Genomic DNA, 144,179 nt, shown 5'->3' on the forward strand with positions numbered 1-144,179 from the left:
AGAAGAGCAGGGCAGCAAGGAGTGAGCCCAGAGGAGCAGGGCCGCTGGCTGCAGAGGGCTGCAAGGACTGTAGTAGGCTGTGAGGGAGGAAGCCCAGAGGACACGGGCTGTAGGTAGAAGGCAGAGGAGCGTGATCGGCTGCAAGGCAGGGAGCCCGGAAAGGGCACTGGATCAAAACAGGATAATGCAGCAACAGGAACAGCATACAAAGTAGCGGGTCAAGGCAAACAGGAGCGGGGAGATCTCAAGATGCAAGACACTGTGCTCCTGCAGGCAGCTGCTTATATACAGCCCTGCCCTGTTCTGAGGCAGGCTAATTGACAGCACCTGGGGCAGCACACCTGATGACAATCTGCCTCCTCCCTCTCTGGTCCTGAGCAGGTGGAAGCAGCACTGGCCGCTAGGGCTTCTGGGGATTGTGGTCCCAATAACGATGAATGAGAATAGCCAGGAATTGAGGACTGTAGCCAGGTGCATTATGGTAAATGTAGTTAATTGAATAAAATAAGAAAGAACCAAAGTTGAGCAAATGGAAATAAAAGACCAAGGCGTGAAAAGGAGTTGTTCAAGGAGTATTAGGAGGATAAATGAGTACCAAGTAGTCCATGATGGTTGCCAATGCGTGTGCCAGCGGTGCTGGCATGACAGTATGCCCCTCTCCATGCCCCTCTCCAGGCCCCCTGAAGACTGACCAACAAGAAGAGCACCTCCAAGGCCTGTCACACCGCGAGAGAGTCTTATACCGAAAAGGCACATCACGAAGCACCAAAAACTGTTGAATGCTGCAAGGTGAGAGTCTTGAAGGGAGGAGACATTACCAATGTTTCGAACCTTTGAGATGGAATTCAGAAAAGACAACTTCTTAGGGACCCAAAATCCAACAGTGCGTTCATGAACTGAGGAACTGTGGAGATGTGCTGCAGGCTCCATGGTATATATTGCTTTGAAAGAAGTGGTCTTCCTTAGGACTGGCAATGGTACAGTGCTGAAAGGTGGAACCGGAAATTCAGCAGAATTGGTTGCTCTAGGACGGTCGTCCAAATTGTCAGAAGCAGCCATGGCAACATGAAGATTTGCGACAGAGACTTCAGGAGTAACAAAAGTTGCAGGAACACCATGAGTTGCAGGAAGGTCAGGAATGGCAGTAGGAAGTTCAGATGCTGTAACAGCTGGAAGTATAGGTGTCACAGGAGCACCAGCCGACAGGGACGCAACTGAGACTGATGGCGTCGTGACTGGTAATTTAGGTGCTGCAGAGGCACCAACAGGATCTACCGGAGCTGTTGCCTTAATAGGAGAACTTTTAACTGGCTTTGCAACAGGTACTGTCCTTGCAGGCAGAGAGGAAGGGGGTGCTTCGACTGCAGTGGGAGTGATCTGAGATGAGGCATCAGTAGCAGATTCAGGAGTACTAGCAGGGGGAGCAGCAGAGATTGGGCTAGCAGATCTTGTAACAAGTAGCATGGTGGATGTAGGAACAGGAAAGGGTAAGCCTTCCGAAGGCTGGCCTGCAAAGTCTTGTGTGCCCAAGTTGATACATGGATCTGGGGTATTGACAGTAGGCAAAGTTGGATTCCAGACAGGTACTGGGTATGTTTCAGGATCTGACTCATGGTCAGGAGTGCCAATGTTCATAGAAGCAGAGTACATCTCAGATCTGGTCACCTTAGTAGAGGCTGTAAGTGGGAGTAAAGGACTGACATCAAGGGCAAGAATGGAACAATCCTTTGACTCAGTGGAATGTCCAGAGTCAGATGATTACACTTGATCTTTGGTGTAATGGCCGTGTGAGCGATCTGGCCCACTGGAGGAGTCCATTCTTCACTATCTGAACGACAGCCTGTGTTACTGTGGCTAGTAAGTGAATGAGCAGTGTCAAGCTTTAACTGGTATGTATATGCCAAGTTCAGGTCTTCCAACTGCTCTGTATAAGTCTGTATCCTCTTCTGTGTTACCAGTACAGGCCTTAATCTGTTAAACTCTAAAGACAGAATGTCGGGTGTTGGACATAGTGCCAGATGGTCTGGTAGATTGTGTCCCTTAGCAAGATTATTATAATACAGATAGACAAATTCATCATAGAGGTCTTCGGTTTGTCTTTTAAGGCTTAAGAGTTGTTCTTGTAACAGGTATGTTCCATTAGCCTGTTCTACAGCTTCAGAATCTGGTGTAGCAGAAAATTCGGGTGTTGCAATAGGCAGACTGACCTTAGAGTTATCATGGTTAGTAGCTACTGGGGAAGCATTAAGACAACCGAGGGTCAGTATTGGTCCTTTGTACCCAGGATCAGCTGCTCTAACTTCAGGATACTGAATGTCTTGTCCTATTAAATGAGTGGTATCGGTAGTCTGGGGAGGTTGTGTAGCTTGCCAAGCTGATCTTGAGGATGTCACTTTGGCAATAATGTACTCTGGTTGAGAGTTTGCCACAATCAGTGCAACATCTTTGGTTGAAGCAGTGTCAAAAGTAATGCCAGAAAGCGCATGAGTGTTATCCACTGTTTGGGCTAACAAAATCTGCAAGAATTTGTTATCTTGCTGTAGTTCTTCTACAGATAGAGACTGTGGATCATAGTTGCAAATGTCATAGTAGTTATACATAGAAGGGTCAGAGAGCCAGTGAGTGTAGTACTGTGCTTGCAAACCTTTGTTTACTAGGGCGAGTCTGTCCTTTAAACTAGGGGTTTTGTTTGCTGTCCTTGGGAAAACTTTAGATTTTTGTAGAGGTTTCTTGAACCGAAAAGAAGGCATCTTTGGTCTGTGTGTGCCTTTCCTGCCTATGGAACAAGAATCTTTTTGGTCTTGCAATCTGTCAGGAATGGCACTCTGTCAAGAGTGGCACAGGGTACCCAGGTAAGTTTTGGGTGGCTGTGCCGAAGTAAGGTAGCAGATAAGCACACACAGCAGGGAGTTAAACAAGAAAGAAGAGTAGGAAACTGTAGCTGTGAGCCAAAAGGGGCAAACGATACAAAGGTACAAACAAACTGGATTCCCTCTTGGGGTGTATGCTGAAATGGGAAAGAGTGTTCCACGAACCTTAGGAAACTCCAGCCTTCTGCACAGATTGCTATAACAGAGGCCCACGCTGTATGCTCATGGCTGGGAACAACAGCAGTGGGTGTCTGTAACACTGAAAACGCGACAAAGCAAGGGGCAGAGGTTGCCTGCCGGAAACCAACAGGCAAGCTCTGTACAAAGGGATTACATAAGACACATGAGAAGACAAGATCAGAAATATCCAGCGAAAAGGAAGTCAATGAGCAATCTAGCAGAAGGAAATGAAGGAAAGGCAGTTAGACTGAAATAGATAACCTAAGGTGGAGTACAGCGGACTCAAGGAAGAGAACAAGGAGCAGCAGTCAGGAAAACAGAAGGCTGCAAAGTAGGAAGCAGGTCTGCAGTCAAGAGTGGCACTAGGTGCAGGAAAACTGTATTGGACTGCGGAGGACTGTAGTAGGCTGAAAGGCAGGGAGTCCAGAAGAACAGGACAGAGAGAGGTTAGTAGTGGGCGACAGACAGAGAGCCCAAAAGAATAGGGCCGCGAGGTAGGGAGCCCAGAGGAGCAGGGCTGTAGGCAGCTAAGTGTAAAGCAGGCTGTACTGCAGAGGAGTGTAGCAAGCCCCAAGGCAGAGAGCCCAGAGGACACGGGCTGTAGGCAGCGGAGGGAGCAGGCTGCAAGGCAGAGAGCCCAGAGGAAATGGGCTGTAGGCAGCTGAGGGAGCAGGCTGCAAGGAAGGAGCCCAGAGGACACGGGCTGTAGGCAGTCGGAGTGAGGCAGGCTGCAGGGCAGGAAGCCCAGAGGACAAGGGCTTGGAGACAGCAGAGGGTTGCAAGCTGTAGGGCAGGGAGCCCAGAGGACAAGGACTGTAGACAGCCGCAGTGAGGCAGGCTGCAAGGCCAGGAGCCCAGAAGAGCAGGGCAGCAAGGAGTGAGCCCAGAGGAGCAGGGCCGCTGGCTGTAGAGGGCTGCAGAGGACTGTAGTAGGCTGCGAGGCAGGAAGCCCAGAGGACAAGGGCTGTAGGTAGAAGGCAGCGGAGCGTGATCGGCTGCAAGGCCGGGAGCCCGGAAAGGACACTGGATCAAACAGGATAATGCAGCAACAGGAACAGCATACAAAGTAGCGGGTCAAGGCAAACAGGAGCGGGGAGATCTCAAGATGCAAGACACTGTGCTCCTGCAGGCAGCTGCTTATATACAGCCCTGCCCTGTTCTGAGGCAGGCTAATTGACAGCACCTGTAGCAGCACACCTGATGACAATCTGCCTCCTCCCTCTCTGGTCCTGAGCAGGTGGAAGCAGCACTGGCCGCTAGGGCTTCTGGGGATTGTGGTCCCAATAACGATGAATGAGAATAGCCAGGAATTGAGGACTGTAGCCAGGTGCATTATGGTAAATGTAGTTAATTGAATAAAATAAGAAAGAACCAAAGTTGAGCAAATGGAAATAAAAGACCAAGGTGTGAAAAGGAGTTGTTCAAGGAGTATTAGGAGGATAAATGAGTACCAAGTAGTCCATGATGGTTGCCAATGCGTGTGCCAGCGGCGCTGCCATGACACTTTGTCTCATACACCTGACCTAGGCTGACCTAGGCTGAACTCTCCATTCTGACTCCTTTTTGTTCCTTCAGTCTGCAGACCTCACAAACACCAAACTCAAGACCAGTTTACATCTCAGTAGGCTTCCCTTGACACTCTTATCTGCAGTAGCCCAAAGGTATGAAACTATCTTTTCATGGTTTCTTTATTATGCTCTGAATAGGGAGCAGCGTGAGTTAACTTTTCATCCACTATGCAGTCCTTCTTTTTCAGCCCCCAATCCTGCAGTACATACAATACCAGAGTTTACTGCCTTGGGCTAGATAATAGGGGGGTACTCATTCCTGCTCATACAACACCCAAACCCAACATTATCTTCATTCCTTACTTTATACCTAATAGGCAATCCACATTGAGAAGATACTCCAGCGGGTCGTTTAACGCCACATCCTGTACATCTTAACAGAAGACGAACGACATCCAGGGTTTACTTCCCCAGGAAGATTTCCCTGTGGGTACTGGATTTCCCTTTGCTGTCATCCAGCGCAGGGGGGTCTAGGGACTAGGGGGATACTTCTCAAGTGCAGCTCCTTCCATCATCAAGTCCGGAAATTCATGGAAGATAACCGTCTCCTCGGCCGGCGGCAGTCTGTCTTCCGCCCACGACATGGCACCGAAACGGCCCTCCTAGACTTAAAAAATCAAATGGACCATCTCAGAGACTCAGGCAAACCTGCGCTCCTTCTGCTCCTTGATTTATCTGCAGCCTTCGACTTGGTGGATCACGACACTCTCTGCCCACCTTCTCGCTACTGCGGCCAACCTCTCCCCCAAAGCATGTGCCTGGATCACATCCTTTCTTCAAGAGGGGGCCATGAAAGTCTTCTCTGACTCAGCCTGTGCCACCCCAAGCCACATCAAATGTGGAGTCACTCAAGGATGTTGCATCGTGCCCACTCTCTACAACCTCTTCACAAGGCCTCTGTTCAGCATCCTCCATTCCCTGTGCATCTCGTACACCAATTATGCGGATGACACACATATGCATATCCCACTCACTGGCAACTACGAGGCAGATATGAACACGCTCACCACCATATACTCCACTATCCAATTCTGGATGGCAGACAACTGGTTATGCCTCAATAGTGAGAAAACTGAACTCCTGTCAATCGGTTCACCCACTACCTTGGGCAATCTTGATCAGCAATACATGTCCTTCACTGTCGACAATATTCCCATCAAGGTACCCCATAATGTCAAGACACTTGGAGTTTACCTAGACTCGGATCTGACCATGGACAGGCAGGTTAACGCCATTTCCTCCTCGTCGGCCTACTACTCCAATGTTCTTAAAGCAGCTAGACCCTTCTTATCCCGCCAGAATTGCCTTACCATCGCCAGGGCAATAATTGGATCAAGGCTTGATTATTGGAATGCCCTCCTTGTAGGGACTTCTTGTAAAAACCTTAGGGCGGTCACAGGAACTTTGAGGAAAGACCACATTTCTGAAGTGAGAAGGCAGGCTCACTGGCTCCCTGTCAAAGAGAGAATTGTTTTTAAAACCCTCTCCCTCATGCATAAATGCCTCCATGATCTTGCACCCCCCTACCTTGCCCAAAGAATTGCTAAACACATCTCCACGAGACCTTTGAGAAAGGGTTATTCTAACATGATTCTCACTCCCAAGACACAAAGAGTCTGCGCCGGGGGCACTAGTTTTCCCACGATGGCCACCTCCCACTGGAATGCCCTTCCCACTCACCTAAGAATGATCGAGTCCCACCAAGCATTCTGCAAAGAAATCAAAACCAAGCTTTTTGTTTAATTGTATACTTTCAATGATGACTGATGTAATAATGACTGCTATATAAAACGTACTGATGTATGTAACTGTGGACCTCAACTGTCATCAATGAAGTCGCCTACTACTAATGTGCCTGTACCCAAGAGACCACCTTGGTCCCCTGTAACCACTTCATCAAAATTTCCTACAAATGTCATGTAACAGCGCCTCGATCTCTCTGGGCTGTAGGTGCGCTATACAAATGCGAATAAATCAATCATCTGATCCAGGTTAGTGTAAGCACTGTGTGTTTGCTTTACCTAGTATAACATGTAGCAGAGAGGAAGGTTGCAGGGCTGGCTGTAAGACCTGGAATGTCAGACTTGTACCAAAAAAAGCTGTGGACCTGTGACTCCGGCGGGGGACAGAGTAGGCAGGAAGGGAGCAACATGTGCAGCGGTGGGACCACTAATCACCTTAACCCAAAGCGGGCTCCCCACTTATGGTACAAGTGTAAGTTTGGACATAAAGCACATTTATTGTATAATCGTCCATGGAGCAGCTAGATTACTCTATAGAGCCAAACTAACCCAAGTCTCAACGAACCACTTAAGTTGACACATTATATACAATTTTGCAACAGTTAAAAATTCTTCCGTTCTCATTGGCCACTTGTTATCTTGTTAAATGCTTGTCAGAAGCGTGCGAGCGGACTAGGAGCACTCCAGGGTCACTACCAGCCGGTGAAATCACCGGATAAGGCTTGCGCATCCGATCCCCTCGCCGCTCGCAGGTGTTCTGCCTCCGTGGCTCCTTGCGACCCAGCAAACTGCTATTCCAGGTCCGCCTGTGCCCCATCTACTTGGAAAAGGAGCTTCCTTTGCTCCGGAGGCTCTCGGGTGGATGCCAGACACCTGAGGCAGCCTCTTGGGAAGGAAAGTTTCACTTAGCATACGCTTTCCGCTGAGCAGCCTCTGCAGAGCAAGTCCCCAAAAGACAAGTTTCCCTTGTGCACGCTTTCGGCTGTGCGACCGCAGCATTCAGGCCTTCTGGAGGCACAGACCCTTTCAGGACCTGCTACTGTTATCTGCCTAACAGTGGTCCCGGCGTCTTCTCCCTCCTCCAGTTTCAGTGTTGGCTGCCTGCACGAATCACACTGCTTTCTGCTCACTCTGCTTCTGCTTCTCTATGGCTGCACCTAAGGGGGCCTTTTAAGCCTCTCAATCTCTCTCAGGTGTGGGTAATTTCTACTAACAATCTGACCACTCCTACAGCATTGCTCCTCTATAGAACCTTTTCTCGTCCCATTACTTAGGGAATTATGGGGCTTGAAGTCCATAATGACAAAGTTAGTTTTTCTCACTTGATTTTCTTTCTTCAACTCATCTCTGTTCCCCATAATGTTCTTTACAGACATATGACAAGGATCAGTCACCAGACTTGATTGTAAAGAGGAAAACGATCATTATCATTTACACATGTCCTTGCTCTGTACCTTTGAGGTTTATGGGGGTTGTTAGCTTTATAATTCTCCATAGGTTTGGAAGAATTTTTAATTCTTCCAATGTCAAGGGATCTATGATTGTTCTTACCCACATTTGGGTGTTTAATTTGTAGAATTAAAGGATTGTTATGACAGCAAGCCATTACAGACTTTGGCATGGAAGGTATGTCTTCTCTAGAGGAAGGTAAATACTGCGTCTCACCCCACAGAGTCCTCTCACCTCCCTGAGTCCTTTCTCCTCCCAGGTGATCCACCCGCAGAACACCGCCCCCAAGGTCAGGATCAGGAAGCATCTGCCTTTCCCTGGCCACCCCACAGAGTCCTCTCATTCCCCCGGGCCCTTTCTCCTCCCAGGTGATCCACCCGCAGAACACCGCCCCCAAGGTCAGGATCGGGAAGCATCTGCCTTCCCCTGGCCACCCCACAGAGTCCTCTCATTCCCCCGGGCCCTTTACCTCCCAGGTGATCCTCCCGCAGAACACCTCCCCCGAGGTCAGGATCAGGAAGCATCTGCATTCCCCTGGCCACCCCACAGAGTCCTCTCATTCCCCCGGGCCCTTTACCTCCCAGGTGATACTCCCGCAGAACACCTCCCCCGAGGTCAGGATCAGGAAGCATCTGCATTCCCCTGGCCACCCCACAGAGTCCTCTCATTCCCCCGGGCCCTTTCTCCTCCCAGGTGATCCACCCGCAGAACACCGCCCCCAAGGTCAGGATCAGGAAGCATCTGCCTTTCCCTGGCCACCCCAAAGAGTCCTCTCATTCCCCCGGGCCCTTTCTCCTCCCAGGTGATCCACCCGCAGAACACCGCCCCCAAGGTCAGGATCGGGAAGCATCTGCCTTCCCCTGGCCACCCCACAGAGTCCTCTCATTCCCCCGGGCCCTTTCTCCTCCCAGGTGATCCACCCGCAGAACACCGCCCCCAAGGTCAGGATCGGGAAGCATCTGCCTTCCCCTGGCCACCCCACAGAGTCCTCTCATTCCCCCGGGCCCTTTCTCCTCCCAGGTGACCTCCCGCAGAACACCTCCCCCGAGGTCAGGATCAGGAAGCATCTGCATTCCCCTGGCCACCCCACAGAGTCCTCTCATTCCCCCGGGCCCTTTCTCCTCCCAGGTGATCCACCCGCAGAACACGCCCCCGAGTCAGGATCAGGAAGCGCCTGCCTTTCCCTGGCCACCCCACAGAGTCCTCTTATTCCCCTGGGCCTTTTCTCCTCCCAGGTGATCCTCCTGCAGAGCACAGCCCCCAAGGTCAGGATCAGGAAGCATCTGCCTTTCCCTGGCCACCCCACAGAGCCCTCTCATTCCCCCGGGCCCTTTCTCCTCCCAGGTGATCCTCCCGCAGAACACCTCCCCCGATGTCAGGATCAGGAAGCATCTGCCTTCCCCTGGCCACCCCACAGAGTCCTCTCATTCCCCCGGGCCCTTTCTCCTCCCAGGTGATCCTCCCGCAGAACACCTCCCCCGAGGTCAGGATCAGGAAGCATCTGCCTTCCTCTGGCCACCCCACAGAGTCCTCTCATTCCCCCGGGCCCTTTCTCCTCCCAGGTGATCCACCCGCAGAACACCGCCCCCAAGGTCAGGATCAGGAAGCATCTGCCTTCCCCTGGCCACCCCACAGAGTCCTCTTATTCCCCCGGGCCCTTTCTCCTCCCAGGTGATCCACCCGCCGAACACCGCCCCCAAGGTCAGGATCAGGAAGCATCTGCCTTCCCCTGGCCACCTGGGATGAGTCTTTAGGTGGGGAGTTAGAAAGGAGTCCGTACCATTCATCACGCCAGATTGTGAGACCTGGAGTGAGTTATGCATTTTAACTCCTTGAGAAGAGAGGCTGATTGTAAGACCTTGGCACCGGAGGACTGAAAGCCTGAGAACAGAAATACAGAAAAGGAAGAAGAACGAAGCAGAGACCAAACTGCAGGTGAATAGAGATCTGGCCACAGTGCCTGTCAAAAAAGGGCAGAAGAACCAAAGGTGGAGGCCTTTGAAGAGGGAAAAACAAAGATAGTGAAGACGAAGGCTCTGAGCAAGGGGAATGGAGAGCAGGAAAGGGAAGAGGATGCGGCAAGAGAAAGAAAGGGAGGAGGTCCTGCATATGGAGAAGGAGCAAGAGTCACAAAGGTGTTACAGAATGGAAGGGTCGAGACCCTGGACCAGGAGACAGAGAAGGTGGCAAGAAGGAGGAGGTGAAGATGAAGGCTCTGGCCAGGGGGAGGCAGAGCAGGAAGACGAAGGCTCTGGCCAGGGGAGGCATAACGGGAAGACAGAGAATGTGAAGGCGAAGGCTCTGGCTAATGGGAGGCAGAGTAGGAAGACAGAGAAGGTGAAGACGAAGACTCTGGCCAGGGGGAGGCAGAGCAGGAAGGAAGAGGAGGTGAAAACAAAGGCTCTGGCCAAGGGGAGGCATAACAGGAAGGCAGAGAATGTGAAGACGAAGGCTCTGGCCAAGGGAAGGCATAACAGGAAGGCAGAGAATGTGAAGATGAAGGCTCTGGCCAAGGGGAGGCAGAGCAGGAAATCAGAGAAGGTGAAGACGAAGACTCTGACCAAGGGGAGACAGAGCAGGAAGACAGAGAATGTGAAGGCAAAGGCTCTGGCCCAGGGGAGGCAGAGCAGGAAGGAAGAGGAGGTGAAGACAAAGACTCTGGCCAGGGGGAGGCAGAGCAGGAAGACAGAGAACGTGAAGGCGAAGGCCCTGGCCAATGGGAGGCAGAGCAGAAAGACAGAGAAGGTGAAGTCAAAGGCTCTGGCCAAGTGGAGGCAGAGCAGGAAGACGGAGAAGGTGAAGACGAAGGCTCTAGCCAATGGGAGGCATAGCAGGAAGGAAGAGGAGGTGAAAACAAAGGCTCTGGCCAAGGGGAGGCATAACAGGAAGGCAGAGAATGTGAAGACGAAGGCTCTGGCCAAGGGGAGGCATAACAGGAAGGCAGAGAATGTGAAGACGAAGGCTCTGGCCAAGGGGAGGCAGAGCAGGAAATCAGAGAAGGTGAAGACGAAGACTCTGACCAAGGGGAGACAGAGCAAGAAGACAGAGAATGTGAAGGCGAAGGCTCTGGCCCAGGGGAGGCAGAGCAGGAAGGAAGAGGAGGTGAAGACAAAGACTCTGGCCAGGGGGAGGCAGAGCAGGAAGACAGAGAACGTGAAGGCGAAGGCCCTGGCCAATGGGAGGCAGAGCAGAAAGACAGAGAAGGTGAAGTCAAAGGCTCTGGCCAAGTGGAGGCAGAGCAGGAAGACGGAGAAGGTGAAGACGAAGGCTCTAGCCAATGGGAGGCATAGCAGGAAGACATAGAAAATGAAGACAAAGGCTCTGGCCATGGGGAGGCAGAGCAGGAAGGAAGAGGAGGTGACTCGGCTGAACTCTTTAAAATCTGCAAGGAACTGGCCAATCCTGCTGCAGTCTCTACCTCTCCTTTCCCTTCCCAGGCCCTCTGCACGGCACTGGCTTCTCACTTCATTTCTAAAACCCAGGACATCCTGTCCTCACTCTCCTCCTCTCGCCTCCCCACCTCTACTCCCTGCTCTTCCTGTGGCCCTTCTTCGGCCACCTTTCCTCCCTCCTCCTCTGCCTTTTCCCTTTTCTCTGCAGACGATGTTTCTAGACATGTCCGATCTATGAAAGTCTCATCAAAACAGGTTCACCCCTACCCCTCCAAAACTATCAAGGACCACATCGACTCCCTGGCTCCTGCCCTGGCTGATTTCTGCAAACACTCCTTCACCACTGGAGTTTTCCCTTCCGCCTTCAAGCACTCCCTTGTGCACCCTCTTCTAAAGAAACCCTCTGCAGACCCTTCCTGCCTGGCTAACTATCACCCAATCTCCATCACTCCTTTCCCGGGCAAGCTCCTGGAGAAACTGGCCATCTCCCAGCTTAATCTCCACACTGAATCTGTTGGTTGTCTTCATGACCATCAGTCTGGCTTCAGAGCTGCCAGAAGCATGGAAACTGCTCTCCTGAACATCCGTGAAGACCTGCTCACCAACCCTGACTCTAACACCCCTTGCGGTCTCATCTTGCTTGACCTCTCTTCTGCCTTCGACACTGTCAACCATGCCATCCTGCTCAACCGTCTCCGTGATAACCTGGGTATCACTGGTCAGGCTCTGACGTGGTTGACTTCTTTCCTCTCTAACCGACCCTCCCAGGTCCAACTGGGGTCCTTCCTCTCTGACATCTTTTTCTCCACCTGTGGTGTCCCCCAGGGGTCTAACCTCTCTCCCTGGCTTTTCAACCAATACCTGGCACTCCTTGCCCACCGCATCGCTGCTCTCTGTCCCAACTTTCAGTGCTATGCGGATGATACCCAGCTCATTTTCAGGCTACCCTCGGCCTTCTCCTCTCCTTCCTTCATCTCTGACTGTCTGTCTGCCATCCAGGAATGGTGTGCTGCCAACGACCTCTGCCTTAATGCCAGTAAGACTGAGATTCTACTCATCGGCACACCCACTCCCTCCTTCCCTGCATCTCTCTGGCCGGCCTCTCTTGACCATCTTCCTACTCCCACCTGCAAGGCTAAAAACCTCGGGGTCATCTTCGACTCTGCTCTCTCCTTCTCCCCTCACATCTCTGACATCTATAAGAAGTCACACCTCCTCAGAGGTATTCTTCCTTTCCTCTCCTTCCCCCAGAAGCTCACTGTCTCCAGAGCCCTGGTCCTCTCTAAGCTGGACTATTGTAACAGCCTCTATCTAAATCTGCCTGCCTCTACTCTCCGCCCTCTGCAACTTATCCAGAACAGGACTGCGAGACTTGTCCTTGGCCTCAAGCCCAGGGATAGTAACTCTCCAGGACTGAAATCTCTGCACTGGCTCCCAGTGGTGACGAGGATTAAGTCTGAAACCCTCTGCATTGTACACAAGGCCTTCTGGGGCCTACGGATGCAATACCTTCAACTCTCTCTTCCTACAAATCTTCCTTCTCGAGCACTTCGCTCATCTGCCTCCAACTCCTTCACTGTCAGTCGCTTCTCCAAGCAACGAGTTGGTGGCAGATTACTCTTGTCGGCTGGGGCCTCTCTCTGGAACAGCCTTCCTGCCTCCCTGAAACTCGAGGAGAACCATCTCCGGTTCCGGAAGCACCTCAAAACCTTCCTGTTTGCCTCTGCTTTCTCTCCTCCTCTCCCCTGCTGATTTCCTGACTGTTACTGCTCGGGTTACCTGGCCACCCTTTCTGATCTCTGGCTCAGCCCCATCAATTTCCCACTTGCACTGCCTCCCTGGCAAACCCTGCACCTGGGGACCGTTGTTCTGTATCCCTACAGTCCCCCTACCAGTACTGTGTCTGCACTTACTTGCCACTTGCTGGCCGTTTATTTATTTTTTCTTATTTATTCCACTTTTCCCATGTACTGCACTTTCCCCGCTCCCTTCTCCCACGCACGTTTCCTTTTCCCCCCCTTCGCATGCACTTGCGCGATCTGAATGACACTTGGCCTAGTAGGATCGTTGTCTGACCTCCCTTTGTATCCCCCCTTGCCTCGTCGCGCCTTCAAACACTTGTGTATAGGCGCTTTATAAATACCATGTCATATCATATCATATCATATCAAGATGAAGGCTCTGACCAAGGGGAGGCAGAGCAGGAAGACAGAGGAGCTGAAGACGAAGGCTCTGGCCAAGCGGAGGCAGAGCAAGAAGACAGAGAAGGTGAATATGAAGGCTCTGGCCAAGGGGAGGCAGAGCAGGAAGACAGAGAAGGTGAAGACGAAGACTCTGGCCAAGGAGAGGCAGAGCAGGAAGACAGAGAAGGTGAAGACGAAGGCTCTGGCCAAGGGGAGGCAGAGCAGGAAGACATAGAATGTGAAGACGAAGACTCTGGCCAATGGGAGGCAAAGCAGGAAGGAAGAGAAGGTGAAGACGAAGACTCTGGCCAAGGGGAGGCAGAGCAGGAAGACAGAGGAGCTGAAGACGAAGGCTCTGGCCAAGGAGAGGCAGAGCAGGAAGACAGAGAATGTGAAGACGAAGGCTCTGGCCAATGGGTGGCAGAGCAGGAAGACATAGAATGTGAAGACGAAGACTCTGGCCAATGGGAGGCAGAGCAGAAAGGAAGAGAAGGTGAAGACGAATGCTCTGGCCAAGGGGAGGCAGAGCAGGAAGACAGAGGAGCTGAAGACGAAGGCTCTGGCCAAGGAGAGGCAGAGCAGGAAGACAGAGAATGTGAAGACGAAGGCTCTGGCAAATGGGAGGCAGAGCAGGAAGGAAGAGAAGGTGAAGATGAAGGCTCTGGCCAAGGGGAGGCAGAGCAGGAAGACAGAGTAGCTGAAGACGAAGGCTCTGGCCAAGGAGAGGCAGAGCAGGAAGACAGAGAAGGTGAAGACAAAGGCTCTGGCCAATGGGAGGCAGAGCAGGAAGACAGAGAAGGTGAAGACGAAGGCTCTGGCCAATGGGAGGCAGAGCAGGAAGACAGAGGAGCTGAAGACGAAGGCTCTGGCCAATGGAAGACAGAGCAGGAAGACAGAGAAGGTGAAGATGAAGGTTCTGGCCAATGGGAGGTAGAGCAGGAAGACAGAGAAGGTGAAGACAAAGGCTCTGGCCATGGGGAGGCAGAGCAGGAAGGAAGAGGAGGTGAAGACGAAGGCTCTGGCCAAGGGGAGGCAGAGCAGGAAGACAGAAGAGCTGAAGGCGAAGACTCTGGCCAAGGAGAGGCAGAGCAGGAAGACAGAGAATGTGAAGACGAAGGCTCTGGCCAATGGGTGGCAGAGCAGGAAGACATAGAATGTGAAGACGAAGACTCTGGCCAATGGGAGGCAGAGCAGAAAGGAAGAGAAGGTGAAGACGAATGCTCTGGCCAAGGGGAGGCAGAGCAGGAAGACAGAGGAGCTGAAGACGAAGGCTCTGGCCAAGGAGAGGCAGAGCAGGAAGACAGAGAATGTGAAGATGAAGGCTCTGGCCAATGGGAGGCAGAGCAGGAAGGAAGAGAAGGTGAAGATGAAGGCTCTGGCCAAGGGGAGGCAGAGCAGGAAGACAGAGTAGCTGAAGACGAAGGCTCTGGCCAAGGAGAGGCAGAGCAGGAAGACAGAGAAGGTGAAGACGAAGGCTCTGGCCAATGGAAGACAGAGCAGGAATACAGAGAAGGTGAAGACGAAGGTTCTGGCCAATGGGAGGTAGAGCAGGAAGACAGAGAAGGTGAAGACGAAGGCTCTGGCCATGGGGAGAGCAGGAAGACAGAAGAGCTGAAGACGAAGACTCTGGCCAAGGAGAGGCAGAGCAGGAAGACAGAGAAGGTGAAGACGAAGGCTCTGGCCAAGGGGAGGCAGAGCAGGAAGACATAGAATGTGAAGACGAAGACTCTGGCCAATGGGAGGCAAAGCAGGAAGGAAGAGAAGGTGAAGACGAAGGCTCTGGCCAAGGGGAGGCAGAGCAGGAAGACAGAGGAGCTGAAGACGAACACTCTGGCCAAGGAGAGGCAGAGCAGGAAGACAGAGAATGTGAAGACGAAGGCTCTGGCCAATGGGTGGCAGAGCAGGAAGACATAGAATGTGAAGACGAAGACTCTGGCCAATGGGAGGCAGAGCAGAAAGGAAGAGAAGGTGAAGACAAAGGCTCTGGCCAAGGGGAGGCAGAGCAGGAAGACAGAGGAGCTGAAGACGAAGGCTCTGGCCAAGGAGAGGCAGAGCAGGAAGACAGAGAATGTGAAGACGAAGGCTCTGGCCAATGGGAGGCAGAGCAGGAAGGAAGAGAAGGTGAAGATGAAGGCTCTGGCCAAGGGGAGGCAGAGCAGGAAGACAGAGGAGCTGAAGACGAAGGCTCTGGCCAAGGAGAGGCAGAGCAGGAAGACAGAGAAGGTGAAGACGAAGGCTCTGGCCAATGGGAGGCAGAGCAGGAAGACAGAGAAGGTGAAGACGAAGGCTCTGGCCAATGGGAGGCAGAGCAGGAAGACAGAGGAGCTGAAGACGAAGACTCTGGCCAATGGAAGACAGAGCAGAAGACAGAGAAGGTGAAGACGAAGGTTCTGGCCAATGGGAGGTAGAGCAGGAAGACAGAGAAGGTGAAGACGAAGGCTCTGGCCATGGGGAGGCAGAGCAGGAAGGAAGAGGAGGTGAAGACGAAGACTCTGGTCAGGGGGAGGCAGAGCAGGAAGACAGAGAATGTGAAGGCGAAGTCTCTGGCCAAGGGGAGGCAGAGCAGGAAGACAGAGAATGTGAAGACGAAGGCTCTGGCCAATGGGAGGCAGAGCAGGAAGACAGAGAAGGTGAAGACGAAGGCTCTGGCCAATGGGAGGCAGAGCAGGAAGACAGAGAAGGTGAAGTCGAAGGCTCTGGCCACGGGGAGGCAGAGCAGGAAGGAAGAGGAGGTGAAGATGAAGGCTCTGGCCAAGTGGAGGCAGAGCAGGAAGACAGAGGAGCTGACCACGAAGGTCCAATCACGCGGCTGCAACACATCTTGGAGATGCTGGATTGTCTCCATCTTGTTTTTTTTTAAAGGTTCCAAACTCGAGCTCTCCACGAACGTTACGGATCCTTCTCAATGCTGCCAGTAATCACATTTTACAAACAAAAGGTAGTGGCAAGCTTAACATATGGAGCAGAATCCCTGCTAAACCTCCATTGGAAAACATGGGATGTGCTAGAGGCTTTTTTCTGGAGAAGGGTACTCAGGCTCCCAAATTGCCTCCCTGTCTCGACAATAAGACACGAACTAAGACTGCAATCGATGGAGTCAACAGTCCTGTGGAAGACCCTTTCGGAAGTGTATCCTAGATAAGACGTTCATCCCATTTGAATTGTTGCTAAAAAGAGGTAAGAAACAAAGACTCCCATTTTGAGGCTTGGACACAGAACTGTCTCAAAATATTGGAATGTCATCACATCAAAACTGAAACGCTAAAAGAAAACCCTGAGAAAGCGAAGAAAGACATGCGGGAAATAGAATGGATCTCCACGGATAATCGGAAAATGCAGAACACAAATTGCCATAACCTTACGTGGGAACGAAGAGCATTGAATGAACCTCCCCCTTACCTGCGCCGATTTCTATTGATGAAATGCAGATTAAACATCCTGCCAAAAAGAGAGGTCCAGTGGATAAGGAAACAAATTCCAGTGGAAGACGCAAGATGTCGTTTCTGTAATGACCTGGAGATGTTGGAAACAGTGGAACATTGGCTGTCTTTCTGTCCAGAATTAAGCACCCAAAGGAGCCTATATCTAGGTGGATAGGTGGTTAACATAAATGAAATAACGGCTGAGGAATACTGGGAACGAATCATGACGGTGCAAAAAATCGGCCCCACCCTAGAAGCCCTAAGATTCATAGAATCGATCCTAAAGGGACTAAAGGACGGAAACGTGGAATCTTGAGAGGATGGACAAACATTAAGCATAACGATGGGGGGGCTTGGGAAAAGGACTTGGATCTTTTTTCTTCTGTTAAAGGTTGAAAAGAAATTTGATGTAAACAATAAAACAAAACAAAAAAATAATTTAAAAAAAAAAACATTCTTTATTAACATACTTGCTATTACACTGTTGGATGAAAGGACTGTTTGACAAAAGTGAGACATACCATATACATCAGATAGTAGATAGTAGTCTGAAATATCATTAGCAATTCAGGGCATAATGACAACTCGCGTCAACAACACAGCATTGAACATTATTCTATGAGGCGTGAGGCGATTGGTCCGCCCTGCTCCCATTATTGGGATTGGATAAAGTGTGCTCTGAAGGGTCCCCATATATCCTTTGGGTGGGGATTGGCAGGCAGCATAGCTGACCATAGTTCTTACTTCTCCTTTGCCCAAGTCACCTCTAGCAGCCATTCTTCTCTAACTGGAGGATTACGATTTACATAGATTGGGGAGCTCATGTGAGCCCCAAAGACACCGAACAAATATGCATGCGGCGAAGCCTGAGTCTGGGTCCCCGGAATGGTTGTGAGCATGGCACCTACATCGGACCAGAACACCCTAAGCAGGAGCAGGACCACAGCATGTGCATGTCTTCAGCGTGGTCTTCGACCACAGCATTTGCTTGTATTTAGCGTGATCTTTGACCACAGCATGTGCATGTCTTTTGTGTGATCTTCGACCACAGCATGTGCATATCTTTAGTGTGATCTTCGACCACAGCATGTGCATATCTTTCGCGTGATCTTGGAACACAGCATTTTCATGTATTTTGCGTGATCTTTGACCACAGCATGTGCATTTGTTTTGCGTGATCTCCAACCATAGCATGTGCATGTCTTTAGCGTGATCTTCGATCACAGCATATGCATGTATTTAGCATGATCTTTGACTTCAGCATGTGCATGTCTTTCGTGTGATCTTGGACCACGGCATGTGCATGTCTTTAGCGTGATCTTCCACCACAGCCTGTGCCTGTCTTTAGCGTGATCTTCGACCACAGCCTATGCATGTGTTTAGCGTGATCTTTGACCACAGCATGTGCAAGACAATGACAGAGAAACAGGACGTAATATCCTAATTATGCTGGCGCAATCCCCAAGCCCACAACACAGCTAACTGTTCTCTTCTCCTTCTCTCCTCTGCCTCCCTGTCCCCTGACAACATCTGGAACTTGTTTTGTTTATTAAAGGAATAGTGCGCTCAAAGATTTTATTGTCCCGAGCTTTCGGGCATGTGGTTTTAAGCAAACTGTGATCGATTGTAAAAACATTTCCTATGCACCTTACCTTAGTGTTCCACAGTTTTCCACATGCAAAATCAACGAGCGGGCACAGCCATCTTGTGCTAATCTTATCCGTGGATCGATCGCCCTAAGTTCAAGTGGCCGTGCGGCACTAAATAATATCACCCGCCCCTCAAGCTGACATCACTAGACGCTTACGGCCCATTTCACAATGCGAATGCACGTCTCGTGTCAACGTTCTCTGTGCACCAGATAATGACGTGTCTCCATGGAAATGTTTCAGGAAACGCATAACTGCTGGTCTGCGGGGTGCGATCGAGTTTCCTACACATCAAAGGAACTCGCGTGGCAATCTTGCATTGTCGGATAATCTGCCCATAATAACACCGTAGATCCCTTACTGCTATGTATCAAAATCAACATGATTAAATTGTTCAAAAAAGTACCAAACTCTGGTATCATGCATTTTTATGAAATTCTCTGAAAACAAAAAGGGCAAATTTCTAGAAAGTTATTTGAAATGTTTATTATTTAGACAAAGAAAATCCTGATGAGCATAAAGGTTGTAATAACAAAGAAGTATAACAGAAATTGTTAAAACACTCACAGTTGTAATTCACAATTTTGTTTAAAGAACAGAAAACAATCAATTATTCTTTTTATGAGAAACAGAAAAAAATATTTTTTAAAATAGGTTCTTCTTTGTTGTAAAGTCACAAAGAAGAAATAAAAAAGGAATGGAGTACTAGTGGAGAGAAGATATATGGACGGTTCTTAAGGTAAAAAGTTCTTCCTTCTCTACACAGAACAACCGTATCCTCTCAAACTCTAACTCCAATATTCCTAATGACAGGTCTGCCTACGTGTAGGTGTCAAAAAAATATTTCAAGAAAAATCAAGGTTGACATCATCACAACAACGTTTCGGCTGAAATGCCGCCTGTCTGGCCATAGTTTCTTTACATAGTTGAAAGTTGCCTTCCTCAGGGCGAAAGAACCTCAGAACAGTTTAACCCTGTGGGGAAGCAGACATGAAAGAAAATGGAATTAAATTTAAAAGCATAATGGGAGCGAACTCCAAAATTTGAGTAAAGTTGCCCTTGTTGTTTAAAAGAGAATAAATTAGGAAATCAATTACCTCAATTTTGTAGGCTGTGGATAAGTTAGAAATACAGGCGTGAAAACGGGCTCAGGGGCCCACAACAGTAATGCCTGAAGAGCGGAACCAACAGGGCCCTTGGTGTAACTGCATCGGGTCAGGACTCACATTGGAAAAAACAACAACTGAAATGGAAGGGGGAACTTATCAGAATAAAAGTGAAGAAAAGTACAAATAGAGGTTATACAAATGGGGAGAGGAGTGTAGAGGTATGTACTCACATGTGGATTAAATCCTGTAACTAGATAGCATGCACAGTTGAAAGGTGCAGTCTGTGGAGTATATAGTGCGGAGAGCACATGCGTCGGGTAGGCTAGTGTGGTCCCATATCACTGGCATAAAAGGTGTACAGCCTCTGAAAAATAGAAAATGATGAATAGTGTTAGAAGGATGGACAGATATATACTGTAAACACTAAACTGTGTTTAAGAAAGAACCCACGAGAAATCGTGTTAGAAGAATGGACGGATATATGCAGTAAACACTAAACTGTGTTTAGGAAAGAACCCACGAGAAAATCGCGTCTTACCTATAACGACTTGACCAAAGTATAATGCAGATGTACGAGGGGAACAGCCTTTCTTGAAACCCTCTCGCAACACTCTGCAAAGCGAGCACGAATGTTCATATAGCCTAAAGAGGGCAGGAGGCCTAACTCGCCATTTCATTGGGCCTAAAAATAAGATGTGTGGATAGGCTGAGAGCTGCCCCACCTGCATGTCACTCACTTGGGTGGATACAAAAGGGCGCCATGACAGCGGCCTCTGTAACGTCAACTAAGAGAAGCTGCCGCGCCGGAAAGCAGACAGAAGCCTGCGGAGAAGCGTCCGGCTGGGGAGCAGAACACATGCTGCTGGAAGGAGGTAGCCGCCCGCAAGGCAAAACCCAGGTGTGGGATGGAAGCCAAAACATGTTAAATTGGACTGAAATCCTCATTAAGTCCATTAATGTGAGTGGATAAGCGATGGATCCATCGAGCCTCCTTCTGTAGGAGGCAGTGGGTTATGTTGGGCGTATTTTTGACCACATCCAGAATCCACCATAATATGTCATTAGCAGAGTGCTGTAGCTCAATGTAGTGACTTACTAGGGGTGCGGTAAGTGTTTTACACCTGATTCTAGATCGATGTTCTGATATTCTAATATGTACCGGTCGTGAAGTTTGACCAACATACCGAAGGCCACCCGGTCATTGGATGCAGTATACCACATGTGCGGTTTTGCAGTTTGTCATAGTGGTAAATGTCCATGTTTTTGGCCCAATTTTGAACTCCTTCATTTTCCTGGTGAATTGACAGACAGAGCAAGATCCACAAGGGAAATGCCCTGTGGTGGTCCTCAGGTCCCACAGTCCTATTCTGGGGGCGGCTTTCTTAAGGGAAGAGTGCACAAGTTTGTCACGAATATTGCTGCCCCTCTTGAAAGCAAAGCGGGGAGGAGGTGTATCTGGCAGATTTATTTTGACAATGGGCCAGTATTTCGAGATGAGTTTTTTAATCTCGAAGGTCTGAGGCCCATGGGTCAATACACATGTCATCTGTGAATTGTTCTTATCCAGTACTGAATTGGAATTTTGTTTGGGCGTGAGCAAATTGTCACGGTCAGTAAACCGAGCCCTTTTGTACGCTTGTGTGATCAATCGTTTAGGATAACCTCTGTCTCTAAGGCGACTACTAAGCTTATCTGCTTGGTCATAATAATCAAATAACTCGGAACAGTTTCGCCGGATCCGGAGAAACTGGCCATAGGGTAGATTATCCCTAATATGTCGAGGGTGATTGCTGGAGTAATGTAGGAGAGTATTACGGGCTGTGGTTTTACGGAAAAGCGAACACTTCAATTTTCCAAAATCATCTTTAATTATTAAGTCTAGAAAAGGGATCTGAATATTGCTAGACTCCATGGTGAACTTGATATTAGGATCAACGTTATTCAACCAATCAAAGAAGAGTATTAGCTCGGCTTTGGTGCCTGTCCAAATAAATATGATGTCATCGATATATCTCTTCCATTTGGTTATAGAATAGCGGAAGGGATTGGTGGAAGATAGAATGTGACGAGTTTCAAATTTGAACATAAAGAGAATCGCTAGGCTCGGCGCAAAAGCAGCCCCCATAGCCGTACCTTTTACTTGTAAGAAAAACTGGCCATTAAATTCAAAATAATTTTTGTTGAGAGCTATGGCCATAAGTTCCAAGATGAAGTTATGTGGAACGCGATCCTGAGAATCATATTCCAGGAGAACTTCTCGCATGCATTCTATCGCTTGATCTTGTGGAATGCTAGTATAGAGGGATTGGATGTCCATTGTCACCAGTAATTGAGTAGTGTTGTCAAATTCAAGATTTTCAAAGATAGTAATAGTGTCAGTCGTATCTCTGAGGTATGTCTCAGTTTTTACGCTAATAGGTTTCAGAAATACGTCAATAAATTTGCACAGTGGTTCTAAAATCGAACCACAGCCTGACACTATTGGTCTTCCGGGTGGGTTTTCCTGATTTTTATGTATCTTAGGTAAAGAATACATAGTCGGAATACGACTTTGACTGGTAATGAGAAATTTAGATTCTTTTTCCGTAATCCATTTGCGATCTAAAGCAAATTGTACTACGCTTTCAATTTCTGTGTGAATGTCTCGGGTGGGATCCTTCCTAAGTTTCTTATAGCTGCCCATGTCAAGGCCTTTCTCGAAGGGTTTTCCTGACGGCACGTACCAGCTTCCTGGAACATTGTCGATTGCCATGGAAACTGGCACAGTGTTCCCGGTGTCCTGGTCACGTGACACATACTGCTACGTCACGTGGTTGCGGGATCTTAAGGCGTTCAGTCCACGGGAAAGGCACTTCTGATCAAGCTACCTTGTTACCCTGAACCTCTCGTGAATTTTGGATTTTTGGACCACAGACCTTGTTTCCCTAGAACTCTTTTTTTTAATCCTTGCCTGCCATTGTTTATGCCCGATAGTTGCCGAACCTTGTTAACCACGTGTTTCTGGATTGCCTGCCTTGCACTTATCTGTTTCGTTCGACGTCCGCAAGTTATAAAACCTTGGATTGCCTCACGGATTGCTTTGCCTAGCCCTGTTTGCTCTTTTGCTCCCTGAATCCCTCACCATTGAAGCCTCGGATCCCTCCAGTCAAGTCATGCTTGCAGTTCACTTTTCCTAACTCCATCAAGAATCGGGTCCTGCCGAGACATCTCCTGTTCTCTCCCTAGAACTGAACACACCACCTTCACTGTGGACTATACGGTACATCTGGACTACTCTTCTGACTTACCTGCTAGGAGTCCTCATGTCATCGGGTCCCGTGGCGCACCTGGAACTAGAGACTCGCCATTCTAGGGTTATGCGTCCTCATGCCGTCGGTGGTAGTTCCTTGTTTTCTCCACATTAGACGTCAAGAACCTCCAGTTCCATGTCCTGGTAAGCCTGCTTATGCTATACTCTTGGTGTTCTGTTTATTTGTACTTTGACAATTCCCAATCCTCATTAGTTCTTGATATCTTACAGGGGAGAGCACCTAACAGATCTTAGTGTATTTTCCTTTCTGTGGTCTGCAGTATCTACCTATACCACAGGTTAGTTATTCTGCTTGATTTCTGGTTCTTGTCGCCATTTCTACTGTATACAGTGAGATTTGTATTTATCCCACAAGTATCTCCTCCTATTGTGTTTTCCTCCGGAGTGTTCCTGTGCGGTCTTGCAACAACAGCTCACGATTGGGGTCCATCTTCTGCTTGATAACCTTCCTAGAGTGTTCTAGTTGTTCTCACTCGGGGAGGGTATTATTCTGAAGATACTACGGTTACAATATGGGTTCAAGGGCCGCTAGAGTCTGACAGAATCAGAAGCCTTTAACATGGATCTCAGCGAGAACCTTGCAGGAATCATGCAGCTGGTGGCAGATTTACGTACGGATATGGCGGCGGCGCATAATGCCACACAACCTCGCATGGACGAACTCCAGGCAGCCATACCTGCCACCAGTCCCACAGTTGCTTCGGCCTCCGGGGCCTCAACTTCGGGTACACCACCCATAATCCAAGGGTAGGGTCCTGTTTATCTAACAGGGCAGTTCCCCCTTGCTCCACCGGAAAGGTTCACCAGTGATTCCAAGGTGTTTAGGACATTTGGTGATCAGTGTCGACTACACTTCCTATGCCGTCCCAATTCTTTCCCTGATTCCATGACTAAGGCTGCTTTTATACTCTCGCACTTGGGACGTACTGCGGCGGCTTGGGCTAATCCTTTGCTTGAGGAGGGCAGTCATATGTTATATGATTGCGATGCACTCCTAACTGCAATGAGTCGTGTTTTTGACACTAGGTACAAGACGCAAGCTACTGACCTAGAATTGTTGAACCTAGCACAGGGTGATTCCACCTTATTTTTGTATCTGGCGAAATTCAACCAATTATCTGCCAAAACCAATTGGCCCGAGGAGATTAAAGCCTCATTGTTCTACAGGATTTTATCTGATTCCTTGAAGGACATCTTGCCTACGGTTCCAGTCCTTCCAACCGTTTTTTCTGATCTTCTTGATTTGGTGCTCCAAATAGATGCCAGACATTCTGAGCGTAGAGGGGAGAAAAAATCCCACGCTCCTATTCCTTTACCGATTCCGACTTCAGCAGCAGCAGGCTCAGAGCCTATACAAATCGGTGCTGTGAGGGGGCCTTTGACTCCTAATGAACAGGAGCGACGCAAAAGGGATAATTTGTGTTTTTATTGTGGATCTCCTGATCATATCCTGCGCATTTGTCCATGAAAGCCCAAGAAACAGGGAAAAGCGAAAGCCCGGAAATAGAGGGGGTCCGCTTGCCGTGCTCAGTTTCAGAGGACCCTATGCTTCCTGCAGATTTTATAGTTCCAATTCATCTGGAGGTACTCTCTGGTCCCTCGTGGGCAGTTAGAGCTGTGCTTGATTCTGGTGCCACAGGAAACTATGTGGACACGCAGTATGTCAAGGACATGGGTATACCTCTGGTTCCTAAATCCAAGCCAGAGCTTGTCAATGCAGTTGACGGAACCACTCTCCTGTCTGGCTTAGTCATCGAACAAACTGTACCTTTATCCATGATTACTGATTCAGGCCACCGGGAAACCATATAATTCGATGTCATTGCAGCCCCTCAATTCAGGGTCATCCTGGGGTTACCGTGGTTGGTTTTACATAATCCCTGTATCGACTGGCAGTCGGGGGACGTGGTCTTTGGTTCCACCTACTGTGTGGAGACATGTATGTCTTCCGTTTTTGTTCCTTCCAATCCTTGCCGTCCTCTTCTCAAGACAGCTCCAGTTGTCGGGGCTGTTGCCATGACCTCACTTCCGGACGTCTATGCCTCATATCGGGATGTCTTTGATCCAATAGGGGCAGATCTGTTGCCCCCACACCGGCCTTATGATTGCCCAATTGACTTAGTTCTGGGGGCTAAAATACCGTCAGGTCGGGTCTATACCCTAACACTCAAGGAAGACGCACTTTTGAGGGAATACATACAGAAGTCTCTCATATCTGGGTTTATACGACCTTCTTGTTCTCCCGCAGCCTCTCCAACGTTCTTTGTACCCAAACAGAAGTGTGATTTAAGACCATGCATAGACTACCATGAGTTGAACACAGTCACGATTAGGAACCAGTACCCTATTCCCCTTATCGCTGTTCTCCTTGATCAACTAGGGTCGTCAGAGATTTTCACTAAATTGGATCTTTGGGGTGCTTATAACGTCGTCAGAATCCGCCAAGGTGATGAGTGGAAAACAGCGTTCAAAACAAAATATGGCCTGTACGAGTACTGCATAATGCCTTTTGGGTTATTTAACGCGCCAGCGACATTTCAACACTTCATAAACGACATTTTCAGTGATTTGCTGGATGTGTTCGTGGTGATTTATCTGGATGATATACTTATTTTCTCACCAGACCTTGATACCCATTTGCAGCATGTTCGATCAGTTCTTCAACGGCTTCGGGACAATCGCCTGCACGCTAAATTGGCAAAATGCATTTTTCATGTATCCTCGGTAGAGTTTTTGGGATACGTTATCAGCAACAAGGGTATACGTATGAGCAACTCTAAGGTACAGGTCGTTCTCGATTGGCCAGTCCCGAAGGACTTGAAGTCGTTACAGTCATTCCTGGGCTTCTCAAATTTCTATAGGCGTTTTATACGTGCCTTTTCGACCATTTTTTCCCCCTTTAACAGCTTCAACAAGTTGTAAGAAGCGATTCGAATGGAATGCGACTGCACAGAACGCTTTTGACGTGCTGAAGAAGGCTTTCACTACTGCCCCAGTGCTGCAGCATCCGGATTCTACTCTGCCTTTTGTGGTAGAGGCAGATGCATCTGATGTGGCAGTGGGGGCCATTCCATCTCAGCTTGTCGTGACTCAGGAATCCTCCACCAAGTTGCTTTCCATTCCCGCAAGCTTAGTTCATGTGAAATTTTTTTATTCTGTAACGGAAAAAGAACTTCTTGCGGTGCGGGACGCTTTCCTTGTTTGGCGCCATCATCTACTTGGTGCCTCGTCACCTGTCCAAGTTTATACAGATCACAGAAATCTCGTGGCCTTACGCTCAGTGAAATGTAACACGGCCCGTCATGCTAGGTGGCATGAGGTTTTTCTGCCTACCATTTTGTTATTTCTTATCGGCCAGGCCCACAGCATTTGAACGCTGATGCCCTGTCTCGCAACCATGATCCTAATCCACCGTCTACCACGGAGTGCTCATAGGTGCTCCCTCACCAGGTGGCTTGTGGTTGCATTTTGCAACCTTCTATGAAAACAATGCTGCAAGATTGGGTTCGTTCGGGACCTTCAGAACTTAAGGACTTTAACATGGACCTTGTTCATGATCTGCCCTATGTTCAGGGTCACTCTTATTTGCCTAATGTCGACACTCATACTAAAGCTATTGCATGGTGTCATGACTCTAAGGTGGTGGCACATCCGGGACCTTGGAAAACTTTGGAGCTTCTTCAGAGATGGTGTTGGTGGCCCTCCAGGAACAAGGACGTGCATGCATACATTGCTTCCTGTTGTCAGATTCCGTGATACCTCCCTGTTCCACCTCCTCACCTGAATCTTCCTTTAAGACGTCCGATACCTTTTTCTTTCGGTTTCCGTTAGAATCCTCCTTTTTTCTTTCCTTTTTCTCATGCAAATAAGGGCGAGCTCCCTCGGAGGCCACATTGACCCGTAAATAAACAGGGTCAGGAGAAACCCCAAGGAGCAAGCCCCCAAAAATTGTCCAGGGAAAAAGCCGATGTGGCAGAAAAAACCCTGATGTAATGATAGTTCGGTGTGGACCGTAGAGGTGATGTCTTTGATGGTAGAAATACTCAAGAACCAGGAGAAAAGAAAGGGAAAGTCTCTCTCTTCCTGCTGTGTAGATCTTCCAAGGGTCCCCCTTGAGACCCAGTGGCAAGAAAAAGGTCTCTGGTCCTTTGTCAGGATTGAACACAGTTGTCCAAACCTTTCGATAGAACTTGTAGAAGCAGGAAGAGCGTCCAAATAGAACAAAGGAAGAGTAAGCGGAAAGAACAAACGAAGGCTGAGGTAAGTAAGGTGAGTATGAAGACAAAATCAAAATAGAAAAATGAAGAACGGAAGAACAGAACAAGCAAGTGGAAGGTGAAAGCGGTAAAGTCCCCGGAAGAGGATGCCGAAACCGGAGTAAGTATAAACCAGGTAAGAATACTAACTGGAAATGGTGAAAACACCTAGAAATAAGTGATAACTGAAGAAATAGATAAAGTCTGTTACCTGAACTGGAAAATAACCCAGAGAGAGGACAGAATAGGAAAGAAGAAATAAACCCGGAAGTATCGTAGCGCCGTTACTTCTAGGGAAACGAAGGCTAGAAAGCACAACATGAAAGTGAAGGAAAGGGTAGACAGAAGAGCAGAACAAACCGATGACAAGAAACAGAATTACGGCGAACAGAGAGAGCAGAGGGAAAAAATTAAGTAAAGGAAAATTTGAGAGCACAGAACGCTAGTACGAACAAGATGCACAAGCAGCGAGGGTCCTTAGACGGATACAATGCGAAGCGTATCCGGAAATAACTACCTATAAACACGCGGCGGCCATATTAGGTGTAAACTAGACTGCTGCAGCCGGTTAGTGCGCACAATTCCTCCCAGTCTCCACTGATGCCAACGCTTCCAGGGTCGAAGCATGACACCTGTGCTGTGTGCGCTCAAAGAAAATAAATCTGCTCATATGAAACCCATGGGCCTCCTCCGTCCTCTGCCTCTCCCTGATGTACCATGGACCATGATATCCATGGACTTTGTCGTTGACTTACCTGCCGTTAGAGGGTTCGACACATTGTGGATAGTGATCGACTATTTCACGAAGACGGCTCGCTTTGTGCCTTGTAGGGGTTTGCCTATTGCTCCAGTCCTAGCGGAATTGTTCTTACAGAATGTCTTCTGTTTTTTTGGCCTGCCTACCATCATAATATCCGACTCAGTTTACCTCGAGATTCTGGAGAGCCCTCACTTCTGCTCTGGGTATAGACAACAGATTCTCCACTGCCTATCATCTGCAAACAGATGGCCAGACAGAGTATCTAAATGCTACGATGGAGCAATACCTCTGCTGCCTTACATTGCAGTACCATGACAATTGGCTTTCTGTCCTAGGGATGGCGGAATTCGCATATAACAACTCCTTGCACTCCTCTACGAAATCATCTCCTTTTCATGTTTTATATGGTTTTCACCATCGTTCCCTACCACTGTGACCAGTTTCCCCGTTAGCCACTCCTGCAGCTCTTGATTGTGTGCAGAGTCTGGTGAGGTTACGTGATGATGTTAAACAACACCTGTTACACACACAGGCCACTGCTAAGGCAGCGGCGGACTTGCACAAGTCTCCCTCTCCCACTTATCAGGTGGGTTCGCAGGTGTGGTTATCTGCCAAACACCTCAGGTTCTCCGGTCGAAGGCCCTCTTGCCCCGTTTTATTGGTCCTTTCCCGGTTACGGAGGTTCTTAATCCGGTAACGGTGCGTCTGCAGCTTCCGGATCGTTGGAAGGTTCATCCTGTTTTTCATGTATCTCTTGTCAAACCATGCGGTCCTTCGACATGTTTGCCCAACCGTCCGTGCCCTCTTGTAGTCCAGGGATCTCCTGAATACGAGGTCAATCGGATTTTGGACACCAAGGTATCCAGGGGTGTGTGGCATTATCTAATCGACTGGAAGGGATACGGTCCGGAGGACAGGTCCTGGGAACCTGTTCATAATGTGCACGCTCCTGAACTAGTTTCTCTTTTTTGGGCTGCCAGGAAGGCAGGGCCTTCTTTGAGGAAGGGTACTGTCAGGAATTGCATACATGTGGGTCTGCGGGGTGCGATCGAGTTTCCGGCACATCAAATGAACTCACGGGGCAATCTTGCATTGTCTGATAATCTGCCCATGTCAAGGCCCAGGCATTGCGTTGTACCCTTTTCTCGAAGGGTTTTCCTGATGGCACGTACTAGCTTCCTGGAACGTTGTCGATTGCCATGGAAACTGGCACAGCGTTCCCAGGCGTCCTGGTCACGAGACACATACTGCTACGTCATGTGGTTGCGGGATCTTAAGCCATTCGGTCCACGGGCACGGCACTTCTGATCAAGCTACCTTGTTACCCTGACCTCTCATGAATTTTGGATTTTTGGATCACAGACCTTGTTTCCCTAGAACCTCGTTTCTTCTTTAATCCTTGCCTGCCATTGTTTATTCCCGATAGTTGCCGAACCTTGTTAACCACGTGTTACTGGATTGCCTGCCTTGCCCTTATCTGTTTCGCTCTACGCCCGCAAGTTATCAAACCTTGGATTGCCTCACGCATTGCTTTGCTTAGCCCTGTTTGCTCTTTTGCTCCCTGAATTCCTCGCCATTGAAGCCTCGGATCCCTCCAGTCAAGTCATGCTCGCAGTTCATTTTTCCTAACTTCCATCAAGAATCGGGTCCTGCAGAGACATTTCCTGTTCTCTCCCTAGAAATGAACACACCACCTTCACTGTGGACTATACGGTACATCTGGACTACTCTTCTGATTTACCTGCTAGGCGTCCTCGTGTCGTCAGGTCCGGTGGCGTACCTGGAACTAGAGGCTTGCCACTCTAAGGTTAGGCGTCCTCGTGTCATCGGGTCCGGTGGCGCACCTGGAACTAAAGACTCGCCACTCTAGGGTTAGGCATCCTTGTGCCGTCGGTGTTAGTTCCTTGTTTTCTCCACATCAGACATCAAGATCATCCAGTTCCACGTCCTGGTAAGCCTGCTTATGCCGTACACTTGGTGTTCTGTTTATTTGTACTTTGACAATTTCCAATCCTTATTAGTTCTTGATATCTTACAGGGGAGAGCACCTAACAGATCTTAGTGTATTTTCCTTTCTGTGGTCTGTAGTATATACCTATATCACAGGTTAGTTATTCTGCTTGATTTCTGGTTCTGGTCTTGTTGCCATTTCTACTGTATACAATGAGATTTATATTTATCCCACAGGTATCTCCTCCTATTGGGTTTTCCTCCAGAGTGTTCCTGTGCGGTCTTGCAACAACAGCACGCGATCGGGGTCCATCTTCTGCTTAATAACCTTCCTAGAGTGTTCTAGTTGTTCTCACTCGGGGAGGGTATTATTCTGAAGACACTACGGATACACTACGGCTACACTATGGGTTCAAGGGCCACTAGAGTCTGACAAAATGGCAGGACGCCTCTTTCCTCAATAAGTATAAACAGACCGTTACTCATCAGACAACATCAGAGTTGCTTTTTCAATCGTTTCACTGTTTATTTTTGTATGGCCTATGACTCGTTTCTGCTGTGTTCAGCTATCTTTGTTGCACGGAGCCCCTGCGTACCTATACTTATACTAGCATTACTATTTATTTCAATTTTGTTGTATAATGGCAACAATACAGCCTTACCAGTACGAGCCGGAGTATTCCGAGGTGGAATTACTTGATAGAGAAAGATGCGTAAACGATGGGGCATCGGACCACAGTTGGGAAGAGGAATCAATGGATCCTGAGACAGAGCCTAAGCGCATGGAAGACGTTTCTTCCTGGTGAACCTGCAATCAGTGCAAGTTCATGCCAACCGAGGAGGAGAACTGCTGATACCGAGAAAACTCTGGATGCTTGGCCTACATATCGGAAGATGAGACACGGCCGCTATGCGTTACCGAGCTGCATGACTTCAGGGCCGCATGCCTCACAAGGTCCGTGTTGAGGATTATGATGGTGCTTTTGCACGAACTTGTAGCAACAGTTCGCCCTCGGAATCCAAGTAACGAGTAAGTGTACTCTAGATGTGATGTCATTTTGACCACTGAGGCCACTAACATTTCATGTTTGTCTCCTATATTGTCGTATCTTTGATCTATCACCGCCAAATGAATATAGTCTGCCAATTGAGTACATTTCTCGTGCTTTGGGGGAATCAGAGTGTTCATCTTATGTGTCTTTCACGTTCAACTAAGAAACAATATTTCTCTGTGCCCCAAACGTTATGGATTGCATGGGGGTTCACTTTTGTAATGTGTGTACACTTCAAAGCCCAAGTTGATTGATCCATGAAGTATCATTTGTACGGGCAACTATGCCATAGGGTGCAGGGTACATTTTCAAGTAAGGTTTGTACATTTCTCAGGTCCATTTAAATACAGTATGTATGTTTCTCTTCCACAGGTGGTACAGGCTGGTGGCCTACCGTTCGTTTACATGGTGGCTTTATAGGAGGCTTGGATTCTGTGTTCGACGAGTAATACCCACCTGTGTCATTGGAGCCATTCGCACCCAATTCCCCAGTGACAGCGGACAGAACAGGGGATTTTCCCACACTGTTCTGCAACCCAAAGTATACAATTTGTAGTATATTTGTGGCATCAACATCATCAACAAAATAAAATACAAAGGAGTTTTTATAAATAATTGTTTCCATTTTTCAGTGAATCAAGGACACACTCACGTGTCTACAAGGGACATAAAAGGATGGTTGGTGCCCTTTTAGGCTCACCTCCTCTGCAACAATCCCTCCCCCCTCCATTATAAAAGGACAAGGTGCCAAATACCATGTACACTTCAAAGGTATCTTCAGCACAGGGGCCATTGTTCACATGGCCTCCCCAGACCCTGTGTCTCCGGGCTCCCCTGAGGCAGACCGCACCCCTGCAATCCACATAAGTGTGTCTCCCTTCCGGCCCTTTTCCGCACGCCTCTTGCCCATCCATGCCCCCTCCACTATCAATGGCAGTTTGCACCTGTGGCCGTGCACTCCCAAGGGGGCTGGCAGGGTGGGAACGGCCAAGGTGCCAAACACCATGTACACTTCAAAGGTATCTTCCGCACAGGGGCCATTGTTCACATGTCCTCCCTAGATCCAGTGTCTCCAGGCTCCCCTGAGGCAGACCGTGCCCCTGCAATCCACATAAGTCTGTCTCCCTTCAGCAGTGTTCCGGCCCTTTTCTACATGCCTCTTGTCCTTCCATCCCCCTCCACTATCAATGGCAGTTTGCACCTGTGGCCGTGCACTCCCAAGGGGGCTGGCAGGGTGGGAACGGCCAATGTGCCAAACACCATGTACACTTCAAAGGTATCTTCAGCAAAGGGGCCATTGTTCACATGGCCTCCCCAGACCTAGTGTCTCCAGGCTCCCCTGAGGCAGACCGCGACCCTGCAATCCACATAAGTGTGTCTCCCTTCCGGCCCTTTTCCGCACGCCTCTTGCCCATCCATGCCCCCTCCACTATCAATGGCAGTTTGCACCTGTGGCCGTGCACTCCCAAGGGGGCTGGTAGGGTGGGAACGGCCAAGGTGCCAAACAACATGTACACTTCAAAGGTATCTTCAGCAAAGGAGCCATTGTTCACATGGCCTCCATAGACCCAGTGTCACCAGGTTCCCCTCTAGGAGACCCAGCCAGAAACATGTCACACATTCGCATACAAACCCACTTTTCAAATCCTTTATAAACCCCTTTATATTTATCCGGAGAACTTCTCTGAGCACTGGAAGTCAACTCTTGATCGTGCTACCTGTTCTTCTGCTGCTCACTCTGCTGCTTGCTAAATCTAATTGTTTGTTAGTCAAGATAAGGGCAGGTCACCTATTAACTGCACTATATTCATCTCTTTCTGATCTCAAATGTTCTATCTATTTCGAGCGAATGTACCCAGTAGTGTAATGTTCATTAATCTCAATGACTTTACCATTGTCTAATGTTTCGAGTGTTCTGATCTCGATATATAGCACATTGTGTCATCAGTGTCCATTGTAATAAAATCGCATCTTTCTCAGACCATGTCTATAAGCATGTTTCCTTTTGATGCATGAAAGTACATTCAACGGATGACTAGCCCGTTATGATTTGCGTCATATCGATCAATTCTGTATGAAAGTTATCCCAGTGTATATTTGACTACGCTACACAGGTTTTGCTTCTTTGACCAAATCAAACATTGCATAGAAAGCTGTGATATAATTCCATCAATCTCATGCATACAGTACAATCTTTTTGAAATTATTTATACTTTTTTTATAGAGATCTTATAGATATTTCAAGAATGCCTGCTTATATGGTTTTGGGTTGCTGCGCTTGGAGCCGTGTCAAAAGTCAGGGCACAATCCTGCATACATTCCCGAAGGATATTGATTTAATAAGAGGATGGGTTTGATATTGTGGTTTTGCGGTGGACGAGATTGAAATTAGAGCCCAGGCTGTCTTGAGAGACTTGAGGTCCAATCGATTCCACATCTGCAGCCTGCACTTTACCACGGATATGTATAACCAATCGAAGTACACATAAAAGCGTCGACCCAGAATGTTTCGTAAATTGCTTCCAAATGCAATTCCAACTCTATTGATGCATACACTGCCTCGGGTAGGTTCCTGGATGATGAATTAGCTGTTAGCTGTAGGCGGTGGGGCACTGAAAAGGTGCCTTCTTGAATGGATTGGTGTAAATGTGTCTTACTAAAGTTTGCATATTTACCAGATTGTGTTACATTTTAACTATACCACATTTTACTATACATCTGTCCCTGGTTTATAGAGCCTAAAATGAAGTAATTATGATCATGGAAAACAATGCCATAGTGCTCTTCAAAAGAAGCATAATGTGTTTGTAATCGGTTGCTTGAAATGTCCATTTATTTAAGCGAGCATACTGCCGGAAGCACAGACCCTCACAAGTGACGAAACCACTGACACGTCCAGTATACCAACGGTGAGCCCTACAGACTTGCAGAAGTTCATATTCTCGACAGCTGGATCTTGCCACATATCTAATGCTAATCTAATATTCTCTTGTGCCACTTCATAACAATGCATTGAAAATGAAGGAGCAAGATCCTGCATCCATTTATTTTCCAGAGTCAACAACAACTTCAAGCGCCTATCAGGTTGTACTGGAGAGACCCCCGTCCGGCCCATAGAGTCAGGGTTTGCTCTGCAGTACTTTAAGACAATATAGCTGCACCTTGAGATGGATGGGGGTGCAGGTTTTCTTACTCCAACATCAATCAATAAGGACAACTCAATGATTTAGCAAAGGGGAGTCTGTTTAATGACAAGTACAAAACACAGGGAAACATGGAAATCAACAGTGATGCGATAGTCCGTCTCGCTTCAACTCCCAAGAACTTCATACAAACAGTAAAATTTATACCCAAAACTCGTCATCATTGACTTGTAACACTCAAAAGTAAACATGCAATTCTATAGGTTAGGAAAAGGTATTTTTACTATAGGTACTATATCTGTATGGTTTATAGTGATAATACCGAATAAAAAAATCTCGAAAACAAAAATCTCGAAAACAAAAGGCCGAAAAAAAAAAAATCGAATTTTTTTTATGACGTTTTTTTCTCGAAATGGGGGGGTTCCCCCCCAACCCCCCTTTTTTCTATTTTTTTTTATTTTAACCCTTTTTTTTTTACTTACCTGACCCCAAAAACACATAAATAAATAAATAAATAATTCGATATTTTTTTTTTCGAGATTTTGTATTCGAGATTTTTGCAGTTCGAGATTTTATTTTCGGTATTTTGACCGACCACCATCTGTATATGGTAACGGAGTGAGGGGATTGGATAAACACTATCAGGTGGGCGTCTAAGCACTTCCTTCTAACATTACTCTAGTAGACGTCACTATGAGTACGACGTCCCATTGGTTCTACTATCTATAGGACCCTAGATTTTTTGGTCCATTGTGATTGGGTTGGCTTCAACCCCATGCGTAAATTTCCACTTTACTTAGCAGCACGCAGAATGGTAAGCTAGGTGCAGGATGCCCTAAGATTCACCCTCCCTTCCTTCAATCAATCATTACTTTAGTGGCTATGTGTCAATTAGTTGGCTGTGGTCGGCCTCGAAACTGTATCTCCTTGTCAGGAAAAGTTATGATATCTCTGTCTGTGCGACAGCCAGGCGTAGGTGTGAACCCGTGCCTCTTCTTGTTTGGATGGTCACGTAATGCTCACACTGTGAATCTGGCTAGTTTCCTTCAATTTGTGAATTTAATTCTTGTTCGGCTTGCCACCAGCCTGGGCCTCCTTATCTCGGCCTTCCTGAGATAGGCTGTTCTGTTCTTAAGATTCGATTCCGCGAAGCTACTATTCACTCCTTCTATTGGTCTGACCTTGGCTCTTCCTGGTGCACGTTGCCTCTGCTGAGTTTCGATTCAGCCACCTCTTCTCATTTTAGCTGGAATACGAATCCTGTCCTGTTTGACCACCAGTAACCTGAGTTAATTCTGCTTTTGTATAAAGTGGACTCGCACTTGTATAGTGTGCTTCATTGAGGTACATATGTATAGGTGGCACTTGCCGCGGTCTATCTTCTACTAAGCATAGCAAGCTGCGCTGTTTTCTTAGCTTTCTTGCAGTTTCAAGTATATGTATAGGTGTTTACGGGTTGAATATCTTCCTCCTGTTTACAGTTTACGTTTCTTTATATTTCAACATAGTCTCTCCTTCTAGGTTCACGATAATCTTATTCATGGCGTTTCGTCTCTGTGTCTCATCTTTGGGTCGTTTTATATTCTATCTGCAAGTCTGTCCGGGTCTTCGTGACGTCACCATTCGTCTTCAATTAAGGCCTTTTGAGTTTCTTCCGGGACAGTGTTTAAGCAACCTTCATTTCGTTTCATTTGCTGGTAGGGTTTTCTCAATGGGTACCTTACAGTCCATGGTTGTCTGGTTATTGGTACTTCAACAGGTATTGTTCTTCTGATAGGCACTGGGCAGAGCCCTACTGCGGCTCTCTGCTGGTTTATTGGCTCATCATACGTCACATATCTTGGGTGAACGTTCCTGGTAATTCAAAATGGGCGGCTGGAGTGCAGGCTTTATTTGGGACCTCCTCTACAAGGTAATTTTATTTCACTTTTCAATTACAAGAATGTATTATGCTTGGAATTTCAAATAATATGAAATCGTTTATGTATCCTGTGGTTGGTTGTTTACACTAGGTGTCATTTATGGGTTTCTCTTTACATGTTCCATGGTCTGCATCCCATCGTTTCTGTTCCATTTTGCAGTTTTCATCCGTACTAAGTACTGTGTTAGAGGGGGATACTGGTACTTCGATTACAATTACATCGTTCTTTGCAGCTGATCCAGAGTATAAAGTATGCGTACTTACAGTTCCCTTGAATGAAAGAAAGTAAATCCTACGTAGGATACTATTAGACAGTGTCATTCATATAACCGTGCAGTGTTTCAAACTTTTATGATTTCAGTTCTAAAGTTACACTTCCTCCCTAATGCAGTATACATTGCAAAATGTTTGAGGGCAACATTACAATCAGTATGTTTTGCACTGTGATCTTTGATCAAGTACACTTGCCATCAATCAGGTGACATTTGAAATGTATATTTTGACTAAATGACGTACACTGCGAGGGTATGTGTGTAAGCGATGTGTGCGATTAAGATTTTAATTTCCAATACGATTGACTTTCGTTTTTTTTTTTAATGAATATTATATTCAAGTAATGTACACAAGGTGTGGAATTAGAAGTGGAAGCACATGGATCAGAGGTGGTGGATCAGCTTGCTGGTGCGGTCGTTACAGAGAAGCCCGCGGTTCCACAGAAAATCAAGAAAAAAAGGGTAACTAACAATTTTTTTTTCTAGAAGTGTTTTGGGCTGGTGTTTTCTTCATAACATGTTTTTGTATTTATAGTGCTATCTGCTGTATGTGTGCTATACATTGAACATGTTTTTACAACACATCTCCTAGAGGCCCAGAAGGAAAAGAAGTATAGAGACACAGACAACACATGAAACCAAAGATGTTGCTTGCCAAACAGATTTCACCATGGAGCAACTACTATTTGAGGCACAGCGTGGTCCAGTCAATAAGCATACTCATGATGCTTATGCCCAATGGCCTGAAACTGTATTGCATGTGACCGGCGAAGCCAGCAAAGTGTTCTTAGACCATTGCTACAATGTGTGAACTCGACAAGATAAAACAGAATATAATGAAGATGCATTGGAATTCCTCGCAGACCACTTGACACAATCTACAACTGCAAAAAAAGATCCACCCAATAAACATTTGAATTTGGCAGTTTCCCCAATTCATGTGCAAATAACACAAGCTGAACTGACAGAGACTGAAGCTTCAACGCAATTAACCGATGAACTTGCCAAAGATCTCAACTTCAGTTTGTGTGGTTTGGGCGATTTGTCCATCCAAAGTTGAATCCCAAACCACATTCATGCTCGACGATTGGCTAATAAAGGAGCAAAAATACATTGTATTCAACAGCTGCCTGGTAGACATTATACTGATGTTGAAATGTGTCCATACATTGAGGGGAAACATATGCGGGCAGCCTTTGGTGCATGTGTCTTGTGTATTACAAGGCACTAACCTGAAAATCCAAACCAGCTGTGTCAGCCTCCATCATACATTTTCATGGTTCGCTCAACCGATGCTGGGCAAAGTACCAGCTGGAAATCTACTATGCTCAGCAGCTTTACTTTTCAGTGGCTCGACTTTCAGTAAGATGTCCAGTTTCTATCAATTTGTGGGAGTTCAGTTCCTTGCTAAAACCCAGTACTACAAATATCAAAGGGAATTCTTATTCCCCGCTATTAGTCAAGCCTGGAAAACTGAACAGATGTCAATTGAGAGCACATTCTCTGGCATTCTCTGGCAAACGGTTCTGGCTAGCTGGTGACAGCCCCAGATTTTCAGTAAACTACTGCTCATACCACTTTCATGACATGGAAACTAAAAAAATGGTCAGTTCGGAGATCTTGCAGGTGTCCCAATGTAAATCCTCAGTGTCCATGGAGAAACATGGTTTCATAAAATCCCTCAAACATCTTCAATCAAGGTAAATTCAAATAGACCTCATAGCCACTGACAGACATGTTTCAATAGACAAGGCCATGCGAGAGCAGTTTCCAAACATTCGTCATCAATTTGATGTATGGCACGTTGCCAAATCAGTGAATAGAAAATCACAGCTGCTGGTAAAAAATAAAAGGTTTCAGAAAATATTTTGCAGTGGTCTCAGTTTGTCAGCAACCATCTTTGGTGGAGCTCCAAAACTTGGGATGGGTCTGTGCAAATTCTACTTGAAAAATGGCGCTCATTGATGCACCACTGTTCCAACATTCACTCATGGACAGAAAACCAACATTTTCACGAATGTGCACATGGACCTTTATCGGTGGAGCAGGAACGTAAGAAGAAGTGGTTGGTGCCATGTTCGCCTCCACACAAAGCTCTTGAGAAGATTGTGTATGACAAAACTCTTTCAAGAGACCTGAAGGGACTCACAGAATTGTGCTGCACTGGAGATTTAGAGGTGTTACACAATATGTGCCTAAAGCACAAGCCCAAAAGGTTGCATTTCGGCATAGACGGTATGCAGGGCCGAACATTACTAGCCGTATTAGTGCATAACGAGAACTTAGGTAGAGAACAATCGATAACTGCCGGAAACTTTGGGATGCTTCGTTACACCTTGGCCTTTGCAAAACGAAACAAAAAATGGGTGGCAAAGCCAATATATCAGGAAATGGAATTTGATTTTGTGAAAGATCTCCCTTTGACTGTGTTGGCCATGCATACTCATGGAATGGATCCTGATTTTGCCCCTAGGACACATACAATGCCATAAAACATTGCAAACAAGCCCTGGCCACGTAAAGCTGAATTTGTTGAACAGTTGACTTCCCGGTATAAATGATTTGCAGCAGGGTTCTTAATGTGCTCACTATAACTTTGGGGATATGTTCCTCAATGTTTGTACATTGTACACCAACAATGGAATGCTATTAAACTCGAATTTCAATAATATAAAAAGTATTAAGAAGTGTTTAATTATGCAGATTTAATCCGGTTTATGATTCATTATTTTATTTCTTTTGCCTTCCCTTTATTTATATTACTGGTCCTCGAACGATAACATACATGCCTGTGGTTGCTAGGTGCCTGTAAATCCCTCTGCTAGACCCAAACCACATCCACACATGGAGTGCATGGCTCTGGCGTTGATGGCCTAAATTGTCTTTTCAAAAGTATCTTCTTTGTCAACTTTTTGCCCTGCTCTGCTCTTTTCCCCTTTCCCCCTCAACTGGACCTGCACGATCACCTGCCCTGCTTGTGTCCTCAGGATAAAGGTAGACATGTGTTTGCTTTTTGGGAGAATATATTGCTACATGGTATAAGGGCTGTGATGTGGGTTCTTGACTGACCAGGGCACGGGAGGGTCAGATATATATCAGCATGAAAATAACTGCAGGGTCTGAGCTGGTGGCCTCAGGCCTGGCATGGTGGAGGTTGTTAGTGCAAGGGAAGTTCAGTGGAGATGAATGGGCACTTGGATTTATGACTTGTCGATGTCTCAAGTTATCCGCAGAGCACATTCCTCTGCAAGAACAGAGCGTGCGCAGACGTGGCAATGGAGAGGAAATGGTGTGGGCTGGCTGAGCGAGGCGCTGGGAATGGGAGAGCTGCATTTGTACAGAGAGATAGATTTTAGGGCCTAGTAGAAAGATGTCATTCGGGCTATTTCAAAATGGTTTCCTAATGCTGTGCTTGAAACTATAGTGTATGTGTTATTTGCGATGGGGTGTGGCGTAATCAAATGTTGTGGGGGTTGGCTACGCCTCCCCCCTTGGTTATTACACATGTTATGTTTCAAGAGTGATGAACGAGGGGCAGTGGAGGGAAAGGATTCGCAGCTCTAGTAAAATCGTTGTTTCTGTCTTCCCTCTGTTCCCCATGCACCTTGAAGCACTTTTACATTGGCGCGTTATAAATGCAATGTAATTTTTTAAAGTTTTTTTTATTAACTTGACTCAATTGTATTAACAATGTTTACAAGACAGGTTTGAACATTCCTCGTTTTCCTGTATTTAAGTTGCTTTAAAAGTTTGATAACAATGCAGGTTTGTTGGTTCATCGAATCCTCCTGACTCGTCCTGCTATGGTCGATTGCCGGGTTTAACTGATCTTTTCCAGTTTCCACAATTTTTAGTTAGGTCCCACTGTCTCTAGACCAATGTTCTGAAAAAATTGCTCGACTGCGGTCGTAAGTCTTGTTTTTTGGCTGCTCATCGGGTGGTTCCACCAGAACTCCTCTTCGAGGGTCTGTGCATCTTTGAAAAGATGACCCATATAAATGGGTCTCTTAGAGGACATACCTGGGCAGGAAAGTAACAGATGTATTATCGTTTCCACTTTGTCTTTACAATCACAGTATCAACAGGTGTTCTGGTTTGAGCTTCTTCTGACTGGCAAGATCTCGTTGGTTGTCAGTAAGTTTTGCCATGCCTTCAAGAACGTTTTCCTTAAATTCTTGTTTTTAAATTTTGCTAAGTATTTAATTGGTGTGTTCAGTTTCTGTGTGTTTAATGGTAAATGGGTAGTTAGCTTGTTCTTAGTGGCGTTCTCTAGTGTTTGGTTTCAATCTCACTCTTTAAGATGTTTTTTGGTTTTCAATGGGTTGTTTTCGAGTTTGTCCTCTGTACTTCCAATCTGATCCAATAATATCAGGTTCTTTTCCCCCCATTGGGACAGCATTTTGTTTTTACTGCTGTCCATTTCGTCATGGATAATCTTGAAGATTTTTTGTCTGGGGACTCAGATCTTTCTAAACAGCATCAGGCCGTTTAGGTCTACCATGCCCTTAAGAGACACGAGGTACAGTTCTCTCCTGATTGAGGCCATAAGTGTAGAAGGAGGTAGGTTAAAAACGTTCCTCCAAAAGTATCCCTCAAGTTTTATCCAGATGTTTTCAGGGATGGAGGGCCTAGCTTCTGCGCTGTAAGTAATTGATGGTACCGCTTTGGCTTTATAAAAATTAATCGCCGGCTTTAGAGATAAACGACCACATTTTTTGTCCAAGACCTTTGTTTGTGTCGTCAGTCACTTGGTTTTTGCACGGAGAGTTTCTTGCATCAGTGTCTCTTTCGGACTCCCATTCACTGTTACACCCAAGTATTTGAAGCTTTTGACTTTCTCTAAGAGCTCTCCTGCAAAGTGCCATTTGATTTTTTCATTTCTCTTGACCGTTCTCTCTAAAACCATTATTTTGGTTTTGCCTGAATTGAGTTCTAGGTCGTTCTCTTTCAGATATACAAGCAAACCATCAAGTTTGCACTGGAGGCCAATGGCGGTCTGATCGAGCAGGATGATATCATCTGCGTAGAGCATACAGCTAACTTTCTCTTTTCCCATCTTTGGAGGAAACGATCTGATGGTTTTTTCTTTCACCATAAAGTCACCTATGTATGAATTATACAGTGCTGGAGCCAGGGGGTACCCTTGTTTTACATCTCTAGAGGTCGCAATTCCATCAGAAAGAAGACCAGTGCCACTGAGCCGTATTCTGCTTGATTTTCGGTGCACAGCTCCTTGATGGGATCCAAACTTGTAGAGGGACACTTTCAGTTTCTTAGCTTAGCCCACAGTTTTTCCCAGTTGACCCGGTCGAACGCCTGGGTTAGATCTACAAACACAAGGAAAACTCACAGGCTCCCCTCCAGTACTTTTGCTTTTAACATACTTAAAAGTATGATGTTTGCAGAGGTTCCCAAGTTCTTTACGAATCCCGATTGAAAGGGGTCCATAGACTCCAAGGATTTGACCTAGTCTTGAAATTTGTCCAATAGTATGGACCCTAAGAGTTTTCCAAGGATGTCCAACAGGGCTATTGGACGATAGTTGCCTGGGTTCCCTTTGTCTCCTTTTTTTGTAGATGGGCACCACGTTTGCAGTTTTCAATGAGGCTGGAATTGAGTGAGACTGCATGCAGGTGTTGATTATTTCTGCAATGAGGTGTGGCCAGGCTTCAGGATTTTATTTCAGGTCTGTGTTTGAAATCCCATCGGCGCTCTCAAATCTTTTTATTTGCCGATTCTTTGTAGAAACGAGGCTTTGTCATGCTCGACATCCCACAATTTTGACGACGGTGGCGGGACGTTGTTTGGAACGATCAAAGGTTTCTGAAAGAGGTTTGTAAAATGAGACACCCATTTTTTTCCCCCGACATTATTTGAAAGTGCGTCTTGAGTGGTTTTTGTAGATGAGGCTATTAGTGACCAGAAGTCCTTGGCTTGGTTCCCACAGAGAGTTCTGAGCATTTTTCCTGCGTCTTCTTGGTATAGAGATATTTTATAGGATTTTATCCAGTTTTTACATGCATTCGAAAGATTGTTTGGCTATCTCCATAATTTCTGTGGATGGGTACGTTTTTGCTTTGTTATTTTTTGTTGCATATCCTTCCTTCTTTCAACCAGGAGCGAGTTCTTTTTATGAAGATGTTGCTTTGTGTTCAGATTTTGCTTTTCCATGGTTGTTGATATGGGACGAGCAAAGGACAGTGGTCAGCCTTTACTACTCCAGGAAGGCTTTCGTTCACATGTTTTATGGTTTGATATTGCTGTGATTTGTTTTGTCGAGGTAGATGTTAATCTCAGTCTCATGCCACCATTGGCAAGTTCAATCAGGGTTTCCAATTTTATTTCCTTGTAGTTGTTGATGTTTCCCATGAGGTAACTAACATGTTGTGATCACTGTTGACCGTTCTCGTCACCTCAAATGATGACACCAGTTCCAGTAGGCCTTTGGACACATAGATGTGATCCAGTGTTGCCCTACGACCCTCGTGTTCCCAAGTCAAAATGCAGGACTTGTTTGGGGTCTTAGCAAAGTGTAGATTATGTAAATCTCTCAAGTCCATGAGGTTCATCCACTGAATGCCTCTTAAGACTGGTTCAGATGTTTTTGACTCAGTGTTTCCAGACTTACTTTGGACACTTTTTCGGTCAGATCCACTTTTGGTTTCCATGTTTGAACACGTGGCATTCAGATCGCCACACAGCATGATGTGATCAATGCCATTCCCTATTATGGTCTCGTCAAGAATTGATTCAATCTTACTCAGGAATTTGTTGCCGGCTTGGGCTTTAGGATTCCAATAGATGTTTAGTATTAGAAAAGGCTCAATATTTGTTTCTTCTTTAGGTGCTGGATGTGGTTTCCAGGACACCAAGTGGCCAATATGAATGTTTCTGCCAATAGTACACTTTCCAGCTAGAGCCGCTTCCTGAGCGGATTGCTGAGAGCAGCCCTGAGCATGGTCTCCCCGTTTGTCCTTTTATCGCTGGTGAGGTGGCTATTTCAAAGCCATCTAGGGTTGGAGTTTTTAAAAGCCATGTCTCTTGTAAACACAGGAGGTCGAAGGCCCATAAGTTTACGTCACTTGGTGATGTTAAGTGGGTAAAACCTTGGATGTTCCAGGATCCCAGAATCAATTGATTTGATTCTTTTTGTTTGCCAGGGCTGTTGGATTCGTATGGCGTTGAAAGAGATGCTGCTTTTAATGGCTAAGATCTGGTAAAGTTATCCAAGGCTTCTGGTATCGAGGCCCATCTCTTTCGCTCCTTTTCTTTAGAGATTCTGAGTGTTCGCTGTTCGCCCCCAGCCAGCACGTTTTTACTTGATCCTGGTCAATGGTTATTTTCCAATTTGGTAAAGGGCCTTTGGGCACCCGTTGGCAGTCAAAAGAGGATTCAAGGACTTTGTTCGTACTTCGGGTGCACTCAGGGTCGTGGACGTCCCACTTTTTTCATCGCGCATTTAGATTTGGAATGTTGGGCGATTTCCGCTCTAGTCTTGTGTCGATGGATCGTCGAGGTGGTGAACATCTAGGGACAGGAATATAATATCATCATATGCTATCATGGTCTGTTTCAGACCGACACAAATGGAATCTTAGGTTACACCAGACTTTCAGTGGCTTATATTATCTGTTTTACTGACCATCAGTGTAACTGGTGGATGCCAGCAAACAATTTGTTTATTTTTCGAACATATTTCGATTGCCACGTTGGTTGGCCAGACTCATCGCTCCCGTGGAATGAAGGTTACTTCATTTGATGTTGCTTGAGGGTAGTTCACACTGACAAATCTTGTACAGTATGTTTTAGATTTATGGATCTATGGCTGTTTTAGATTTATGGCTTTCCTTCACAAAAACGAAAGCTACCAGGCATACACGCTCTAAAGAAATAATAAAGGAAGGATTCGCTATGGCTTGAAGGGTATAAGGTGTCGAATACCTGCAAAAATGATAAGATTCACTATTTTAAAACTGGACATTGGAACATTTATTTTCATTCTATGAAAACCGTTGTTTTGAGCGGACACTCTTCGTTACGCCAAGAGAATGGAAATACCAATTATTATGTAAGTTGAACTATTCAGTTTAAAGACGAGTTCATAGACGAACGAGTAAAGGTTTCATTTTCTGACCGGTATTGCTTGCTTACATTTTTATGGGTTGCTAGTTGGAGCATATTGTGACGATTATTCATTGACAACTCGCAAACACAACTTGTATTTAGGCTAGTGATATATAAACCATTTTGTCGAATGGCATATCAGTGTGTGCTATCAACGTTGTATTATTAGATGAGTCGTGTGCAGAACATTTTCCAAGGGGACTTGGTTTGCTTGTCGAAATTTTATTTTGCCAGTTCCGTTACATTTTTAATAAAGGTAGCAGGTGTGTGGGAGTGAGTGGTTGTTTGGGCCCCCCTCATACATTCTGCACTTAATGAACCACTTGCTCATGCACTAGCGGGAGACGACTCCATTGCCTGTGTGCTATCATTAGCATAAGTGGGGCTAGTGCAGGATACACTTGGCTTCATTTTGTGTACACTCGACTCCATCTTTGGACTAGGCCGCACTCCGATACTACAAAAAGGCTTCTCTCCCCTCTGCAGCGCCGCTCACAGCGCGCTCGTGGCCCCCACCTTTTTCCTCCACTATCTGAAAGCCATGCGAAATCTTTTCACACGGTTGCGCCAGAGATACAAATCGTAGAATGTATCATCTCACTCTTCCTCTGTGATCACGGTTCTGTGTGTGAACTGGCTCAAACCATGATCTGCAACTCATCCATCTCCACAAACCTGCCCCTAACCTCTTGGCCCCGCTGTTGGAAAATTACTGCCAATGTAACCCCGTGCCCACTAAGATATTCTCTTGATGTACCAGGAGTGTGACCCTGCTGTGAAGCCCACCCCAAAGTACCCCCACTAAACCCATATCCTTTGTCACAGTATATCGTGCCCTAAAACTAACATATGTCCTCATAATTCCCTACTTGCCTTGATGTTTAAAGAGCCCCCCAGTCACCTCGGTTATCGCAGGGGACGGGACCCCTGAGCTTTGTATATCATAAAATTCCCAGGGAAAGCTGATTTATGCATGTTAATACAATTTATAGGTTTTGCAAAAATTTACTCAAAGGTGCATTAAAGATGGTCGTTTGTTATATGCACAGTGGTAGTTTTTCATGTTAGCTTCGCTAGTGTCAGCTGTATCTCATCGTGACCGAACCCTCAACCCTCCTGTAACACTGGCAGCTGGACCTCATGACGTTCACCCTCCCGCCAACTGGGCAGCCTATCTGGAGAAAGCAGCACCTTAAGATGTAGACACAATCTCACTCGTCATCCAATCCTGTGTCATTTTAGTACCCTATGTAAAGTGATGTCATTGATGATGCTGTTTGGCTTTCTAATTGCTTGTTACCATTTCGTTTGCCAGAGTGCTCTCAAGGCAGCAGAGTTCTCTAGATGCCAATTTTACATAAAACCCTTTATATCTTGCAACCTGTTCTCTTGGTCTCATTCCCTACTGGGATGTGGCATATTTTATGAATTTGTATTGGTAAGTCAGGGAGTGAGCCTTTACACAGGCAACCCTTGCTAGAAAGAACATGGCATGATAACCTGTTTTTTTTCTTCACACTTTGAGTCTCCAAAGCTGTGTGTTTCCATTGTTTGTGGTTTGTGTTCGTTATTAGGTTTCACCCGGTGCAGAACTATAGAATAAATGGATACATATGAATAAAGAACAGCTACTAAAATATATTTTTATTATGTTTTCTACACAGCTATATTTTGCCGTTCTGCGAATGCCATGCATTCCAGATTCCGACAGATGGATGTTTCAGCCAGCAGTGGCAGATACGCCTAAACGGATGGATTTCCATTACACTGATGTGGGATGATCGCCCGGTACCGATATGTCCTTTGGCGGTACCAGCGACAAGGAGCAACCTGTCATCGTTTATGGTGGTCTACCAAGAAGCTGATGCTGAAGCCTTGCGATTCAAGGTGCGTCGAATGCGCATCTTCTCCCGAAAGGAACACTGTGTGACTCATGATAAAGTTTTGATACTATAACCCAAAGACTTTCAATAATTGGTGGTAAATTGAAATCACTGGATGTTCTCCAAGGGGTTTTTGTGAAATAAAAGCACATTGTAAATTGCAGCGTATTGATGTTTCCTTTAAAAATAGTATTTTCTATTCTGATTTGGGTAGCGCTGTGCTGTGAGAGGATGTGCGTGTTGATATTCCGGGTTCTGCGTCAATTGACGTTAAGACGTAGGTGATGACTAGGCGTGTTTGGCTACGCTGCCCACTAACGTTATGGAAATAGGTGGAGAATATCGCTAGGAATAGTGATGTCAGCTTCAAGGGCGGGTGATATGATTTAGTGCCACAGGGGCACTTGAATTTAGGGAGATCGATCCACGGATAAGATTAGCACAGGATGGCCGTGCCCGACTCGTTGATTTTGCATGTGTAAAATGCAGAAAACTAAGGTAAGGTGCATAGGAAATTTTTTTACGATCGATCACTGTTTTCTTAAAACCACATGCCCGAACGCTCGGGACAATAACATTTTTGAGCACACTATTCCTTTAACCTTATGAACATGAATGCATATATGATAATTCTGATATGTAATATGTGTTTAACAATGTATGATGGATATACTACAATTCAATTTTAATTATTCACGGGGTACATGTGCACATGTCATAAATCATCGCCTGTCAGAATCACCACTTGTTGACATGTATGTTCAAATAACAGCCTTGAAAAGGAGCCTCCGATCGAAACACAAGATGGCTGACCACACACGACTGTGTCTTCCTTACCTCAATAAAACCAATTGGGTTTCACTGAAACAATTGTGTTGATTTCATCTTTTCAAAAAAAGCGTAAGGTATCCGGCACTCTGCCAATTATGTATAAAGTAGCACTACCCTGTAAGACAAAGGCAATTTTCTGGTGCTAAGGGCTAGAGGTTGGTCTAATTTGCATACCCACAATGTCTTGCTGATGAGACTCTGAACTGGAGGTGAACTTCTGGTGACGTCTCAGAGTTTAGCTCAGCAGCAACGTGCTCGCCTTGGAAGCAAGACAACATGAAGCAACACAGGTTCGATCCCCGGGTCTGTAAATACGCAACTAAGACAAAAAACAAAACAATTGCACAACTAAAAAAACGAATTCCTGTAACATCGCTTTTCGGCTGTGTGAGCGCTTTAAAAATGCAAATAAATTTTAATAAATGGTTACTAGGAGGCTGTGTGACTGCGCTCAAATGGAATATTATAACCATCAGGGCAATAGCAGAACGCCATCTGATGCATAATGCTAGGGGTGGGGAGGCAGTGGGAGAGGACCCTCAGAACTAAGACAGAGGTCAAGTATGGCGTTTCAGATGTGTTGGACTACATCTCCCATGATCCCTTAGTATTGACAATGCTGGCCAGGTCTGATGGAAGGAGGGAACAGTGGGTAAGTCCCAACATTTTTTCTTAAAGGGGGATTGGGCGGTGTCGGGACCGCTTATACAGTATTGAGAACAAGAACAAAACTGCTCAATTACCCCTCTTTTAGTCTACCTTTTGGAATGGTCAGAAGAAAGAAAAAAGGGATAAATTATCTAATTCATTTACCCAAGTTTAATACGCGCTAACAAGATTATTGTGCCAAAGAAGTGAACATATAAAAACACATTTTAATCAAAATTCAATTCAATACATAGTTGTGAAGTGTATGCTTTCCACAAGGCATCACCAACACTTAAATTCATAAAAAGTTGAAAGGCAGGTCCAGAATTATTGTGTGTTCGTGCCAATGATGGCTGAGGTTAGTAAGTGACATTCATAATTAATCACAATGACAAGATATTAATACCAGAATCTATTATGGCAGGGGAACATACTATCAATGTACAAAATAAACTGAAAGATTGTTTTCAGAAAAAGACAGCGTTATTTTTGGTGTCTGTGGGATGTCTACATATGTTTCGGCTGAACAGAGTGTCGTCAACACCTTCCCTGGTGTTCCGCTGTTTGCGTTTATAGCCCTCTTCAGGACGGTACGTTGTTTCGGTTGGTTGACAATAAGTTCAAAAAAGAGATCCCCGTTTTGTCAGAGTTCAATAGGAAAATATGAAATAGAAAAAGTTTTAAAGCTGTTTTAGTAGGTTATCTGGAGTTAAAAGATGATTTAAAACATTGAAGTGTTAAAAACATTCTTTGGCAGTTTACATGTGTTATAGGACTATTTTCATCCCCTATGCAAATGCTTTCCACTGACCTTTTAGTCTTCTTGCGGTTAGGCTAAAGTGTTATAGTTTTAATCAGGCGGTTGCTTCCTTATTCCTTGTTTATATTTGCATTGAATAATCCGCTTTTTCAATGAATGAAACGCTGTTTCCCTTTTGTGAAATCACAGTGATACTTTCGTTGTTAATTTAATTGGGTGCGCCGGACCTGTTGTGACAAAAGGGGGCGCATGGTGTATTCAAACACTTGCTTTTCTATATCACATAATTTGTACTCGACGATTTTGAAGATTCATGTACTGACCTTCATGAGGATTGGCAACTTGCAAACTGCTGATGCGCCGTTATTTAGGAGGGGGTCGAAATTGCTTGTCCCCAGGTTTAGTCAGCTTTGACTTTTGCTGTCATCTACCTGTATGTGAAGGCAGAGAGACAATTTTCAGAACAATAGGTGTGTTACTTTCTAACTGTCCATTACTGTGCGCACCCATCAGGGTAGCTGCATTTATGTGAACATCTTACTCATGATTTCAAGCATTGCTTTTTTAGGGGCGGGCCTGGCAAAGCTCTGTTTTTACCTTCTTTTCACTTTTTGCTGTCGTTGGGCGTCCTCCCGGCATCCGCGTTCGTCAATCTCCAGTGTCGAGTGGTTCGTTGATGCGGCGGTTTGTATTGCTTTTTCCCTTTCTGCCGTGCGTTTTGCGGTGATGTGATCGCGTGGTGACGTAGCGCGGTCGAATGCGCTAGTACTATGGTTTATCTTCCATCCGCCATGTTAGGTGAGTTGGACGAACCTTTGTGCTGCGGGGTTGCTGCATCCTGCAAAAAAGGGGCGGAGATGTGAAAGCCCTGTCTCTTTTTCTGAATGATTTCTTCAATCGTGTTCTTTCGGGTTCATGCTGTGAAGTTTAAATTTTATTCATGTATACTGGTGTACCACCGCCGTGGTTTTGTTTCTTTATAAGTTTCACGCGCCCCTTTTGTCTATTTTTCGCCCTTCAGAAAGAATCTGCAAGGTGGTGCCGGAATGCGCCTAATGTCTGGAATTCTATATTGCTATATTGTGCCCATGGCCCCACAATTGATGTAATACATTTAGGGGGAGGGTCTAATATAGAAAGAAGAGAGACTATTGGGTGTCTTGCAAAGAGAAAACTTTCGGAGACAAATCCTTTAGAAGAAAATGCCCCATTCAACTGCGGAGTTCAAACCATTTTTAACAGTGTCAAGGTCAGAAATCCATTTCTGTTCGCACTTGCAGAGTGCCAGGTCTCTATCCACGCCTCTTTTTGATATTTGGATTACGAACCAGAACATTTCACATGGTTTGTGTTTGAAATGCATATAATGGGCCATCAAAGGTTTATTTGGGGTTTAGTTTCTGATGTTGCATCTGTGCTCACCAATCCTTGTTTTAATGTGTCTTTTAGTTTTTCCAATGTACAGTAATTGGCAAGGACACTGGATGGCATATACAACCCATTGTGAAGCACAATTGGTAAACGTTTTGAATTGCCAGGATTTCCCTTTCAACACAATGTTTTTTGTTAAGGAACAGACCGAGCAATTGCCGCATTTGAACTGTCCAGTGACAGGTGGCAGTTCCCAGAGTGTTCTCTGTGTGTCACTTTTTTTAATTTCTCTGGGATACGTATGAACAAGGTTGTCTCTTAAATTATTTTGTCTTTTAAAGGCAAATCTGGGTGGTGCTGGGGCGAAATCTTCCGTTTTTATAATGTGCCAATTTTTCAATACCAATTTACGTATATTGTGACTTATAGGACTAAAGGTTGTGACACAGGTCATTTTTTCCGTTGTTAAGAGGTTGTTTCAGTTGTTTCCCATGTGTTTCATAGTCTTCTAGTCGGGTGCAACAACTGAAACAACATCTTAAACAAAGAGGATACCCCAAAAAACAAATAAACATGGCATACAAAAGAGCAAAGAACCGAAATCCAGAGACATGCCTACATCCAACAAAGAGAATAACAACGGAAAAAATGACCTGTGTCACCACCTTTAGTCCTATAAGTTGGACGTCTCTTTGTTGGATGTAGGCATGTCTCTGGATTTCGGTTCTTTGCTCTTTTGTATGCCATGTTTATTTGTTTTTTGGGGTATCCTCTTTGTTTAAGACGTTGTTTCAGTTGTTGCACCCGACTAGAAGACTATGAAACACATGGGAAACAACTGAAACAACGTCTTAACAACGGAAAAAATGACCCGTGTCACAACCTTTAGTCCTATAAGTCACAATCTACGTAAACCATTCCAAAAGGTAGACTAAAAGAGGGGTAATTGAGCAGTTTTGTTCTTGTTCTCAAGACAGGTCTGATGGAAGTTACGGTCAAAAGCCTCTGGCGATGTCAAGTTTGTAGATCCCTGATCTAGGATGTATAGGTGCCCCCCTACTCCAGTGGAGACTATGGTTTAGCCAGGCGCTTGGGATGCTGATGAAACTGCCTTGCAATCCCCCTACCCCACACTCTGTGCTAGTGACGAGGTGACACAGTCAGTCAGATAATGTAACTGCCCTGCAATCCCACCTACCCCCACACTCTGTGCTAGTGACAAGGTGACACAGTCAGTCAGATAATGTAACTGCCCTGCAATCCCACCTACCCCCACACTCTGTGCTAGTGACGAGGTGACACAGTCAGTCAGATAATGTAACTGCCCTGCAATCCCCCGTCCCCCACACTGTGCCAGTGACGAGGAGTCAGTCAGATAATGTACCTGCCTTTCAATCCCCCCTCCCCCACACTCTGTGCCAGTGACGAGGGTTACTCAGCCAGTCAGATAATGTACCTGCCTTGCAATCCCCCTCCCCCACACTCTGTGCTAGTGACGAGGTGACACATTCAGTCAGATAATGTAACTGCCCTGCAATCCCCCCTCCCCCTCCTCCACACTGTGCCAGTGACGAGGTGTCAGTCAGTCAGATAATGTACCTGTCTTGCAATCACCCCTACCCCACACTCTGTGCTAGTGACGAGGGTGACTCAGCCAGTCAGATAATGTAACTGCCCTGCAATCCCCCTTACCCCCACACTCTATGCCAGTGACGAGGGTGACTCAGTCAGTCAGATAATGTAACTGCCCTGCAATCCCGCCTCCCCCACACTCTGTGCCAGTGACGAGGGTGACTCAGTAAGTCAGATAATGTAACTGCCCTGCAATCCTGCCTCCCCCACACTCTGTGCCAGTGACGAGGGTGACTCGGCCAGTCAGATAATGTAACTGCCTCGCACTCCACCCTCCCCCACACTCTTTGTTAGTGACGAGGTGTCAGTCAGTCAGATAATGTAGCTGCCTTGCAATCCCCCCTTCCCCCAGACTCTGTGCCAGTGACGAGGGTGACTCAGCCAGTCAGATAATGTACCTGCCTTGCAATCGCCCCCCCCCCACACTCTGTGCCAGTGATGAGGTGATTCAATCAGTCAGATAATGTAACTGCCCTGCAATCCCCCCACCCCCACACTCTGTGCCAGTGACGAGGTGTCAGTCAGTCAGATAATGTACCTGCCTTGCAATCGCCCCTACCCCACACTCTGTGCCAGTGACGAGGGTGACTCAGCCAGTCAGATAATGTACCTGCCTTGCAATCCCCCCTCCCCCACACTCTGTGCTAGTGACGAGGTGACACAGTCAGTCAGATAATGTAACTGCCCTGCAATCCCCCCTCCCCCACACTGTGCCAGTGACGAGGTGTCAGTCAGATAATGTAACTGCCTTGCAATCCCCCCTCCCTCACACTCTGTGCTAGTGACGAGGTGATTCAGTCAGTCAGATAATGTACCTGTCTTGCAATCGCCCCTACCCCACACTCTGTGCCAGTGACGAGGGTGACTCAGCCAGTCAGATAATGTAACTGCCCTGCAATCCCCCCTCCCCCATACTCTGTGCCAGTGACGAGGGTGACTCAGTAAGTCAGATAATGTAAATGCCCTGCAATCCTGCCTCCCCCACACTCTGTGCCAGTGACGAGGGTGACTCAGTAAGTCAGATAATGTAACTGCCCTGCAATCCCGCCTCCCCCACACTCTGTGCCAGTGACGAGGGTGACTCAGTAAGTCAGATAATGTAACTGCCCTGCAATCCTGCCTCCCCCACACTCTGTGCCAGTGACGAGGGTGACTCAGTAAGTCAGATAATGTAACTGCCCTGCAATCTCCTTTCCCCCACACTCTGTGCCAGTGACGAGGGTGACTCGGCCAGTCAGATAATGTAACTGCCTCGCAATCCACCCTCCCCCACACTCTTTGTTAGTGACGAGGTGTCAGTCAGTCAGATAATGTACCTGCCTTGCAATCGCCCCTACCCCCACACTCTGTGCCAGTGACGAGGGGACTCAGTCAGTCAGATAATGTAACTGCCTTGCAATCACCCCTTCCCCACACTCTGTGCCAGTGACGAGGTGACTCAGTCAGACAGATAATGTAACTGCCCTGCAATCCCCCCTCCCCCACACTCTGTGCCAGTGACGAGGGTGACTCAGCCAGTCAGATAATGTACCTACCTTGCAATCCCCCCTCCCCCACACTCTGTGCCAGTGATGAGGTGACTCAGTCAGATAATGTAACTGCCCTGCAATCCCCCTCCCCCACACTCTGTGCCAGTGGCAAGGGTGACTCAGCCAGTCAGATAATGTAACCGCCTCGCAATCCCCCCCTCCCCCACACTCTGTGCTAGTGACGAGGTGACTCAGTCAGTCAGATATTGTAACTGCCTTGCAATCCCCCCTCCCCCACACTCTGTGCCAGTGATGAGGGTGACTCGCCAGTCAGATAATGTAACTGCCCTGCAATCTCCCTCCCCCACACTCTGTGCCAGTGACGAGGTGTCAGTCAGTCAGATAATGTAACTGCCTTGCAATCCCGCCTCCCCCACACTCTGTGCCAGTGACGAGGGTGACTCAGCCAGTCAGATAATGTAACTGCCTTACAATCCCGCCTCCCCCACACTCTGTGCCAGTGACGAGGTGTCAGTCAGTCAGATAATGTACCTGCATGGCAATCGCCCCTCCCCCACACTCTGTGCCAGTGAGAGGTGACTGAGTCAGACAATGTAACTGCCCTGCAATCCCCCCTCGCCCACACTCTGTGCCAGTGACGAGGTGACTCAGTCAGTCAGATAATGTAACTGCTTTGCAATCCCTCTTCCCCCACACTCTGTGCCAGTGACGAGGTGTCAGTCAGATAATGTAACTGCCCTGCAATTCCCCTTCCCCCCAACTCTGTGCCAGTGACGAAGGTGATGAAGGTGACTCAGCCAGTCAAATAATGTAACTGCCCTGCAATCCCCCTTCCCCCAGACTCTGTGCCAGTGACGAGGGTGACTCAGTCAGTTAGATAATGTAACTGCCTTGCAATCCCCCCTCCCCCACACTCTGTGCTAGTGACGAGGTGACTCAGTCAGTCAGATATTGTAACTGCCTTGCAATCCCCCCTCCCCCACACTCTGTGCCAGTGACAAGGTGTCAGTCAGTCAGATAATGTAACTGCCCTGCAATCCCCCCTCCCTCACACTCTGTGCCAGTGACGAGGGTGACTCAGCCAGTCAGATAATGTACCTGCCTTGCAATCGCCCCTCCCCCACACTCTGTGCCAGTGACCAGGTGTCAGTCAGTCAGATAATGTACCTGCCTTGCAGTTGCCCCTACCCCACACTCTGTGCTCGTGACGAGGTGACACAGTCAGTCAGATAATGTAACTGCCCTGCAATCCCGCCTCCCCCACACTCTGTGCCAGTGACGAGGGTGACTCAGCCAGTCAGATAATGTAACTGCCCTGCAATCGCCCCTCCCCCACACTCTGTGTCAGTGACGATGTGTCAGTCAGTCAGATAATGTAACTGCCTTGCAATCCCTCTCCCCCACACTCTGTGCCAGTGACGAGGTGACGAGGTGACTCAGTCAGATAATGTAACTGCCCTGCACCCCCCTCCCCACACTCTGTGCTAGTGACGAGGTGACACAGTCGGTCAGATAATGTAACTGCCCTGCAATCCCCCCTCCCCCACACTGTGGCAGTGACGAGGTGTCAGTCAGATAATGTACCTGCCTTGCAATCCCACCTACCCCCACACTCTGTGCTAGTGACGAGGTGACACAGTCAGTCAGATAATGTAACTGCCCTGCAATCCCACCTACCCCCACACTTTGTGCTAGTGACGAGGTGACCAGTCAGTCAGATAATGTAACTGCCTTGCAATCCCCCTCCCCCACACTCTGTGCCAGTGACGAGGTGACTCAGTCAGATAATGTAACTGCCCTGCAATCCCACCTACCCCCACACTCTGTGCTAGTGACGAGGTGACACAGTCAGTCAGATAATGTAACTGCCCTGCAATCCCACCTATCCCCACACTTTGTGCTAGTGACGAGGTGACACAGTCAGTCAGATAATGTAACTGCCCTGCAATCCCCCCTCCCCCACACTGTGCCAGTGACGACTTGTCAGTCAGATAATGTACCTGCCTTTCAATCCCCCCTCCCCCACACTCTGTGCCAGTGACGAGGTGTCAGCCAGTCAGATAATGTACCTGCCTTGCAATCCCCCCTCCCCCACACTCTGTGCTAGTGACGAGGTGACACAGTCAGTCAGATAATGTAACTGCCCTGCAATCCCCCCTCCCCCACACTCTGTGCCAGTGACGAGGTGTCAGCCAGTCAGATAATGTACCTGCCTTGCAATCCCCCCTCCCCCACACTCTGTGCTAGTGACGAGGTGACACAGTCAGTCAGATAATGTAACTGGCCTGCAATCCCGCCTCCCCCACACTCTGTGTCAGTGACGAGGTGACACAGTCAGTCAGATAATGTAACTGCCTTGCAATCCCCCCTCCCCCACACTGTGCCAGTGACGAGGTGTCAGTCAGATAATGTACCTGCCTTTCAATCCCCCCTCCCCCACACTCTGTGCCAGTGACGAGGGTTACTCAGCCAGTCAGATAATGTACCTGCCTTGCAATCCCCCCTCCCCCATACTCTGTGCTAGTGACGAGGTGACTCAGTTAGTCAGATAATGTACCTGCCTTTCAATCCCCCCTCCCCCACACTCTGTGCCAGTGATGAGGTGACTCAGTCAGTCAGATAATGTAACTGCCCTGCAATCCCCCCTCCCCCACACTCTGTGCCAGTGGCAAGGGTGACTCAGCCAGTCAGGTAATGTAACTGCCTCGCAATCCCCCCTCCCCCACACTCTGTGCTAGTGACGAGGTATCAGTCAGTCAGATATTGTAACTGCCTTGCAATCCCCCCTCCCCCACACTCTGTGCCAGTGACGAGGTGTCAGTCAGTCAGATAATGTACCTGCCTTGCAATCCCCCTTCCCCACACTCTGTGCCAGTGACGAGGGTGACTCAGCCAGTCAGATAATGTAACTGCCTTACAATCCCGCCTCCCCCACACTCTGTGCCAGTGAGGAGGTGTCAGTCAGTCAGATAATGTACCTGCCTGGCAATCGACCCTCCCCCACACTCTGTGCCAGTGAGAGGTGACTGAGTCAGACAATGTAACTGCCCTGCAATCCCCCCTCCCCCACACTCTGTGCCAGTGACGAGGTGACTCAGTCAGTCAGATAATGTAACTGCTTTGCAATCCCCCTTCCCCCCCACTCTGTGCCAGTGATGAAGGTGATAAGGTGACTCAGCCAGTCAAATAATGTAACTGCCCTGCACTCCCCCTTCCCCCAGACTCTGTACCAGTGACAAGGGTGACTCAGCCAGTCAGATCATATAACTGCCTTGCAATCCCCCCTCCCCCACACTCTGTGCCAGTGACAAGGTGTCAGTCAGTCAGATAATGTAACTGCCCTGCAATCCCCCCTCCCTCACACTCTGTGCCAGTGACGAGGGTGACTCAGCCAGTCAGATAATGTACCTGCCTTGCAATCGCCCCTCCCCCACACTCTGTGCCAGTGACGATGTGTCAGTCAGTCAGATAATGTACCTGCCTGGCAATCGCCCCTCCCCCACACTCTGTGCCAGTGACGAGGTGATTCAGTCAGTCAGATAATGTAACTGCCCTGCAATCCCCCTTCCCCCAGGCTCTGTGCCAGTGACGAGGGTGACTCAGCCAGTCAGATAATGTAACTGCCCTGCAATCCCCCTCCCCCACACTCTGTGCCAGTGACGATGTGTCAGTCAGTCAGATAATGTACCTGCCTGGCAATCGCCCCTCCCCCACACTTTGTGCCAGTGACGGGGTGACTCAGTCAGTCAGATATTGTAACTGCCCTGCAATCCCCCTTCCCCCAGACTCTGTGCCAGTGACGAGGGTGACTCAGCCAGTCAGATAATGTACCTGCCTTGCAATCGCCCCTCCCCCACACTCTGTGCCAGTGATGAGGTGACTCAGTCAGTCAGATAATATGTAACTGCCCTGCAATCCCCCCTACCCCACACTCTGTGCCAGTGGCGAGGGTGACTCAGCCAGTCAGATAATGTAACTGCCTCGCAATTCCCCCTCCCCCACACTCTGTGCTAGTGACGAGGTGACTCAGTCAGTCAGATATTGTAACTGCCTTGCAATCCCCCCTGCCCCACACTCTGTGCCAGTGACGAGGTGTCAGTCAGTCAGATAATGTACCTGCCTTGGAATCGCCCCTACCCCACACTCTGTGCCAGTGACGAGGGTGACTCAGCCAGTCAGATAATGTAACTGCCTTACAATCCCGCCTCCCCCACACTCTGTGCCAGTGACAAGGTGTCAGTCAGTCAGATAATGTACCTGCCTGGCAATCGCCCCTCCCCAACACTCTGTTCTGTGCCAGTGACGAAGGTAACAAAGGTGACTCAGCCAGTCAAATAATGTAACTGCCCTGCAATCCCCCTTCCCCCAGACTCTGTGCCAGTGACGAGGGTGACTCAGCCAGTCAGATCATATAACTGCCTTGCAATCCCCCCTTCCCCACACTCTGTGCTAGTGACGAGGTGACTCAGTCAGTCAGATATTGTAACTGCCTTGCAATCCCCCCTCCCCCACACTCTGTGCCAGTGACAAGGTGTCAGTCAGTCAGATAATGTAACTGCCCTGCAATCCCCCCTCCCTCACACTCTGTGCCAGTGACGAGGGTGACTCAGCCAGTCAGATAATGTAACTGCCTTACAATCCCGCCTCCCCCACACTCTGTGCCAGTGACGAGGTGTCAGTCAGTCAGATAATGTACCTGCCTGGCAATCGACCCTCCCCCACACTCTGTGCCAGTGAGAGGTGACTGAGTCAGACAATGTAACTGCCCTGCAATCCCCCCTCCCCCACACTCTGTGCCAGTGACGAGGTGACTCAGTCAGTCAGATAATGTAACTGCTTTGCAATCCCCCTTCCCCCCCACTCTGTGCCAGTGATGAAGGTGATGAAGGTGACTCAGCCAGTCAAATAATGTAACTGCCCTGCACTCCCCCTTCCCCCAGACTCTGTACCAGTGACGAGGGTGACTCAGCCAGTCAGATCATATAACTGCCTTGCAATCCCCCCTCCCCCACACTCTGTGCCAGTGACAAGGTGTCAGTCAGTCAGATAATGTAACTGCCCTGCAATCCCCCCTCCCTCACACTCTGTGCCAGTGACGAGGGTGACTCAGCCAGTCAGATAATGTACCTGCCTTGCAATCGCCCCTCCCCCACACTCTGTGCCAGTGACGATGTGTCAGTCAGTCAGATAATGTACCTGCCTGGCAATCGCCCCTCCCCCACACTCTGTGCCAGTGACGAGGTGATTCAGTCAGTCAGATAATGTAACTGCCCTGCAATCCCCCTTCCCCCAGGCTCTGTGCCAGTGACGAGGGTGACTCAGCCAGTCAGATAATGTAACTGCCCTGCAATCCCCCTCCCCCACACTCTGTGCCAGTGACGATGTGTCAGTCAGTCAGATAATGTACCTGCCTGGCAATCGCCCCTCCCCCACACTCTGTGCCAGTGACGGGGTGACTCAGTCAGTCAGATATTGTAACTGCCCTGCAATCCCCCTTCCCCCAGACTCTGTGCCAGTGACGAGGGTGACTCAGCCAGTCAGATAATGTACCTGCCTTGCAATCGCCCCTCCCCCACACTCTGTGCCAGTGATGAGGTGACTCAGTCAGTCAGATAATATGTAACTGCCCTGCAATCCCCCCTACCCCACACTCTGTGCCAGTGGCGAGGGTGACTCAGCTAGTCAGATAATGTAACTGCCTCGCAATTCCCCCTCCCCCACACTCTGTGCTAGTGACGAGGTGACTCAGTCAGTCAGATATTGTAACTGCCTTGCAATCCCCCCTGCCCCACACTCTGTGCCAGTGACGAGGTGTCAGTCAGTCAGATAATGTACCTGCCTTGGAATCGCCCCTACCCCACACTCTGTGCCAGTGACGAGGGTGACTCAGCCAGTCAGATAATGTAACTGCCTTACAATCCCGCCTCCCCCACACTCTGTGCCAGTGACAAGGTGTCAGTCAGTCAGATAATGTACCTGCCTGGCAATCGCCCCTCCCCAACACTCTGTTCTGTGCCAGTGACGAAGGTAACAAAGGTGACTCAGCCAGTCAAATAATGTAACTGCCCTGCAATCCCCCTTCCCCCAGACTCTGTGCCAGTGACGAGGGTGACTCAGCCAGTCAGATCATATAACTGCCTTGCAATCCCCCCTTCCCCACACTCTGTGCTAGTGACGAGGTGACTCAGTCAGTCAGATATTGTAACTGCCTTGCAATCCCCCCTCCCCCACACTCTGTGCCAGTGACAAGGTGTCAGTCAGTCAGATAATGTAACTGCCCTGCAATCCCCCCTCCCTCACACTCTGTGCCAGTGACGAGGGTGACTCAGCCAGTCAGATAATGTAACTGCCTTACAATCCCGCCTCCCCCACACTCTGTGCCAGTGACGAGGTGTCAGTCAGTCAGATAATGTACCTGCCTGGCAATCGACCCTCCCCCACACTCTGTGCCAGTGAGAGGTGACTGAGTCAGACAATGTAACTGCCCTGCAATCCCCCCTCCCCCACACTCTGTGCCAGTGACGAGGTGACTCAGTCAGTCAGATAATGTAACTGCTTTGCAATCCCCCTTCCCCCCCACTCTGTGCCAGTGATGAAGGTGATGAAGGTGACTCAGCCAGTCAAATAATGTAACTGCCCTGCACTCCCCCTTCCCCCAGACTCTGTACCAGTGACGAGGGTGACTCAGCCAGTCAGATCATATAACTGCCTTGCAATCCCCCCTCCCCCACACTCTGTGCCAGTGACAAGGTGTCAGTCAGTCAGATAATGTAACTGCCCTGCAATCCCCCCTCCCTCACACTCTGTGCCAGTGACGAGGGTGACTCAGCCAGTCAGATAATGTACCTGCCTTGCAATCGCCCCTCCCCCACACTCTGTGCCAGTGACGATGTGTCAGTCAGTCAGATAATGTACCTGCCTGGCAATCGCCCCTCCCCCACACTCTGTGCCAGTGACGAGGTGATTCAGTCAGTCAGATAATGTAACTGCCCTGCAATCCCCCTTCCCCCAGGCTCTGTGCCAGTGACGAGGGTGACTCAGCCAGTCAGATAATGTAACTGCCCTGCAATCCCCCTCCCCCACACTCTGTGCCAGTGACGATGTGTCAGTCAGTCAGATAATGTACCTGCCTGGCAATCGCCCCTCCCCCACACTCTGTGCCAGTGACGGGGTGACTCAGTCAGTCAGATATTGTAACTGCCCTGCAATCCCCCTTCCCCCAGACTCTGTGCCAGTGACGAGGGTGACTCAGCCAGTCAGATAATGTACCTGCCTTGCAATCGCCCCTCCCCCACACTCTGTGCCAGTGATGAGGTGACTCAGTCAGTCAGATAATGTAACTGCCCTGCAATCCCCCCTACCCCACACTCTGTGCCAGTGGCGAGGGTGACTCAGCCAGTCAGATAATGTAACTGCCTCGCAATTCCCCCTCCCCCACACTCTGTGCTAGTGACGAGGTGACTCAGTCAGTCAGATATTGTAACTGCCTTGCAATCCCCCCTGCCCCACACTCTGTGCCAGTGACGAGGTGTCAGTCAGTCAGATAATGTACCTGCCTTGGAATCGCCCCTACCCCACACTCTGTGCCAGTGACGAGGGTGACTCAGCCAGTCAGATAATGTAACTGCCTTACAATCCCGCCTCCCCCACACTCTGTGCCAGTGACAAGGTGTCAGTCAGTCAGATAATGTACCTGCCTGGCAATCGCCCCTCCCCAACACTCTGTTCTGTGCCAGTGACGAAGGTAACAAAGGTGACTCAGCCAGTCAAATAATGTAACTGCCCTGCAATCCCCCTTCCCCCAGACTCTGTGCCAGTGACGAGGGTGACTCAGCCAGTCAGATCATATAACTGCCTTGCAATCCCCCCTTCCCCACACTCTGTGCTAGTGACGAGGTGACTCAGTCAGTCAGATATTGTAACTGCCTTGCAATCCCCCCTCCCCCACACTCTGTGCCAGTGACAAGGTGTCAGTCAGTCAGATAATGTAACTGCCCTGCAATCCCCCCTCCCTCACACTCTGTGCCAGTGACGAGGGTGACTCAGCCAGTCAGATAATGTACCTGCCTTGCAATCGCTCCTCCCCCACACTCTGTGCCAGTGACGAGGTGTCAGTCAGTCAGATAATGTACCTGTCTTGCAGTCGCCCCTTCCCCACACTCTGTGCCAGTGACGAGGTGACTCAGCCAGTCAGATAATGTAACTGCCCTGCAATCCCGCCTCCCCCACACTCTGTGCCAGTGACGAGGGTGACTCAGCCAGTCAGATAATGTAACTGCCCTGCAATCGCCCCTCCCCCACACTCTGTGCCAGTGACGATGTGTCAGTCAGTCAGATAATGTAACTGCCTTGCAATCCCCCTCCCCCACACTCTGTGCCAGTGACGAGGTGACGAGGTGACGAGGTGACTCAGTCAGATAATGTAACTGCCCTGCACCCCCCTCCCCCACACTCTGTGCCTGTGACGAGGGGACTCAGTCAGTCAGATAATGTAACTGCTTTGCAATCCCTCCTCCCCCACACTCTGTGCCAGTGATGAGGTGTCAGTCAGTCAGATAATGTAACTGCCCTGCAATCCCCCTTCCCCCCAGTCTGTGCCAGTGACGAGGGTGACTCAGCCAGTCAGATCATGTAACTGCCTTGCAATCCCCCCTCCCCCACACTCTGTGCTAGTGACGAGGTGACTCAGTCAGTCAGATAATGTAACTGCCCTGCAATCTCCCCTCCCCCACACTCTGTGCCAGTGATGAGGGTGACTCAGCTAGTCAGATAATGTAACTACCTTGCAATCCCTCTTCCCCTACACTCTGTGCCAGTGACGAGATGTCAGTCAGTCAGATAATGTAACTGCCCTGCAATCCCCCCCACTCTGTGCCAGTAACGAGGGTGACTCAGCCAGTCAGATAATGTAACTGCCTTGCAATCCCGCCTCCCCCACACTCTGTGCTAGTGACGAGGTGACTCAGTCAGTCAGATAATGTAACTGCCCTGCAATCCCCCCTCCCCCACAATGTGCCAGCGACGAGGTGTCAGTCAGTCAGATAATGTACCTGTCTTGCAATTGCCCCTACCCCACACTCTGTGTCAGTGACGAGGGTGACTCAGCCAGTCAGATAATGTAACTGCCCTGCAATCCTCCTTACCCCCACACTCGGTGCCAGTGACGAGGGTGACTCAGTCAGTTAGATAATGTAACTGCCCTGCAATCCCGCCTCCCCCACACTCTGTGCCAGTGACGAGGGGACTCAGTCAGTCAGATAATGTACCTACCTTGCAATCCCCCCTCCCCACACTCTGTGCCAGTGACGAGGTGACTCAGTCAGTCAGATAATGTAACTTCCCTGCAATCCTGCCTCCCCCACACTCTGTGCCAGTGACGAGGGTGACTCAGCCAGTCAGATAATGTAACTGGCCTGCAATCCCGCCTCCCCCACACACTGTGCCAGTGACGAGGGTGATTCAGCCAGTCAGATAATGTACCTGCCTTGCAATCGCCCGTACCCCCACACTCTGTGCCAGTGATGAGGTGTCAGTCAGATAATGTAACTGGCCTGCAATCCCGCCTCCCCCACAATCTGTGCCAGTGATGAGGGTGACTCAGCCAGTCAGATAATGTAACTGCCCTGCAATCCCCTTCCCCCACACTCTGTGCTACGAGGTGACTCAGTCAGTCAGATAATGTAACTGCCCTGTAATCCCCTCTCCCCCACACTCTGTGCCAGTGATGAGGTGACTCAGTCAGATAATGTACCTTACTTGCAATCACCCCTTCCCCACACTCTGTGCCAGTGACAAGGGTGACTCAGCCAGTCAAATAATGTACCTGCCTTGCAATCTCCTTTCCCCCACACTATGTGCCAGTGACGAGGGTGACTTGGCCAGTCAGATAATGTAACTGGCCTGCAATCCCCCTCACCCCCACACTCTGTGCCAGTGACGAGGTGTCAGTCAGATAATGTAACTGCCTTGCAATCCCCCCTCCCCCACACTCTGTGCCAGTGACGACGGTGACTCAGCCAATCAGATAATGTACCTGCCTTGCAATACCCCCTCCCCCACACTCTGCTAGTGACGAGGTGACCAGTCAGTCAGATAATGTAACTGCCCTGCACCCCCCTCCCCCACACTCTGTGCTAGTGACGAGGTGTCAGTCAGATAATGTACCTGCCTTGCAATCCCCCCTCCCCCGAGGGTGACTCAGTCAGTCAGATAATGTAACTGCCTTGTACCCCCCTCCCCCACACTCTGTGCTAGTGACGAGGTGACTCAGTCAGTCAGATAATGTAACTGCTTTGCAATCCCTCCTCCCCCACACTCTGTGCCAGTGACGAGGTGTCAGTCAGTCAGATAATGTAACTGCCCTGCAATCCCCCCTCCCCCACACTGTGCCAGTGACGAGGTGTCAGTCAGATAATGTAACTGCTTTGCAATCCCCCCTCCCCCACACTCTGTGCCAGTGACAAGGGTGACTCAGTCAGTCAGATAATATAACTGCCTTGCAATTCCCCCTCCCCCACACTCTGTGCTAGTGACGAGGTGACTCAGTCAGTCAGATATTGTAACTGCCTTGCAATCCCCCCTGCCCCACACTCTGTGCCAGTGACGAGGTGTCAGTCAGTCAGATAATGTACCTGCCTTGGAATCGCCCCTACCCCACACTCTGTGCCAGTGACGAGGGTGACTCAGCCAGTCAGATAATGTAACTGCCTTACAATCCCGCCTCCCCCACACTCTGTGCCAGTGACAAGGTGTCAGTCAGTCAGATAATGTACCTGCCTGGCAATCGCCCCTCCCCAACACTCTGTTCTGTGCCAGTGACGAAGGTAACAAAGGTGACTCAGCCAGTCAAATAATGTAACTGCCCTGCAATCCCCCTTCCCCCAGACTCTGTGCCAGTGACGAGGGTGACTCAGCCAGTCAGATCATATAACTGCCTTGCAATCCCCCCTTCCCCACACTCTGTGCTAGTGACGAGGTGACTCAGTCAGTCAGATATTGTAACTGCCTTGCAATCCCCCCTCCCCCACACTCTGTGCCAGTGACAAGGTGTCAGTCAGTCAGATAATGTAACTGCCCTGCAATCCCCCCTCCCTCACACTCTGTGCCAGTGACGAGGGTGACTCAGCCAGTCAGATAATGTACCTGCCTTGCAATCGCTCCTCCCCCACACTCTGTGCCAGTGACGAGGTGTCAGTCAGTCAGATAATGTACCTGTCTTGCAGTCGCCCCTTCCCCACACTCTGTGCCAGTGACGAGGTGACTCAGCCAGTCAGATAATGTAACTGCCCTGCAATCCCGCCTCCCCCACACTCTGTGCCAGTGACGAGGGTGACTCAGCCAGTCAGATAATGTAACTGCCCTGCAATCGCCCCTCCCCCACACTCTGTGCCAGTGACGATGTGTCAGTCAGTCAGATAATGTAACTGCCTTGCAATCCCCCTCCCCCACACTCTGTGCCAGTGACGAGGTGACGAGGTGACGAGGTGACTCAGTCAGATAATGTAACTGCCCTGCACCCCCCTCCCCCACACTCTGTGCCTGTGACGAGGGGACTCAGTCAGTCAGATAATGTAACTGCTTTGCAATCCCTCCTCCCCCACACACTGTGCCAGTGATGAGGTGTCAGTCAGTCAGATAATGTAACTGCCCTGCAATCCCCCTTCCCCCCACTCTGTGCCAGTGACGAGGGTGACTCAGCCAGTCAGATCATGTAACTGCCTTGCAATCCCCCCTCCCCCACACTCTGTGCTAGTGACGAGGTGACTCAGTCAGTCAGATAATGTAACTGCCCTGCAATCTCCCCTCCCCCACACTCTGTGCCAGTGATGAGGGTGACTCAGCTAGTCAGATAATGTAACTACCTTGCAATCCCTCTTCCCCTACACTCTGTGCCAGTGACGAGATGTCAGTCAGTCAGATAATGTAACTGCCCTGCAATCCCCCCCACTCTGTGCCAGTAACGAGGGTGACTCAGCCAGTCAGATAATGTAACTGCCTTGCAATCCCGCCTCCCCCACACTCTGTGCTAGTGACGAGGTGACTCAGTCAGTCAGATAATGTAACTGCCCTGCAATCCCCCCTCCCCCACAATGTGCGAGCGACGAGGTGTCAGTCAGTCAGATAATGTACCTGTCTTGCAATTGCCCCTACCCCACACTCTGTGTCAGTGACGAGGGTGACTCAGCCAGTCAGATAATGTAACTGCCCTGCAATCCTCCTTACCCCCACACTCGGTGCCAGTGACGAGGGTGACTCAGTCAGTTAGATAATGTAACTGCCCTGCAATCCCGCCTCCCCCACACTCTGTGCCAGTGACGAGGGGACTCAGTCAGTCAGATAATGTACCTACCTTGCAATCCCCCCTCCCCACACTCTGTGCCAGTGACGAGGTGACTCAGTCAGTCAGATAATGTAACTGCCCTGCAATCCTGCCTCCCCCACACTCTGTGCCAGTGACGAGGGTGACTCAGCCAGTCAGATAATGTAACTGGCCTGCAATCCCGCCTCCCCCACACACTGTGCCAGTGACGAGGGTGATTCAGCCAGTCAGATAATGTACCTGCCTTGCAATCGCCCCTACCCCCACACTCTGTGCCAGTGATGAGGTGACTCAGTCATTCAGATAATGTAACTTCCTTGCAATCATCCCTTCCCCACATTCTGTGCCAGTGACGAGGTGTCAGTCAGATAATGTAACTGGCCTGCAATCCCGCCTCCCCCACAATCTGTGCCAGTGATGAGGGTGACTCAGCCAGTCAGATAATGTAACTGCCCTGCAATCCCCTTCCCCCACACTCTGTGCTAGTGACGAGGTGACTCAGTCAGTCAGATAATGTAACTGCCCTGTAATCCCCTCTCCCCCACACTCTGTGCCAGTGATGAGGTGACTCAGTCAGATAATGTACCTTACTTGCAATCACCCCTTCCCCACACTCTGTGCCAGTGACAAGGGTGACTCAGCCAGTCAGATAATGTACCTGCCTTGCAATCTCCTTTCCCCCACACTATGTGCCAGTGACGAGGTGACTCAGTCAGTCAGATAATGTAACTGCCCTGCAATCCCCCCTCCCCCACACGCTGTGCCAGTGACGAGGGTGACTCAGTCAGTCAGATAATGTAACTGCCCTGCAATCACCCCCTCCCCCACACTCTGTGCCAGTGACGAGGGTGACTTGGCCAGTCAGATAATGTAACTGGCCTGCAATCCCCCTCACCCCCACACTCTGTGCCAGTGACGAGGTGTCAGTCAGATAATGTAACTGCCTTGCAATCCCCCCTCCCCCACACTCTGTGCCAGTGACGACGGTGACTCAGCCAATCAGATAATGTACCTGCCTTGCAATACCCCCTCCCCCACACTCTGCTAGTGACGAGGTGACCAGTCAGTCAGATAATGTAACTGCCCTGCACCCCCCTCCCCCACACTCTGTGCTAGTGACGAGGTGTCAGTCAGATAATGTACCTGCCTTGCAATCCCCCCTCCCCCGAGGGTGACTCAGTCAGTCAGATAATGTAACTGCCTTGTACCCCCCTCCCCCACACTCTGTGCTAGTGACGAGGTGACTCAGTCAGTCAGATAATGTAACTGCTTTGCAATCCCTCCTCCCCCACACTCTGTGCCAGTGACGAGGTGTCAGTCAGTCAGATAATGTAACTGCCCTGCAATCCCCCCTCCCCCACACTGTGCCAGTGACGAGGTGTCAGTCAGATAATGTAACTGCTTTGCAATCCCCCCTCCCCCACACTCTGTGCCAGTGACAAGGGTGACTCAGTCAGTCAGATAATATAACTGCCTTGCAATCCCCTCTCCACCACACTCTGTGCCAGTGACGAGGGTGACTCAGCCAATCAGATAATGTACCTGCCTTGCAATCCCCCCTCCCCCACACTCTGCTAGTGACGAGGTGACCAGTCAGTCAGATAATGTAACTGCCCTGCACCCCCCTCCCCCACACTCTGTGCTAGTGACGAGGTGTCAGTCAGATAATGTACCTGCCTTGCAATCCCCCCTCCCCCGAGGGTGACTCAGTCAGTCAGATAATGTAACTGCCTTGCAATCACCGCTTCCCCACATTCTGTGCCAGTGACGAGGTGACACAGTCAGTCAGATAATGTAACTGCCTTGCAATCCCCCCTCCCCCACACTCTGTGTCAGTGACGAGGTGACACAGTCAGTCAGATAATGTAACTGCCCTGCAATCCCCCCTCCCCCACACTCTGTGTCAGTGACGAGGTGTCAGTCAGATAATGTAACTGCCCTGCAATTCCCCCTCCCCCACACTCTGTGTCAGTGACGAGGTGTCAGTCAGATAATGTACCTGCCTTGCAATCCCCCCTCCCCCACACTCTGTGCTAGTGACGAGGTGACTCAGTCAGTCAGATATTGTAACTGTCTTGCAATCCCCCCTGCCCCAAACTCTGTGCCAGTGACGAGGTGTCAGTCAGTCAGATAATGTACCTGCCTTGCAATCGCCCCTACCCCACACTCTGTGCCAGTGACGAGGGTGACTCAGCCAGTCAGATAATGTAACTGCCTTACAATCCCGCCTCCCCCACACTCTGTGCCAGTGACGAGGTGTCAGTCAGTCAGATAATGTACCTGCCTGGCAATCGCCCCTCCCCAACACTCTGTTCTGTGCCAGTGACGAAGGTAACGAAGGTGACTCAGCCAGTCAAATAATTTAACTGCCCTGCAATCCCCCTTCCCCCAGACTCTGTGCCAGTGACGAGGGTGACTCAGCCAGTCAGATCATATAACTGCCTTGCAATCCCCCTCCCCCACACTCTGTGCTAGTGACGAGGTGACTCAGTCAGTCAGATATTGTAACTGCCTTGCAATCCCCCCTCCCCCACACTCTGTGCTAGTGACGAGGTGACTCAGTCAGTCAGATATTGTAACTGCCTTGCAATCCCCCCTGCCCCAAACTCTTTGCCAGTGACGAGGTGTCAGTCAGTCAGATAATGTACCTGCCTTGCAATCGCCCCTACCCCACACTCTGTGCCAGTGACGAGGGTGACTCAGCCAGTCAGATAATGTAGCTGCCTTACAATCCCGCCTCCCCCACACTCTGTGCCAGTGACGAGGTGTCAGTCAGTCAGATAATGTACCTGCCTGGCAATCGCCCCTCCCCAACACTCTGTTCTGTGCCAGTGACGAAGGTAACAAAGGTGACTCAGCCAGTCAAATAATTTAACTGCCCTGCAATCCCCCTTCCCCCAGACTCTGTGCCAGTGACGAGGGTGACTCAGCCAGTCAGATCATATAACTGCCTTGCAATCCCCCTCCCCCACACTCTGTGCTAGTGACGAGGTGACTCAGTCAGTCAGATATTGTAACTGCCTTGCAATCCCCCCTCCCCCACACTCTGTGCCAGTGACAAGGTGTCAGTCAGTCAGATAATGTAACTGCCCTGCACCCCCCTCCCCCACACTCTGGGCCAGTGACGAGGGTGACTCAGCCAGTCAGATAATGTACCTGCCTTGCAATCTCCCCTCCCCCACACTCTGTGCCAGTGACGAGGTGTCAGTCAGTCAGATAATGTACCTGCCTTGCAGTCGCCCCTCCCCCACACTCTGTGCCAGTGACGAGGTGACTCAGCCAGTCAGATAATGTAACTGCCCTGCAATCCCGCCTCCCCCACACTCTGTGCCAGTGACGAGGGTGACTCAGCCAGTCAGATAATGTAACTGCCCTGCAATCGCCCCTCCCCCACACTCTGTGCCAGTGACGATGTGTCAGTCAGTCAGATAATGTAACTGCCTTGCAATCCCCCTCCCCCACACTCTGTGCCAGTGACGAGGTGACGAGGTGACTCAGTCAGATAATGTAACTGCCCTGCACCCCCCTCCCCCACACTCTGTGCCAGTGACGAGGGGACTCAGTCAGTCAGATAATGTAACTGCTTTGCAATCCCTCCTCCCCCACACTCTGTGCCAGTGACGAGGTGTCAGTCAGTCAGATAATGTAACTGCCCTGCAATCCCTCTTCCCCCCACTCTGTGCCAGTGACGAGGGTGACTCAGCCAGTCAGATAATGTAACTGCCCTGCAATCCCTCTTCCCCCACACTCTGTGCCAGTGACAAGGGTGACTCAGTCAGTCAGATAATATAACTGCCTTGCAATCCCCTCTCCACCACACTCTGTGCCAGTGACGAGGGTGACTCAGCCAATCAGATAATGTACCTGCCTTGCAATCCCCCCTCCCCCACACTCTGCTAGTGACGAGGTGACCAGTCAGTCAGATAATGTAACTGCCCTGCACCCCCCTCCCCCACACTCTGTGCTAGTGACGAGGTGTCAGTCAGATAATGTACCTGCCTTGCAATCCCCCCTCCCCCGAGGGTGACTCAGTCAGTCAGATAATGTAACTGCCTTGCAATCACCGCTTCCCCACATTCTGTGCCAGTGACGAGGTGACACAGTCAGTCAGATAATGTAACTGCCTTGCAATCCCCCCTCCCCCACACTCTGTGTCAGTGACGAGGTGACACAGTCAGTCAGATAATGTAACTGCCCTGCAATCCCCCCTCCCCCACACTCTGTGTCAGTGACGAGGTGTCAGTCAGATAATGTAACTGCCCTGCAATTCCCCCTCCCCCACACTCTGTGTCAGTGACGAGGTGTCAGTCAGATAATGTACCTGCCTTGCAATCCCCCCTCCCCCACACTCTGTGCTAGTGACGAGGTGACTCAGTCAGTCAGATATTGTAACTGTCTTGCAATCCCCCCTGCCCCAAACTCTGTGCCAGTGACGAGGTGTCAGTCAGTCAGATAATGTACCTGCCTTGCAATCGCCCCTACCCCACACTCTGTGCCAGTGACGAGGGTGACTCAGCCAGTCAGATAATGTAACTGCCTTACAATCCCGCCTCCCCCACACTCTGTGCCAGTGACGAGGTGTCAGTCAGTCAGATAATGTACCTGCCTGGCAATCGCCCCTCCCCAACACTCTGTTCTGTGCCAGTGACGAAGGTAACGAAGGTGACTCAGCCAGTCAAATAATTTAACTGCCCTGCAATCCCCCTTCCCCCAGACTCTGTGCCAGTGACGAGGGTGACTCAGCCAGTCAGATCATATAACTGCCTTGCAATCCCCCCTCCCCCACACTCTGTGCTAGTGACGAGGTGACTCAGTCAGTCAGATATTGTAACTGCCTTGCAATCCCCCCTCCCCCACACTCTGTGCTAGTGACGAGGTGACTCAGTCAGTCAGATATTGTAACTGCCTTGCAATCCCCCCTGCCCCAAACTCTTTGCCAGTGACGAGGTGTCAGTCAGTCAGATAATGTACCTGCCTTGCAATCGCCCCTACCCCACACTCTGTGCCAGTGACGAGGGTGACTCAGCCAGTCAGATAATGTAACTGCCTTACAATCCCGCCTCCCCCACACTCTGTGCCAGTGACGAGGTGTCAGTCAGTCAGATAATGTACCTGCCTGGCAATCGCCCCTCCCCAACACTCTGTTCTGTGCCAGTGACGAAGGTAACAAAGGTGACTCAGCCAGTCAAATAATTTAACTGCCCTGCAATCCCCCTTCCCCCAGACTCTGTGCCAGTGACGAGGGTGACTCAGCCAGTCAGATCATATAACTGCCTTGCAATCCCCCCTCCCCCACACTCTGTGCTAGTGACGAGGTGACTCAGTCAGTCAGATATTGTAACTGCCTTGCAATCCCCCCTCCCCCACACTCTGTGCCAGTGACAAGGTGTCAGTCAGTCAGATAATGTAACTGCCCTGCACCCCCCTCCCCCACACTCTGGGCCAGTGACGAGGGTGACTCAGCCAGTCAGATAATGTACCTGCCTTGCAATCTCCCCTCCCCCACACTCTGTGCCAGTGACGAGGTGTCAGTCAGTCAGATAATGTACCTGCCTTGCAGTCGCCCCTCCCCCACACTCTGTGCCAGTGACGAGGTGACTCAGCCAGTCAGATAATGTAACTGCCCTGCAATCCCGCCTCCCCCACACTCTGTGCCAGTGACGAGGGTGACTCAGCCAGTCAGATAATGTAACTGCCCTGCAATCGCCCCTCCCCCACACTCTGTGCCAGTGACGATGTGTCAGTCAGTCAGATAATGTAACTGCCTTGCAATCCCCCTCCCCCACACTCTGTGCCAGTGACGAGGTGACGAGGTGACTCAGTCAGATAATGTAACTGCCCTGCACCCCCCTCCCCCACACTCTGTGCCAGTGACGAGGGGACTCAGTCAGTCAGATAATGTAACTGCTTTGCAATCCCTCCTCCCCCACACTCTGTGCCAGTGACGAGGTGTCAGTCAGTCAGATAATGTAACTGCCCTGCAATCCCTCTTCCCCCCACTCTGTGCCAGTGACGAGGGTGACTCAGCCAGTCAGATAATGTAACTGCCCTGCAATCCCTCTTCCCCCACACTCTGTGCCAGTGACAAGGGTGACTCAGTCAGTCAGATAATATAACTGCCTTGCAATCCCCTCTCCACCACACTCTGTGCCAGTGACGAGGGTGACTCAGCCAATCAGATAATGTACCTGCCTTGCAATCCCCCCTCCCCCACACTCTGCTAGTGACGAGGTGACCAGTCAGTCAGATAATGTAACTGCCCTGCACCCCCTCCCCCACACTCTGTGCTAGTGACGAGGTGTCAGTCAGATAATGTACCTGCCTTGCAATCCCCCCTCCCCCGAGGGTGACTCAGTCAGTCAGATAATGTAACTGCCTTGCAATCACCGCTTCCCCACATTCTGTGCCAGTGACGAGGTGACACAGTCAGTCAGATAATGTAACTGCCTTGCAATTCCCCCTCCCCCACACTCTGTGTCAGTGACGAGGTGACACAGTCAGTCAGATAATGTAACTGCCCTGCAATCCCCCCTCCCCCACACTCTGTGTCAGTGACGAGGTGTCAGTCAGATAATGTACCTGCCTTGCAATCCCCCCTCCCCCACACTCTGTGCTAGTGACGAGGTGACTCAGTCAGTCAGATATTGTAACTGTCTTGCAATCCCCCCTGCCCCAAACTCTGTGCCAGTGACGAGGTGTCAGTCAGTCAGATAATGTACCTGCCTTGCAATCGCCCCTACCCCACACTCTGTGCCAGTGACGAGGGTGACTCAGCCAGTCAGATAATGTAACTGCCTTACAATCCCGCCTCCCCCACACTCTGTGCCAGTGACGAGGTGTCAGTCAGTCAGATAATGTACCTGCCTGGCAATCGCCCCTCCCCAACACTCTGTTCTGTGCCAGTGACGAAGGTAACGAAGGTGACTCAGCCAGTCAAATAATTTAACTGCCCTGCAATCCCCCTTCCCCCAGACTCTGTGCCAGTGACGAGGGTGACTCAGCCAGTCAGATCATATAACTGCCTTGCAATCCCCCCTCCCCCACACTCTGTGCTAGTGACGATTTGACTCAGTCAGTCAGATATTGTAACTGCCTTGCAATCCCCCCTCCCCCACACTCTGTGCTAGTGACGAGGTGACTCAGTCAGTCAGATATTGTAACTGCCTTGCAATCCCCCCTGCCCCAAACTCTTTGCCAGTGACGAGGTGTCAGTCAGTCAGATAATGTACCTGCCTTGCAATCGCCCCTACCCCACACTCTGTGCCAGTGACGAGGGTGACTCAGCCAGTCAGATAATGTAACTGCCTTACAATCCCGCCTCCCCCACACTCTGTGCCAGTGACGAGGTGTCAGTCAGTCAGATAATGTACCTGCCTGGCAATCGCCCCTCCCCAACACTCTGTTCTGTGCCAGTGACGAAGGTAACAAAGGTGACTCAGCCAGTCAAATAATTTAACTGCCCTGCAATCCCCCTTCCCCCAGACTCTGTGCCAGTGACGAGGGTGACTCAGCCAGTCAGATCATATAACTGCCTTGCAATCCCCCCTCCCCCACACTCTGTGCTAGTGACGAGGTGACTCAGTCAGTCAGATATTGTAACTGCCTTGCAATCCCCCCTCCCCCACACTCTGTGCCAGTGACAAGGTGTCAGTCAGTCAGATAATGTAACTGCCCTGCACCCCCCTCCCCCACACTCTGGGCCAGTGACGAGGGTGACTCAGCCAGTCAGATAATGTACCTGCCTTGCAATCTCCCCTCCCCCACACTCTGTGCCAGTGACGAGGTGTCAGTCAGTCAGATAATGTACCTGCCTTGCAGTCGCCCCTCCCCCACACTCTGTGCCAGTGACGAGGTGACTCAGCCAGTCAGATAATGTAACTGCCCTGCAATCCCGCCTCCCCCACACTCTGTGCCAGTGACGAGGGTGACTCAGCCAGTCAGATAATGTAACTGCCCTGCAATCGCCCCTCCCCCACACTCTGTGCCAGTGACGATGTGTCAGTCAGTCAGATAATGTAACTGCCTTGCAATCCCCCTCCCCCACACTCTGTGCCAGTGACGAGGTGACGAGGTGACTCAGTCAGATAATGTAACTGCCCTGCACCCCCCTCCCCCACACTCTGTGCCAGTGACGAGGGGACTCAGTCAGTCAGATAATGTAACTGCTTTGCAATCCCTCCTCCCCCACACTCTGTGCCAGTGACGAGGTGTCAGTCAGTCAGATAATGTAACTGCCCTGCAATCCCTCTTCCCCCCACTCTGTGCCAGTGACGAGGGTGACTCAGCCAGTCAGATAATGTAACTGCCCTGCAATCCCCCTTCCCCCAGACTCTGTGCCAGTGACGAGGGTGACTCAGCCAGTCAGATCATGTAACTGCCTTGCAATCCCCCCTCCCCCACACTCTGTGCTAGTGACGAGGTGACTCAGTCAGTCAGATAATGTAACTGCCCTGCAATCTCCCCTCCCCCACACTCTGTGCCAGTGACGAGGGTGACTCAGCTAGTCAGATAATGTAACTACCTTGCAATCCCTCTTCCCCTACACTCTGTGCCAGTGACGAGATGCCAGTCAGTCAGATAATGTAACTGCCCTGCAATCCCCCCCCACTCTGTGCCAGTAACGAGGGTGACTCAGCCAGTCAGATAACGTAACTGCCTTGCAATCCCGCCTCCCCCACACTCTGTGCTAGTGACGAGGTAACTCAGTCAGTCAGATAATGTAACTGCCCTGCAATCCCCCCTCCCCCACACTGTGCCAGCGACGAGGTGTCAGTCAGTCAGATAATGTACCTGTCTTGCAATTGCCCCTACCCCACACTCGGTGCCAGTGACGAGGGTGACTCAGTCAGTTAGATAATGTAACTGCCCTGCAATCCCGCCTCCCCCACACGCTGTGCCAGTGACGAGGGGACTCAGTCAGTCAGATAATGTACCTACCTTGCAATCCCCCCTCCCCACACTCTGTACCAGTTACGAGGTGACTCAGTCAGTCAGATAATGTAACTGCCCTGCAATCCTGCCTCCCCCACACTCTGTGCCAGTGACGAGGGTGACTCAGCCAGTCAGATAATGTAACAGGCCTGCAATCCCGCCTCCCCCACACACTGTGCCAGTGACGAGGGTGATTCAGCCAGTCAGATAATGTACCTGTCTTGCAATCGCCCCTACCCCCACACTCTGTGCCAGTGACGAGGTGACTCAGTCATTCAGATAATGTAACTTCCTTGCAATCACCCCTTCCCCACATTCTGTGCCAGTGACGAGGTGTCAGTCAGATAATGTAACTGCCCTGCAATACCCCCTCCCCCACAATCTGTGCCAGTGACGAGGTGACACAGTCAGTCAGATAATGTAACTGCCTTGCAATCCCCCCTCCCCCACACTCTGTGCCAGTGACGAGGTGACACAGTCAGTCAGATAATGTAACTGCCCTGCAATCCCCCCTCCCCCACACTCTGTGTCAGTGACGAGGTGTCAGTCAGATAATGTACCTGCCTTGCAATCCCCCCTCCCCCGAGGGTGACTCAGTCAGTCAGATAATGTAACTGCCCTGCAATCCCCCCTCCCCCACACTCTGTGTCAGTGACGAGGTGTCAGTCAGATAATGTACCTGCCTTGCAATCCCCCCTCCTCCACACTCTGTGCCAGTGACGAGGGTGACTCAGCCAGTCAGATAATGTACCTGCCTTGCAATCCCCCCTCCCCCACACTCTGTGCCAATGACGAGGTGACACAGTCAGTCAGATAATGTAACTGCCTTGCAATCTCCCCTCCCCCACACTGTGCCAGTGACGAGGTGTCAGTCAGATAATGTACCTGCCTTGCAATCCCCCCTCCCCACACTCTGCTAGTGACGAGGTGACCAGTCAGTCAGATAATGTAACTGCCCTGCACCCCCCTCCCCCACACTGTGCTAGTGACGAGGTGACTCAGTCAGTCAGATAATGTAACTGCTTTGCAATCCCCCCTCCCCCACACTCTGTGTCAGTGACGAGGTGTCAGTCAGATAATGTACCTGCCTTGCAATCCCCCCTCCTCCACACTCTGTGCCAGTGACGAGGGTGACTCAGCCAGTCAGATAATGTACCTGCCTTGCAATCCCCCCTCCCCCACACTCTGTGCCAGTGACGAGGTGACACAGTCAGTCAGATAATGTAACTGCCTCGCAATCCCCCCTCCCCCACACTCTGCTAGTGACGAGGTGACCAGTCAGTCAGATAATGTAACTGCCCTGCACCCCCCTCCCCCACACTCTGTGCTAGTGACGAGGTGACTCAGTCAGTCAGATAATGTAACTGCCCTGCACCCCCCTCCCCCACACTCTGTGCCAGTGACAAGGGTGACTCAGTCAGTCAGATAATGTAACTGCCTTGTACCCCCCTCCCCCACACTCTGTGCTAGTGACGAGGTGACTCAGTCAGTCAGATAATGTAACTGCTTTGCAATCCCTCCTCCCCCACACTCTGTGCCAGTGACGAGGTGTCAGTCAGTCAGATAATGTAACTGCCCTGCAATCCCTCCTCCCCCACACTGTGCCAGTGACGAGGTGTCAGTCAGATAATGTACCTGCCTTGCAATCCCCCCTCCCCCACACTCTGTGCCAGTGACGAGGTGACTCAGTCAGTCAGATAATGTAACTTCCTTGCAATCACCCCTTCCCCACACTCTGTGCCAGTGACGAGGGTGACTCAGCCAGTCAGATAATGTACCTGCCTTGCAATCCCCCTCCCCCACACTCTGTGCCAGTGACGAGGTGACTCAGTCAGTCTGATAATGTAACTGCCCTGCACCCCCCTCCCCCACACTCTGTGCTAGTGATGAGGTGACTCAGTCAGCTAGATAATGTAACTGCTTTGCAATCCCTCCTCCCCCACACTCTGTGCCAGTGACGAGGTGTCAGTCAGTCAGATAATGTAACTGCCTTGCAATCCCCCTTCCCCCCCACTCTGTGCCAGTGACGAGGGTGACTCAGCCAGTCAGATCATTTAACTGCCTTGCAATCCCCCCTCCCCCACACTCTGTGCTAGTGACGAGGTGACTCAGTCAGTCAGATAATGTAACTGCACTGCAATCTCCCCTCCCCCACACTCTGTGCCAGTGACGAGGTGTCAGTCAGTCAGATAATGTAACTGCCCTGCAATCCCCCTTCCCCCCCACTCTGTGCCAGTGACGAGGGTGACTCAGCCAGTCAGATCATTTAACTGCCTTGCAATCCCCCCTCCCCCACACTCTGTGCTAGTGACGAGGTGACTCAGCCAGTCAGATAATGTACCTGTCTTGCAATCGCCCCTCCCACACACTCTGTGCCAGTGACGAGGGTGACTCAGCCAGTCAGATAATGTAACTACCTTGCAATCCCTCTTCCCCTACACTCTGTGCCAGTGACGAGATGTCAGTCAATCAGATAATGTAACTGCCCTGCAATCCCCCCCCCCACTATGTGCCAGTAACGAGGGTGACTCAGCCAGTCAGATAATGTAACTGCCTTGCAATCCCGCCTCCCCCAAACTCTGTGCTAGTGACGAGGTGACTCAGTCAGTCAGATAATGTAACTGCCCTGCAATCCCCCCTACCCCTCTGTAGTGATACACGAAATTGCAACCTTGCCAATCAGGGCTTTAGATGACAGCATTAGCCGCTGAAAGCCAATAGTGTATTCAAAGTATGTGCTAAAAATGCTGACAGTAGTCTGTTGTAGCACTTCCATTATGCAGTAGTGAGCTACAAGGAATATACAGGCCTAGTATGAGTGATAGGTCACATTATGCATTGTTGATAGACAGGCAGGGAGAGGGCCCCAGCTCTGTACCTAATAGGTATTTTTGGAGTGTTTGGAACATTATGGCACCTATATAGCGCTTAGATAGCCAGTCTTAAGCGCTATAAACACTAAGCTATGAGTGTATGCCTTTTAGAGCTTGCAGATGGGGTTAATACATCCCTGCTTCCATCTGAATATTCTGCCTTTCTAACTGTAGCCCTGCTTGGCTTCGTAAACAAATCCTGTTCCCCTGAGAAGGCCTGGTACGGCCTTGCCCACACGCTGATAAGGACATTCCAGTGTTTTCGTGGAGAGGGCTCCAAGGGAGGGGTAGGAGCGAGCAGGGAGCATCTCGGAGAGAGTTGGGTTTTTTCCATGAGCAAGCCCATATTTTGCACAGGGAAAGTTCTGGAACTGTGCGTCATGGTGACTGACAGCACGAGATTATAAAATATCCATGCTCCCATGACTCGTGGGAGATCGTCCTGTGGACTTGATTCGTGCAGGGTCAAGTGCCCGGAATTGGCTCTGACGGCATCCTACAGCACTGTTTTTCTGAGCGGGGCTTGTTTACAGCTAGCTTATGAAAGCCAAGGTCTCCCAGTGCTGATTAAAGGGACGTAAGACTGTGTTTCTCTATGCTTCTCTATATTTCTCTATGTTTATCTAAGTTCCATGTTTCACTATATTTTGCATTTCTCTAAGTTTCATGCTTTGTAATATTCTCTAACTTGAATCCCAAATGTATATGAAATTCACTGCTTAGAATAAATATGCTAAAACTTTGAAAGTGTCATTTGTCACTAGCATGAGATCACTGCTCAGCACAATAGAACCTGTATTTTGGGCTGAATTGGGTATTTTTTGCTCTCAAAGGGCTGGCCCCGAGGAAGATTTTGCCCATATCAAGACATTTGGTGGCAGCTTTGTGGGATTTGTGAAGAGCAGTGCCTTGCTGTGAAATGACAAATTGTGTGAGAGAACACAGTGTAGAGTGGGGAGCAGGCTGTCGCATTTCCTTGGTGGTCTCACTGCAGCTCTGAGACTTCAAAAGGCAGCAATGTTGTGTCGGCTTGCCGTGGCCGATAGCTTGTGTGGTTAAGACTCCCTTCAGTAAATCAGTCGTGACTGACTTATTGCTTGGGATGGAGCCAGGGAGTACAAGGCGATAAACAAGCGGGAAATGGCTTTGTTTAAAGCGCTCCGATGAATGGTCAAGAAAGATGTATGCTCAATTAGAAAATAATTTTATCATGCGGTTTCCCCAGTTTAAAGTTGTAATTTGGAATGCATAGTGAGACGGAGTTCTCATCTCTATTCTGTCATGAGGGCAGGGAAAAATAATTGCAAGGATTTGACATGCAAATTGTGAATAGTGATTTAACCATTGGCTCAGCCCCAGTGTGCTAGCGAGTGGGGGGCTGTAATGTTCGGAGGCGAAGGTTCGCTTTTTTGATGTATGCTTTTGAAGTGTTGGCATTCCTGAAAAATAATGAGGGGAATGAGCCATGCTTAGGAGAAAGAGTAACATCTGTGCTGAGAGCCTAAAGGGTTTGTTTTTCTTTTGGCAACTGTAAATTCCATGTGCTAGTGGTGGCGAATTCTGTTTTAAAGGAAACACACTAAAATGGTTATATTGCATTTTAAGCTGTGCCATGCTTATAATGGGTGAGAGACTCACTTAAAAAGAAAGTGAGTGAATGTTATTTGGATTTTCGATTTTTGTTTATTGATTTGAAATTGCAGAATCAGTTTGCAATGGTTTGGGGGGAAAAACAATTTATATTTTTCTAAATTGCCTCTGGAGTATTTTTGACTGTTCCCATGCTATGCCATGGATTTGTGCTGTTGCCTTATAAGTGATGCATGATTAGGAAATAGTGTCCTGTTGGCTGTGGTACATGGTGAAAAATGTTGTTGACACATTTAACAGCCCACAAGCAATACAGAGTGTGGGTTGTTCTTGCAGGAAAGAACCGTGCAGGGAGCTGCACTAAACATGGCATTTTTATTTTTTAAATGCACTGAAATAAGTGGTTATATTTTGGCAATGGTACAACAGAATGAAAAATCTGTGTGTGATAAGATAGCACAAAGATTTAGTGGGTTGTGAGTTCTCTTGAAAAAATCGCACATTACATTGGATTGAGCTTGTGAAGCCAAAGAAGGAAAAGAAGAAGAAAAAAAAAAAAACGTATGCTTTTCAATGGGACATTAATCAGTTTAAAACAGGCAAAAAGACGCTTTGACATTTTGCAAAATTACATGGAGTAGAATCTGATGAGAAGAAAAGTGCCTCTTTTGAAAATAAGAGTCTTGCTGTGTGTGCAGAGCTTGTGCCTTGAAGCTGTCTTGGGCGAGGTGCGCGAAAGGAAGGCAAACAAAAGCAGAATACTGCACTTCTGTTTAGTGAAATGATGCTTTTCTGAGTTGCTGGACAGAAACAGTACAAGAAAGAGTTAATCTGGATGAACTGTCTGAAACGAGTGCCTTTCCATTGAAGCCGCCACAGTGTAAGAGTTATAGGCAAAGAGATAAGCTTGCTGCGTGCTCATGGCGCTGCCAGGTGCACACGAAAGATAAACAATGACATTCCTGCATTCCTGAGGAAGGAGGTGCAAAGACAGAGAGCTGTTCAGAAGTAAAGAATTTGCCCAGTAACACTGTGGTAGGGATACAAAGGCATGCAGGGTGGCAGACGGGCACACCACATCTGAACATTTGGGGAACCTATGTATCTGTGAATGGGCCAAGAAAAGACAGCTGCCCATTCCAACAGACATTACTGTGCAAACCGCATTCCCATGTGATGTGATGTGATGTGAAGTGAAACGCTATTGCTGTGCAAGCTGCATTCCAGTGCTCCATGTGATGTGAACTGAAGTAAAGCGCTGTGCACTGGAGAAGAAACCTCTAGGCGCTTTGAGAAGAGAAAATACACATCTGGCAAACTGCAAGCTACATTGCCAGGGATGGAGTAACTGACAAAGACATTATGGCATTCCAGATGGAAGCAAAACTGACAAAAGTGCTTAGCCGTTTTGCAAGAGACAACATGCAGAGCGGGGCTTTGAAGGACAACATGAACACTGCACATTAGCCATGATCCAGAAGCCACACGGCTTAGTGCAAGAATGAATGATTTGTTGAGGCAACAAAAGAAACTGACTTAGACTATCGCACTCAAAGGGGTGGTTCAAGAAACAGCAAACCCCCTTTGGAAAAAATGACAAGTGAAAAAACCAGAGGCTTGAAAGACACTGCCTGTATGGAGAAAAATAAACAGAGCTGCTTGTGCAACTGTAGGCGGTATTGGACTGAAGGACTTTACCTTTGAAAAATGGAGTGATGCCAGCAGGGCAAACTAAATCAAGATCATGAAACACTGGAAGAAAGTTGGCGCCTGGCATTCGTGTTCGCTTTGGTGAAAAAGAAAAGCATTGTGCGACTTGGGTACTTATTATATGGCTTTTGTAAAAGCACAGATCAGTCTGAGGTACCATTGACCAACTATGATCGCATTGCACAAATGAGTTTGTGATTAGGCAGTTACACCCCGTATGGTTGAGTGTAAATAAGCCCCCAGAAACATGCAGAAGGGTGATAAATAATTGCAGTAGCAATGATAAAGTGTGTAGTTACCTGATGAGACTTTTTGAAGATGGGGGTGGTATTATGGGAAGGGGTGGATAACGCTGATATTGAAGTTTTGATGACATCCTAACATGAAGAATAATGATATTGAACTTTTGATGAAATCCTAACATTTCTGTTTGTATTTTGCCTAGGCAAATAACCAAGAAAGTAGATTGGGGGGTAGACGTGTGCAAATGCCGGGTGACACTGATCAATGAAGCAGACGCATTCTCAGAGAAAGCGAGCCACTGCGACATGCTATTTCAACTTTGAACCTGTCCTGCATCGCACTCAAGGCTGCTAACGTGCATGAAAAGTGAAAACATTTGTTCGGCAACCTGTGAGAAGTGTCCAACAAAGTAATAACTTTAGCTGACCTGTCACGGTGCGGACTTGGCATAATGTCAAACATTTGATGCTGCACATTCGAATGATTTAGTCAACGGTTGTAATGACCTTATTGATATGTTTTACCTTTTTTTTGTTCAAAGGACTATGGACAATGAGTTGTGGACTGTAACATCATGCACCACAAACAGCTGTGTGACACAGCAATTGAATGCTAACACATTGAAAAATGATTTCTAAATGCACTGTTGAGATGAATCTGAAAAAAAAACGAAATGGTTTTACTCTTCCTACTGAATTGCTTTAACCAGAGATGTTTTGCTTTTTGAAAAAAAAAAACTTCTTCTACGTTGCAGGTAGGCAGGAAAATGATTTATGAACTGTTGGGGCAGCAGAATTATGCAAGCAGGAGCGTAATTTATTTTGAGATAAGATGAGTGCGCACATCAAAGTCACCTGTGCGTAGGTTAAGATTCTTAATTGAAGTAATGCTGCCAAGTGTGTGAGCTATAATTTGAAATGGTAATCTTTGAAACACTGGATACTTTTACAGCCAGCTTAAGGCAGGTAAATGAAACCATGACTGACTTGATGTTTGATTTTATGACACGTAGTGTGACACGGTTTTTGTTAAACCAACCAGTTTCATGTTTTTGTGGGGACAGCTGTCTCCAGCACACTAATGTAAAGAGTCACCTTTTGATTGTAGACATTTGGAATAATTATTTGGAAAAGCGCTACAAATGAGTATCCACATGGAATTGCTAGCGTACTGGCCTGGCACATTGTCGGGCATCTTTTGTCACTGAATGGATACGATTTGTTTAATTTGTCTAATGTAATGTTTTTCTGACCAAGAACTGCAGCGAGTGTTCTCGCCAAGGTTTTATGGACTATAACTTGACTAATGCATTTTACCATGGTGTGATGAAACAGCCACTGCCGGATAGTAGTATGGTGTTTGTGGCTAAAGTTAATATTGTATATGGTAGATATCCCACTTGAAGAAGGGTATTCTCCAAGTCACAGAAGGTAGACACTGTGAACATGTTAGATTTTCCAGTAGTAAGGCAACATGTAAATTGTAGACTGGTAATGCACACCTCCATTATTACAGTGATACACTTAGACATAGATTTATCATGAGGCAATGTTTCCTTAGTACTACCAAGCTGCTACAAATGGAGTCCATTTCTATGGCCCATCACTAGAGTGCGCATAGCTAGGGAGCTAGATTCATTAATTGCAGGAGCTTTATATGCTTGTGACATAGAAACTGTGCACAATAAGCTAGCCACTATGGGTTCTGATGCCAGCTCTGCTATAGAACTTCTGGCCTAGTGGGGCCCATTGATACGCCCAACACTGCTACAAGTATTGACAACCACTGAAGATGGCAGAATTTTAGGTATGAAGACATTTTTTCTGCCATAGGGCAGGTCAACAAGACTGCTAAATACACACAATGCATTGTATGGCAAACATTGTTAAATCAGCAGGTGTTGGCTTTTTACGGGGTGGGGGCGACCATCCTCCACACACTGGCACGCAGAGCTACAGTTACCAGCATACATATGGATTGAATTGCTTGCTTTTAATTGCATGAATAACACATGCCATGCTTGATGTAAATTAGTCAAATTGTTTTTATTTAGATAACCTGGTGCCCATGGGTTCACCTTGTTCACGAAATTATATGGTTTCTGGTTGGGTTCCACCTACATGGGGGAAGTGTCTAGTCACACAGCCCATAGTCACGCTTGAATGCCCTGGGATCAGGGGGAGGGTAGGCCCTTAGAGTGAAAAGGCTGCCAGGTTTTAGAATTGGTAACCATACATAAATGCAATAGTGCATTGTAGATTAGACTACACCGGATTGCCTTGACATTTTAACTGCATGCTGCTTTTTAACTGACAATCAGTTATACAAAATTGTGTAGGTATTTTTTGTGTAGGCCAGGTTTTGGCTAGAGTAAATGTCCATGTTCACTTTGTGTAGGTATTTTTTTGTGTAGGCCAGGTTTTGGCAAGGGTATATGTCACTGTTCACTTTGTGTACATTTTTGTTTAGGTAGTGTTTTACCTTGCATGCCACGCTGACTAACCGCTAGAAGATAGTTTGCTTAAACCTCTTGCAAAGCCCCAAGGTCTTTATCACTGCACTAAATACTATATTGATAGGTATTAGTCAGCATTTGTCGCACAAACGTTGAATAGGGGTGGAATGTAGTGATACACGAAATTGCAACCTTGCCAATCAGGGCTTTAGATGACAGCATTAGCCGCTGAAAGCCAATAGTGTATTCAAAGTATGTGCAAAAAATGCTGACAGTAGTCTGTTGTAGCACTTCCATTATGCAGTAGTGAGCTACAAGGAATATACAGGCCTAGTATGAGTGATAGGTCACATTATGCATTGTTGATAGACAGGCAGGGAGAGGGCCCCAGCTCTGTACCTAATAGGTATTTTTGGAGTGTTTGGAACATTATGGCACCTATATAGCGCTTAGATAGCCAGTCTTAAGCGCTATAAACACTAAGCTATGAGTGTATGCCTTTTAGAGCTTGCAGATGGGGTTAATACATCCCTGCTTCCATCTGAATATTCTGCCTTTCTAACTGTAGCCCTGCTTGGCTTCGTAAACAAATCCTGTTCCCCTGAGAAGGCCTGGTACGGCCTTGCCCACACGCTGATAAGGACATTCCAGTGTTTTCGTGGAGAGGGCTCCAAGGGAGGGGTAGGAGCGAGCAGGGAGCATCTCAGAGAGAGTTGGGTTTTTTCCATGAGCAAGCCCATATTTTGCACAGGGAAAGTTCTGGAACTGTGCGTCATGGTGACTGACAGCACGAGATTATAAAATATCCATGCTCCCATGACTTGTGGGAGATCGTCCTGTGGACTTGATTCATGCAGGGTCAAGTGCCCGGAATTGGCTCTGACGGCATCCTACAGCACTGTTTTTCTGAGCGGGGCTTGTTTACAGCTAGCTTATGAAAGCCAAGGTCTCCCAGTGCTGATTAAAGGGACGTAAGACTGTGTTTCTCTATGCTTCTCTATATTTCTCTATGTTTATCTAAGTTCCATGTTTCACTATATTTTGCATTTCTCTAAGTTTCATGCTTTGTAATATTCTCTAACTTGAATCCCAAATGTATATGAAATTCACTGCTTAGAATAAATATGCTAAAACTTTGAAAGTGTCATTTGTCACTAGCATGAGATCACTGCTCAGCACAATAGAACCTGTATTTTGGGCTGAATTGGGTATTTTTTGCTCTCAAAGGGCTGGCCCCGAGGAAGATTTTGCCCATATCAAGACACCCTCCCCCACACTATGCCAGCGACGAGGTGTCAGTCAGTCAGATAATGTACCTGTCTTGCAATCCCCCCTCCCCCACACTCTGCTAGTGACGAGGTGACCAGTCAGTCAGATAATGTAACTGCCCTGCACCCCCCTCCCCCACACTCTGTGCCAGTGACGAGGGTGACTCAGCCAGTCAGATAATGTAACTGCCCTGCACCCCCCTCCCCCACACTCTGTGCTAGTGACGAGGTGACTCAGTCAGTCAGATAATGTAACTGCTTTGAAATCCCCCCTCCCCCACACTCTGTGCCAGTGACAAGGGTGACTCAGTCAGTCAGATAATGTAACTGCCTTGTACCCCCCTCCCCCACACTCTGTGCTAGTGATGAGGTGACTCAGTCAGTCAGATAATGTAACTGCTTTGCAATCCCTCCTCCCCCACACTCTGTGCCAGTGACGAGGTGTCAGTCAGTTAGATAATGTAACTGCCCTGCAATCCCCCCTCCCCCACACTGTGCCAGTGACGAGGTGTCAGTCAGATAATGTACCTGCCTTGCAATCCCCCCTCCCCCGAGGGTGACTCAGTCAGTCAGATAATGTAACTGCCTTGCAATCACCGCTTCCCCACATTCTGTGCCAGTGACGAGGTGACTCAGCCAGTCAGATAATGTACCAGCCTTGCAATCCCCCCTCCCCCGAGGGTGACTCAGTCAGTCAGATAATGTAACTGCCTTGCAATCACCGCTTCCCCACATTCTGTGCCAGTGACGAGGTGACTCAGCCAGTCAGATAATGTAACTGCCTCGCAATCCCCCCTCCCCCACACTCTGTGCCAGTGACGAGGGTGACTCAGCCAATCAGATAATGTACCTGCCTTGGAATCCCCCCTCCCCCACACTCTGCTAGTGACGAGGTGACCAGTCAGTCAGATAATGTAACTGCCCTGCACCCCCCTCCCCCACACTCTGTGCTAGTGACGAGGTGACTCAGTCAGTCTGATAATGTAACTGCCCTGCACCCCCCTCCCCCACACTCTGTGCTAGTGACGAGGTGACTCAGTCAGTCAGATAATGTACCTGCCTTGCAATCCCCCCTCCCCCGAGGGTGACTCAGTCAGTCAGATAATGTAACTGCCTTGCAATCACCGCTTCCCCACATTCTGTGCCAGTGACGAGGTGACACAGTCAGTCAGATAATGTACCTGCCTTGCAATCCCCCCTCCCCCGAGGGTGACTCAGTCAGTCAGATAATGTAACTGCCCTGCAATCCCCCCTCCCCCACACTCTGTGTCAGTGACGAGGTTGACTCAGCCAGTCAGATAATGTACCTGCCTTGCAATCCCCCCTCCCCCACACTCTGTGCCAGTGACGAGGTGACACAGTCAGTCAGATAATGTAACTGCCTTGCAATCCCCCCTCCCCCACACTGTGCCAGTGACGAGGTGTCAGTCAGATAATGTACCTGCCTTGCAATCCCCCCTCCCCCACACTCTGTGCTAGTGACGAGGTGACTCAGTCAGTCAGATAATGTAACTGCCCTGCACCCCCCTCCCCCACACTCTGTGCCAGTGACAAGGGTGACTCAGTCAGTCAGATAATGTAACTGCCTTGTACCCCCCTCCCCCACACTCTGTGCTAGTGACGAGGTGACTCAGTCAGTCAGATAATGTAACTGCTTTGCAATCCCTCCTCCCCCACACTCTGTGCCAGTGACGAGGTGTCAGTCAGTCAGATAATGTAACTGCCCTGCAATCCCCCCTCCCCCACACTGTGCCAGTGACGAGGTGTCAGTCAGATAATGTACCTGCCTTGCAATCCCCCCTCCCCCACACTCTGTGCCAGTGACGAGGTGACTCAGTCAGTCAGATAATGTAACTTCCTTGCAATCACCCCTTCCCCACACTCTGTGCCAGTGACGAGGGTGACTCAGCCAGTCAGATAATGTACCTGCCTTGCAATCCCCCCTCCCCCACACTCTGTGCCAGTGACGAGGGTGACTCAGTCAGTCAGTCAGATAATGTAACTGCCCAGCACCCCTCTCCCCCACACTCTGTGCTAGTGACGAGGTGACTCAGTCAGTCAGATAATGTAACTGCTTTGCAATCCCCCCTCCCCCACACTCTGTGCCAGTGACGAGGTGTCAGTCAGTCAGATAATGTAACTGCCTTGCAATCCCCCCTCCCCCACACTCTGTGCCAGTGACGAGGGTGACTCAGTCAGTCAGTCAGATAATGTAACTGCCCTGCCCCCCTCTCCCCCACACTCTGTGCCAGTGACGAGGTGTCAGTCAGTCAGATAATGTAACTGCCTTGCAATCCCCCCTCCCCCACACTCTGTGCAAGTGACGAGGGTGACTCAGTCAGTCAGTCAGATAATGTAACTGCCCTGCACCCCCCTCCCCCACACTCTGTGCTAGTGACGAGGTGACTCAGTCAGTCAGATAATGTAACTGCTTTGCAATCCCCCCTCCCCCACACTCTGTGCCAGTGACGAGGTGTCAGTCAGTCAGATAATGTAACTGCCTTGCAATCCCCCCTCCCCCACACTCTGTGCTAGTGACGAGGTGACTCAGTCAGTCAGATAATGTAACTGCTTTGCAATCCCTCCTCCCCCACACTCTGTGCCAGTGACGAGGTGACTCAGTCAGTCAGATAATGTACCTGCCTTGCAATCCCCCCTCCCCCACACTCTGTGCCAGTGACGAGGGTGACTCAGTCAGTCAGTCAGTCAGATAATGTAACTGCCTTGCAATCCCCCTCCCCCACACTCTGTGCCAGTGACGAGGTGACTCAGTCAGTCTGATAATGTAACTGCCCTGCACCCCCCTCCCCCACACTCTGTGCTAGTGACGAGGTGACTCAGTCAGTCAGATAATGTAACTGCCCTGCACCCCCCTCCCCCACACTCTGTGCTAGTGACGAGGTGACTCAGTCAGTCAGATAATGTAACTGCCCTGCACCCCCCTCCCCCACACTCTGTGCCAGTGACAAGGGTGACTCAGTCAGTCAGATAATGTAACTGCCTTGTACCCCCCTCCCCCACCCTCTGTGCTAGTGACGAGGTGACTCAGTCAGTCAGATAATGTAACTGCTTTGCAATCCCTCCTCCCCCACACTCTGTGCCAGTGACGAGGTGTCAGTCAGTCAGATAATGTAACTGCCCTGCAATCCCCCCTCCCCCACACTGTGCCAGTGACGAGGTGTCAGTCAGATAATGTACCTGCCTTGCAATCCCCCCTCCCCCACACTCTGTGCTAGTGACGAGGTGACTCAGTCAGTCAGATAATGTAACTTCCTTGCAATCACCCCTTCCCCACACTCTGTGCCAGTGACGAGGGTGACTCAGCCAGTCAGATAATGTACCTGCCTTGCAATCCCCCCTCCCCCACACTCTGTGCCAGTGACGAGGGTGACTCAGTCAGTCAGTCAGATAATGTAACTGCCCTGCATCCCCCTCCCCCACACTCTGTGCTAGTGACGAGGTGACTCAGTCAGTCAGATAATGTAACTGCCCTGCACCCCCCTCCCCCACACTCTGTGCTAGTGACGAGGTGACTCAGTCAGTCAGATAATGTAACTGCTTTGCAATCCCCCCTCCCCCACACTCTGTGCCAGTGACGAGGTGTCAGTCAGTCAGATAATGTAACTGCCTTGCAATCCCCCCTCCCCCACACTCTGCTAGTGACGAGGTGACCAGTCAGTCAGATAATGTAACTGCCCTGCACCCCCCTCCCCCACACTCTGTGCCAGTGACGAGGGTGACTCAGTCAGTCAGATAATGTAACTGCCTTGTACCCCCCTCCCCCACACTCTGTGCTAGTGACGAGGTGACTCAGTCAGTCAGATAATGTAACTGCCCTGCAATCCCCCCTCCCCCACACTCTGTGCCAGTGACGAGGTGACTCAGTCAGTCAGATAATGTACCTGTCTTGCAATCCCCCTCCCCCACACTCTGCTAGTGACGAGGTGACTCAGTCAGACAGATAATGTAACTGCCCTGCAATCCCCCCTCCCCCACACTCTGTGCCAGTGACGAGGTGACTCAGTCAGTCTGATAATGTAACTGCCCTGCACCCCCCTCCCCCACACTCTGTGCTAGTGACGAGGTGACTCAGTCAGTCTGATAATGTAACTGCCCTGCACCCCCCTCCCCCACACTCTGTGCTAGTGACGAGGTGACTCAGTCAGTCTGATAATGTAACTGCCCTGCACCCCCCTCCCCCACACTCTGTGCTAGTGACGAGGTGACTCAGTCAGCTAGATAATGTAACTGCTTTGCAATCCCCCCTCCCCCACACTCTGTGCCAGTGACGAGGTGACTCAGTCAGTCAGATAATGTAACTTCCTTGCAATCACCCCTTCCCCACACTCTGTGCCAGTGACGAGGGTGACTCAGCCAGTCAGATAATGTAACTTCCTTGCAATCCCCCCTCCCCCACACTCTGTGCCAGTGACGAGGGTGACTCAGCCAGTCAGATAATGTACCTGCCTTGCAATCCCCCCTCCCCCACACTCTGTGCCAGTGACGAGGGTGACTCAGTCAGTCAGTCAGATAATGTAACTGCCCTGCACCCCCCTCCCCCACACTCTGTGCTAGTGACGAGGTGACTCAGTCAGTCAGATAATGTAACTGCCCTGCACCCCCCTCCCCCACACTCTGTGCCAGTGACGAGGTGACTCAGTCAGTCAGATAATGTAACTGCTTTGCAATCCCTCTTCCCCCACACTCTGTGCCAGTGACGAGGTGTCAGTCAGATAATGTACCTGCCTTGCAATCCCTCCTCCCCCACACTCTGTGCTAGTGACGAGGTGACTCAGTCAGTCAGATAATGTAACTGCCTTGCAATCCCCCCTCCCCCACACTCTGCTAGTGACGAGGTGACTCAGTCAGACAGATAATGTAACTGCCCTGCAATACCCCCTCCCCCACACTCTGTGCCAGTGACGAGGTGACTCAGTCAGTCTGATAATGTAACTGCCCTGCACCCCCCTCCCCCACACTCTGTGCTAGTGACGAGGTGACTCAGTCAGTCTGATAATGTAACTGCCCTGCACCCCCCTCCCCCACACTCTGTGCTAGTGACGAGGTGACTCAGTCAGATGATGTAACTGCCTTGCAATCCCCCCTCCCCCCACACTGGAGTGACTCAGCCAGTCAGATAATGATGGCAGCTAGACACTAGGCTTCTGAAGTCCAAGTATACCCCACTGTCCTCGTGCATGCCACGTGTGCACCTGCAGCCAGCGTTGGCTCTGCAGCCTGGGAGGCTCGCGTGCTGCTTCCCCTCCCTTTTCTGGGCGTCGCCGTCGGCATAGCTTGCTTTGATCTTGTGCATAGCGCTAACACGTCACCATGAGTTGCTTCTGAGCAGGCGCTTTGAGTCACTGTAGCATGCAGAACTGGCAGAAGAGAAGAGGGCACCGTGCCGCCGTCTTTCCTGCCTGGATGTGTTTGTCCTATTGCTGATGCCGCTTTTATATTGAAGCGCCCCTTTTTTCTTGCTTGTGGATCCTTTGAAGGCTGGCAGGGCCAGTGCGACCCGTTCTGGCTCACTCTCGCTCCAGCCCCAGGGCCGTGTCGGTGGCGCTGGAAGGGATCCACCCTTCAGGAGGATGCAGCTGCTCCTAGAGTGCCTTGCAGGAAAGAGTGACTCACAAGGCGCACGCCCTGGCGCAGCTATGACTCGCGGGGAGAAAGCCTCCCAGCTCCGCCAGGGGTGGCCCTTCTGTGCCAGCGAGAGCTGGCACTTCAGATCGGGCCTGTAATCTGACAGCAGGCAGCCTCTCAGCCAATCCCATCCTTAGTTTTAGAAGAATGCAAAGAGGTGGCGAGGCTGGAGCATTCATTGGTAGAGCAGCGCCACTGCTGGGCCGGGGGCTCTGGGTTTGCTCTCAGAGCCAAACACGATTTGGCATGGCAAAGACCCATAACTGCTGAACCCATATACATGCACTTACAAACGGCCGAACACTTACCCTCACCTGTAAATAAATCGGAGCACAAAGGAGGTCAAGTGTTGGCAATAAAAGGCCGTAGGATTTTATTGTGCAGATATGGTTATGGGAATAACAATAATCACATATCATAATAATATCATACTTTTGGGCACCGGGTCCTGAGTTTACCCCCCTCTGGCCCGTGCCGCCACACATGTGCAGGTTACCGGCTGACCGTGTTCCCCCGAAAGTATCTTTTATTGGCAACCCCTGGAGGCTAGTGTTGCTGAAATTTCTCAAAAGAAATGTTCCATGCCCTGGTTTGATAAGTGGGTGCCGTCTTTGAGAAAAAGGTCTGGGTCACCCAGGGTATTGGCCGAATGTTTTATGAAGCCCAGGCTTCTTGCTATACAGAATTTCTCTAGCCCCCTATTTAGTTTTCTTCTGGAGATGTCTACTGATTTGTAACATAAAGCCCCCTGCCATTTCTTGCTGGGTAGGATGGTCCAGAAGTATATTTCGGTGTCTCTCCAGTTGTGTGAAATGCCCGCTAGTGAGGACCACATTTCCTCGAAGTTTCCTCCTTCCTGTGGTCACCAGGTCGTTGCCCCCCAGGTGTACTATCAGGAATTTTGGCGTGTCTCTGTGCGCTACCAGCTCTACTAGTGTATCGTGAATGTCGGCCCAACGGAGGCCTCTGTATCCCCACCAGGAAGCAATGTGATCCTGAAAGGTGGGTCCTCTTTGGTTTCTTCTGCCCAACGACCTGTCCTGAAGACGAATGAGTGTCCGACTATCCATGCTGATCAGAGTAGAGTCTTCCCCCCGCCTGTAGTTTCTGGAGGGGTGGAAAGAAAAAAGGGGGGAGAAGAGGGGGTACGGCTATATTAGCTGTGGTCTGATGTATCTTTTGTAGCAGTCAGACTTCCATTCCCCCTATGTTTTTTAGCTGTTGTGATGCCAGCCCTCCTTGCCACACTGAGGTAGAGGCCCCGATCTAAAAGAGTGGGTGCCAAATTCCTTCGGATCCCATCCCGCTTTGCTGATTGCTTTCATCAGCACCCCTTTAAATTGATAGCTGCTTAGAGCCGAGGCATCCTTGTGGATTATAAACCTCCCCCCCACTTTGGGCCTTTGTGCGTAATAAAGGTTGGTAATGCACACTTGGCAGTTTGTTGCATCATCAATGCAGCAAATGTTGATGGTTCTTTTGGTTTCCTGTTTTGGACTGTTGTACGTCTATACTGACACTGACGCTGTCCTGTCTGACCCTGACCTCCATGATGCCTAAGTCGTTGTTGGCTTTGGTGCTGGAGGCGATGAGTTCTCCTACCCGGGAAGCCCCGAATAGGCCAGAGAAAATGCTGTTTGGTCTCATATGGATGCCAGGATATGGCCTCCAGCTGGTCTGCTATCTTTACTAGCTTGTTGAAATCTAGGGGGCGGCGGGTGTTTGCATGGGGTCCCTCTGTTCTGCCCCAGCCTTTCATGGCATAGGAGATTAGGACATTCTGGGTGGGGTCTGAGACCCCCCATATTTTTGAAAAATATGAAATTGCTCCTATGTGTCTTTTTGCACAATCTCTCTTAAAACCCTGTTTGTGCACCAATTAAAAAAAATATTTCGATGTCTTTGATCGTTATTAATTCTACACGGTCTAAACCTGTGGCTTTAAATACTGTTTGTAAGCACTTACTGTACTGAGCTGCGGTGGTGCTTGCCAGTGCTTTTTCTGCCATCTCTATTAGGAACACCGAGCCAGGGTTTGTATTCTCTGTGGGCAGCGTGCTGTCGGCACCCGTTTTCGAGGTGCCTGGTTCTTGTTGGGCATCCCGGACTGGGCTCTCTGGCGCTGGCTGTTGAGACTTGAGTGTCGTGTAGGCAGAAGGGGCCTCCGTCCCCAAATGCCGCACAGAGAGAACTTAAAGCCACTCTCTGTGCAGCCGTTGAGGCCACAGGCGAAGATGTTCAAGTCCGGGACTGCGAACCTCTGGGACCCCACACTGCTGTAAGAAAATACAGATTAAGTACCAAGCAAGAAACAGTTACCACAGTGTTTAGGAATAACAGAAAGGTCTTACCAATCAGGGTCAAGGAAGAGGTAGTGAACCTAGTGGAGAGGTCCGGGACCCACGTGGACGGAAGTACCCCAAGAGGAGTAATCCTCAGTTGTACGCCTGTTAGCAGGAGCTGGAACTGTGAGACAAGAAGTCCAAAGAACCAAGGTGCAAGAGAGTGATCCAGGAGGCAGTCCAATAACAGTCCGTGGTCAAGAGCCGTGTATCACTGTGCAAACGAATCCAAAGAGGCAAATCCAAGAAGAGTCCAGTAGAGCAAGCCAGGTCGATTCCGTGAGATATCCAAAGGTGATTCAATGTTCGTAACGCCAAACAGAATGCAGAGCACAGCTGTGAAGCAACGAGTACCTGGGTTTCCGAGTTTAAGTACTCGCGCTTCTGGTCACGTGATGCGCGGCTGGGTCACGTGATCGGGCAAGTTCATCACGTGACCTTACAGTCCCGCGACGCGGAAGCTTAGGGCTAGCCCTTCGCGATCCTAGGCGCCAAGGCAATTGCCAATGTAGGAATGGCCGTAACCTGACAGCCGTCCTGTTACGGACCAGGCACGGGTGCGATCGCAAGACATGTGAGAGTCCACATGAGTCCCGGGGAAGGGGGGAAGAGAGGGAAGGGCGAGACGGGGAATGGGGGAGTGCCTTGGGGACCACATGATGAGGGATCGTGACAGAACCCCCCCCCCCCAAGGGCCCACGACCCGGTGGGCAGGAAGGGTGATCCCGGTGGAAGCGAGCCACCAACCGGGGAGCGTGGACATCAATAGCAGGAACCCAAGAGCGCTCTTCCGGGCCATAACCGACCCAATCAACCAGGTATTGCAAGCGCCCCCTGCAGACCCGGGAGCCCAGGATGGAGGACACCTCATACTCGTCAGGGGATGCCAAGGACACCGGGGCAGCAGAGGCGCGCAAGCGGGAAGGGGCCGGACACGGCTTGAGAAGGGAGACATGAAACACAGGGTGTACCCTCCAAGATCCCGGGAGAACCAGGCGGTACGTGACAGGGTTGATAACCCGGGAGACCACATAGGGACCCACAAAACGGGGCAACAGCTTTCTGCAACCCACTAACCTCAAGTGACGGGTAGAAAGCCACACCCGGGAACCCACCGAGAAAGTCGGGGCCAACAGCCGCTTCTTGTCTGCCTGGACCTTCATGGAAGACTGGGCCTCACGGAGATGTAATGCAGTCTGGGCGTGGATAGAGGACATATCCCTAAGACAGGCACTAGCGGCCGGATTGGTGGAGGCCGCAAGGTCAGGGATCGGTAGCGTGCGGGGATGTTGGCCATAGAGTACATAGAAGGGGGAGAACCCAGTGGATGCATGAACCGCATTGTTGTAAGCGAATTCAGCGTGTCGGAGGGCACGCAACCAAGAGCACTGCTGTTGCAGGATCAAACAGCGGAGATATTGCTCCATCGTCTGATTCGTCCTTTCGGTCTGACCATCCGTCTCCGGATGGTAGGCTGAAGAGAACCGGACATCAATACCCATCAATTTGGTCAGAGCGCGCCAGAAGCGAGAAGTGAATTGAGAACCCCGATCTGAGATAAGAACAGAGGGCAACCTAAAGAAACAAAAGAAAGTATCAAAGAACAGGGTGGCCAGGACGGAAGCAGAGGGGATACCCTTACAAGGGATGAAGCGTGCCATCTTTGAGAAGGAATCTACCACCACCCAAATAGTGTCGTAACCCTGTACCCGAGGAAGTTCTGTAACAAAATCCATGGTTACTGTATGCCATGGTTTCGGGGGTACTGGTAAAGGGAGAAGCAGGCCTAATGGGCGTCCCCTACGGGTTTTGCATTGTGTACATATGGTGCATGTATTGACGTAGCACTCCACGTCCCTCTTCATGCCCGGCCACCAACACCAGCGCTTCAGGAGGGATAACGTACGGCGTTGGCCAGGATGACCGTTCACAGGGGCATCGTGCGACCATTCCATGGCCATATTGCGTGTATCGGCAGTGGGCAAGAATAGGCGATTCAGCACAAACGGGAGATCATCCTGGAATACCGGATCCCACTCTGATAGCTGGTCGGGATGCAAGGACACCCACTTGCGTACCGCGTCCACTAAGGGCACTGAGGGGGTACATAGACAAATTACCTTAGTGTCGTCTAGCATTGTGTCAGGGAATACCGGCAGAGAAACCCCCCCGGGAGAGCGGGACAACGCATCGGCTTTGCCGTGTGCAGAACCAGCCCGATGTCGGATTTGGAAGTCGAATGCTGCGAAGAAAAGATGCCACCTCACCTGACGGCTGTTAAGACATTTCAGGGACGCTAAATCCTGCAGATTTTGGTGATCAGTGAACACCGTGACTTGATGCTTGGCGCCCAAGAGGTGGTGTCACCACACACGGAATGCGTCCATAACCGCTAATAACTCCTTCTCGGTCACGGTGTAGTGTGATTCGGGGGTGGTAAATTTGCGGGAATGAAATGCAACTGGGTGCAGACGACCCGTGGCCTGACAAGCTTGGGACAAGACGGCACCAAGAGCGAAGGAGGAGGCGTCGGCTTCCACGATAAAAGGGAGTTCTGAGTCAGGATGCTGAAGGACAGGGGCTGTGGTGAATGCAGTCTTCAGCGAATCAAAGGCCTTCTGTTGTGTATCAGACCAAAGATAGGGAACTTTAGGACTGGTTAATGCAGTGAGGGGAGACACGATAGAAGAGAAACCAGAGATGAATCTCCTGTAGAAATTCGCAAAACCCAAAAAGGACTGAAGAGCTTTCAGGTTCGTAGGAATAGGCCAATCCAAAACCGCTTTAATTTTGGAGTGGTTCATGGACAACCCCCCGGGAGTGATACAGAACCCAAGGAAATCAACGTTTTCAACATGGAACAGGCACTTTTCCGGTTTGGCATATAGCGAGTGTTTTTGTAAGCGTGATAATACCTCACGAACGTGTCGCACATGCTCTTCCAGAGACTGAGAAAAGATTAAGATGTCGTCGAGGTAAACCACGACGTAGACATCTAAGATATCACTCAGGATATCATTCATAAACCTCTGGAAGGTCGCCGGGGCATTACACAACCCAAAAGGCATGACTGTATATTCATATAAGCCGTACCGGGTACAGAAAGCGGTTTTCCATTCGTCCCCGGAACGGACGCGGACCAGGTTGTAGGCTTGGTGAAAATGGTAGCGTGTGTGAGTCGGTCCAGCAAGGGCGTGATGAGGGGATTAGGGTACCGATCCTTCCTAGTGATGGCATTCAGGCGTCTATAATCAACACATGGGCGTAGATCGCCTTCCTTTTTTGGCACAAAAAAGATAGGGCTTGCTGCAGGCGAGGTGGATGGTCGTATGTGCCCTAGGCTCAAGGCCTTCCTAATGTACTCCTTGAGAGTCGTTTCCTCGGATGGTGAGAGGGAATAGATCCGCCCTGTGGGAATCACTGTGTCAGGGAGTAGATCGATGGGGCAATCGTACGGACGATGTGGAGGCAGTGTTTCAGAGGAACCACGATCAAACACAGTTGCAAAATCTTGGTATACCTGAGGAACGTCTTGCACCACTAACCCAACTACGTGTTCTGATGGTATTTCTTGCGGGTCCTGCACTGTAAGACTAGCTATAGCCTGGGCAGGATTGTCGCTGAGTGCGTCTGTGGGAAGACAGAAATGTTGGCAGACGTCCGACTCAAAATGAACCAAACATGATTTCCAATCAATGAGGGGGTTATGTTCCTGAAGCCAAGGGATTCCCAGAATGAGCCCAAACTGTGGCATGGTGATAAGATCAAAACTTATGGTCTCCCTGTGTCTGGATTGTATGGTCAATAGCAAAGGGGCTGTTTGCTGTTTTACTGGGCCCGAAACCAAAGAAGAGCCATCTACAGCTTATACCGGTTCAGGCCTGATCTTGGTCAAGAGGGGCAGGTTCAACAAACGGGCCAAAGAAATGTCGATAAAGTTACCCGTTGCCCCTGAGTCGATTATCAGAGTAACAGGATGCGAAATGGACGCTGTGGGCTGTAGAGTGGCTTGTACTTGAATGGGCCGGATACGCCCGAAAGAGGGTGTTGTGTTCGGGGTGTACGTAGTATAGCTCGATCCCGTCCCCGGTACTATGATCGAGCTATCTGAAAACCCTGTGGCTTGTGTTTGGGACGGCGTGGGCATTCCTTAACAAAGTGACCTAAGGTGCCACAATAGTAGCAAGCGTTATCTACCCTCCTACGTTCCCTTTCTAGGGGAGATATCAGGCTCCTGACGCCCCCGATCTGCATGGGTTCTTGGGAGGAGTCAGAGGAAGGAACTGCCGTGTGAGATGTGGAGGACTGAGCGAAACCTGCTTCCGCTCTTCTTTCAGACCTACGTGCGTCCACCTGGAGTGACAAGTCAACCAGATCCTGGAATGCAGTGGGTAATGAGGGTACTACTGATAAGGCATCCTTCATGGGATTACTGAGACCCCTATAGAAGACTACTGCCTTCTTGACCTCGGGCCAAGAAGTTTCAGCGGAGAGCTGGTTAAAACGGGTTATGTATTCAATGAGGGAACCCCTACCCTGGCACAAATCCAGAAGTTCCAGATCTCGAGACTGGACCTTGTGTCTAGTATCAAAAACCCTGGACATCTCAGTGACGAGGAGATCGAAGTCATATAAGGCCGGGTTGTCGTTCTCCAACAAGGGGTTGGCCCATGCAGCGGCTATCCCAGCTAAATGAGAAAGGGTGAATGCTGCTTTCGTGGTGGAATCTGGGAAAGCCTGAGGTCGGCACAGGAAATGCAACTTGCATTGGTTTAGGAAGGTCCTAAATTTCTTGGGATCCCCATGGTATCTCTCAGGGGCCGCCAATGGGATAGGAGTAGGTAGTACCACGGGAACGGGGTTCTGAGGTGGGAGAATCGGAGATGGAACGGGTTGGGTAACAGAGGGTGTGTCTCCGAATTCTGCATCTGGGGGTAAAGGGTGTCTGACACTTTGTATGTTGTCGAGACGTTGATGGATAGCCGTGTTGGCTGCTGCCATATCGGCTCGTAGCACTGTAATGGCTTGGACTATAGCAGTCATGGGGTCTTCAGCGTTCCCCTCCATTGCCTACACGACAATAGGCTTCACAGTCTGTTGAGACTTGAGTGTCGTGTACGCAGAAGAGGCCTCCGTCCCCAAATGCCGCACAGAGAGAACTTAAAGCCACTCTCTGTGCAGCCGTTGAGGCCACAGGCGAAGATGTTCAAGTCCGGGACCACGAACCTCTGGGACCCCACACTGCTGTAAGAAAATACGGATTAAGTACCAAGCAAGAAACAGTTACCACAGTGTTTAGGAATAACGGAAAGGTCTTACCAATCAGGGTCAAGGAAGAGGTAGTGAACCTAGTGGAGAGGTCCGGGACCCACGTGGACGGAAGTACCCCAAGAGGAGTAATCCTCAGTTGTACGCCTGTTAGCAGGAGCTGGAACTGTGAGACAAGAAGTCCAAAGAACCAAGGTGCAAGAGAGTGATCCAGGAGGCAGTCCAATAACAGTCCGTGGTCAAGAGCCGTGTATCACTGTGCAAACGAATCCAAAGGGGCAAATCCAAGAAGAGTCCAGTAGAGCAAGCCAGGTCGATTCCGTGAGATATCCAAAGGTGATTCAATGTTCGTAACGCCAAACAGAATGCAGAGCACAGCTGTGAAGCAACGAGTACCTGGGTTTCCGAGTTTGAGTACTCGCGCTTCTGGTCACGTGATGCGCGGCTGGGTCACATGATCGGGCAAGAGCATCACGTGACCTTACAGTCCCGCGACGCGGAAGCTTAGGGCTAGCCCTTCGCGATCCTAGGCGCCAAGGCAATTGCCAATGTAGGAATGGCCGTAACCTGACAGCCGTCCTGTTACGGACCAGGCGCGGGTGCGATCGCAAGACATGTGAGAGTCCACGTGAGTCCCGGGGAAGGGGGGAAGAGAGGGAAGGGCGAGACGGGGAATGGGGGAGTGCCTTGGGGACCACATGATGAGGGATCGTGACACTGGCGTTGATGCCGTTATTCCTTGTCTCCCATTATTGACCAGCATTCCGCTGGTATTGCCGTCATCTGTTCCTGGGCATGTGGTGTTTGCTCCGGGAATCTTCACCACTGAAAGCGAGATAAAGCACCAGCAATATTATTGTCTGCTCCCGCAATGTGTTTCGCCTTGACCTCAATGTTTTCTTGTAGTGTGACTCCTGTAATGGCTCGTAGTGCTTTCAGCACTAGATGGCATTTGGTAGATCTTCTGTTTATGGAGCCTACCACTGCCATGTTATCGCACCAGACCAAGAGTTTCGTGTTAGCTAGCTGTCTACCCCCAGATGTGTATGGTTAGCCAAATGGGGAATATTTATAGAAGGGTGATGCCACCCATTCTGTGTCTAGGATGGCTCCAATGCCTCTGCTCCCGGCTGCATCAGTGAAGAGGACCCTTTTTGCCCATGTATTGAATGGCGTGTGCCAAAGTGAGGTCCCGTTGAAATTTCTGAGGAAATTCCCCCAAATTTCTAGATCTTGTTTCACCTCTTTGCCTAGCCGGATGTGTAGGTGGGGTTTGGTGTATGATTTGATCTTTAGTTCTAGACTTCTGGAGAATATTTTCCCCTGGGGATAATTCTGGCTGCAAAGTTGAGGCTTCCCGCTAGTGACTGGATTTCCTTTACAGTGCCCTTGTCTTTAGTTGTTAGGTCCTGAATTTTTTCCAGGAGTTCAGTTATTTTTGTTTTTGGGATTCTGCATAAGCCCCCGGCAGAATCTCAATGCCCAGGAAGATTATGTTGGTGGCTGGTTTGGTCGGTTTCTCTGTTGCCAGAGGGAAGCCCCATAATGCGGCCATTCTTTCTAACATGGCCAGTGCTCTACTGCATTCCCCCGACTTTGCTGGTCCCATCACCATGAAGTCATCAAGGTAGTGTACTACCTTGGCCCCTGGTCTCTGTTTTTGGAATGCCCATTGGAAGAAAGAGCTGAATTGCTCGAATAAGGCGCAGGATACTGCGCATCCCATGGGGAGGCACCTGTCTATATAGAATTTGTTTTTGAAAGTAAACCCTAGCCATTGTTGGGAGTCTGGGTGAACTGGCAGTAGCCTGAAAGCAGATTCAATGTCTAGTTTGGCTATCAGGGCATCTTTACCGCATTCCTGTATGAGTCTTACTGCCTTGGAAGTGCGTGTAGGATACGGCAGATTCTGTGTGCAGGATGCCGTCGTTCAGTGATAGGCCTTTAGGGTAGGATACATGGTGAATTAGCCTAATTTCTCAAGGTTCATTTTTGGGGACCAATCCCGGGGGGGATATTGTGTAATCCCTAAAAGGCATGAAGTCCCAGGGGCCTGCAATCCTGCCTAATAGCAAATCATTTTCAATTTTGCTCTCTACTATTTGTGGGTTGTCCCTGGCTGACTTCAGGTTTTTTGGGATACTCTGTGTCCCTGATCCCTTGAACGGGATGATGAAACCCTTGGTGAAACCTTGCTGGATCACCTCGCTGATTTCTCTGTCTGGGTAATTCATCAGTGCTTCTCTAAAATTGTTTGGGTTGATGGGGGTTCTGCCTGGTTCTAAGAGTGGGGATGGCAGGGCGGGGTTGGTGTTAATCTTTTGCGTTTTTCGCTAGGAGTCTGGTGCACTTGCTTGCTGCATGGTCACCGTTGCAGTTTGTGCAAGAGTGTTTGTATCAGCATTCCTTCCCCCAAGTGCATAGGTTTTTTCCAAAATTCCTGCATGGAATATTGGCTTTGGGTGAGTGGTTTTTGTTCTGCCTGTGGGCATTAGACTGAGCCGCCCATGGCTGATTCTTCCAAAAGGGCTGTTCCCCCTTTTTATATTTTTCATTTTCTGAAAATCTGGGGCCCTGTGCACTTTTGTTTTTTTTGGGTGTTGTTCTCTTCCTCTGATGGAGGCTCAGCGTTTAGCATGTATAAGTCATTCTGTACCTCGTCCCTCTCTATGGCTGGCCTCTCTGACATGCTCCGCCTGAATCTAATATCGTATGTTAACCAGGTTTTTCCTTTTGAGCGATTTTTACTCCCCTGATCTTGTCCATGTATGCCCATAGTTTTTTTTACCATCCTCTGGGAAATTCTCCTCGTAGATAGTTGCCAGGATGGTGAAGGATTGCAACCAGCTGTCCCAATTCTGCTCTACGTGGGAGTTTCTGTCTGTGGCTTTCTCCTCTATCTTTTTGGGATCCCTAAAAGCATCTCTCCCTTTCCGTTGGGCTTCTATGAGTGAAAAGATTTCGATGAACTCTTTTGCCCATATGGCTTCTTTGATTGTAATGTCAATGTTCCATGCCAGGCATCTTTTGTATCTATTCAGGATTTCTGTCTGGAAGGATTTCAGTTTTTGGTCTAATTGTGCACTGCTGATCATGACCATGTCTGATGGGCTGTTGTTGCTTGTACCTGTCTGGCATGGTGTGTTTGCATTGGGAGTTGCCCATGCTTTTAGTGCACCTGTCGGGTCTGGTGTTGCCGCTGTTGGAGTATGACCTATGGTGGCTGTTGTTGGTGCTATTGGGGTGTGGGGCAGCAGTGTTGATGGGGCTGGTGCTGTCGTTGATGTTGGGGTTGTTGCGGGTGGAGGGGGGTTTACAATAATGTCAGGTTCTAGTGGTATGATGGGGCTTTTAGGCCTGGTCCCGCCTGTTGGGCGAGGTTGTTTGTACCTAATTTCGAGCAATAATTGTTGCATTTCACTTACGTTTTCGCATAACTTTGATAGTTTTTGGTTTTTGTTACCTTTTCCCGTGCCCTCTGTTGACTTCCTTTTCTTTGGTGGTGGTGGTGGGTCGTCCTGCTGGCCAGGTGGCATGGGCACCCCTTCTTTTGGTAGGCCATATATGTTTTCTCTGACCCAAGTCCAGCCATAATGCTCGGCTGCTTCAATTGCTGCTAGCAGGTGGGGAGATTTGGGTTTCGGCAGCAGGGTTCTGGGTTCCTGCTGCGGTTTCCGTTTGGGGGCCATTGTTCTTTGCCTGTTTGAGTGAATACAAAGGTACTTTGTTTAACTAAAAAGTTGTTTTTTGTTAAGAAATTGCACTGTCATGCATGCTTTGCTTGTTCCCAGAAGAATTTGGGAAAGTACAAAGTTTTACGCCTAACGATTGCTGTGATGTTGCCCGTTGTGGGTAACTGGCTGGTGCTGGCCTGTATTATTGTCAGCATATGAGCGGATGTTTTTTAGTATATTTGTTAACTTGAGCCCCAAAAATGTTTGGCCTATATATAAAGCTACAGATCCTCGGGTATCTGATTGCTACTTATTACCCTCGAAGTGTGATGCACATTCTGTCGACCTCAGAAGGATGGAAGGCGGAGTTTTGGCCCTGCCGAGATTCGAAACTGCGTTACCCGTCTCTGCATAGGTGTCAAAACGAGCGCTCTGCTCCTGTGCCACTTGACAGTGCCGGTTGTTGTTTTACAGGGCCAGATTTTATGGCAAATTATTTCGACTAATTTGTTTAACAAACATTTTTTGTTCGTGTCTGCAGATTTATTTGGATTCGAACTCCGGGCTTTGAGCAAGTCGAGCCCGGCTCCTTAAATGCTGCGCCACAGACAACCTGCCCACGGTACACTGATCCTGGAAAGCTTTAGTAGCCGCGGGTGGGATTCGTGCAATTGTTTTGTTCCTGTCTATTTATGAATTCTCACTCATTTTCCATACCTTAAAATATGTGTTACTGGTGGCTTCTGATAATATTAATGCTATGTTTCTTGCATTTGTATACATTTTTCAAAATATTTTTTGAATGTTGGTGTTGGTGGATTGGCTCGAAACTCCAACCTTTCCGGTACAAGTCTCGACCCTTGTCAACTGTGCTACAGAGACTGGTAGGGTCTGCATGGTTAAATGTTTGTATAAGTGTTCCGCGTTGGCTTGCTTCCAAAGTATTGTTTATTTTAGTAATGACCGGCCTGACTTCTGTCATTGCTTCGCAAACCGGCGCAGGGGCCCACTTACTTGGAATGAAAATGACACGCCGCCTGCGCCGGGCGGCCCGATTGCTTCTTCCTGCCATTCGCTCGGCTGCAACACACACGGCGTTCACTTTCTGCTCCGCTGCGTGTTCCGGCTGGTGTTCTTTGTATCCTTCCCCAGCACCGCTCTCTGTGCTGAGATTCTTTGAACAGGAACAATGTTCAGATTTAGGAAAAAAAAGAAAGCCGCTACTGTAGAAGCAAACTTTCCGAAAGGTAAGGTCTGCCAGGTAAGGTCTGCCAGTACAGGAGGATGCCGAGCAGACAGCAAACTTCCCAGGCAAAGAAAGCAAAGATTGGAGGACGCAGAGTAAACAGCGAACCTCCTGTTTGTTTGGGTCCCCGTTCAGGGTCCACAAACAGATAGTGATTTCTTAGGGCTTGCTGCCCTTATTTATCAGACCCAGGGGAGCCCTGGGCCTTTGTAGTGCGTAGTGGGGGCTGTAGTCCAGCCCCCAGGGTGGTGTAGCCGACTGTCTGCCCCCCCGTAGGGGAGGGGCAGGTCTTTGAACCTGTGCCCTGCCTGACTGTTGTTACTTCCAGGTGCATAAGCACCTTGCTGCTTTGGGAGGGGTGAGGTGATTGTTCACACCTCACCCTTCCCTTGCATTGTGTGCCAGAGACTGCATGTCTCTGTGTCCGTGGGGTGAGAGGAGCAGGCTTGGAGTGGGGGGACTGCCCTTCTCCCTGGCCTGTCAAATGGTAACATCAGTTACCCTGCCTCGCCTTGTGCGCCCTGGCGCATTGCCCATACCTGGTGTCCTACTTCACAGCCCAGAACACAAAACCCAGACCTACACCTTGTGTACCCACCCCACAACGTAAGACCCTCACTTGCCATCCTGCCCAGGGCTCAAGACTCCCCCCTCAAAAGTGGGGGTGCTCTGACATGCATTGGGAAGGGGTGCCACTGGAAGTTAAAGTGAAATATGCACATTTAATTCTGCTCTTCTTTCACGGTTGGAAAAAAACACACACCACAAAGAATTTGACAAGAGACCAGATTTTCAAATGACCTTGTCGCCTAAGTATAAAACGCACGCACCTTTTAGACCTCAGAACCTGTAACAGAACATATCCCGTATGAGACGATGTCAATATTAGACATTTTAAAGCATAGAAGCAGCTACTGCCGTGGTTAAGTGTCCAGTTGCAGAGGAGCGAGGCCAGGAATCGATTCCCGGTTGCGGCACTGTTATAATTTATTAAACATACGATGGGGACGTTTGCGCCCTCTCAAAAAAGTGGGCGGGTGCCATCCTCCCGCATGCTCCCTCGACTTGAGCCCTGATCCTGCCTCCTCACAAGTATGCTTAACATAAATTGTTAACATTATTTCTCGAGTAACACTATGTAGTATAAACCCACATGAGTGACGCTTTCTCTACAGATAGTTGTAAAGGCCCAACGGAACAGAAAGTCTGGAAAATACTTCACCCACATAACAGAAATAGTCAAAGTAAATGGCAGAGGCCGCTTTAGTAACAATCCACGTAACGCCGGGACAACTGTAAGCACACAAGTCTCAACAACTCTCAAAGGTTCCAATACAGCACAGCAAGTTATAAATGAAAGACGAGTCATAGCTGACGTAATACCACAATCTTAGTTGCAAAAACCTATGGGTATTAATTGTGTTATAAATAACCAATTACAATCCCTAAGTTGATAAGGGTAAGAAAGACATCATCTCAGCAATAGGTAGTTGGCTAATGAAAAATGTATTGGGCGGCATCACATTGAGAGTTTTGCTTGGTTGGCATCTGTTTTACCAACCTTGAGAACTTGGCAGGTCATCAGCACATGAGGGGGAGTGAAACCCAGGAATTGCTTCTCCTTACTAAATAAGACACCATCCCTTACTTCCTAGGCCTCGAACCAGGGCACAGAGCTTTGTACTTGGCCTTGGTACCTCTGTTCTCGGAACTTGTGGGGAGTCGAGGCAGGTGCATATCTGTGTCTGGAGCTAATGAATAGACAGTGTCTTCCAATTATAGGTCATGTGTGAGAAGGCCATGAGCCTCATTACGAGTTTGCCAGTCTGGAAACAACGGTACCCGTAAGCTTGCCGGGACCGTTGTTTCCGGACCGGCAAACAACGAGATCTGCGAGCAGGTGCCGTTCAGCACGTCAGTTCTGACCTGGGGGGCGAAACGGCACCCACTCGCAGACGTTGACGGATGCACCGGCACTGTTGCACACAGTGCCGGTGCAATCGTCCTTCCAATTCCCATTGAGTCCAATGGGACTCGATGGGAATGGGGTATTTACAGGCACGGCTACCGCCAGTCATAATGAGGCCCCATGTCTTTTTTTTTTTTAAACTTTTATTTTTATTCAGCTTGGTAGAACAGATACAGGTGAGCAATAAGAGCATGTAGAATCAGACAACTCAATACAATTCAGTCTCATAAAACAGTTAGGGGGGCTCGACTCGCCCATAACAGGGAATAGGAGGACAGTAACATACCCGGCAAGGGGCCATTCAGGGGAGGGCCAGTGATCAACAAGAGGAGGGCGCGGGGGATGTGGGACCTGAGTCAGTGTCGGGAGGGGACATAAATAATCGGAACTTCAACCAGATGTCTCTGGGCCTAGAACAGATGGGCTGCTGCACCGCCCAAGATTCTTCCGTGTCGGAAGCCCAAGTGACCGCCTTAAGCCAGTTTGCATGAGTCGGAGTAGTAGGTCGAAGCCAACTGAGTAGTATCGCCCGAACCGCCAGAAGCATACAGAGGCCAGCTAATCTCCTCGAATCCCGGTGGAGCTCGGGAAAGTCATGAAACAGGCATTTCAATGGGCTGGGGGAGATTGGGTGTTCGAGCACCGACGAGACAGTGGAGCAAACAGCTTCCCAAAATTGGGTGAGGCGGGGGCATGACCATAACATGTGAAAGTAGCCAGCTCCATCAAAGCCACATCTAGGGCATCTAGGGGAAGAGCTATTCGAAATGCGGTGTAGTCTGACTGGGGTATAATGGTACCTGTGGAGTAACTTAAATTGAATTAGTTTAAATCGGGAGTTGAAGGAGACCCCCTGGATACGTGAGCACATATGGGACCAACGGTCTTCGGTAATTTCCACCCCGAGGTCAGACTCCCAAGCTAGCTTTAGTTTAGAGAAAGAAGGGGGGGATCTAGATTGTAGCAAGGTGTATAGTCTGGAAGTTTTTCCCCTCATTGGGCAGGGAGAGGTCAATTCAGTGATCGCCGGCTCATCAGGCGGCAGTGATGGGAAGCACGGGTACTTATGTTTGAGGACTCTACGGAGGGATGAGTATTGAAGCCATACCGAAGGGCGCTGTCTGAGGGGTGGAGGGAGGTCAGGCCATTCTATGAAGTTACCTTCTACAAATATGTCTCGGAGCAATTCAAATCCCGCCTCAGCCCATGTGCGAACTACCGAGGGGGGAACCCGTGGGATTCCAGGGAGAAAGTTCCAGATCGGGAAGTTACCATGAAAGGGATGGGCGGTGCCCAGTAATTGCCAAGTTTTGGATAAAGCTAATGATGTGCACCTCACCGGGTCTAGTGAGCCTGATTCTATTGGGATAGGTGCGATCACCAGGGACCCAATATCACGGTCACCAGCCGACAAACCCTCTAGCCTGACATGGGGAGGGGGGTCGGAGACATTGAACCAATGTGCAACGTGTTGAAGCTGGGCTGCTAGCCAGTACCCAAGAAAGTCAGGTGCACCAAAGCCACCAGACTCCATAGGAAGGGCCAGCGTCTTGTACTTAAGGCGGACCGCCCCGGAGTGCCAGAGGAAAGTGTTGAGGGTTCGTGTTAATGACTGAAAGAACTCACCTCCCGGCCATTGTGGGATATTGGCGAATCTGTACAATAGTTGAGGGAGTACCACCATCTTCAGTATTCCGACCCTCCCAGCCAATGAAATAGGAAGATTGTTCCAACCCTGAATTCTTTGCGTGAGATCTGAGAGGTATGCTAGGTAGTTCCTCTCGAAAACCCGATCGAAGTGTCGCGACACCACCACACCCAAATATGTAATCTCGGATTGGGCCCATGTGAATCCAAGAGCGTCGGGAGGGGGGAGTGTGCCAGGGGTGAGTGGGAAAAGAGTTGATTTGGCGCAGTTGACCGTCAGGCCTGACATATTACCAAAGAGGACAACGTCCTCCATAATTGGGGCAAGGTTGGCCTCAGGGGAGCGAATAAAGAGTAAAGCGTCGTCAGCATATAAGGAAACTATATCCGAGACCCCGGCGGTACGTAGACCTCTATGGGAATGGAAATGGCGGAGCATATCCGCGAACGGTTCCATCGCCACAGCGAAAATTAATGGAGAAAAAGGGCAGCCCTGTCTAGTACCCCTAGCTATCTGGAAAAGAGAAGAGCAGCGGCCCTCGGTGCGGACCCTGGCCACTGGATTTGAATATAGAAGCTTGACCCAGGACAGAAACGTGGAACCGAATTTGCATTTATCAAGTACTCGCCAGAGATAACTCCATGAAACAGAATCAAAGGCCTTTTGCATGTCGAGGGTGGCGGCCACGGCATGGACGTCCGGGCTCACCCTACTTATAACATTAAAAAGGCGCCTCAGATTTAGGGCGGTAGAGCGTCCCGGAATAAACCCCGCCTGGTCAGGATGAATGATATATGGCATGAAGGGGGCTAGGCGTAGAGCCAGTAATTTAGCATAAATCTTGACATCGCAATTGATTAATGAAAGTGGCCGATAAGAGCCGCATTGAGTGGGGGGTTTGCCCGGTTTTAAGAGGACGGTGATAGTGGCTTCGCGGAGCGTGGGTGGGAGCTGACCAGCCAACAACGACTCCTCCCAAAGCGTGACCAGTTGAGGGAGTAGTAAGGACTTAAATCGTTTATAAAACTCGATCGGTATTCCATCAGAACCCGGGGATTTGCCTGATGAGAGGGAATCTATGGCCTCCGAAAGATCCGAGGGAGTAAATGGGCTCTCAAGGGCCTCAATAGTATCGGGGGAAAGAACCGAGAGGGGGAGCCTGTCCAGGTAGGCATCAATTTCAGCTATAGTGGCTTTATCTGAGTTAGCATATAAGGATTGATAAAAGGAGAGGAATTCGGAGTTAACATCGCCGGGGGAAGTGGCTAGGGATCCATCAGGTCTCTCAATGCCAGGAATGGGTGGGGAACCGAACTCACGGCGGAGAAGCCTAGCCAGGAGACGAGACGGTCGTTCCCCCTCGCCGTATCTCCTTGCCAACCCAGGGTTATCAAGAAATCTCTGCTCGCGATCCGCAAGAGCCCGGAAGGTGTCTAGCTCCGTGCCGATCAGGGCAAGGGTCTCAGGGGTATGTTTTAATGAATATTGGGCCTCCAGCCTGGACAGTGTGGCCTCGCTCTCGGCGATCTCCCTACGGATGGTTTTAAGGATGCCATTTTCTTTAGAGAGGGCGATGCCCCTGACGTAGGCCTTAAAAGCCTCCCAGAGGGTAGCTTGTGACGAGACGGACCCGGAGTTGATCTCAAAGAACTCCTCAATTGCCGACTCCAATTCCGAACTGAAGACCGGATCGAGGAGGGAGAGTGGCTTCATCCTCCAGTGTCTAGTACGGTCGTGATCGACACCCCAGGATAGGGTAATAGTTATTGGCGAGTGGTCGGAGAGAGTCCTGGGGAGAATCGACATGTTTGAGATGCTTCCTATGAACACATCAGAGACTAGCCATCTGTCAATGCGGGAAAAGGAATCGTGCACCGAGGAATAGAAGGAGAAGGTGCGAGAATCGGGGTAGAGAAGCCTCCATGCATCATACAGGGCCAGACGGGGAAGTGAAGAAAGTGTAGCATACGCGGCCTTGGTAAGGTGACGAGGTCGAGAACCTGATCTATCGAGATCCACATCAAATATTGTATTAAAATCGCCCCCCCAGAGAATGGGCACCAATGGGAATCCATCCAGAAGGGACGCGAGATGAGTGAAAAATTCGGGATCATCGACATTGGGGCCGTAGATATTTAGCAGGATCACTTCCCTATGCTGTAACATGCCATGCAGCAAAACGAATCGGCCCAGGGGGTCTATTGTCGTGGTTATAGGGTTATAGCTGATACTCTTATGAATTAGGGTCATAGCTCCCCGGCTTTGTGTAGAATAGGAGGTATAGTACCTCTGTGGTCCCCATACTTTGGCGAACTTCTCACAGTGCTCAGTTACCGCATGTGTCTCCTGAAGAAAGAGGATCCTAGCTCCATGTCGTTCAGCCTGAAGCTGTAGTAGCCTCATTTTCTTGAAGTTCCCCAGCCCCCGAACGTTCCAGCTCAGGAATGTAATGGTTTCCTCACCCGACACCCCAGAAGTAGCCATGGAGAAACACAGGTGGATGGAACAGTGTCCCCCATAGATGGGCCCCATTGTTGCCAGGGCCGCAGTGAGATAGATCACCTGGTGCTCTGAACTCTACCCTCTCCGCAAATACCAAGCCTTTTTTAACATTAACTCCCTTACCACCCACCCCCTCCCACATCCCTCCCCCAATCGGAGAGATGAAAACCCCATAGGTAACAAACCAAATACAAAACAATGGCATCAACGCCTGGGGGGCCTGTGGGTCGGCCTGACGGCGGAGTTCCGCACCTTGAGGCAATTTGAGGATAAACATAATGCCTGGGAACAAAGGAAGGAGACACGTGGGAATGTCTCCGCAGGTGAGGGGAGGCAGGCATGACCAACAATAGTGAACCAATTTAACGAGATTGTACGTGGGGGACACCCGAACAGCTTGTATGGAATGGTGTGTGTATTTAGACCCTATATAGGAAACAAGGGGTTACTATGGTGATTCGCAACCCACACCAGCAGTTGCATTACATAGAGAGAAACATAACTAAGCATATTTTCAGACACAGTGTCCACAGGACGAAGTAGCTGGTATCTCCATGGCCCAAGGGACCCCATAGTAATGCATCCAGGATTGACGGCACGTTGTGGAACCAACCAAGTCCTGGGTTAGGGCTATGCGGTGTCGGATCCAAAAGATGAGCATGACGTGCCTGACCAAGGGTGCAGTGTGTGGGCCATCGATCCAAAACCCAAGCAAGGGGAGGGATTAATGAAAGTATGTATTAGCCGGGAAAACGTTCATCCATAAACTTAGAGGCCTCCTCTGGTAGCGTGAAAAAATAAACTCGGTTCGCATGTTCAATCCGGAGTTTGGCAGGGTATAACATAGCATACTTGACCTGGAGGTCGCGCAATCGTCTCTTCACCGCCATGAAGGATTTGCGCTCGCGCTGGACCGCCGTCGAGAAGTCCGGATATAAGTGGATCCTGGCCGCCCCCAGCAAGAGGTCCCCCTTGATTCTCGCCGCCCTGAGAAGGGCATCCCGGTCACGAAAATTTAAGACCCTGGCTATTATCGGGCGAGGGGGTGCGCCCGGCCTAGGCTTCGCCACAAGTGCACGGTGGGCTCTCTCGATTGCAAATTGTGAGGAGAGTTTTGGGGAATCGAGGAGTCGAAGGAGCATGCTCTCCACATAGTCTTCCATGGGCTCCTGTATGCCATCCTCCGGAACCCCAATTATACGGAGGTTGTTGCGCCTCGAGCGAGACTCAAGGTCCTCATTCTTCTTCTCTACCTCTTTCAAGCGTGTAGATAACGTGGAGACCTCCGCCCGGAGCGAGCCCAGACCATCTTCGGCGGTACTCATACGTGACTCAATCTCAGTCACACGCCCATCCGTCCTCTCCATGTGTGCCTTGATGGAGGATATCGTGCCATTCATGTCGTCGAGCTTACTATGTATTGTGGTGAACCCTTCACGAATGAACTCCATCATTTTCTGAGATTCGGAAGGTTCCGGTTCATGTGCGGTTGATGGTTCCTGTGATGGCGTCTCCGCACCAGATCCGCCCGAAGGCTTAGTAAACATATTGATAGAAGATTGCTTCTTTCCCGTCCTCGTTGACATGATGTCGGCAAGTATTGAAATCAAGTCCGCAGGTGAAGGGGAGGGTGCAGGACACCAGGAGAAGGCACCAGAGATGTGTGAAGCTGTGGCCGGCTGGCAGTAGGAGATGCAGTGTTGCCGGGTCAAGGACAGGAGCGCCGTCCAGGCCGACCGTCGTACGTGGTGGCCCGTGATCCACGAGTGTGTCTCCGGGAACCCGAGGAGGCAGGGGCCAGGGGAGCCAGTAGGAAAACCAGGAGTAGCCTCTGGTAACTGTCGAGTCGCGGCAAGACCGCCAGGCCGGCAGCCCCCCGGTCGACCAGATGCAAGGTGGGTCAGTAGAGGAGAGTCAGGGGTCGGGGTGCCCCTAGGCACCGTGAAGTCGCCCGCAGTAGGTAGGGGCGGACACTTCCCGCCGCCCACCGGCCCGACTTTTGGTGTGGGTTAATGGACCCGAGGAACAGGGCAGCCGGGGAGGGCTAAAGGCCGCGGTCGGGATGCGGTGTCCGCACTAGGCTGGGCCAGGAGCCGTGCATGTGAGGGAGTCCAGCGGGAGCAACGCGTACCTCAGGGGCGGCTCCCCCCCGATGGAGGCAGCCCGCCCGTATGATGAAGTCCAAAGTAGAAGAAGCACGTCCGAGTCGGCACGCCTCCCAGGACGGGGTGGCGGAGCGAGCGCTCACGGCTCCGATAAAGGTCCAGCTCCCGTCGGTTGCTCCCCCGAAGATCGTAGTGGGCGGGAGCGCCAGGCGGGAAGAACGCCCCTCCCCCCACGGAAGGCCACAAGCCGCGGGACTCGGCCGCGATTCACTGGAGCCCCGCAGGGGATCGGAGGAGGCACCCGCTCCCGCTCAACACGCCGGGGCCAAGAGCTCAGCGGCCAAGGAAGTCCGGAGGACCGGATAAGAACAGGAGGGTCCCTGACACACCAGTCTTCCCCTCCGTGGTTTAGGTGGTCAGACGCCGAGGCAGAACGGATGAATTCAGCAAGAAGGAGCGCCTCGCGGAACGGAGCTGATTAGAAGGCGGCCATCTTCATCGAGCGCAACAGCGCCCCCCTGAGGCCCCATGTCTTGAATTAGTTTACTCGGCTTTTACCGAGATTTTAGCTCATATTAATACAAATGCTGTTACCCTACTTGGCCACTGGACACTTAGTCAATCCATTCTTCGTACAGTATTAAGCTTCCAATTAATTAGCACCTGGCATTCAAAGGCTGTTTGTTCTTCTACCTACTCTAAAAGAAATATGTCTTACGCTTGGGAATTATTATCTTCTGTTCTCTTTGGAGCCAACTAAAACTCCCTTACTTCACAGTAACCTTGGAGGGGCCGCACAGCCACTGTTCGCCCTGCATGGATCTGTTATTTCAGTGAATTTAGCAAGTCAAATCTCCCTGCAGCCCCAAGGCTTCCCTTTCTCTCTAATGCGGCTCCGTCGTCCATTTTATACAATATGGCTACTTATTACTGTTGTGCTTCGACTTTGACCAAGCTATATGTGTATATCGTTCGTGTTGCATTTCAGCGTAATCATTGGTTATGTTATATTCTTCATATCTAAATGGTGCAAGCAATATTCTTCGTGTTTAAATACACGTTTGACCTAGTGTTCATGTTCCTTCATGGTGAGTGCTTTTCTGCTTCATGTTTATTGTACTTGTGTGTTCCAGCAGTGAGGTCACTTGCTCTCGCCATCTTTAGTTACGTCTGGTTAATTTCCTCTTGTATTTATCTGAGATAAGGCTGATGTGGTTTCCTTAGTGCATATCGTTTCTCACCTTTACGGTATTGGGGTGGGGGAGGGGCAGTCGCCATGAATTACATATTCATCTGTCTCTCAACATTGCCCCCTCTGGCCAAGTCATCGACCACACCTCTTTTAAGGCCCTATCCCCAATAAGGTACCTTGGGGGTCCATATCTTGGTCACCCCCAACCCCTTAAGTTACCTGGATGTCTTATGTGCTCATCCACACTCCAGGTCATATAGCAGCACTTCCCATCCGGTTTGCAGAATACCCATCACCTAATGTAATTGCGAGGTTCCTGGGGTTAAGTACATTTCAAACCTGGAGGGATGATAGGACTTTCTCTTATGTGGATATGAGGTAGTTTATCGGTTTGTGCAGCGGCGTAACACAAAATGTGGGGGCACCCTGCGAGCCATGCTGAGGTGGCCCCCCCAACTTGGCAACAAAACATGGGTCGCGCCACTTTCTGTGCTATCCTAGATTACCACGCTTGCGCAATATGCACAAACGGGCTGCTGCATTTGTCGCTTTGGCATCAATGGTGTGGAGGGAAGCAAACAGCCCGCTAAGCGGTTGTTTCTCCGGAGCAATGCTTGTTCCATCATGTTCTGCTGCGAGCGGTCTAGTTCTTTTCCAAGATGGCCACTCGCAGTTGCAACTTTCCTCATTAGCCGGCAAGTCGCGGCGCTCCTCCCGTTGCAACCCTCTTCGCTCCGGCTTTGGGTAAGATGCTAGTATTACTTCTGCTCGTTTGCCTCCTCTTGTGCCTTGCTTCATGCCCACTGTGACCACTCCAGTTTTCCTCTCTCTCTCCTGTGTACCCCTTCTTCCAGGATTCCTTACTGGCCTTTGTCTTCTTTCCTTCTGTGGCCTCGCTCACTGGTCCTTTACCTGGTTCTCTCTTGCTTACCTGTGGGGGTTCCTCTCATTACTGACATTTAGCTGTGGGACCGCTTCTCATTGGCCCACACTTGTTACTCCAGCTACAACAGTGCCTGCATCTTTGCATTCTATCCACCTGGAGAGGGTTTCTGTGCCTTCAGGCTTTTCCCTCTGTGATATTTGCCCGCCGCCTTGTCCTCTGTATTCTCATCCACAGTTGTCCATGGCGGCAGAAGGACAGGACAGGTCCTCCCACTGCGAAGAGCGACTTTGTGACAAAACTAAGATCAAGAAGAGAAATCTAAAACCTCTCTGAAAGGTTCCGACTCATCAGACTCAGGGGAGAGTTTGCAACGCCAAAAGGATTTGTCACGATGGCTCAAATGCAAGAGTTAATCAATGCCGTTCAAGGGCTTTCTGTGGAAGTGCAAAATTTAAAGTCAGAGAATTCCATATTAAGACATATGATGTCGGCAAGAGACTCCTTGTCCTCCGATACTCCCGTGGGTGAATTCACTTCTGGAAAATTTGATGGACTCCAGGATGTTTGAAGGAGTTCCTGGACTTTTGTATTGTTCATTTTTTCTTCCGGGATATTACCTTTGCAGCTGACAAGACGAAGATTGACTTCCTGCTTTCTAACTTGTCTGGCAATTCACCGTTGGTGATATCTGCAAATCCATCTGCAGCTTCCTATGCAGCCTTCACTCAGGGTCTCAAGGACATGTTTGAGAGACAGGAGTTGACCTTCAATTCCTATGAATCGCTCTTAGATGTTAGACAAGGGAACATGGAGGTTTTGACCTACGGATCGAAATTCAAGCATCTGGCATCAGAGGCAGGAAGGCCTGAATCGTCCCAATATGCCATTCTTCATAGTGGATTAACCGGGAAAATAAAGGATGAATTGTCATGAGTCCAACGTCCTCCCTCCTTGGCCGAACTGATCTGAGCGGTGTTACAGATTGAGTATCGACAACATGAAAGAAGAGAAGAAAGAAGAATCGAGGTTCTCTGGTGCCTCGTCAAAACCTGTCACCCATTACACGGGACTCCCCTAATCAGGATCAACCAATGCAGATAGGTTCAGCCAGAAGACCACTAACCTCAGCCGAAAGACAAAGATGGAGGGGTCAAGGTCCCTGCTTGTATTGTGGTGCCAATGATAATCTCCTATGAGACTGTCCTGTAGTCCCTCTGAGGAAACAGGAAAACTCAAGACCCCTGCCCTAGTGGGGACAGGTGACCGGGGTGTTGTTGTTAGTCGCTGCAGCCATATCGCTGCTTTCAAGGAACTAATGGATGATCACCTCATGGTCCTTCAAGTAGTCCTTCGAGAACCCAATAAAGGCCCTTTAACAGTTCTTGCATTGTTGGATTGTGGTGCCGCAGGCATATTCATGGATAGCGAATGGGCAACTAATCAGGGTATTACCTTAGTGGAAAGGAAGGAGTAGACGGCTGTCCATTGTGTTCTGCCCAATCAAAAGACAGACCATTCCCCTTCGGATGGACATTAATCACCACAAAGAGGAACTGGTCTTTGATATCGTTCGGGCAGCCCATTTCCCTCTTATTCTAGGGATACCTTTGTTACGACATCACAATCCTCTTATAAATTGGACTAACAATACAGTACAGTTAATTTCTCCCCTATGTAAGGAGAAATTATATCAATCTCAAGGCACTGTTGGCATGGGACCTGCGTCAGTTCTGGGGCCCGATCTTCCTTGCCCCCACATACAAGAAGTTACCAAGATTCCGTCTGCATACCATGAATATTTGGAAGTATTTCAAGACAAACTACCATGAGAACTCCCTCCTAATCACCCAGAAGACTGTTCTATTGACCTCAAACCGGACAATGGGTGGAATTATGTAGAATATATTCCCTCTCTGTTGGAAAAGAAGGCACTGCATCAATACCTTGATAACAATTTGGCAAATGGTCTTATCAGGGAATTTAAGTCATCCACGGGGGCCTCACTTTTTTTTGTCCCCAAAAAGGATACCAGCTAACTCAGACCTTACATTGAATACAGGGGCCTAAACGTACGTCCATTTTGGGCTCCATGGAAGAGCCTTTGCATCATTGCGGCAGCCATTCTTCCTTGCAAAATGGCCAGCGCCAGCTCTTGCTGAGCGCCGGCCGCAGTCTAGTTGCCCCTGCCTTTCCCAGCTGTCGTCATAAAAAAAATGCGCCAAACGGTTTTGCAGCCTCGCGTTTCAACACTCGGTTGCCTAGCCAGTCCAGTCGTGCCTCTGTGCTCAGCGCTCCTTGCCCTTGCTCCCTCGTTCCTTCTTGGGACCGTTTTCCCTTCCTGGCTGTGTCTCGCTCTTCCTTGAGGCGCGTCCCTACTCCTCTCTCCTACATTGTTCTTACCTTCCATGTAGCGTGTCTCTTTCCCGCTGCCTGCTATCGTTGAGCAGCTCTTACCTTCACGCTGGTTACAGCTTCCACGTTTTCTACTGCCTCCAAGCTGCTCTTGCCTTCTACGTTATACGCTGTGCCATACATCACCATCTGCATCCTCTGTGTCAGCTGCTCTCCACGACATCTCTGCAGGTTTTCCCCTTTCTGGGGTTTTTCCTGTTTCTGGGCAGTCTCCCCGGTGTCAGCCTGCTTGGTCTTTTAGAACTAACAGGGTTGCATCAGAGGAGGCTCGCCACTTTCTGCATGAGACCCGCACTACTAAGAAAAAGACCAAGTCGCCATCCAAGAAGAAGTCATCCAAGTCTCCCCAGGTGAGCACTGGTTCTTCACTTGCTAATCCTGACACTAAATCAGATGACTGTTAAGGACAGATGCACAATGCCCCTTATCAATGACATCCTAGAAGCTGTGCATTCTGCCTAGTGTTTACTAAACTTGACCTACAAGGGGTTTACCATCTACTTTGCATAAAAGAGGGAGATCAATGGAAGACAGCTTTCCTCTGCACACCTTTCGGCCATTTTGAGTATCAAGTGACGCCCTTCGGCCTAGTCAATGCACCGGCCGTATTTCAAAGGTTCATGGATAGACTGTTATCGGATGTTCTTTTCTGTCTATCTGGATGACATTTTGGTTTATTCCACAACTCTGTCTGCTCATAGGAAACACTTAACTGACTTTTTTGATCGGCTACCCAAGAACAACCTACTAGCCAAGCCTGAAAAATGTTTGTTTGAATTACAATCGATACCTAACCTAGGATGTATCTTGTCAAACAAAGGTATGATATGATGTGATATGATAGTTTATGTATATAGCGCCTATACACAATGTATTTCAAAGTGCTGCAAGGGAGGGAAACAAGGGCAAATACAATGACATTCTTACAGGTCATGAACAGTAAGGATGTGAAATTAACTATTGTACTCGGCCTGATGACATTTCAGAACGTGCAAGAGCTAAGACATAGATAAGGAAGGGAGGGGGAGAGTGGGGAGGAAATGGGAACAGACAGGCGACTACCCTACTAGGCCTGATGACATTTCTGGTAGAGCCGGAGGAAAGCAAAAGGTGAGGGTAGTGAAAAGGGTATTTGCTCACTTCGGTACCAGCCGTGATTACATCAAAACACCCTACCACTCCCCACAAACAGGTTCGACTGTGCGCAACGGTCATGAATTCACAACTGGAGAGATGACACTTTCAGCATAAACTAAGCATTTATTTGACAGAAAGGCAAAATGAAAAGACAGTAATTTTAGCAGCAAATGGGAATAAAGTGCAAGTTAAGAAAATCACAGATAATTGTAACATAGCCCCACGTTACTTGTATCTGAACGCTGGGGACCCATGCTCATCTTAAGCGAACTGCTATTCATCACCAGGTGCCTCCCCTCATATCCTTCAGCCAGTTCTTAAGCGAGAGCACCAAAATGAGCCGCAAGGGGCACATTGTAAAGGACCGGAGGGGGGTGTCTGTACTTCTGCTCTCTATATGGAAGAAGAGAGGCACAGAGGACCCCAGCCAAGATTCTCTATGCGGTAGCTATGGTCGAGCAATCAAGGCCTAGCTTCTCAGGAGGTGTTGCAGGCTGGTTCTTAATTACAGTGTAGTCCCCAAGTCCCCACAAAGGAATGTCCACACACTGTATTACTGAAAACACAGTCTTTATATAATTAATATTCAAAGGTATGTACACTATCACAATAACGCACTTTGTACTAGGAAATCAACAATGGTAAATATATACAATTCTAAAGTGGTACCACCAATATTATCAGATCCCATTAAAGTGCATCAACTATACTGTTAGAATGTCACACAGATCAATAACAAGGAAACCAGCAATAGAGATAGGAAGGAAAGCAAGATGGTTGACACAATTGGCAGAATACTGGCCCCTACCCCTGGACACAGTTCTGTGTGGAGATCCCCCCCACTTGGGCAACCTGTAAAATAAAGATATAGCACAAGCCCAGTCCATATATTGATCAATAGTCTTATTCTCTCCTATAATGTTTTTACCCCCCCAATGTACCTGGTGGAGTAGAGTTCTTCGAAGAAGCGTCGACGGATCCTTCTTGAGTGACCCTCTTTCAAGCAGGAGTCGCGGATCGTCTAGAGGCGTCGAAGAAGGTGAACTTGGCGTTGACGGCATCAATGAGAAGTTCGAGGGTGCCGAGATCACGGCGTCGATCCAGGCGGTGCTCGTCGGCGACGTCCTGCGAGGATGAGGTGTGCGGGGCACCTCAGCGATTGATAGTTCAGGACCGCAAAGAGTTTCTGAAGAACTGTGGCCCAGCAAGGGCGTCGAGTCGTCAAAGTCTTTGTGGTCTCTGGGTGGCGGGAAACCCACCAGCGGATTCTCCTCGGCACGTCGGCAGCCTTGACTTTCTCCAGTGGGACAAAGCGGTCCACGTTGCGGACAAGGGAGTCCTTCGATTCAAATGTTCTTAGGCAAAGGAGCGGGTGGCTCCGGTCGTCGGCGACACGGCATCAAGCGGTCCCCTCTTCTGGGGCAACCCGACTTTGACGGGCCTCCAGCGGTTACACAAACCTGCGAACCCTGGTCGACGGCAATGGACTTCGACAGTGGCGAAGTCCTGGTGCTTCACTTCGTTCTCCTCAGCGGTCCCCGTCTCCAGTCGGCAGCCTTTCAAGGGTCTGACTTCCAGGGAGCTTCGGCGAAGGTTAGCGGTGCTCGATGGTCCCTCAGAGCACGGGAAGAGGGCGCCTTACCAGGTCCTCTCTAGGATCAGTCTTCGACGAGTTTGGCAGCTTTCAGATCGGGTCGAAGCAAATGCAACAGCAAGTCGTCTTCTTCCAGCTGGACGTCGAGGATCAGCAGTTCCAGTTACTCTTCAAGTGTAGACACAGCTTCTGAACAATTTCCAGTGGTGAGAGGTCCCCAGATATACTATCCTGTCTCTCATCCACACTGCTGGGTCACACTCAGCAGCCAATCATACAGAAGGGCATTCATGCAGTCAGTCAGCCAATCAGGCACACAGTGCATTCAGGCCATTCTCCTCCCTCTCAGGCACTCACAACAAGGAATGTGGATTGGGACAAGTACCCAGCCATTCAACACTACACACTGCATTCAGGGCAGTTTCAGGCAGGGCTGTCGCAGTCTTTGTCTCTCATACCAGAAACCAGACAGCCACAATAAGAAGTGCATATTGGTCACACACTCCATTCATCCAGGTCCCACCCACAGGGTGTACCCACAACATACAGTCACTGGGAAGGCTCCAGCCAGTCTGGCCTGGACTTCACAACACCACCACATATGGAACTTCCACCCAACAGCCAGTCAGGGGGAAGGGACAGAGTCAGGGCTTCCCAGGACTTTGGGAAAACAAGGTAACAGGCAATAGAAAGCAAGAGGCCACAGGGGCCATCGTGTTTTCTATCAGGAATCAACTGATTCCCATGGCAGGGCCTGGGTATCCCAAAATGGAGGATACTCGGAGCGCCTGTCAAATTCAGCATGGAGCTGCCACCAGCCCATACCCTGCTCTGTGGGCCACCCACAGGTGCCCAAAAACATACACATGGGGCACAGGGTTGTACCCCCACTGATGGGTGCCATAAGGGTATCCCGGGGGTCTGTTCACCAAACCAAAAACAGGAAGAGCTGAGCTGCCAGGAGTCCCACATGGACTCCTGGGCAGAAAACAATACAGTGGATTTGCGGTGCAGGGGTGCACAGCTATTTCTAATTTCTGAATAATGTGTATCAGATTTTAAGGTATATATCTTCCTAGCTGTAATAAGTCTCTAATCGCTGTTTCTGGCACAAACGGGCAAACATTACAAGGCCACTTGGGACATGGAAATTGTCAAGGAACAGCACTGTGTATTACTACCCAGTAGGCCAAAATGCACTCCTAATGGAACAGAAAGCTCTGGAATTTTTTCGTTGATACTTAGGTAAACTTTAGCCTCTAGGGGCTTGGATTTGTACCTATACATTCATAAGTAATCAGATTGGATACAAAAAGTTAACATATCTGCTTTGTCGCAATTCTTTAAATCAATGGTGTATTTCATTCAATAGACCCAGTCTCCAACTTGATTGTTAGAGAATCTTTTCCTTTTTAATTCTCTAATATTGAGCAAATACAGATTATACATTTCAACATTGTTGGCTTTCATGACAATATAACAAAACGTCGACACTTCAAACAAAAGGTGAACATAGCAATAAGAGCATAATTTTTTGATTTTTAGTGCATAGTGTGTTAAGGGCAATTGTCTCTTGGAGCGGTTAGCTCCCTCCAGGGAAACCCTTTATAGAGTTAAATAATTAGCCATCCATCTTCAGGGTGGGGGCTTCTCTGTTCCTATAAATGGTGAACTACAAGACATAGTAGATTCCTTATTATGATCCTGTGGGAGATTCAAAAGGACATTCATTTCAATAATTAATAATGATCAAGTGAGGCTAGAAGTAAGGAAATGGGAGGCTAATGTTACTAACCTATCACAAAGGGCTGGTGAGGTCCAGAATTTGACCTATCATGGGAAAAATCGAAAATAAGGAGCCAAGGTAAGTATCTTAAGACTAGTACACACCCTACTCGGTCAAGGGTAGTGTAATGTCATGATAAGTAGCACCACTGAACTCACCCAGTCTTCAGATGGCAATCATAGGAGACTGGGAGGCGGCCAAGCACAGTCCGGCGAGAACCCTAAAGGGAATAAGTAATACTCGGGATTAGAAGTCTAGAAACACCTATATGGGGATCAAATTAACATCGTCTTTTGTTCAATGGTCTGCTTACGGAATTAGGCGGTGGACGGTAGTCCAATACGTGCCCGATCGTCAGTGTGAAATAGAGAAGGTAATGTCTCAATCCCATTGCAATCGCGCCTCCCCAACGTGCGGCGTGCACAGAGGTTCGGCGTGGTCATAAGGCAATCTTATTAATGTCAATGACTTCACTCAACGTGTAACGGAGTTTCTCCATCCGCGCTGACTGCTGCACTGGAAGCAGCGCGGCCCCGGGTGGCGTTCTAGGTTGTCCCGGCAACCCCGCGCATGCGCACGGGGCAGCCAGGCAGAGGCCATCTCGGTGTGGGCTCACAGGCCCAAGCATCAGTTGTCATGGGGATAAGAATTACGTGAGAACACGTAATATGTTTACAATCTTGTTTGTGCATCTGTGCTTAGCCTAACTCTGAGTAAAATGATCCTTATGATGGACAAAGGTAAACCGGGCATACTGTATGTGTATTATCAACATGAAGGACGGCCGGTGCGCATGGGGGCACCACCGCGGTTCAAAAGAATCCGTGGGGTGCCCCCACGACGCACCAGTCATATCGTTCCTTCTAGGTAGGGTTTCTCGAGGGTGGTGCGTAAGTCCTTGGTCAGTGGTGTCAGGAATATTGGCGTGTGTGATCAAATGAGAAATTCATCACACTGCTGTTTACGAGTGGCAAGCAAACTCCCCCGCCGATAACATGGCTACAATGCTGCTGATTGTCACAGTCGTGCTGTATCTACCGTGTACTATATTACTTCATCAATCCACAAATTTATGATGCCAATGATGCTTTCGTGACACATCAATCAATGATACATTTGTGAAGCATAACACATAGCAGTTTTGACCTGGCATATTAGATCAGATGTTACATTACTGGAAAGTTATTGAGAAATGGCACCAATGACCGACTACATGTCTGTTATCTGCTTCCAAGGTAAATCTAAGCTCAGAAGTAACAGAGTACAAATTAAACAGTTGTGCTGCACCCATACTGTCTCACAATATCCACATTCACCACGTGTGGTGGCAGACCTCATAGTACTAAGTATCCAGGTTAAAGAAGGCATCATACAAGCATTAGACAGGGTCAAATCAATAGTCTAGTCAGCAGATCTAAAAAGTAATGATTCAAGAGGATACAGTTAAAATCAGTGCTGACCACAGTAAGGATAAAATTTGAAAAATGTAGAATAGACATTGCAAATTCACACGAAACACATTAGGTCGAATTCAGTGTTCATGCCTCGAGGGCTCAATGAGTCCAAAAGCTCAATCCATAGGATCTCCCTCTGTGCCAACTTGCATTGTACATCCCCCCTTCTGCTTCCTGCTGTTACCTGCTCTAAGATCATGCATTTTAACTGCGCTACAGTGTGACGCGTTTCTACAAAATGGGCGGCGACTGGTGATTTCTGGTTTCTGGTACGGATATTAGACTTGTGCTCAGTCCATCTTGTTTTAGCCTTTCTGGTCGTCATTCCAACGTAGTAGAGCCCACATGGGCATTTCAGTGCGTATATGACATTCTGGGCATCGCAGGTACAAGAGTGTTTTAGCAATATGGGTTTCCCTGAGTGGGGATGTGAAATGGAGTTGCCTTTAATGATATTGCTGCAGTGTTGGCAGTTGTGGCACGGGATCGTGCCTTTGAATTGAGTCGATATCCCTGGAGGTGAAATCTCAGCTTTCACTAGGCTCTTCCTTAAAGATTTGCTATTTCTGTATGCAAACATTGGAAGCTCAGGGAACAGGTGTTGTAGTTGTGGGTCCAACTGTAGCATTGGCCAATGCTTCTTTATTGTTCTTTTAATTATCATGCTTTGCACTGAATATGTAGTAACATAGACCAGTTGTTCCCCAGATTTCTGTGGTTTTGGCACCAGCAGGGTCTCCCGGTTAATATTTCTAACCTTTCCTGCTACACTGGTAATCAGGGATGGATCGTAACCTCTTTTTGTAAATTTGGTTTCCAATGTGGACGATTGGCGTTCATATTCAGTGTTCTCTGAAATGTTCCTTCTGTACCTCAGAAATTGACTGAGTGGTACACTGTCTCCTGTTCTTTTCAGGTGGAAGCTCGTTGCCAATAGTAGGCTGTTCCTGTCAGACTGTTTAGTGTAGATCCTGGTTTCAAGTTTGGCCTCGGCCACATATACTTCAACATCCAAAAAGTGGATACTCGTATTGTTAGTCTCCATGGTAAATTTAATTCGGGCATTCATCTCATTCATCATCTGAAAAAAGTTATCCAATTCATCATGTGGGCCTGTCCAAATTCCAAAAATATCGTCAATATATCTGACGTATAGTGATAGATGTCTCATCCATCTTGGTGACGTGAGGACGTGCTTGTGTTCTAAGTAAAACATGAATGCATACATCCGGTTTTCTACTCGTCCCTCCTCAAGAACTACCGACCTGATTCATTCCATTGTCCTTTGAGATCGCCAAAACAACAAAAAAAACAGTTCTGAACCTGAGGAGTACAAAGTTCCAAGGATCTGTGACTCACGATACTATAGAGGTTCTTTGAAAAATCTAGTCCACAAAAAGGGTTTACCATTTATGAGCGCAGTTGGGAACTGGTTTCCCATTTACATGCACCTAGGTTGGTGCACCAGTTCCACAATCGGCTCCCCTGGAAACCGGGACCCGGTTGGATGAGGACGAAGCATACTGCCACAGCTGCCCATTGGTCGCTGTGCCATTGATGGTGTAGAGGGAAGCAAACAGCCTGCAGCACAGTTGTTTCTCTCAGAGCAGCGTGTGTTCCATCACGTTCTGCTGCAAGCTGTCTGGTTCTTTTCAAAGAAGGGCGCTGGCAGTTGCCACTTCCTTCATTAGCCGGCAAGCCGCAGCACTCCTTGCGTTGGGTAAGACACTAGTTTTCCTTCTGCTCGTTTGCCTCCTCTTGTGTCTTGCTTTCTCCCCACTCCAGTTTTCCTCTCTCCCGCCCGTGCACCCCTTCCTCCTGGATTCCTTACTGGCCTTTGTCTTCTTTCCTTCTTTGGCCTCGCTCACTGGTCCTTTACCTGGTTCTCTCTTGCTTACCTGTGGGGGTTCCTCTCATTACTGACATTTGGCTGTGGGACCGCTTCTCATTGGCCCACACTTGTTACTCCAGCTACAACAGTGCCTGCATCTTTGCATTCTATCTACCTGGAGAGGGTTTCTGTGCCTTCGGGCTTTTCCCTCTGTGATATTTTCCCGCCGCTTTGTCCTCTGTATTGTCATCCACAGTTGGCCATAGTGGTGGCAGGCCAGGACAGGCCCTTCCTATACGAAGAGCGACTTTGTGACAAGACTAAGATCACGAAAAGAAATCTAAAACCTCTCGGAAAGGTTCCGACTCATCAGACTCAGGTGAGAGCTGCACACTGCACTAGGAGAAAGACATACATATGTGTTTTAATGCAGCACCCAAATGCCAATCTTGTCAGGTAATTACACTTAGCAGGAATGCATTATCAGAGATGCAGAGTTAATAAAATGTGAAGCCAAACTAAGAAATTGCTAGTCTGGCTGCACCAAAATGCCTTTCTAGCCACTAATACCACATACCATCTCTTCTTAGCCTGGACATTGATGACCATTACGATTTGTTGCACAATCCCTGTACCACCGAAATCAGCTTCTTGGTCCAGAATTACCACCATGTCCCTTTTCCTTGTCCCAGTGCTTACGTATGTGGCTCCTTGCCTCATACACAAGTACTTGGATGAGGAAGAATAGGGCTATTGGTAATTAAGATTACCAATAAGTAACCAAGGGATTAAACATAAGTAGTGGAGCAACACCATTGAGCTGGCTTCAGCTCTCGCCCCGGCCCCCCCTCGAAATTTTGGGCTCTGTTGACTAGACCGAGCTGACCTAAAGAGCTGTTGCCGGACAGAACAGGACACAGATGTTAAACGGCACCTGGGTTTCGCTGTTAACAAAGGCCCAGTTATTACTAATGTAAAGCATTTCACTGTTATTACCAGCATTCAAATGCATAATTCTTTAGGCAATTGAAATCATGATGTGGGTTTAGTACTTGCATGCAAGTGAAGTGATTGGAAGGGTATAGAGGGAACAGGAGACTGCTTATTCTCACAGCAGTCCACATGTAGATGCTTCAAGACTTAAAGGAGAGAGTTAGCTACTTGTAACATTGAATCTGCACTAGAATAGTCTCATTAGAATGCATAAAGAAGTTAGATGCCTCACACAGATAAGTTTGCCCCTCCCCCACCGCCCATGAAATTAGCACCTCTCTCGACATTTGAAGGGTTAGCACCCCCCGAAATGTAGGTTTCGTTCCACCCCTGACCACAAGCACACACACCATTCACTACACACGGAAACACCCAGCCACCCATACATTTAAGTGTGTACGCTTTCACCAAATAGGCACACCCAGGCAGCCACTTATACATTTAAGTGTGCACCCTTTCACCATACACACGCACATGTCATGGGGTTGAGGGAAGCCATATTACTTCAAAAAGAAAGGGTTTCTTTTTAAGTCACTCCGACTTCATAAAGAAATGATTTCCGTTAAGGACCAAACCATAATGAAAATCATATCTTTATGACGGCAGAGGGACTTCAAAGAGATACTAGTTCTTTTTGAAGTCATAGAACTCCCCCACCCCATGACATGGAGGCCTCCAGCCTACAGGCTTCCATGTCATAGGGTGGGGTTAGCCCTCAGGATTCAAAATGAAATTGTTTGTTTTTGTGGTCACTTTTCCTTCTTAAAGAAATTACGTTTGTTACTCTGTAATAGAAATCATTTCTTTATGAAGGCAGCGTGACTAAAGTAAACACCAGTGGGTTTGTGTATATTCGTGTACTTTAGTATCCACTTTTATCACTATTCTCTTTCCTACCTCCTTTTTGGCAGTCTTCTTACATTGGCTTATGGCTATTCTCAGGGTGAAGAATCCCAGTATTAATAATATCAGTATGGCTTTCAGGCTTTTGAATGCATTAGCCAGCCTCTGTCATTTTTGTGTGTAGATCTGTTAACAGATTTATGGCCTCTGTAAGGGTCACATTTTTATCATTGTAGGTGGGTACATGCAGCAAGAACATCCAATTTGTACACAAACACCCCCTTCAATGGCCATTATCAAGTCAAGATGTACATGTTCTGAAGGGTTATTAGTCTGATGGCCCTTCGCTCTTCCCTCACGGCATAAAATCCCTTCACTGTTGTGTTGATTGTTTGAAAATGGAGAGAATCACTGCTGTTTGCTGAACAATTTGTGCTCGTCTGGTACATCGTCATAGGCATGACTCGATTTTGCCAAGAAATAGTTTACCCTTTTCTTACGTGCAAGAGTGAGGGACCTTCTTTTCATCACGTGCAGCCATTTTAGGTAAATCCGTAATTTGTATATTGCTTTGGGGGACTACCAGACTGTGTATGTTTATTATCACTATGGAACATAACCCTCCCCAATTTGGGGGCACCTTTATGTATGCTCTGTATCCACACGTCCAAAATTGGTCCATCAATACTGCTGTTCCTGTCTTCATTCCTGGGACAAAGATGCTTTTACACCCAGTATTCCTCCCAACGCTTGTTGTACCGTTATTTCATTAGCATGTTTCAGCGGTACCATCTGCACTCGTCCCCTTGTCATCGACCCATGTGAGTAACTTTGTAATTTTGTGCCACAGGTTGAGAGATTGTGCATTTGCGTTTACCACAAACTCTTACCACTGTTCCAGCAGTGCTAGTGCCTTGTATACCACTAGTCCATCCGTCCATCCCTCAGGTGTAAGTACAATTCCCTTTATTTGTAATTGGCCTCGTTCCAAACATCCAGGTATTTCCTTCCCTTCATTATCATTGCAATGCAGCATTTTATTTTCTTCTATTACAATCCCTGCTCTGTTTGCCCCCATCAATTTTTATCATGGATTTTATTCCTTGTATGTAATTATCTTCTCGCTGGGATTTTGCTTTGTTCACACACACACTAGGGAAGCAGTCTGACCCTGGAATTTCCCTCTAGTTAGAGAGCAAGGTGGGTCTAGCAACGTGCCTTTTTGCAGGTACTTTCCTGGATATATAAACCCTAGAAGCGCCCATAGGGTAGGGAATAAGGGAATACGCGTAGCAGCCCTCTTCAGATGTCCCTCTCCCTACCTAGCTCATCTGCTGGTGTTAAGATGGATTTCTGAACTCTGACCTGGAGGGGCAGAGGTTCAGAAGGCCAGCCTAGGTTCTTGGAACAGGGTAACCTCTGGACAAGCCAGACCAATCAGGGTAGCTATGGCAGGCGGTCAAGACTAAGTCTCAGGAGGGGTGAGGGTGACTGAAGGACCTCAATGAGCACACAAAGCAAGGACACTTACAAATTACTCCAGACAGGTGTTATATTAAAAATATAGACATTTATTACAAGGCCTTTGTAACAGACCAGAGCAAAAGAATTGCAGTAACACTAAGTAAACCAACACATCTCTATCAATACAATGTATATACAAGACCATTGGGGTCTAAAGGGTTAAATGCACGAAATATGTAGACAACCTAGAGGGGAAGGAAACAGGCAGTGCAGATATTCTTTAGGCCCAGTTCAACATCGAAAATACACCTAACTAAGAGGCAGTCCAAGCCCTAATAAGAGAGGAGCCGTGTGCTCAATAGTACATGCAATGCAAGCACAGGCGGTTGTTCCAATGGGCAGAATAGGGTCTCTTCAGGGGTCCCTAGCAGCTCGGGAAGGTGGATGAGGCAATGCAGAACAAGTTCCCCCTATTCAAGAAAGATCTCCACTTAAAGGCAGAGGCAGTTCGAGAGTTCGGGATGGAGTCGCTATTTCGGATAGCAGTGGAAAGGAGAGGGGCCCTCAGGGGGCACGCATGTGTAAAAATTGGCCCTTGCGCTAGGGGCCACTGATTTGGGTATGGCGTACTCACCGGTCCCCGATGCAAGTGGACCCAAACTTTGCCAGTTCAGTCCACTTCCATTGCAGGTTCGAATGCAGAAAAAAGGACATCTCGGCACCTTTCAGTTCCTGAGATACAGCGATGATTCCCAAATGGGACAATGGCGATTTATCCGCTCCGGGTGGATGAATCTACCTGGTTTCACTGCAGCAGGCTTCAGGGGTCACAAATGCAGCAGACTTGCAAAGGACGTTGCCGCGGCCGGGCAACCAAGTAACCTCGTTCACTCCGGTCTTGGCGCACTCGTCTCACTTCAAACCTGGGAATGGCAAGTGTGCGAAATTCGGTGGGAGGGTGCCGGGGACACAGAGCTAGCAGTATACCATGTTTCGAGGGCCTCCTCGAAACGGTGGCGGTGACAGAGCAAAGCAACTGGGTAAGCGGGTCAGTCCACTGGTTGGCCCTGGGACACTTCTGAGAAAGCTTACTTGCAGGGTTTGATGAAGGTGCCGAGAATAGTTGGTCCCACTATTCCAATGGGTCAAAGCATCTTCCCAGACCTTCTAGGATGACCAGATGTAAAGGGGTCCCACGGGACGACAGCGGGCTCAGGGTGCCAAACCTTCCAGCGGGTCACCAGCGGTTCCTCGACTCGGCTTCGTGTTGCAGGATACTTGGGTCCTATCCTTTGTTCAGTGAGAACTCAGGAGATCGACATGGTAATGGTGTTTTCAGCCTTCTCTTATCCAAAGTTCCCTTTGCGCCAAAACGGAGAGGACCCAATGGGTGATCTGCTCACAAACACACTCCATACGTGGACCAATCATGGACCACGGTGGTCCCAGGCATTCATGGCACCCAGGATGTGTATTGGGAACAGACATCTCAGCCCACATCCTGGAGGCACACACAAGGCATGCAGAAGCCTATGAAAGCTTTGGGATTCGCTGGAAAGTGAATGACCAAATAAAGACTGACCTGGGTCGACTCAACCTGGGGAAGGTGAAGGGGCAAGATGGCCAAAGGACAGGATAAAGAACCTTGTGGCATGGCCATTTTGGAGCCATGCCACCTATTTGTGCCAAGCGCGGTTAACGTGGTTAACATGGTGTAGTGATACACAAAATTGCAACCTTGCCAATCAGGGCTTTAGATGACAGCATTAGCCGCTGAAAGCCAATAGTGTATTCAAAGTATGTGCTAAAAATGCTGACAGTAGTCTGTTGTAGCACTTCCATTATGCAGTAGTGAGCTACAAGGAATATGCAGGCCTAGTATGAGTGATAGGTCACATTATGCATTGTTGATAGACAGGCAGGGAGAGGGCCCCAGCTCTGTAGCTAATAGGTATTTTTGGAGTGTTTGGAACATTATGGCACCTATATAGCGCTTAGATAGCCAGTCTTAAGCGCTATAAACACTAAGCTATGAGTGCATGCCTTTTAGAGCTTGCAGATGGGGTTAATACATCCCTGCTTCCCTTAGAATATTCTGCCTCACTAACGGTAGCCCTGCATGGCCCCAAGCTAATCTTTCTTTTCTCTGGGAAGGCACTGATAAGACATTCCTCAGCTTTCGCGCAGATGGGACAGGGAGGGGCTCAGAAGAAGCACAGTGGAAATTAACAGAGCTGGGTTATTTCCATGAGCCAGCCTATATTTTGCACAGGGAAAGTTCTGGAACTGTGCGTCACGGACGGGCAGCACGAGATTATAAAATATACATGCTCACATGACTCGGGTGGGAGATCGTCCTGTGGACTTGGTTCGAGCAAGATCAAGTGCCCGGAATTGGAGCTCTGACGGCACCCAGCAGCGCTGTCCTCTGAGCGGGGCTTGTTACAGCTAGCTTATGAGGGCCAGGGTCTCCCAGTGCTGATTGAAGGGGCGTAAGACTGTGTTTCTCTATGTTTCTCTATGTTTATCTAAGTTCTATGTTTCTCTATATTTTGCATTTCTCTAAGTTTTGTGCTTTGTAATCTTCTCTAACTTGAATCCCAAATGTATATGAAATTCACTGCTTAGAATAAAATACTAAAACTTATGGAAGGTGTCATTTGTCACTAGCATGAGATCACTGCTCAGCACAATAGAACCTGTATTTTGGGCTGAATTGGGTATTTTTTGCTCTCAAAGGGCTGGCCCCGAGGAAGATTTTGCCCATATCAAGACATTTGGTGGCAGCTTTGTGGGATTTGTGAAGAGCAGTGCCTTGCTGTGAAATGACAAATTGTGTGAGAGAACACAGTGTAGAGTGAGGAGCAGGCTGTCGCATTTCCTTGGTGGTCTCACTGCAGCTCTGAGACTTCAAAAGACAGCAATGTTGTGTCGGCTTGCCGTGGCCGATAGCTTGTGTGGTTAAGACTCCCTTCAGTAAATCAGTCGTGACTGACTTATTGCTTGGGAATGGAGCCAGGAAGTACAAGGCGATAAACAAGCGGGAAATGGCTATGTTTAAAGCGCTCCGATGAATGGTCAAGAAAGATGTATGTTCAATTAGGAAAGAACTTTATCATGCGGTTTCCCCAGTTTAAAGTTGTAATTTGAAATGCAAAGTGAGACGGAGTTCTCAACTCTATTCTGTCATGAGGGCAGGGAAAAATAGTTGCAAGGATTTGACATGCAAATTGTGAATAGTAATTTAATCATTGATTCAGCCCCAGTGTGCTAGCGAGTGGGGGGTTGTAATGTACGGAGGCGAAGGTTCGCTTTTTTGATGTATGCTTTTGAAGTGTTGGCATTCCTGAAAAATAATGAGGGGAATGAGCCGTACTTAGGAGAAAGAGTAACATCTGTGCTGAGAGCCTAAAGGGTTTGTTTTTCTTTTGGCAACTGTAAATTCCATGTGCTAGTGGTACATTCTGTTTTAAAGGAAACACACTAAAATGACTATATTGCATTTTAAGCTGTGCCATGCTTATAATGGGTGAGAGACTCACTTAAAAAGGAAAGTGAGTGAATGTTATTTGGATTTTCGATTTTTGTGTATTGATTTGAAATTGCAGAATCAGTTTGCAATGGTTTGGGGGGAAAAAAAAAAGACAATTTATATTTTGCCTATAAATTGCCCCTGGAGTATTTTTGACTGTTCCCACGCTATGCCATGGATTTGTACTGTTGCCTTATAACTGATTCATGTTTGGAAATAGTGACCTGTTGACTGTGATACATGGTGAAAAATGTTGTTGACACAATAACAGCCCACAAGCAATATAGAGTGTGGGTTGCTCTTGCAGGAGAACCGTGCAGGGAGCTGCACTAAACATGGCATTTTTTAAATGCACTGAAATAAGTGGTTATATTCTGGCAATGGTACAACAGAATGAAAAATCTGTGTGTGATAAGATAGCACAAAGATTTAGTGGGTTGCGGGTTCTTTTGAAAGATCGCACATTGCATTGGAGTGAGCTCGTGAAGCCAAACTACAAGGTTACAAGAAAAAAAAAAGTATGCTTTTAAATGGGACATTAATCAGTTTAAAACAGGCCAAAAAGACGCTTTGACATTTTGCAAAATTACATGGAGTAGAATCTGATGACAAGAGAAAGTGCCTCTTTTGAAAATAAGAGTCTTGCTGTGTGTGCAGAGCTTGTGCCTTGAAGATAACTTGCAGACAAAAAAGCAGAATACTGCACTCCTGTTTAATGAAATGGTGGCAGATATGAGAGCTTTTCTGAGTTGCTGGAACAGTGCAAGAAAGAGTTAATCTGGATGAACTGTCTGAAACGAGTGCCTTTCCATTGAAGCCGCCACAGTTTAAGAGTTATAGAGCAAAGAGATAAGCTTGCTGCACGAAAGATAAACAATGACATTCCTGCATTCCATCCCCTGTGAGAGACACCGCAGCGTGAGCAGAAAACTGAGGAGAGGGGGTGCAAAGACAGAAATGCTGATGTACGCATGCTTTCTAAAGGCATGCAATAACAGAACTGATCAGAAGTAAAGAATTTGCCCAGTAACACTGGAAGGAAAACAAACGCTGCATGCAGGATGGCAGACGGGCACATCACATCTGAACATTTGGGGAACTTGTGCATCTGTGAATGGGCTAAGAAAAGACAGCTGCCCATTCCAACAGACATTGCTGTGCAAACCGCATTCCCATGCACCATGTGATGTGATGTGAAGTAAAGCGCTATTGCTGTGCAAGCTGCATCCCAGTGCTCCATGTGATGTGAACTGAAGTAAAGCGCTGTGCACTGGAGAAGAAACCTCTAGGCGCTATGAGAAGAGAAAATACACAGCTGGCAAAATGCAAGCTACATTGCCAGGGCTGGAGTAACTGACAAAGACATTATGGCATTCCAGATGGAAGCAGAACTGACAAAAGCGCTTAGCCGTTTTGCAAGAGACAACATGCAGAGCGGGGCTTTGGAGTACAACATGAACACTGCACATTAGCCATGATCCAGAAGCCTCACGGCTTAGTGCAAGAATGAATGATTTGTTGAAGCAACAAAAGAAACAGCAAACACCCTTTGAAAAAATGACAAGTGAAAAACCAGAGGCTTGGAAGACACTAGCTGTATGGAGAAAAATAAACAAAGCTGCTTGTGCAACTGCAGGCGGTATTGGACTGAAGGACTTTACCTTTGAAATATGGAGTGATGCCAGCAGGGCAAACTAAATCAAGATCATGAGACACTGGAAGCAAGTTGGCGCCTGGCATTCGTGATCGCTTTGGTGAAAAAAGAAAAGCATTGTGCGACCTGGGTACTTATTATACGGCTTTTGTAAAAGCACAGATCAGTCTGAGGTACCATTGACCAACTATGATCGCATTGCACAAATGAGTTTGTGATTAGGCAGTTACACCCCGTATGGTTGAGTGTAAATAAGCCCCCAGAAACATGCAGAAGGGTGACAAATAATTGCAGTAGCAATGATAAAGTGTGTAGTTACCTGATGAGACTTTTTGAAGATGGGGGTGGTGTTCAGGGAAGGGGTGGATAACGCTGATATTGAAGTTTTGATGACATCCTAATGTGAAGAATAATGACATTGTACTTTTGATGAAATCCTAACATTTCTGTTTGTATTTTGCCTAGGCAAAAAAGCAAAATGCATTTCACCATTAACAGACGTAGATGTGTGCAGTTTGTGGGTGACACTGATCTCAGAGAATATGCGAGTCACTGCAAGATGCTATTTCAACTTTAAACGTGTCCTGCACCGCACTCAATGCTGCTAACATACATAACGTATGAGGACATTTGTTCTGCAACCTGCGAAAGGTGTCCAACAGAGTAATAACTTTTGCTGAACTGGCACGGTGCAGACTTGGCTAATTATCAAATATTTGATGCTACACATTCAAATGATTCAGTTGCTGGAAATAACTTAATTGACATGTCTTGCCTTTCTTGTTTAAAGGACTATGGACAATGAGTTGTGGACTGTGACATCATGCACCACAAACAGCTGTGTGACACAGCACTTGAATGCTAACACATTGAAAAATTGTTTTTAAATGCACTTTTGAGATGAATCAGAAAAAAATGAAATGGTTTTACTCTTCCAACTGAATTGCTTTAACCAGAGATGTTTTGCTTTTGTTTTTTGGAAAAAAAAAAAACGTCTACATTGCACGTAGGCAGGAAAATGATTTATGAATTGTTGGGGCAGCAGAATTATGCAAGCAGGAGTGTAATTTATTTTGAGATAAGATGAGTGCGCACATCAAAGTCACCTGTGCGTAGGTTAAGATTCTTAATTGAAGTAATGCTGCCAAGTGTGTGAGCTCTAATTTGAGATGGTAACCTTTGAAACACTGGATACTTTTACAGCCAGTTTAAGGCAGGTAAATGAAACCATGACTGACTTGATGTTTGATTTTATGACACATAGTGTGACACGGTTTTGTTAAACCAACCAGTTTCATGTTTTTGTGGGGACAGCTGTCTCCAGCACACTAATGCAAAGAGTCACCTTTTGATTGTAGACATTTGGAATAATTCTTTGGAAAAGCGCTACAAATGAGTATCCACATGGAATTGCTAGCGTACTGGCCTGGCACATTGTCGGGCATCTTTTGTCACTGAATGGATACAACGATTTGTTTAATTTGTTTAATGTGATGTTTTTCTGACCAAGAACTGCAGCGAGTGTTCTCGCCAAGATTTTATGGACTATAACTTGACTAAATGCATTTTACACAATGGTGTGATGAAACAGCCACTGCCGGATAGTAGTATGGTGTTTGTGGCTAAAACTAATATTGTATATGGTAGATATCCCACTTGAAGAAGGGTATTCTCCAAGTCACAATAGGTAGACACTGTGAACATGTTAGATTTTCCAGTAGTAAGGCAACATGTAAATTGTAGACTGGTAATGCACACCTCTATTATTACAGTGATACACTTAGACATAGATTTATCACGAGGCAATGTTTCCTTAGTACTACCAAGCTGCTACAAATGGAGTCCATTTCTATGGCCCATCACTAGAGTGCGCGTAGCTAGGGAGCTAGATTCATTAATTGCAGGAGCTTTATATGCTTGTGACATAGAAACTGTGCACAATAAGCTAGCCACTATGGGTTCTGATGCCAGCTCTGCTATAAAATCTCTGGCCTAGTGGGGCCCATTGATACGCCCAACACTGCTACAAGTATTGCCAACCACTGAAGATGGCAGAATTTTAGGTATGAAGACATTTTTTCTGCCATAGGGCAGGTCAACAAGACTGCTAAATACACACGATGCATTGTATGGCAAACATTGTTTAATCAGCAGGTGTTGGCTTTTTTACTGAGTGGGGGCGACCATCCTCCACACACTGGCACACAGAGCTACAGTTACCAGCATACATATGGATCAAATTGCTTGCTTTTGATTGCATGAATAACACATGCCATGCTTTGATGCAAATTAGTACAATTGTTTTTATTTAGATAACCTGGTGCCCATGGGTTCACCTTGTTCACGAAATGAGATGGTTTCTGGTTGGGTTCCACATACATGGGGGAAGTGTCTAGTCACACAGCCCATAGTCACGTCTGAATGCCCTGGGATCAGGGGGAGGGTAGGCCCTTAGAATGAAAGGCTGCCAGGTTTAGAGTTGGTAACCATACATAAATGCAATAGTGCATTGTAGATTAGACTACACCGGATTGCCTTGACATTCTAACTGCATGCTGCTTTTTAACTGACAATCAGTTATACAATAATTATTTAGGTATTGTTGTGTAGGCCAGGTTTTGGCTAGAGTAAATGTCCATGTTCACTTTGTGGAGGTATTTTTGTGTAGGCCAGGTTTTGGCAAGGGTATATGTCACTGTTCACTTTGTGTACATTTTTGTTTAGGTAGTGTTTTACCTTGCATGCCACGCTAACTAACCGCTAGAAGGTAGTTTGCTTAAACCTCTTGCAAAGCCCCAAGGTCTTTATCACTGCACTAAATACTATATTGATGTGTATTAGTCAGCATTTGTCGCACACACGTTGAATAGGGGTGGAATGTAGTGATACACAAAATTGCAACTTTGCCAATCAGGGCTTTAGATGATAGCATTAGCCGCTGAAAGCCAATAGTGTATTCAAAGTATGTGCCAAAAATGCTGACAGTAGTCTGTTGTAGCACTTCCATTATGCAGTAGTGAGCTAAAAGGAATATGCAGACCTAGTATGAGTGATAGGTCACATTATGCATTGTTGATAGACAGGCAGGGCGAAGGCCCCAGCTCTGTAAGCTAATAGACAATATTGGAGTGTTTGGAACATTATGGCACCTATATAGCGCTTAGATAGCCAGTCTTAAGCGCTATGAACACTAAGCTATGAGTGCATGCCTTTTAGAGCTTGCAGATGGGGTTAATACATCCCTGCTTCCCTTAGAATATTCTGCCTCACTAACGGTAGCCCTGCATGGCCCCAAGCTAATCTCCTTTTCTCTGGGAAGGCACTGATAAGACATTCCTGAGCTTTGGCACAGATGGGCTCCAGGGAGCCAGGGAAGGGCTCAGAAGAAGGAGCAGTGGAAATTAACAGAGTTGGGTTTTTTCCATGAGCCAGCCTATATTTTGCACAGGGAAAGTTCTGGAACTGTGCGTCATGGACGGGCAGCACGAGATTATAAAATATGCATGCTCACATGACTCGGGTGGGAGATCGTCCTGTGGACTTGGTTCGAGCAAGATCAAGTGCCCGGAACGTGGAGCTCTGACGGCATCCCGACAGCGCTGTCCTCTGAGCGGGGCTTGTTACAGCTAGCTTATGAGGGCCAGGGTCTCCCAGTGCTGATTGAAGGGGCGTAAGACTGTGTTTCTCTATGTTTCTCTATGTTTACCTAAGTTCTATGTTTCTCTATATTTTGCATTTCTCTAAGTTTTGTGCTTTGTAATCTTCTCTAACTTGAATCCCAAAATGTATATGAAATTCACTGTTTAGAATAAATACTAAAACTTATTGAAGGTGTCATTTGTCACTAGCATGAGATCACTGCTCAGCACAATAGAACCTGTATTTTGGGCTGAATTGGGTATTTTTTGCTCTCAAAGGGCTGGCCCCGAGGAAGATTTTGCCCATATCAAGACAGAGTTACATTATTATACATTGGTTTGGATACATTGTAGAGAACCAATTCTCGTAGTCCCAAGAGAATAATGAAATAGAGGCTGAAAAATATAGTGTGGAGAATCCTGTGGATCCCCCACTAAAACCCTACCTAGAGTCTCCTCCCAGGTGGCCAAGAGAGAGCAGGCGCTTCCTGATCCCAATCCTGAGGGTGGTGTACTGCAGGAGGTGGGAAGAGCCCTACAGATCCCCCACTAAAACCCTACCAAGAGTCTCCTTCCAGGTGGCCAAGAGAGAGCAGACGCTTCCTGATCCCAAGCCTGAGGGGTGGTGTAATGCGGTAGGATCAGCTGGGTGGAGGCCAGAGCCAGGGAAGTGGGGAGATTGCGTACGGTGAGACAGCATTGTTCCTTTGAGAGGAACACTGGTGATCCAGACAGAGGAGGAATTGGTCTATTGCCATTTTTATAAATCTTGATCCTCTATTGAGGATGAAAAGGTCAAATCTGAAGGAGTAACTCCACTTACTGTTGAACCCAATAAACCTATCTTCTGTACCCCTACACTGCCATGTCTCCCACAATATCCAAGGTATTCCAACAGGAACAGAGAAAATGTGAACTTTTCTGCCCCTGCTGTTCCCCACAGAGCTAAATTCTATATTTATTCTCTTAATATCTGGGGAAGAAAGTCCATTTTAAAACCATGTAAAGAATTTGAGAAATTGAATGTTCTCAAACATACTACAAGCCACAGAATCCCTTAGGGACTGGGAAGAGGAGGGCTGAAGAGGCAGGCAGGAGTCAAGGTCAGGCAGGCCAGCCTAATGGTTCTAAACAAGGTCAGGCAATTAGTCTTAATGGCCTGTACCTGAAACCAATTAGCCCATCTGAGGGGCATAAAAGGCTGCAGCAGGGAGGAACAGTAGAAAGAAGCTGGGGCAGGAGCTGGAAGGTCAGCAGTAGCAGAGCAGGCAGTCTGCAGTTCACAATGAAGTATGACCACAACAAGGACACCAGAGTACAGAGGAGGCAGATTTCACCTGCAGATTGCTCACAGACTGTGTTATAGTAGTTGTAGCACTTGAAGTGGTTATAAGCAAAAGGCAGTCTTTCCAGTTGAACCTCATTGCTGTGCATGCAGAGCTGATGTTGCTGTGGTTCCCAAGGTCCGTGTGCAGAAGCAAGCCGAGGGAAGCTGGAGAGTAGGAGTCTCTCCCTTGATGTGGCCGGATCGGAGACACCTGTGCAGCAGAGGGGAGTGGATCCCCAGAGTGCATGCATAAGTAGCAGGAGATGAAACAAAGTCAGGAAGCAGCCCGCAATCATAATTAGGAGTCGTTAAGAGAAGCTCCGTACTCCTGAACAGCAGAATTTCCTTGCTGGTAACTGTAACCAGCTTTAATTGCACTTGCATGGTCATCTAAGCAAGTTAAAGTTAACTGCATAAGTGGGACGTCTTTTTGTTAAGGGGAAAGAAACATGTGCTGATATTAAAACCCGCGCATTTAGTGAAAGTCTTTCGTTCCCCAACCAGAGGCGTAAATAGGGTAGGGCCTGAGTGGGCAAGATCCACCCTAAATCTGTAAATGCACACTCAGCAGCACTGTGTGGGTCTTTACAGATGTTAATGTAACTGCGGTGGGCCCAACTGCATTAGCTTCAGGCCCCTCTTGTTAGACAATCCTGGCTACGCCCCTGTCCCCAACATCAGTATTACTTTGTTGCCGAGTAGTCGTGTGTCTCCAGTTAACAGAGAACATTGCTGGTAGCCTAACCGAAATACAACTGACTTTCCTGAAGTGTTATAAGCAACGTTTCGAAACCTGCACGTGAGACAATGTTTCCCGATACCTTGGAGGCTGAGTGCTGACCGAAAGGTGGGAATGCGTCTCTTAGAAGTGGCAGTTCGAGAGGGAAACATGCATGCTTTATTTGTTTCAAATAGAAAATATATATTGAAGAGGAGGTCCCAAATGCAGCCCGTACTCCAACCGTCCATTTTGAAGTACCAGGAACGTTCACGCCGAAATATGTGACGTATGATGAACAAATAAACTAGCAGAGAGCCGCACTGGGGCTCTGTCCAGTACCCATCAAAAGAACAATGCCTATTGAAGTACCAATACCAAGGAAACCATGGACAGTAAGGTACCCATTGAGAAAACCATCAACAAATGAGACAAAATAAAGATCGTCTAAGTACAGTCCCTGAAGAAACCAAAAAGGTCTTAATAGAAGACGAATGGTGACATCACAAGGAGCCAGACTCACTCATATACAGAAGATATGACGACCAGAGAATGACAAAGAGACAAAAACACCAAGGGCTAGGGATATCGTCAACCTAAAGTGAAAGGACGATGTCAAATGTAAGAAGCTTAAGCCATGAGCATGGTGAAGATATTCGACCAGTTTACGCATGTACATATGCTTAAAACCACAAGAAAGCTAAGAAAATCGTGCGGCTTGCTATGCTTAGTAGAAAGATAGTGCGGCTAGCGCCACTTATACATCTCTACCTCAAAGGAAGCACGTTATAGAAGTATACATCTACTTTGCACAAGAAGCAGAATCAATCCAAAGGTTACTAAAGGCCACACAAGGAGAGCCTCATATTTAGCAAAATCGAGAATAAGTGGCAGAAACAAAACTCAGCAGAGGCAACTCGTGCCAGAAAAAGCCACGGTCGTATCAGTAGAATAGACGAACAGTAGCTACAATGAATTGAAGCTAAGAACAGAATATCCTGCTTCAGAAAGGCCAAGATAAGAAACTGGAGGCAGGTGGTGGGTGAAACGAAAACCAAATACACAAATTCCATGAAGAGACAAATTCGAGGTTTCGAATCACGTGACCAGTCGAGCAAGGAGAAGTGAGACCTTCACACCTACACATGGCAACAGGCCAGGCGAAGATATCAGAACTTTTCCAGACAGGAGATACAGTCTCGAGGCCAACCACAGTGAAATAATTGACACATGGCCACTAAAGTGATGATTGATTGTAACAATAATTGGAGGAAGGCCGGGGGAGCTAAGGGGCACCCTGCACATGGCTGACCATTCTGTGTGCTGCTACGCAAAGTGGAAAAAGTATGAGTGGGTTGGTGCCAACCCAATCACAATGGACCAAGTAATCTAGGGTTCTATAGTTAGTAGAATCAAGAGGACGTCATCTACAGTAGCCATTTTGAAGGAAGGGCTTAGATGCCCCACCTGACAGTGTTTGCCCAATCCCCTTACTCCGTTACCATATACAGATATAGTACCTATAGTAAAGTTACCTTTCCTGAACAAATAAAATTGCATGCCAACTTTTGAGTGTTACACGTCAATGACTAGTTTTCGGTATAAATGTTATGTTTTTTATGAAGTTCATTGGAGTTGTGACGTGAGACAGAAGATCACGCATCCACTGATATTCATGAGACACCGTTTTTTGTACTTGTCATTAAACAGACTCCCTTTGCCAAACCGTCGAGTTGTCACTTGGTAGCAGAGATCGGATGGTTATTGATTATCGATTAGATAAGACACCCATTGACCGTCGACATAAAGTAACTCTAGGCCCTCTGTAATATCACAAGTCCTTTGCCATCCGGCTGAGTAGACCATAAGCTCCCCGTAGACAGTGGTTAGAGTAAAAAGTAGAATCTGCAGATAGGTCTGAAGGGACCTGTGTTTCCCCACACAACCCCTTCCCCCTCCTACGGGCTGCTGAGCGGGCGAACGGCAGGAGAGGCAGTGATCCCGAGCATCCAGAGAGGAAACATGAGAACGGTGAGTGAAAAAGACTAAATGTTTTGGCAAAAGTGCATGCCTTAGAACAAGTGAGGGAAAGGTAACGGAAGGGTGCGGGATAACAAAATATAGTCCGAAGTAGAGTAGAATGTATATGTATGTATGGGGAAGGAAATAGTGACTTAAAGGGTGATTAAAAGTAGGACAGCCAAGAAGAGAGAGGAAACCGGGTCGGGGGGGGAAGACACCCGAGAAGAGAGGATTTGTCTAATTCCTATGCTTTAATATAGCGGCTAGAAGAAACTTGCATCCAGAGTCCTGAATGAAAGAGGAACAAATAGGTCACCACGGCTGTTAAAGACGCTCGTGAAAGGGATGAGTAAACTCCATGTCGGGGTAATATTAGAGGCAGAGGTCTGTGTACCCAGCTGGAGTTTGTCTAGTCTGTGAACATCTGTCTTTTGTGTTATTTGTTGTGACGTCATAGGGCGAAATATTTTCCTTCGAGAAACTAGCATGAAAATTACACAATTGGATACTTGAAATGTTTTAGGATACAACCTGATGTTTGAGTAAAATAGAAGATCTAAAATTTTGTGGAAAACGGGATTGGAGCTTGCAACGATTGCTTCTCGCTCATATTGTTGGAATTGTTTAAGTAACGTAAGACATTAACAAGTGTTGTATAAAGAGTAAGTGAACAGATTTAAATATGGAAGACATAACTCCATTAGTACACCTGTGCAAACCGTTGCCAAAACATGCACCTAAGCTGAAAAAGTATAGTACAGAATGGGTTAAAGGAACCACAAACTAAATGTTTATGCTGTGGCCTCAGGGTGGATCGTTATCTAAAACAGTCCTACAGCACATGACATATTTGCACGCCACATACACGGGCAAAAAGTTAGACAAACGCCTAGCTAGTCTAGAGTTGTGGAAAATGTACCAACAGGATAAAGAGGAGGATCCGCCAGTAGATTGGATAGTTAATGTATGCACAGGGGGTTGGGGGGGTGAGAGGCCCTCAGTGCCACCCGCCCCATCTGAAATGAAAATTTAAAAAAATAAGGACGAGGGGTTATACCCGCTATGAGAACTTAAAGCAGCCACAGAGTATAGCAACCCAGCATATGAGTCACCTACGCAAAGTAGTGACGAAAATCTAGACAAAGATACTATCACCTCCAAAGTGCCGAGGGACAAGGAGAGATGCGAGAACGAGAGAAAAGACCAGGCACAAGCAAGTACATCTCTCGACACCGAGAGAGAAGACAAGAGATGGAAAGGAAATGAGGATAGAACTGATGGGATAGCATTCATACAAAACAAATGGATGGGAGGGCAGATTTGATTGAAACTCTATGGTAAAGGCATAGATAACGTGAAACAAAAAGAGAAGCTAGACGATTTACAGAGGAAAGAGAAGGAAAAAGAAAAAGGATTGATAGTCGAAAGAATAAGGAAAAAAGATAGGCAGAGGCGAGAACAGTTATATCGCAAAGAACAAGAAAGGCAATGCGATCGTAAACAGAGCAGCCAATGATCAAGACAGAGAGGAGCAATTTAGGATAGAAGAACAAAGGATATGGGAGAAAAGAATAAAGAGACGAAGGGATGAGGAAATCCGAAGGGCAAATGTACGTAGAGACACAAAGAAAGAGGAAGAAGATAGGGTCAGAGAAGAAGCAAGGAAGCGCAGAGAATTCAATGATGTAGAACGTAATTGAAAACAGAGAGCACGCGATCTCAAATATCTGGAAAAGGAGGTTAAATAACCTGAGCCAGTAGTAGACTGGGAAGATATAGAAAAATTATTTCCTGAGTACGATTCAGTACCAGGCACATCTAGGAAGAATATCGAGGATGACTTCGACACCAGAAGCATCGGGGAGTCGTTCGATAGAATATATGATGAAATGGGGCTAGAACAAGTACCCCAATGGGAGGGGGAAGACGAGCGCCTGGAGAGCACTCAGCTTTATGATACTGATGACGTCTCCTGAAGTAGTGGAGAGAACTATCCCTAGATAGGTTGGAAATCAGCAGGAGAAAAGAGGATGCAAGAAGTTGCACGAGTTGGGCGCAGACAATGTCTGACACCAGAAGAGAGGAGCATGAGGAAAAGGAGGAAGAGAGAAGACGCAAAAAACGATTCTCAGGAAGAAAGGGGATAAGATGGTTAGATTCTAGTGGGTCTGCACCGAGGGCATCAGAATCAGATGTGATGATGAAGGCCGACAATTGTGCACAGTAATCGCCATTGAAGACGGGCACAGATTGACTGACGTCACTGATGACGATCTGTTTGACGAGCAAGCAGATGGGGGAGACAACAGCAGTTGAGGTAAAACTCACTTTTTGGGTGAAAATGATCAAAAGAGAAGTGCCTCAGAGAATGATGCTGGCACAGAACCGTCCTGAATATTTCTAGGATGACATGGCCCAGGTGGCTGTCTCAGTGTGGACCACAGGCCCCTATGACGTAGGCTAATTGAAAGGAGTCGGAGAAGAGAAAATTACACAGTCAGACCGACACGAAGAAGTGTCTCATGGCCAGAGGGGGTGTCTCCACCACCCCATGTGAGCCAGCTAACGGCATTGCCCGGTAGGCAGCGATGCGGGAATATTACTCCTGCAATAGACAGAATAACAATGAGAGAAGAGAGAGGGCTATGCGTCCCAATTTCCGTTGTTCGAGAAAGGTGGAACGAGACCACAATATATTCCATGGCCACACATCGATCGGGAAAACCTGAAAAATAAGCTTCCAATGTTGACATTGGGAGCCGGAAAATGGATACACGAGCTAGAGAAAATGACGGGAGGGAACACATTAGCTATAGGGGATGTCAAAGGTCTCTTAATCGCCATACTTGATGATAGAGCTGACTATGTGTGGACATGGGCAGGTTACCCTGGTGTGACCACAGCTAATACCGTGCATGACAGATCTCCATTTAACAATTGCAGAGCCGCGGTATGGAAAGCATTACGATTGCTATATCTGGATACTTCCGACATGGGAGCTATCGTGACTTGAAAAATGATGGCGTCGGAAGACCTGTTGCTTTACATCCAGAATTTCCAAGACACGTGGGTACTTGAGACTCGGGAATCTTGGTGGAAATCTATACCCGTGTTCTACCATATATTACGCCAAGGGCTGCCAGATCAGGTACAGAAGCAGCTCAAGAAATTGGTAGGAATCAAGGCCAAACTGTGGTCTGAAATACAGTTGACCATCGCACACTATTGCAGGCTGCTGCAAGAAAAGAATCGCAAAAAAGAAGCTGCACAAAAGGGTGAAGAGGCAGAATGAGTGCAGAAGAAATTGTCAAAATACAGCCTTGAAGGGGCAATGATAACTAGCACAGACGGGTTCAGCATGCAGCAGGCCAATAACCCACAGCAGAATAATCGGGGCAATACTGGGTTTTACCCCAGGGAAAGAGGATTTAGAGGAAGAGGATGGCTGAGTAATCAGGGCAAATAATCAGACTTCGCAACCTCATTATTTGATTTGTTTCCCACAAGGACAGTCTCAACAGTCGCCAATGCAACTGTCACAGACGGTAAGTACAGGACAGGCTGCGAACCCTGGAATGAGGAGTAACACTGGTGATGGGGGAAGTCCATTCGCACAAGTTGGGACAAAATGATATATGGACTAGGACAGCTCACTGGGAACCCTGATGTCTTCTATCCTATCAGTGACACCAGACCCTCACCAGGAACCAAGGGTGGATGTCATTGTAGGGGATAAAGAATATTCCTTCTTAGTTGACACGGGTGCAACACGTTCGGGTATACGTGAAGGCAAGTTTTCCTTGTCTGGCGATGTTATAAATACTCAGAGTTTCACAGAAGCTAGCTACAAGCCGTGTTCCTTTTACAGACGCACTTCGTCTCTATAGGAGAATGTGATATGAACGTACCTCTATTGTATTCGCCACAAACCCCAGTAAACATCTTGGGTCGAGATCTAATGAAGTTAAACATGACCCTGCCCATACAACATGTCTCGGGACAGGGGGAGACATTACACCCATGCCCACAAACTCTGAATTTAGCAGCCTGGCTCCTGAGGTCAGTTTGGACATCTACAGCTCCCTCAGAGGTGTATGGACATACTCAGGGAAGCGAGAGAACCTAATGCACTATTCCAGCAAATGGAAACATTTTGTCATCTGGTGCAATTCCAAGGGCGTCCATCCCATCGATTGCTCACCCTCACACATTCTGCTGTATCTAACCCACCTATTGGACACTGGGTGAGTCTTTGATTACCTAAAGGTTCATCTGGCTGCTCTGTCGGCCTACATCACAACAGAAGGTATCATGGTGGAAGATACCAGTGATTAAAGCCTTTATGGAAGGGGTTAAGAGGATCTATCCTCCCATTTCTCACCCAGACCCTGGATGGGATCTTAATGTGGGTTTGACCAGGCTCATGGGAGCTCCCTTTGAGCCTATGCATAAAGCAAGTCTGAAAGACCTGACTTATAAAACAGCCTCCCTAGTGGCTATCGCTTCTATCAGAAGGGTTAGCGAACTACAGGCTCTTTCTGTCCTAGACCCCCTTGTTACAGTCCACAAAGATAAGGTAGTTCTGCGCACGCACCCCAGGTTTGCGCCTAAATTCATCTCAAAGTTCCATGTGAACCAATCAATTGAACTACCCACTTTCTTCCAAAACCCTACTAACATGGCCGAAAGAAGCCTTCACACACTAGACGTGCGCAGGGCAGTCATGTTTTACCTGGAAAGAACTAAACCACTAAGGAAGACTAAACAATTCTTCGTTTCAGTGACAGCTGGTAGAGAAGGGGACCCTGTCTCTAAATCAGCTATCTCGAGGTGGATTGTCAAATGCGTCACACTATGTTACACTCTTGCTAAGAGAGAACTGCCCTTCAAGCCTAGAGCACACTCTACTCGAGGCACTGGGGCATCCATAGCATTCATTG

Source organism: Ambystoma mexicanum, chromosome 11, assembly GCF_040938575.1.
Source record: "Ambystoma mexicanum isolate Mex_15411 chromosome 11, UKY_AmexF1_1, whole genome shotgun sequence".
Classification (NCBI taxonomy): Eukaryota; Metazoa; Chordata; class Amphibia; order Caudata; family Ambystomatidae; genus Ambystoma; species Ambystoma mexicanum.